The 144,179-nt window shown below is 43.2% G+C and overlaps 6 protein-coding genes across 7 annotated transcripts in view; 4 read left to right on the forward strand and 2 right to left on the reverse strand.

The window, feature by feature from the left end:
- Positions 1-1,920: 1,920 nt before the first annotated feature.
- On the forward strand, positions 1,921-2,673 carry LOC311111348 (ribonuclease P protein subunit p25-like protein; the record flags this gene model as incomplete). Its single annotated transcript, XM_084154067.1, has 1 exon — positions 1,921-2,673. One exon carries the CDS (start codon positions 1,921-1,923, stop codon positions 2,671-2,673), a length of 753 nt encoding a protein of 250 aa, XP_084010193.1.
- A 13,366-nt stretch (positions 2,674-16,039) lies between these two features.
- Positions 16,040-23,067, forward strand: LOC311111211 (cytochrome c oxidase subunit 5A, mitochondrial-like). The gene is made up of 5 exons (XM_084153922.1): positions 16,040-16,197; positions 17,162-17,278; positions 17,445-17,566; positions 21,583-21,707; positions 22,936-23,067. The coding sequence occupies exons 1-4, from the start codon at positions 16,125-16,127 to the stop codon at positions 21,694-21,696; spliced, it is 426 nt and encodes a 141-aa protein (XP_084010048.1). The 5' UTR covers positions 16,040-16,124; the 3' UTR covers positions 21,697-21,707; positions 22,936-23,067.
- A 910-nt stretch (positions 23,068-23,977) lies between these two features.
- Positions 23,978-28,929, forward strand: LOC311111249 (protein FAM219B-like). Its single transcript, XM_084153963.1, has 6 exons — positions 23,978-24,189; positions 25,540-25,654; positions 25,788-25,881; positions 25,992-26,069; positions 26,510-26,561; positions 26,886-28,929. The coding sequence occupies exons 1-6, from the start codon at positions 24,115-24,117 to the stop codon at positions 27,033-27,035; spliced, it is 564 nt and encodes a 187-aa protein (XP_084010089.1). The 5' UTR covers positions 23,978-24,114; the 3' UTR covers positions 27,036-28,929.
- Positions 28,930-29,955: 1,026 nt separating this feature from the next.
- Positions 29,956-91,947, forward strand: LOC311111494 (AT-rich interactive domain-containing protein 3B-like). Of its 2 annotated transcripts, XM_084154231.1 has the most exons (10): positions 29,956-30,267; positions 31,794-32,444; positions 68,558-68,635; positions 68,968-69,040; positions 84,726-84,909; positions 87,015-87,262; positions 88,919-89,188; positions 91,132-91,173; positions 91,380-91,472; positions 91,562-91,947. In XM_084154231.1, exons 1-10 carry the CDS (start codon positions 30,232-30,234, stop codon positions 91,744-91,746), a joined length of 1,860 nt encoding a protein of 619 aa, XP_084010357.1. In that variant the 5' UTR covers positions 29,956-30,231; the 3' UTR covers positions 91,747-91,947. The 2 variants fall into 2 exon arrangements, with proteins under 2 accessions (XP_084010357.1, XP_084010358.1); XM_084154232.1 differs by lacking the exon at positions 91,132-91,173.
- Positions 91,948-98,766: 6,819 nt separating this feature from the next.
- LOC311111269 (semaphorin-7A-like) lies at positions 98,767-112,575 on the reverse strand. The gene is made up of 14 exons (XM_084153985.1): positions 112,435-112,575; positions 105,020-105,162; positions 104,403-104,450; positions 104,195-104,296; positions 104,011-104,104; positions 103,814-103,921; positions 103,559-103,701; positions 103,145-103,323; positions 102,867-102,975; positions 102,564-102,735; positions 101,517-101,632; positions 100,585-100,730; positions 99,712-99,788; positions 98,767-99,581 (listed from the first exon to the last, which is right to left on the reverse strand). The coding sequence occupies exons 1-14, from the start codon at positions 112,562-112,564 to the stop codon at positions 99,217-99,219; spliced, it is 1,932 nt and encodes a 643-aa protein (XP_084010111.1). The 5' UTR covers positions 112,565-112,575; the 3' UTR covers positions 98,767-99,216.
- Positions 112,576-134,590: 22,015 nt separating this feature from the next.
- Positions 134,591-144,179, reverse strand: part of LOC311111495 (semaphorin-7A-like) — a 12,786-nt gene continuing 3,197 nt past the window's right edge. Inside the window, exons 2-14 of the mRNA XM_084154233.1 lie at positions 141,058-141,197; positions 140,463-140,510; positions 140,255-140,356; positions 140,071-140,164; positions 139,874-139,981; positions 139,619-139,761; positions 139,205-139,383; positions 138,927-139,035; positions 138,624-138,795; positions 137,640-137,755; positions 136,708-136,853; positions 135,822-135,898; positions 134,591-135,691 (exon numbers count right to left, since the gene is read on the reverse strand). Of these exons, the coding sequence (XP_084010359.1) occupies positions 135,327-135,691; positions 135,822-135,898; positions 136,708-136,853; positions 137,640-137,755; positions 138,624-138,795; positions 138,927-139,035; positions 139,205-139,383; positions 139,619-139,761; positions 139,874-139,981; positions 140,071-140,164; positions 140,255-140,356; positions 140,463-140,510; positions 141,058-141,197 (1,799 nt within the window). The 3' untranslated portion in view covers positions 134,591-135,326. The remainder of the gene's footprint in view (positions 135,692-135,821; positions 135,899-136,707; positions 136,854-137,639; positions 137,756-138,623; positions 138,796-138,926; positions 139,036-139,204; positions 139,384-139,618; positions 139,762-139,873; positions 139,982-140,070; positions 140,165-140,254; positions 140,357-140,462; positions 140,511-141,057; positions 141,198-144,179) is intronic.

Consider the following 144,179-nt stretch of genomic DNA (forward strand, 5'->3'; position numbering starts at 1 on the left):
CATAGAAACTTGGAATAGAATACAACATGTAATACTGATTTAAATAACACCATGGAAACAACAGACCTCCTTATTTTCTTTGATTACCTTTGGGGATCCAAAATAATACCCACGCCAATGTACATGACCTTCATGGACTAGTCCCAGTATAGCTTGGTTCTTATTCCCAGTGTGTGCCCTCAGAGGAGTGATTGGAGAATAGTTAGGAGTTTTGTGCCTCTCTCCTGGCCTCATAGGTTCAGCCTCAGTGGGCTGTCTTTAACAATTTTCCCATCTGTCAGTCACAGGCCAAAACAAATCCACCTGTCTTCCAGGAGGCTGGGCTGGGAGACGCTGCAGCTGTCTGGGCCGGGACAGGAGAGTGTGACAGCGCCCTCCTCTGGTGTTGGAGGGCCCATTAGTCTGCTTATTAGCCCACTTGTCACCGCTTTCACACCATCTCACCTGGAGGTGCCTCCAGCACACTAATGTGCAGAGCTATCCATGTCCCATCATAACAATACTTTGGTGCTAGAAGTAATGGCTCTATATTTCTGTCCTTGATCATCATGAGAGGTTGTTTCCAACCTGGTAACAATATAACAACTCATCCGTGAGAGACATGCACCTCAGTGGACCAATTGAACAATGAAGCCATTAACACCACATTATGTAAATAGTAATGGCCAAAAACATCTAATAGGATAAAGGCTAAGTACAGTGCAATAGAATGTCGCTGACTTTAACTGGCTCCTTGAATGATGCTTTCAATTATAACCTTGCTAATGTAATTCATTGTTTCACAGCCGAAAATGCATTTTTAAAGCTTCACTGCGTCTCTATTTCAGAAATCAGGTTTAATCAGTCATGTACATTGAACACATGCACTGGAACGTCCTCTAAAGAGATTGACAAAGTTGCCCGGGATCTGCGCTCGCTCCGGCTCTTAAAGGGACATGACCCCCCTCCCCACCATGGCAGGTTTCTATTGTGGAGGGAAAGTGTTCATCTGAGATATGAAAGGCCTGTGCCTTTAAGAGGGCTGTCCCCCCTTTCCCTCATGCTCCCCCTCAACCACACAGAGTAGACACTCCTCCTGCGAGCATTTGTGAAGCAGCTCCTGTCCCTTACGTCTCTTTGTGGGGAAACCGAGGGCACACTTTCTAGAGCATAACTGGAGACAGAGACACAGAGTTCCAGGCAGGACGCCCAGGGTTCCAGCCTACAGCCACCCCTGGCCCAGCCCTGAGGGGGACAGCTCCCCCAGAGCACCTTGGCCAAGAGGTCCACAAAAGGAGAAGAGACGCTGATCAACTGGACCGTCCCAGAAAGTGAGATGAGAGTTGATGATGATATGAATCCAACTGATCAATGCTAGATCTGAACCCTAAGTGAGAGGTGTATTGAGTGTGTTGTGTTAAGTAGCAGTTTTCTCTTGAAAAGTTAGAGTGAAGTATCCAGGTTACAAAGATAAAGGCTCATCGAGAGAAAACAAGAGAAAGGACACTTCAGCTGAGAATTTATGCATTTTCAACCCAGTTTCAAGAAGTGAAATTGAGATGGTTTAAAAAAAGAAATATTGTCCCATCTGTATTCTTAATTCACCACCAGCGTTTATCTTATTTTTTCAGCTGTCTGTAACGCAGCATGAAAGACTCCATTGAAAGCACTCTCTGCGAGCTGGATAATATTCCTGTCTGAAGCCTTGAAACTTTTGCAGACGTCTACAGAAAAAATAAACCTATAACAAGAATAAGAATAAGAAACATTGCTATGCTGGATCCCATATGAGTAAGAGACTCTGCCTGGACTTGGAGAAGATACAGGACTGAAGAGATGTATTCTGGCTGTGGAGTTGGAGTGGCCAGCATTCAGAGCCAGTATCAGGTCAGGGACTCTGTCAGACCATACACCGGACCTGGAGGGAATGCACAGGTCCCAATGGAAACCGGTGTGACCCCAGCTAGGTGCCCAGTATATCAGGTTCAGCCTTACAGTGGGCAGCCCTCCTGCACTGTGAACAGTGTTTCCAACACACAGCCCACGCCGCTGCCTACACCTCTAACTCCACCTCCCGCCGCACTCAAACCGAGCCAGGATGGGTTCAAGAAGGTGTGTCGCACAGAGGAGGACAGCCCGTGCCCTTTCCCAGGACTGGCCTCAGGAGTGCTGGAGATGCGTGTCAAGGAGGGTAGTAAGATCCGTAACCTCATGGGTTTTGCCATGGCTCGCATGCAGGGGGATGTCAGTGGTGGTGGGGATAGTGGAGGCGGTGGCCTGAGGCAGGTCATTTTCTCTGGGTCAGGTCGTGCCGTCACCAAGACCATCACATGCGCTGAGATCATGAAGAGAAAAGTGGGGTGTCTGCACCAGCTGACCAAGCTGCGCTACAAGGGCGTGAGGGAGGTGTGGGAGAGCCACGAAGGGGGGACATCGGAGATGACCGTTCACAGGACCGTCCCTTCCATCAGCATCCTTTTGTCCAAAGACCCCCTGGACCCCCAGGAGCCCGGCTACCAGCCCCCTGAGACCCTCTGTGCTCTCTGGGAGGAGAGAGAAGGTGTGGATTCCCCACAGACAGCCAGCAAGAGACCTCTTGGTCTGTCCCCACACAGCAGTTTCCCTGACTCTAAGAGAGCGTGTCTGGGTCTGGACGAGGGGACTCTGGCTCTTTCCACCCCACTGGCTAACTGACTGACTGAACTGGTATCAAACAGTCGAGTGGGAAGGATCAGAGGAGTTCATTCTGCACTGCCCTCCACTCAAGCACAGTGCTGAAACAATCAGAACCTTCACTCTGACAAAACAGTGCTTTCTGAGGAGAACTGAGCACCCTACACACCCCATCCTCCAGAGGTCAGTCAATATAGGACCTGAAAGCTAAGCTTGTCTCTGTAGATACAGTATTTATTTAACCCATTTCTCAGTACAATCAATCGTTCGCCTTTGTGCCCAGAGATACTTAATGTCATCATACTGTATGTCACACGGTAAGAGCTTAGACATGACAGCAAACTTGTCATCACATTTCAAAACATCAACACAACAAAACACAGAGCGACCAATCACCCAAGAGCCCAGATTTCTGCTTTCAGTAGACTGACAATACCTTTTGACCATTGTAGTTCTGTTTTCCTAATTATATCCTACAACTGCAAATCTCTTAAAATGCACAAGGTAGGTCCAAGACATTGTAATGAATACAGAGAATATCTACACTCCCCTACATATTTATTTGCACTGTGAAGCAAAACATTTTTATTTGGCTCTATACGCCAGCATTTTGAGTTTGAGATCAAATGTTTCATATGATTCGACAGTAGAGAATGTCACCTTTTATTTGAGGGTATTTTCATACATATCTGTTTTACCATTTATAAATGAATGCACTTTATGTATCTAGTCCCCCGATTTGAAGGTGTCTTAAGTGTTTTGACAAATGCACTTATAGTGTATTAAATTTAGAGTATTATTACGCTATAAATGAATTTGTCCAAATACTTATGGCACCTTCAAATGGGGGGACTAGATACATAAAGTGCATTCATTTCTAAACTATCCATAATATGACAAATGTATCATGTTTTCAAATATCCAAACATTCAAATAAACTATATGCAGAAAATGCCTTTTTTGTATTTTTATCCCTCAGACTTGCCTATAGTACTGTACAAAGTCCTGATTGAAAAGGAAATCACAGCGTGCTGATGTGTTGATAAGAGTAACGCGAGTGAAATTTGTCTAAGAGACAGCTGATTTAATGACATGGCCACTGATAAGACGCAGCTCCAGAACCAAGCAGCCTGACAGATGCTGGGGGCTGAAATACAGGGACAGATTATCATTAAGATTACAACACTACATTGCAGAACACTAGAGAAAAGGATTAAAACTAGGGTTGATATAACTTCACACAGTCAGTGTCCCTCCAGAATATGAAACCATAGCAGCAGACTCAACTCCATACCATTACTACAGTGCTAAGGTTCACGTAGAGGATATCTTATGCAGTGTTTGGGAGTAGTGAACTACCTGTAATTCAGCTAGTAATTTAAATACATTTTGCAGTAGCTTGGTGTTAGTTGAACTCAATTCAAATCTGGGTAGTGTTTTCAGAAGTTAATTACTTTTTAGAGGTGTAACTAACTGGAACTACACACAAAGAAAATATTGGTGAAGTAGGCAAGAATGTCCTTTCTTTAACGGCATCAGACCTGCCTAATTCTCACTTGTAACAGTTCTAGTGTTGAATAGGCTAAATTACACATGGAAGAAAAATACCATCCTTTGGTATTTGCAAAACATTTTGGGACTGTATCAACAGTGGGCTAATGAAACAAATACTAAAATATTGTTTTTGAGAGGTATTTTCCTTTAACATCTGACTCCAAAGTGATATGTTATTGCAATGTGTAGTATATGACATTTCAGATATGACAATTTATCACTAAGTAGCTTGGATGTTTATCAAAGTAACTTTAGAGTCATTCCACCTCAAAAAGCACAAGAAAGACGATTGACAATTTATTTCCATAATGAGCAAAAGCTATTGGTTTTCTACCCAAAGTTGCAAAGAACATTTTGTGATCCATTTAATAAAACACAAGAGACCAGCAAAATTGATAAAAGGGTGTGGTGGCAGTAGCAGGAACAGCGGCATCTAGTGGGCAAAACGGTGTACTTTCACACTAATTTATGGTAAATAATGCAAGCGACTTCAATGGCTAATTTCTCTGAACAGGGGAAAACTACCATCACCAGATTCACATGGAATACATTACAAAGGATGAATAAGCAATACTCTAAGCAGCAGCTCCATACTACTTGTCAGACAGAGAACTGATATTGTATACTGGTTGTTGGGTTAAGGTGTGGGGGTCCGTGGGTGGCTTTTGATCATTTTATTGGATTCCTCATGCCTTAAATCGTTGTTAGGAAGAATTATGGTCCAATATTTATTGAAGAATATATCAATCCTATAAATTAAAATGGCCAATTTGTGTGCAATCAATTAGCTTTATTTCAACAAAATAATTTTTCAGGAATGCTAATCTTATCTGTTTCGACCTACAGAAACGATTTCAGAACAATCTGAGATGGTGGGTGTCATGGCTTGCTGAAATGACTCTTTAGTTAGGTAAACTATATGTTTCTTAGCGTAGCTCAACTTCTTTAGCGTAGCTCAACTTTTCCAGTGTGAAGTAATTGGTAGCTTGGTAAACTATATTTTCAGAGTAACTTCCCCTTCCCTATATCTTATGGGATACTGTACATCTGAGTCAAAAAGGAGCAAAGTAGTCCTCGCTCCATCCGTTTTGGGAAACTCATTCAAATACTGATAAGTGTAAGAAGGTTTTCCTTTATCAAAAACGATTAGATACTGTCCCAAACAAAGATCACACTTCCCCAGAGGTATTAGTTCTAAATCAGCCATGCCTGCTGAGTATGATAACCTTTTACAAATGGAATTAAGTATCCTTTCCCTTCATCATAATGAAAATCTGCAAGGACAACAATTGTCTTAATACAATCCATTCATCAAAATGCCTTTAGAACTCTGGAAACAGATTGGAACAATTACAATTATAGTGCAATTTGTCAAGAAGTGTGAGCCCATGCACTCCTAATATTTTGGCTGAGATTACATCTTTCGAAAAAATTATAAAAAATCATGAAATGCCAAACAGTGCTTTTGTAGCAAAGGTCTGCCTGTGTTTCACTGTCTAGAACAGACACAACCTTTAACCACCTTCTCAAACCCATTAAATGAATCTGAGCAAAGCAGAGAACCAAAGGTTGAATACAAAAATGCTGCGACTGTAATAAAGCCCTTATGGAACAAACCGTGTGTCCTCAAGACTGCAGAAGGTTATCACTTCAGGTCGCTGTTATCACACAGTTAACAGCTTTCAGTGAGGAGCCTGAGGGGCGGCCAGTCAGTGATGCAGGTCACATAGATAGAGGCTCTATAAGTAAATCTCCTATCGACCTGCTGAATCCGTTATCAAGCATGACGAATTCTGGGCCAAGTGTAAAATGCAGAGAGGGTAATTAGGGAGAACTGGATAGTGTATACCTGAGTGAGAGGACAGATAAAACACTGTGACAAAAGCATTACCCTAGAACCAAATCACATGTGGCTGCTGGGAAATAGCATATCAGAGGAGACAACAAGGTACCATATGAGTGTGTGGTGAACAAGGACAAACAAGCTGGAAGTCTATTTCCCCAATGACATTGGTTTTCTATGAGGTACCACAGCTTTTTGTATGGAACACATCAAGTGGTATTCTCCTAAAACATATAGGCCTACAACTACACTGAACAAAAATATAAACGCAACATGTAAAGTGTTGGTCCCATGTTTCATGAGCTGAAATAAAAGATCCCAGAAATTTTCCATAAGCACAAAAAACGTATTTCTCTCAAATGTTGTGCACAAATTTTGTTTACATCCCTGTTAGTGAGCATTTCTCCTTTGCCAAGATAATCAATCCACCTGACAGGTGTGGCATAGCAAGAAGCTGATTAAACAGCATGATCATTACACAGGTGCACCTTGTGCTGGGGACAATAAAAGGCCACTCTAAAATGTGCAGTTTTGTCACACAACACAATGCCACAGATGTCTCAAGTTTTGAGGGAGTGTGCAATTGGCATGCTGACTGCAGGAATGTCCATCAGAGCTGTCGCCAGAAAATGGAATGTTAATTTCTCTACCATAAGCCCCCTCCTTCGTTTTAGAGAATTTGGCAGTACGTCCAACCGGCCTCACAGCCACAGACCACGTGTATGGCGTCGCCTGGGCGAGCGGTTTGCTGATGTCAACGTTGGGAACAGAGTGCCCCATGGTGGCAGTGGGGTTATGGTATGGGCAGGCGTAAGCTACGGACAACAAACACAATTGCATTTTAACGATGCCAATTTGAATGCACAGAGATACCGTGACGAGATCCTGAGGCCCATTGTCGTGCTATTTATCCGCCGCCATCACCTCATGTTTCAGCATGATAATGCACGGCCCCATGACGCAAGGATCTGTACACAATTCATGGAAGCTGAAGATGTCCCAGTTCTTCCATGGCCTGCATACTCACCAGACATGTCACCCATTGAGCATGTTTGGGATGCTCTGGATCGACAGCATCTTCCAATACCCACCAATATGCAGCAACTTTGCACAGCCAATGAAGAGGAGTGGGACAACATTCCACAGGCCACAATCAACAGCTTGATCAACTCTATGCGAAGGAGATGTGTCACGCTGCATGAGGGAAATAGTGGTCCCACCAGATACTGACTGGTTTTCTGATCCACACCCCTACCTTTTTTGTTTATGGTATCTGTGACCAACAGATGCATATCTGTATTCCCAGTCATGTGAAATCCATAGATTAGGGCCTAATTTATTTATTTCAATTGACTGATTTCCTTATATGAACTGTAACTCAGTAAAATCTTTGAAATTGTTGCATGTTGCATTTATATTTTTGTTCAGTATAATACTACTACTACTACTACTACTACTACTACTACTACTACTACTACTACTACTACTACTACTTCTAATAATAATAATAATAATAATAAATACATTTTAATATTGATTAATAATAACCCTTTTCTGTTTGCCAAAGCCTACCAATGACATGGATGTCGATTAAGGCAGCCCCCCGCACCTCTCTGATTCAGAGGGGTTGAGTTAAATGCGGAAGACACATTTCAGTTGAATGCATTCAGTTGTACAACTGACTAGGTATCCCCCTTTCCTTTCCCACTGCATAGAGAATAAATTCATTTTGAACTTGTGATAAAAGTGTGCACTCTATTTCTTCCCTTCTCGCCCCCTGCAGCAGATGAGAGCGAGGTCTCTCGGAGTTTGCCGTCTCCCTGCCTCCAGATGGTTCCATATTTTCTTATCTAGAAGAATGGGTGCTGCCTCCATTTTTCAACTCCCCTTATCTGGGAATCCTTTCAATTGAATATTTACTGGGCCTATGTTTTCTGCCTGTTTTAGCCCCACTGAACACACTATTCCTCTTGCTCGGGAAAACAGGCCGAAGGGGTTTTCTTCCCCCCTACATGAACACTCTCACTCTCCGTCTCCCTAGTCAGGGAATGGGACAGTGATTGATTATGTGATTATGCCAGAAAAGAACGGAAGGTTAAGCTGGGCGCAGCATGGAGGTATTAATGAATGACCATACAGGGAATATGTTCAACAATAGAGAAAAGTATGGATTATGACAGGGGGGAATACCTCCTCCATCTTGTGTCAAGAATAGAATACATTACATTTACATTTACGTCATTTAGCAGATGCTCTTATCCAGAGCGACTTACAAATTGGTGCATTCACCTTATAGCCAGTGTGATAACCACTTTACAATGTTTATTTTTTATTTATTTTTGGGGGGTGGGTTGGGGTAAGGGGGGGTAGAAGGATTACTTTATCCTATCCCAGGTATTCCTTAAAGAGGTGGGGTTTCAAATGTCTCCGGAAGGAATAGATGGAGTTAGAATAGAATAGATGGAGTTAGAATAGAATAGATGGAGTTAATCACTTTTTTCCCACACTCTTATTTCCTTCTTCACTCTGTACACCACGGATTAAGAGGCACACTCAAACAGCCATCGAAAACGTCTTTTTGCAATATAACTGGCTGTCTGGGATCTATCTGCATAAACAAACCAGGGCACAGCTCCTCCCTGGTAAGTGTCTTGAAATGTATTTTTTTTAAACACTTTTCTGAAATTCCTCCATGTTGGATTAATCAGTGCAGCTGAGGATGTAATTGCAGTGCTGAAGTCAAAGTTGTAAGTGCAGATAATGATGACTGAATAAAGGGCTGCCAGAATTCAAAGTAAAAAAATTATGAGAATTGCAGAGACCATTGTGCCCCTGATTTATATGCTCTAGAATTGTAGCAGGCCACAATGCAAAATGATGGGATTTTAGTTTGTTTTATATTGATGCAAGAGTTGCAAGGGTTCACGGAATTGGTATAAAACAAATTGGTCTATACCCCCAAATTCCATTTCTGATGTGCAAGCTGAAGATTGAATGACAAAAGTGGGTTACATTGAGAAGAAAAGAAAATTGGCCTAAATGGTGGTTTTAATCATTTTTTCAAGAAGTATGCCTGTCTTCTGAAGCTTTCTCAAAACACTCAGAGAATCTCCATTGAAATAGCTTTAGTCCAGGACTAAATTAATCCGTGTCTAGAAAACCGCCCCTCATTGTGTTACATGGGTTATGGTACAATTGTGAAAGCTGTCAATTAGGTTACTTGATCTGACTGTTGCTGCCCCCTGGTGGAGGTGAAATATTATAGAGGCCTACATTTGGAGAGGACAGTAGTAAATATCAATAGTTCTATATGCTTCATGTTCAGGCCGTTTAAGGGACTACATGATGGAAAGACATGTTTGTTTTGGCACGATAATTAGTAAAATTGTTCAGTACATTCATTGATTGATGATCCTCAAGTTATCGCACTTAGTCTAATTTATATGGCCCTAGCCCAATATTGGACTTGAACATTACTCCTTAGGCCAAGGACCTTACATTTCATATGATATGTTACCAATTGCAATTTGTATGATATGTTATGAATTGCAATTCGTACAATATGTTCACTTTTGCAATACGTATGATATGTTATGAATTCCAATTTGTTGTGGCTAACGTTAGCTTGGTGGCTAACAGTAATGTTAGTTAGGCTAGGAGTTAGGGTTAGAGTTAAGGTTAAGGTTAGCTAACATGCTAAGTAGTTGCAAGGTAGTAAAAAGTAGTAAGGAGTTGCAAAGTTGCTAATTAGCTCAAATGCTAAAATTGTCCATGATGAGATTAACACACAACATTTAGGTTGCTAGATGTTCGCGTTATACGCCCACCCATCCACCCTCCTTTTGTTGTTGCCTTAAGTACAGTCGTGGTCAAAAGTTGAGAATGACACAAATATTAATTTTCACAAAGTCTGCTGCCTTTTACTAGTAAGAGTAAAAGTTAAGAAGAAGAGGAAGCCTGAGGAGCCTTTGCAGGTCTTGTCAGAGGAGAGTAGTGATGAGGGAGGTTCGGGTCGCAGTGTTGTACTGAGAGAAGTGGACTTCAAGGTGTTGGTGAAATATAAGGATCAAGGTGGAGGCACGCGGTGAGTCCGGTCGCGTTAACTAGGGATTTGGAGAGTAAAGTAGAGGTTGTGTCTGCTAAAGTTCTTTGTGATGGAAGTTTGGTGGTGGTGTGTTTCAATGCTAAACAGTATGAGAAGGCGCTCAAACTCAAGCAGGTATGTAAACGTGTGGTTGATAGTAGCATGCCGGATCAAACTGGATGGAAGTGGGTGAAGGGAGTTATTACAGGAGTTCCAGAAATTGTTAACATGCAAGAAATAAAGGACCACTTAAAGGGAGGCTCTCTTATTGAGGCAAAGCGCCTCCAGATGACACGAGATGGGAAGAAGGTGGATAGCTTGTCAGTGCTACTAAACTTTGAGGATCTGGTATTGCCAGGAAAAGTTAGGATTGGGTGTATGAGTTACTATGTGCAAGCATATGTTCCGAAACCATTGCGATTGCATTGCTATAACTGTCAAAGGTTTGGGCATGTGGTGGCGGAGTGTTAAGGCAAAAGGAGATGTGCAAAGTGTAGGGGAGAACATGCATATGGGGAATGTGGAGACGGGGTCCAGATAAAGTGCTGTAACTGTGGGGTCGCCCATAGTGTAGCATATGGGGGTTGTTCAGAGATGAAAAGACAGCTGGAAGTGCAGCAGGTGAGGAGTGAGCGTAACATTTCATATGCAGAAGCAGTGAAGGTAGTTCATGCAGAAACAATCGGGGCACCTAGAAGAGCAGGTATTCCAGGGCAAATTGCGATGCAGGTTGGGGGTGATGGAGGGAGCAGAATGGGGGAGAACACAACACTGGTAGGAGACATGAGGAAGGTTGTTACATTTGTGACAGCAGCAATCAATTGCACAGAAAAATTACAATCGAGGACTAAGAATAAAGATCATAGTGGAGCAGGCAGTGAGGTGTCTTGGGATCACAGGACTGACATGGGAAAATGTACAGGATGACCTCAATAAGATTGAGAATCTGTCCAGCCAGGAATCATGTATTGGTTAATTTGCATTATGGTGTTAATCCTTCAATGGAATCCCAGAAGTTTGATGGCTAATGGGCAAGAGTTCAAACAGTTTCTTGAGGAGATACCAGCCAAACCTGATGTGATATGTCTCCAGGAGACATGGCTAAAACCTACTCTAGATTTTGTATTACAAGGTTATGTTGCAGTCCGTAGAGATAGGCTGGCAGGGGGAGGGGGAGGGTGTGCTACCTTTATAAAGCGGGTGATCCCATATAGGTGTGTGGGAGAGGGAGTTGAACAGGAGTATGTATTGGTAGAGGTGTGGCTGGGAGGGGGGAATATGGTAATAGTGAACTTTTACAACCCATGTAAAAGACTGGAGTAGCTGGCCCTTGGGAATGTAGAAGGTCAAGATAGGAGACGGGTAATGTGGTGTGGGGATTTTAATGATCATAGTACAATCTGGGGTGGGTTACGGACTGATGTAAACGGACAAGTGTTGGAGGAACTACTGAATGAGAAAGGGCTTGCGAGTCTTAATGACGGCCGGGGAACCAGGCTTGATCCAGTAACTGGAAATGAATCTTCTCTGGATCTTACTTTGATCTCAAGTTTAATAGCAGGCAGATGTAGTTGGGAGGTTTTGGAGGAATCTACAGTGGGTAGTGATCACTATCCTATCATGTGTACTGTAGTATTGAGGGAGGAAGAACCAGTAGGAAATGGATTGAGGAGATGGATATTTGGCAAAGTGGTGTGGGGTCAGTTTCAGGAGTTGAGTGAACAGGAGCTGTCTCAGGTAGGTCTTAATTCAGATATAGAAACAGTCAATGATGGAATAAGAGGAGCAATAGTAAGGGCCGCATGGCAGGTGATTCCTATGGGTACAGGGGGGAGAAAGAGGAAGGCAGGTGATTCCCATGGGTACAGGGGGGAGAAAGAGGAAGGCAGTTGATTCCTATGGGTACAGGGGGGAGAAAGAGGAAGGCAGGTGATTCCTATGGGTACAGGGGGGAGAAAGAGGAAGGCAGGTGATTCCTATGGGTACACGGGGGAGAAAGAGGAAGGCAGGTGATTCCTATGGGTACAGGGGGGAGAAAGAGGAAGGCAGGTGATTCCTATGGGTACAGGGGGGAGAAAGAGGAAGGCAGGTGATTCCTATGGGTACAGGGGGGAGAAAGAGGAAGGCAGGTGATTCCTATGGGTACAGGGGGGAGAAAGAGGAACGCTGTTCCCTGGTGGATTGAAGAGTGTAGAGAAACAGTGAAGTGTTGGAACAGGGCTTTCAGAATGTTGAAAAGGTCCCATAATTACCAGTACCTGAATCAGTATAAACAAGCAGTAGTAAGGAGTATCATTAGGACAGCTAAGAGGGAGTATTGGCACCGGTTCTGTGGGAACATAGGCAGGACCACTCCTGTGGGAGAGGTATGGGGGATGATTAAGAGGATGAGTGGGGTCAGAAGAGATTGGGATCTCCCTATGCTGAAAAGTGGGGAGATTGTTGCAGTGAGAGATATAGAGAAGGCAGAGATGTTAGCCCAGGCATTTGTGAAGGTGCACAGCTCAAATAATCTGACAGAAGAGGGCAGCGTGGGAGAGAGAGGGTCAGAGGAGAACATCCGGGGGTCCTGGATCAGAGAGAGATGGTGGGGGATACATTGAATGGCCCTTTTACGTTGGCTGATATGAAGAGAGCATTAGCTAAAGCTGGGGTAACATCTCCTGGGAAGGATGAGATATGTTACATCATGATGGCTCATCTGGGACTAAACACCTGCCTCTGCAACTGGATCCTGGACTTCCTGACGGGCCGCCCCCAGGTGGTAAGGGTAGGTAACAACACGTCTGCCACGCTGATCCTCAACACGGGGGCCCCTCAGGGGTGCGTGCTCAGTCCCCTCCTGTACTCCCTGTTCACCCATGACTGCATGGCCAGGCACGACTCCAACACCATCATTAAGTTTGCCAATGACACAACAGTGGTAGGCCTGATCACCGACAACGATGAGACAGTCTATAGGGAGGAGGTAAGAGACCTGGCCGTGTGGTGCCAGGATAACAACCTCTCCCTCAACGTGATCAAGACAAAGGAGATGATTGTGGACTACAGGAAAAAAAAAAGAGGACTGAGCACGCCCCCATTCTCATCGACGGGGCTGTAGTGGAACAGGTTGAGAGCTTCAAGTTCCTTGGTGTCCACATCACCAACAAACTATCATGGTCCAAACACACCAAGACATTTGTGAAGAGGGCACGACAAAACCTATTCCCCCTCAGGAGACTGAAAAGATTTGGCATGAGTCCTCAGATCCTCAAAAAGTTATACAGCTGCACCATTGAGAGCATCCTGACTGGTTGCATCACCGCCTGGTATGGCAACTGCTCGGCCTCCGACCGCAAGGCACTACAGAGGGTAGTGCGTACGGCCCAGTACATCACTGGGGCCAGAGGAAGGCCAGAGGAAGGCCCTAAAAATTGTCAAAGACTCCAGCCACCCTAGTCATAGACTGTTCTCTCTGCTACCGCACGGCAAGCGGTACCGGAGCGCCAAGTCTAGGTCAAAAGGCTTCTCAACAGCTTCTACCCCCAAGCCATAAGACTCCTGAACAGCAAATCATGGCTACCCCGACTATTTGCACTGCCCCCCACCCCACCCCATCCCCCTCTTTTACGCTGCTGCTACCTTGTTTACTATTTATGCATAGTCACTTTAACTCTACCCACATGTACATATGACCTCAATTACCTCGACTAGCCGGTGCCCCCGCACATTGACTCTGTACCGGTACCCCCCTGTATATAGCCTCCCTACTGTTATTTTATTTTACTGCTGCGCTTTAGCTATTTGCTTTTATTTTCTATTTTTCTTTAATTAACACTTTTTTCTTTTACATTTTTCTTTTAAAAAACGGCATTGTTGGTTAAGGGCTTGTAAGTAAGCATTTCACTGTAATGTCTACACCTGCTGTATTCAGTGCATGTGGCAAATACATTTTGATTTGATTTGATCTCAGTGACACTGCAATGGGGACATATTGGGTAAATCTACAAAGACATATGGTTACACATCCTACAAAAAAAGGTGCTCCTAGAGTGCTGGGAACATGAACAAAATCTAAATACAAGCTTTGGGTGGATAGGCAATTGCATGGCGAGAGAGATGGGGTTGTTTGGGATGGAGTTTAGCCCCTCTGTGGTTCTTCCTGCTATCCCACCTGGGTTTCTCCCTCAACCAGTGATAGATCTAGGGTTGCTTGAGAGGGTAAGAGATGTTGAGGAAGGAGTAGATTCAATTGTAAGTGAACATTTAAGAACACAAAACTATGCTTTCTTTAACATTTTCACAGATGGATCTAAGGACCCTAAAACATGGAGGACAGGAGCAGCTTTTAGTGTTCCTGAGTTTAAGGTGGCAGTGACGAAAAGAGCAACGGATCATTTATCTGTTTAAACAATGGAGTTGTTGGCCATACTATTGGCTGCAGAGTGGCTGGAGGAGGTGAGGCCAGACAGGGTAGTCATCTGCTGACTCCTGTGCAGCACTGATGAGCTTAAATTCATGTGTGTCTCAGAGCAGACAGGATGTATTGTATGAGGTTTTGCTGTGCTTGTATAGGGTGAAACAGATGGGGGTATTTGTTATGTTCCTCTGGTTACCAGCTCATGTGGGAGTAGAGGGGAATAAGGAAGTGGATATTATTGCCAAGCAGGCTCTTAGACATCCTAATGTTGAGATAGAATTGTCAATCAGTAAAGCAGAAGCCAAGGGATTAATAAGAACAGTGGTTAAAAATAAGTGGCAGGAGTTGTGGAACAGGGAGAGTAAAGGAAGACACCTGTATAAGATCCAGGAAAAGGTGGGGGCAGGGCGGTCCTCAGGCCGAGACAGAAGGGAGCAAAGTGTAGTCACAAGGCTGAGACTGGGACACACAAGGCTAAATAGTACATTGAAATTGGTGGGGAAACATCCGACTGGGAGGTGTGATCGTTGTCAGGAGATGGAGACAGTGGAACATGTTCTATTTCAGTGCCAGAAATATGTCAGAGAAAGGGAGCGATTGTTATTAGATTTGAGGAGTAATGGGGTTGAAGAGCCGGGATTAAGTGAACTGCTGGGGAAATCTTCAGGGGATGTAGTATTTAATTATGTATTTCGTTTCCTTAAGGAGACGAGATTATTGGGTAGGATTTAGACCTTCACCGTCTCTAGTCCACACTTCAGTCCAGTTGGTGGCGGTAATGCCCCTTAAAGTTGGTTGCCAACCGCCATATAAAATCCAAAGAAGAAGAAGGCCTTCATCCAATGATTTGCGTGTAATGTAATGGAACCAAGTCATGATCAAGGGCTAATAGGGCCCATGAACAATCTACCGATTTTTGGCATGCCAACCATTTGTTTGTTGCCGCTAGTTTCACTCTATTAATCATGCTTTTTGTGTATTCATGTTACCACTACACAGTGCACATGTTTTGGCAATAAGATCGATATTTATATGATAAGTAATGGGTTAAAACTTACTGTAGTTGAAGGGGTGAAATGTTTCTGTTTTATAAGGTCTCTGTTAAGGTAGGCGGTGTGTAAACCTGTGCTATGTTTCCCAAAAGCATCGTAGCCCTAAAATAATATTTTTTCCATTTAGTTTCAATAGAATTAAGATGATATTAGTGCTACGATGCTTTTGGCAAACCCAGCCTAGAACTGCGTTCGGAAGCCACAATTATCAGTGTGTAATGTAGCCTAGCTAAAAGGAGAGAAATGTGTACCCCGGTTTATTTACTACGTTAGGCAGGGTTTAACACTACTATGGGAGTGTGTATTTATGGTAATTATATGAATGTGCATTGTATGCATTTATTTCCAAATGGCAGTTGTTGATAGATGGCCAAGGTGAGGCTGACAGCCTACCTCACTCTTAGCCGCGCGGTTGTCTCTTAGCACGTAGCCTCCTGCGGTTTTGCGCAGACGCAATTGCGTCCCTTTTCGACGTCTCTCTGAATCGGTTCCTTAGCATACGACACCGTTAGCCACTGATTCTCACCGGTCGGCAAGATGTTCAGAGCCGTTGTTCGACTTTCAACCTCTGGGGTACGGAGTTTAGCGCGGACACGACCATGTTTCTCGGGTAAGACTGACGGCAAAGCCTATTAATGGTCTATTTATTCATAAAACTGTTTGCCTTTCGTGTTAGCTTGCTTGCTAGCCAGTTGTCCATAGCAAATAGCCACCAAGCTAGCTAGTTAACGTTAGTCGTAAATGGTATGTAACGTTACGGTAGTCTTCACAAAACTCGACATATAGTTTGCACTATTAGGCTAATTCGATGCATCTCGGTAAGTATATAAAGTCACATACTGTAAATTGTGATCATACAGAGCTGATTAGCCTAGATGACGTTAGCTATGTAGCTAACGTTTGCGTCAGGGTGACATTGATTTGCATTTGATCTAAAGTAAAATGTCTTGGTTCCCTTAAATAGTGTATAGTTATCACGTTCATAAATTGATGTCAGATCCAGTGTAAATGGTTAGAACCACCAGACGGCTAGTAAACTTGAGCATGTGTCCTTGTGATGACCCATGCTTCGGTTTTTCGAGGGAGTCACAAGTGCACAACGATGCGCAGCAACTCTAGTCCTTGCGGTCAAACCAGTGTGTTGTCATGTCCTACACCATCTATTGCTCTTGATCTGTTTACACTCAGTTATGGCTAGATTTGTGCTGTCAATATACTAAGTGTCTTGGCATTGACCTTAAGTGACCCAGTTAGCCAGATTGCTGTAAATAGACATTCTTCCCTGCAAAGCCAAGGGGATATTGCAATTATGCATGTGACATATACAGGTCAGTTTCCCCAAGAATAGATATTGGTGGAGCACACAGGCAAAGTCCTCAAAACAACATCATGGGCTGCAAAAATCACATTTGAAATCATCTGGTAGTGAGGTGACATGTCTGACAGAAGGTGTAGGTTATGGCTCACCTGCTTTTTCATGAGAATGGAAATGGGTGTATATTGTTTTCAGTCAAGCATCTAGGAATAGGCCTTGACCTCTATATGATCTAGAATGTTTGTTTTCTATGTTGCAGCGCCTTTGGCCTCCCGATGCTACTCCCATGCCAAAGTGGAGACAGATGAGGAGTTTGATGCCCGTTGGGTCACTTATTTCAGCAAGCCAGACATTGATGCCTGGGAGCTGAAGAAAGGTGATCTTCTAAAGAATATTGATAATAAGTCTGCACTTTTGCCAAAGTTCTGTCATTTTTTTCAGTCCTTAAGTTTGAGACTAATGGATAGCCAGATAAAATAAACTATCAAATTTGAACATTTTTTATAACTGAGTATGCTTGAATCCCATTCCACATCCCATAGGCATGAACACACTAATTGGCTACGACCTGGTACCTGAACCCAAAATCCTTGACTCAGCTCTTCGCGCTTGCCGAAGGTTGAATGACTTGGCCAGTGCCATCCGCATCCTTGAGGCAGTCAAGGTGAGCTGCACAGCTTCCCCTACCAACTTCTAGTGAAGTCATATCTCGATTAATAAAGTAAACGTATGTATTTTACAGTGCATTTGGAAAGTATTCAGACCCCTTTTCTTTTTCCACATTTTGTTACAGCCTTATTCTAAAATGGAGTAAATTGTTTCATTTTCCTCATCAATCTACACACAATACCCCATAATGACAAAGCAAAAACAGGTTTAGAAATGTTTGCAAAGAATTTACATAAGTATTCAGACCCTTTTCTCAGTACTTTGTTGAAGCACCTTTGGCAGCGATTACAGCCTCTAGTCTTCTTGGGTATGACGCTACAAGCTTGGCACACCTGTATTTGGGAAGTTTCTGCCATTCTTCTCTGCAGCTCCTCTCAAGCTCTGTCAGGTTGGATGGGGAGCGTTGCTGCACAGCTATTTTCAGGTCTTTCCAGAGATGTTCGATCGGGTTCAAGTCCGGGCTCTGGCTGGGCCACTTAAGGACATTCAGAGACTTGTCCCGATGCCACTCCTGTGTAGTCTTGGCTGTGTGCTTAGGGTTGTTGTCCTGTTGGAAGGTGAACCTTCACCCCAGTCTGAGATCCTGATCGCTCTGGAGCAGGTTTTTATCAAGGATCTCTCTGTACTTTGCGCCGTTAATTTTTCCCGTGATCCTGACTAATTTCCCAGTCCCTGACACTGAAAAACATCCCTACAGCATGATACTGCCACCACCATGCTTCACCATAGGGATGGTGCCAGGTTTCTTCCAGACGTGACGCTTGGCATTCAGGCCAAAGAGTTCAAGCTGGGTTTCATCAGACCAGAGAATCTTGTTTCTCATGGTCTGAGAGTCCTTTAGGTGCCTTTTAGCAAACTCCAATCGGGCTGTCATGTGCCTTTTACTGAGGAGTGGCTTCCGTCTGGCCACTACCATAAATGCCTGATTGGTGGAGTGCTGCAGAGATGGTGGTCATTCTGGAAGGTTCTCCCATCTCCACAGAGGAACTGGAGCTCTGTCAGTGACCATCGGGTTCTTGGTCACCTCCCTGACCAAGGCCCTTCTCCCCCGATTGCTCAGTTTGGCCGGGCAGCCAGCTCTAGGAAGAGTCTTGGTGGTTCCAAACTTCTTCCATTTAAGAATGATGGAGGCCACTGTGTTCTTGGGGACCTTCAATGTTGCAGACATTTTTTGGTACCCTTAACCAGATCTGTGCCTCGACACAATCCTGTCTCTGAGCTCTACGGACAATTCCTTCGACCTCATGGCTTGGTTTTTTTCTCTGACATGCACTGTCAACTGTGGGACCTTATATAGATAGGTGTGTGCCTTTCCAAATCATGTCCAATCAAATGAATTTCCCACAGGTGGACGCCAATCAAGTTGTAGAAACATCTCAAGGATGATCAATGGAAACAGGATGCACCTGAGCTAAATTTCGAGTCTCATAGCAAAGGGTCTGAATACTTATGCAAATAAGGTATTTGTTTTTTATTTTTAAATTAGCAAACATTTCTAAAAACCTGTTTTCACTTTGTCATTATGTGGTATTGTGCATAGATTGAGGGGGGAAAATGTCAACCATTTTAGAATAAGGCTGTAACGTAACAAAATGTGGAAAAAGTTAAGGGGTCTGAATACTTTCCAAATGCACTGTACATAATTGTGGATATACTCGCTGCTTTTATATCATATGTCTAAATGGAAAATATCTTCTCTTCCTTTTCAATTTCTGCCATTCGGTTAAAGGAGCTACATGTAGAATCTTTGCATTGTAATTTCAGAAAATATCCATAATATACTGAACAAAAATATAAACGCAACATGTAAAGTGTTGGTCCCATGTTTCATGGGCTGAAATAAAATCCCAGAAATATTGAGGAGTATTTCTGTCTGTAATAAAGCCCTTTTGTGGGGGAAAACTCATTCTGATTGGGTGGGCCTGGCTCCCAAGTGGGTGGGCCTATGCCCACCCATTGCTGTGCCCCTGACCAGTCATGTGAAATACATAAATTAGGGCCTAATTCATTTATTTCAATTGACTGATTTCCTTCTATGAACTGTAACTCGGTAAATTATTTGAAATGGTTGCGTTTATATTTTTGTTCAGTATATATTTGCAGTAATAGTGGAATGATGGTGATTCACAACATTTATTGACCCAATACAAAATCGCATTCTAAAATGTAGACTTTCTATTTGACAACAAAAGCCAGACCGGCTTCTGTCAAAATGGGAAAACTGCACTCTCCCTCTCTTCCATTGGCGTCACTAAGAGGCGTGGTTATCTCCTCGAGCACAACGAACAACGGCAGACTGGGGAGAGCGGCCAATGTAGAAATCGCTCTGTAATTTCCTGGTTGATCGAATTCTACGGACTAAACCCAATTTCAGTTTGTGATAAAACAATCACTGAATACTGTAGGGAATCATTTTTACGGCTGTTTTGAAGTTGGTGGACGAAACTGAAAGTACAATATTATCCACTATGATCCATGCTATCCTTGTTCCTTGGGACTTCCACCACATGTTCAATGCTATCCGGGATCCTTGGGACTAACGTTACCCCATTGAAGGTGACATTTAAACTGGTTACGGTTATGGACGTTCCAAGGAATCCAGATAGCAATAATCTCTCCACCATGTTACAGGGAAATGGGATGGGGAGGGTGGGGGTGTTTGGAATGCAGCCTAGTTGTTGCAATTCACCTAGCTTCCACATGGGTGAGACATTCTAAATGTTGCAGCACCTTTATCGTATTCAGTAGGTGTTTTTGTTCCAGATGGTTAAATTAGTCAATTGTACAGATGGCTGAGCATAAATTATTGAAATGACTTCCATTCACAGACAAATCCACTAATAATGCACATTTTTGAACATTCCAGTAGCTTTGAAAAAAGCACTTCATTTCAGGGGAACCGCACTGTTGGCTTTTTAGGGTTTGGGCTATTTATTATATTTGGTGGAAGCAGACTTTAATACTCACATGAGCCACCTAGCTGTACAAAAATAACAGTCAAACTCCTTAATTAGCAGGTGTACTAATTCCTCACCCTTTCAACGTAGCCGACTAGCTGGAAGGTTCACAGCATAATCTATTTTTATGCTATCCTGAACAAAAATATAAATGCAACAATTTCAACTAGTTACAGTTCATATAAGGAAATCAGTCAATTAAAAAATGAATTAGGCCCTATCTATGGATTTCACATGACTGGGCAGGGGCACAGCCATGGGTGGGCCAATCAGAAATAGTTTTTCCTCACAAAAGGGATTTATTACAGACAGAAATACTCCTCAATTTCATCAGCTGTTCGGGTGGCTGGTTTCAGACAATCCCGCAGGTGAAGAAGCTGAATGTGGAGGTCCTGGGCTGGCGTGGTTACACGTGGTCTGCGGATGTGAGGCTGGTTGGACGTACTGCCAAATTCTCTAAAACAATGTTGGAGGCAGCTTTTAATAGAGAAATGAACATTACATTCTCATTCTCTGGCAACAGCTCTGGTTGACATCTGCAGTCAGCATGCCAATTACACGCTACCTCAAAACTTGAGACATCTGTGGCATTGTGTTGAGTGACAACTTCACATTAGTGGCCTTTTATTGTCCCCAGCACAAGGTGCACCTGTGTAATGATCATGCTGTTTAATCAGCTTCTTGATATGCCACACCTGTCAGGTGGATTGATTATCTTGGCAAAAGAGAAATGCTCACCAACAGGGATATAAAGACATTTTGTGGGAAAAATTGGAAAAGCTTTTTGTGTGTATGGAACATTTCTGGGATCTTATTTCAGCTCATGGGACCAACACTTTACATGTTGCGTTTATATTTTTGTTCAGTATGTGTCACTTTTTTCTTGTGAAAAGGGGTTTAACATGTAAAATAAGTGGATTTCATTTCCTTTGAATTTATTCACATAATATACTAGTATTTTAAGAAACGTATAGAATGGTACACAATCTTCAACCTGTATGCCTTTTTTGTAATATTCCCTATGGTGAACTTTATCAACCTCTCTCTGTAACAGGACAAATCTGGCCCCCACAAAGATATCTACCCATACCTGATTCAAGAACTGCAGCCCACTCTGACTGAGCTGGGTATCTCCACACCTGAGGATCTGGGCATGGACAAATTATAGACATCTTCTTGGTGAGTGTTTACACATTGAAAAGAGAATGCTCTGGGCCCGGTTTCCCAAAAGCATCTTAAGGCTAAGTTTATCGTTACAACCTTCGTAGGAGCATCGTTACATCTCCGAGCTGTGTCCCAAACCATTGTTACTAAAGTTGCACTTAAACACGTTATTTACCAACTGCCTCAGACCACTCGTAGAACAGCGAAGTGCGTTGTTAAATGCGTTTCACCCCCCCCTACCGTGTCACTTTATACACAGATCTCCGCTAAACATATAACCAAGATGTTTATCAGTCTCTGTGACCCCAGATAACTTCACAACAAAGTTTACTACAAATACAAAGTTGCAAATGTTAAACAAGCGAAGGATAAAGATCTTCACATGAAACCCGAGATGACTGCATTAAAAGATAAATAAGCCTACCTACAGTATAGGCTACATAGGCCTATATATTTATATGATATTGAAATCAATTGTTAATTCAATTGAGTTTTATTTAGTGCATTATTATAGGGTATGCATTAGAATAAGCCACCTCAATATTAGCAGCCATAGGTTTTAATATATCTCTAGGAGCTGATACATCGTCAGTATTGTGGAATAATTCTAATGTTAAAGGTGCAATGTGCAGAAATCGCTCCGACATTCTCATTGAAAGGAAGTCTTAAGAAGCGGTAGATCTGTTATGCGCACTATATCTATATCCTGGTTGCTAAAATTCTAATAGTTTGTCTAATTTCAGTTTGACAAAACAAGCAGTCATTGTGTAGAGAATCATTGTACTACTCTGAAATAACTTTTACATAACCAAAAATAGTATTAATCATTTTGAAGCTGGTGTACAAAACCAAGCGACGCGAAAACTAAATTTAAGAACGGGAAGCATAGATATAGCGCGCATAACAGATCTACCGCTTCTTAAGACTTCCTTTCAATGAGAATGACAGATCTATAACCCATTTCTATGTGAACTTGGTCAGGTCGCCCAAAAAGTTACATACTGTAGCATTAAGGTAAGATTTAAACGGAGAAAGCTGGCCCGAGAGCAGCGGTGCCTTTATTTCAATCCTATCAGTATCGACACATGCCTCAACGATACACTTAGCGAACGTTCTCTCTGCGTGGTGTTTTGGGAAACGCATGTTAAATCTTCGGGCCCAGTATGGTGGCCGTATAGTGAAACGTTATTTTCTCTTAATTTTAAATGAACTAATTAAATGTTTCCTTTTCATTTCCCCTCAGGTAATCTGGTGTCCAACGAGATTAACCACTTCTCAAGTCTCTGCCTTGTCCTGGTGTCTGTGTGATGTTGATTTAATCCACGCTCTCCTGTTGTGTACAAAATATGGATTTAATAAAGCAATATCTATTGACGCTGCTGTCTCAATGGTAAAAGGTTGATTTACTGGCATGTAACCCATTCATTCAACTGTCTCAATGTTCCATTTCCAAACAAACTTTTGCTAAATTAAATCAATTATGGGCTTTTTTCAGACCACTGACATGCACAACACACTGATAATCTTATGTTTACATTAACAAATGGCAGACCCAAACATTTAACATAACTAGTAGTATGTACTTTGATGCATCTCAGAACACTGCTGGGTCGAAACTAATTTAAGATAGTAGTTCAAGAAAGTTAAGGACAAAGGGATCAATTCCAACAATGGGTTTGGTCAGCATTCACTTTGATTTAATGCAGAGCGGTCCTGTTAATCTGTCAGGTTTTGCATTAGCTCTCAAACCCTTCTCTCCGTAGGGTGTTCGGCAATTCGCTTCACATGGGCTGGCTGTGTTAAACGTCAATCATCGCATGTGGACTGGTGTTCGAAAGATATGGCCCTTATCTCTCATTTTTGCGAGAAATAATATTTAAAATAAAATATACACTTACTGTAACATTAGCTAGCAGAATTGCACAGAGCCATATGCTGTGTGTGCTTCCTCCCAGTTACACATGCTAGATTGCTAATTAGCACAGGTGGTCATGTCTTACTTAACAAGTGCTGTAAAATTGAGATATGGCCGTGTGGGAACACTAAACCTAAAGGTGTGTAGTAATTTAACTTTTTTTTTTTTTTTTTTAAAGCTGATATGAATATTGCACTAATCAGACAAAATACAGAATTTGATAATGATATCAAATATGGGTAATACTATCACCAGAGACGTTTCTTAGCTCTTTGTTACCACGGAAGTTCTCCAACCTTATTTGTGGTTTCTGATGTCTTGGGGTACGGATAAAGGACGGTGAAAGTAGTCCAACAAGGTTTCTGTTGACAGGAAGCGGAAGTGATCCTTAGACTAGCTAGCAGGAGTAAAAGACAGCAGCGATAACAAGACATCCTTTTATGGATGGTTGGAAATACAGTCAACATGCTTGTTTTATCGTGCAAAGCGTGAACATTCCCACCAAACATGAACAACATTATGGAGGAACAGGAGAGGGATACTCTCCTTGCTGCAGTGCCTGAGTCCCAAGTTTTGACGCCGGTAACTATGTTTTGGCTAACTAGCAAGCTAACCAATAACAACACACTCAATCTGATTTCTGGCAACTCTGTTTCAAATGACAGCCAACCTACCATTCTCTCAGCGTATAACGTTACTTGGCTTGTTATCTACTGTAACTTGCTAACGTTAGCGTAAGCTAACTATACTAACTACAGGTTGTACACGAGATAATGAGAACGTTATTTACATTTGTCAGATGCTCTTAACCCTAATTGCTGCTGTAAATCGCTCTGGATAAGTGCCTTGCTCAAGGGCACATCGACATATTTTTCACCTAGTCGGCTCGGGGATTAGAACCAGCGACATTTTGGTTACTGGCCCAACGTTATTAACCGCTAGGCTACTTGCCGCAACCAGCGACTTGTTTAGGTTCACTGACAAATATTAAAAAGAGGGTATGTTCAAATGTGTAGAATACACACCAATATCGTTCTTTTGATAGTTCAAAACATCTTGTGTAATCTTAAATATTCCGGTAAACCTTTACACTCCTGGGAATATGCCTATATTGCACTGGAGGTTGGTGGCACCTTAATTGGGGAGGAATAGGTAGAAAGGTATCAACAACATCAAACACATGGAAACCATGTGTTTGATGCCATTCCATTCGCTCCATTCAAAGCATTATTATGAGCCGTCCTCCCCTCAGCAGCCTCCACTGCTATATGGATAGGGCTAAATTGAAATGTTTCTTACAGAAGAAATATGAAAAGCGTTTGCATAAGCATAGCTATGGTAGCAATTGAAAGGGAAGAGTTTAGCAAAGTTAAGGACAAAACAGTAAGGTAAGGACACAACACACGACTGAATCCAAACATTACACTGATGATTTTATGATATAATCAAAGATTTTTGGTGTCCATTACAGGACAGCCCCATACAAACCGACCGCCGCCATAGATTTTTGGTGTCCATTACTGGACAGCCCCATACAAACCGACCGCCGCCATAGATTTTTCAACTAACCTGTATTTGACTATACTGTCTTTGGTCTCAATTCGGGCAAATAAGTATATTTTAAATGTCAACCATATAAATGTCCATGACCAGTTGCAGGTGGTTCGTTTGAATTTAGAAAATGCTCCATGGGGCAAAACATGCATTCATTTAAATAATGGAGCATTTTCTAAATTGGTGGCAATATACTCGGCTAGTTATCTATTTGAGTCAAATGAGAGGCTAATAGCAGGGCTAATTTGTAGCTGTCTAGCAATGTTGTGTAGCAGCGTTAGGGCAAGGCTGTTTTCCTGTAGTCCTCTTCCGGGGATCCTCTATTTGTAACAGAATCCGTAATGACATTTCATACATTCCTGATTTTCACATGTCAAGGGTCCTGGCACTGGCAGCAGCTCAAGACCAAGGGCTACAGATGGGGGCATCAGACCTTTGGAGAAGAGGGGACCCTATATCATGTCCAAAGCCCCAGCCATTCACATGAAACTACGTAAGCGCATTCCTGGCCCTAGATATTAGTGACACAATTCCTGTTTAAAGCATTGTGATGTTTAAGTGTTGTCAAAGTCTATGTTTTTATTAAAAGTGTTGTTATTCTGCATGTCACTGAATCCTGGCTTTAGAGAAACACCGTGAGATGGCCCGCAAAGCAATGAAGAAAAAAGGCCTTACGTCGGGGGGTCCAGTGATGCAACAGCCCAGGCAAGGAGGAAAGAGGTAAGAGGAGAGGAGGAGGGAGAAGTATGTTTGTAGGCGTGCATGCAAGCATAATGGAATTTGAGGTATTCGAGCTGTTACAATTCAAGTTTTTCTTGTTCCTCTTGTAGAAGTGTGATGTTCAACAAAGGTTATGCCGCTTTGAGTCAGCACGCTGAAGATACGCTGGTAGCATTGGAATCAGACAGGTAAAGGACTACACACATAGCACCAAATATTGATCTGCCGTTCATCTGCAGTCCGTTCGGCGCACTGTGTTTTAGGGACCACACGCTGGAGGATGTCTGACAATGCGCAAATTATGGCCAGCACTCTGTTCAGAGGTGCTAAGTACTCTCTCCGGCAAACACTATTGGCAAGGCACTATTGACTGCAGACAGAATCTCTAAAGAGCCCTATGTTTATTTAGGAAGTATAGGGCTGGAATTCAATCCAAGTGCGCCTGGTCAGCAATGCACATTTAAAAGGCAATGTTCCCACATTTACATAGACCACATTCACGGTAAACGCTGCATATGTTGACTCAATCGTAAGTGACCTTTAAATGGCACATTGTCCAAATCCACGATCGGATTGAATTGCAGCCTAAGAGTTTTCCTAATAACATTATCTTGTCTTGACCTTGCAGTGATGATGAGCGAGATGTCGAGCAGTATTCCTCAGGATACTCTTCAGCTGAGGTGAGTGTGCCCAGTGTGAAACATACTATACTCAGACCATGCTTCTACATAGAAAGGCTCATTCATTGGGCAGCGGTGCTCTCTATCAGGAACAGGGTTCAGTTTCCATATAGAATAGTTGCTCTTATAGTCCACTACAAATCTATTCATATTTAAACACGACTCAATGCAAGTAATCACCATTATTGCCTAAATAGGCTATGTGGGGGAAAAAACATTACACCTACACTTTATTTTTCTTCTCACAACTTTTTCTTACACCTCCTGTCTGCATACCTTTTTGAATTGTCATTCCACGGCTGACCTGTTGTCCTATCTGTGCAGGTGCACCCAGACCTGAGCAGGCAGCTGCTGCAGGATGGATACCGGCTGGATGAGATCCCTGACGACGAGGACCTGGACCTCATTCCCCCTAAAGCCATGGGTTCTTCAGCCTGCTGCTGTGCTGAGGCCCCGTCGTGCTTCGTGCAGTGATGAGGGCACTTAGTGCTGTGACCTGGCTGACCCCGCAGCTCTGTGTTTAAAGACTGGACCTCTGTTACCCTGACCTTAGCCACTGTCTAAGTCAAGCAAGGCCTCCTGTTACCCAAACCCTACCACTGTCTAAGCATGGAACCCCCCTAACACTTTAAACGCCTAGCCACTGTTTATGCAGTGCTCTCTACACCCTAACTAACCTTAAGCATGGACTGAAGTCATCCCAAGCCGTAGCCACTGTCCAAGCAGGGCTCTCTGTCACCCCAAAGTTTGACCTCTGTGTTATTTTGGAACTAGATGAAATGCTAACCATGCTGCAGCCCCTCTGAATAGACAGGTGCAGGGTGAATCATCTCTGGACATGCACTGCACTCATTAACCTGAGGGAGAAGTTCACTGTCTTGTTGTCCTCTTTGGCATATCGCTCCCAGGTCCATTTAAACATAAAAAATGAATATGCAAGGTAATATGCATACAGCAAATGTCTTAGAGCGGTTTGAACGCTAAAGCTTTTTCGCAAGCTTGTCTTGCTTCAATTCCCTTTTTTCAAAGTAAGCCTTTTGAAAACAAACCTGAACATTCCCTAACTATAGGCATTTTTATACATCTTCCTAAAATTCCCTGTTTTTGTTGCAAATCCCTGGTATTAATCTTGGGTCTAACCTCAGACCCCTGTCTGTGGCTTTGACACTACATGGTTTACTTGTATGTGAATGAATGCTTTAAATGATATAGGGATACTAGCACTTACTCTTATGTCAGGCTGCCTTTCAATGCTTTATCCAAAAAAGTTTACAAAATAGCACTGTTTTTACAGCAATGAGAACTGTGGTCAATCTTGTCCTGCGTGTTAGAGGTAACATTACAGCCCATGGTGTCACTGAGGTTAACCACTACATCCTGGCAATGCTGTAGACAATGACTCACTTGATCCTCTCTTCCTACTACATTTACATTACATTTGAGTCATTTAGCAGACGCTCTTATCTAGAGCGACTTACAGTTAGTGAGTGCATACATTTTTCATACTGGCCCCCCGTGGGAAACGAACCCACAACCTTGGCGTTGTAAATGCCATGCTCTACCAACTGAGCTACAGGGGACTACTACATATAGTAACTAGATACTCAGAGGGACGTGCATACGATATCAGAAGGCGATCTGAACAGACAAGTCACCTCCTACCTGTTGTTACATTATGATCACTCTCTCTCACGTCACTCAGCAAATTGTCAATTTTCCCACCCTCATGTTACAGTGTTTTGGTATCTTCTGATTTTAAAAGCAAGCAGTGCATTGTGAGTACACTAAACATCTTGAAGAATTTTGTCTGTAATGTCAGGCATTAGAATGAGTGATTCTCATCACTCGAGCCCTTACATGTGTGACTAAAGATAAGTGTGTTTGCTAGTTGCTGTTTATCAGTGCAGACTTAATATGGAAGTGTGTGTCAGTGTGGCTGTGTTTACACAAGCAACCCAATTCTGATATTTTTTCACTAATTGGTCTTTTGACCAATCACTTCAGCTTTGAAAAAGAGCTGATGTGGAAAGATCTGGCATGATTAGTCAAAATACCAATTAGTAGAAATAATATCAGAATTGGGCTGTCTGTTTAAATGCAGCCATTGAGTGCTTGACCTGTGTTACTAGATAAATATAGATAAATATTGCACTCAACACCAACTGGTGCGGTCAGTAGCCAGTACACTGCACTTGACTGTACTATGCAACTAATGGGACAATCTGCTTCTGTATCCTAGTTAAAACAATATACCAAGTGTTACTGAGTGCTTCATGCAATAACTAGAACAATTATTATGTATAGGAAACACTATTTTTATTTGATTATAAATATTGTTTTGCTATATTCAATATAATTAATTAATATACACATGTCATTTTGTAATTTTCTTCTGGTTTGCTGGAGGGGATGTTACACCATTGAAAGTTATTTTCACAGAATTCAGAGTACTATCAGTCAATCTAATCTCTGTCAAATATTTGTTATGTAGAAGAGCTTGGATGTACAGGATTGAGGATGCAGAATATGTTTTATGATGAGTATTCTGGTATATTGGAAAGACAAAAACTGGTCAAACCTAATTTCATTAGAATAGATCAGGGGTGTCAAACTCATTCCATGGAGGGCCTAGTGTCTGCTGGTTTTTGGTTTATCCTTTCAATTAAGACCTAGACAACAAGGTGAGGGGAGTTCCTTACTAATCAGTGACCCTAATTCCTCAATCAAGTACAAGGGAGGAGCGAAAACCCGCATATACTCGGCGCTCGGTGGAATGAGTTTGACACGTGGAATAAATAGATCGTTAACCGAAATAGGGACCACACACACAGTGGGGCCATAGTACCAGACCAGAACATTTCCATCCACATCCATTTGGGGGCAGAATTGAGTTGTCACAATATTATTTCATGGCGAGGGAAGTAGCCTAACATTACTGTCATTACTTGCGTTACTTACATGCATCATTGTATAAATGTGTCTTTGTAGGCTATTTTATAGCTCACCGCTCAGCAGAGTAGTTTTTATCTGGGATTATAAATTGCATTAGTATTGTACGGCAATAGTTATATCATTTTAGCTTTGCATTATCATTGTTTGCCAAAAATGTAGGGTATGCTAATTATACAACAGGCAAGTTATCCACATGTTAAATGTAATTGTATTGAGGGGAAAAGCCTGTCAGCATAACGGCCACACGCGATCTATTATGTACTATTTAATAGGCTCTAGTTTGCATGGACTGTGACAGTGTTGCCATTCTCATAAGATTGCCATTCTCATGAGATTTGTATACGCATAGTAACTATTCAACCAACGTAGCACTGCGCTGGAACTCTGGAACTTGTTGCTGTCGCTGGGCGGGCCCTAATGATGTTGTACGCCTAGGCGGGGGGTGTAATTCAAGTGAAGGAAAATCGAGTCAAGGGAGTTACCTCAACGGCAAGCTTTTCGAGATATGAGATCGGGACATATTTCGTGTCCGTCTTTCTCTAAATTAGAAAAAGAAGTGGAGAAAGATATAATTGAGAGTTACACAGCCAACATTCTGCCTATCTGCTGGTGGACAAATGTAACCCCCCCCCCCCCCGTGCATGCACAATTTCTCTGTGTTTACAAGTGATTGAAACCGTGCCAGCGAAGAGGGAAAAGGATAACCTAGGAAGGAGGGATGGTGGACAATTCTGGTAGCAGCAAGGCACAAATGGTGAGTTGTTTCCCCCTGTTTGGCGCTGTGCCCTGGCTGGGTCGCGGTTGTGTCATAGCCTAGGGAGCGAGGTAGCGAACATTTTATTTGCAGAGCAATATAGGCTAAAAGCACGAGACTATCAAATGTAACGCTTTTTAAAATGTATTATTGAAATCCTCATTACTATTTAGTTGTGATAGTTTAGCGTACGTCATTTGCCATTTTTGTGTTTTAATTACAGTTGTAAATCCGACTGCAAATAAATAATGAATCGTGCATAACCAAATAAAATTGATGAAATGGATGCATATTTTCGTGCACTGTAATCAGCGACCCTAATATGATTTAGATATATACTTTTTTTTTCTCTATTGGTTGCCTACAAACTAGCCAGCTATGATACTATACACTGTTTACTCATTCATGTACGTTTTCTGGAGCCTCGCCATATGCATCCGGAAGGCTAATTTAGACTGACTGCGAGAGTAGGAGAGAAGAGGCTGAAGGCCTATGTGTTTTGGATACAACTATATTCGAACATTAACCATATCAATCATCTAATTTTGAATGTAGGATACATCTGGGTTGATTCGCGTTTCGGATTGAAGCTAAATTGTAACTTTTTGATGAGAAACATAACTGTACGAGGCTACATGGTTGACAATTGTTTCAAAGTTATTCGATTTTGACAGAAACTTCGGTTTTTGTTTACATTGTTTTGGCTGATGCTTAAAGTGGTGCATATCTATTTCAATTCAGTGTTATGCATGAACTCGAATAAATTTTTTCAAATAAGAAGCATAAATGCAATATGCTGTATTGAAATAGATATGCACCACTTTAAGCATCAGCCAAAACAATGTAAACAACATTCGATTTTGACAGGTAGCTTAGTGGTTAAGAGCGTTGTGCCAGTAACCGAAAGGTTGCTGGTTCTAATCCCCGAGCCAACTAGGTGAAAAATCTGTCTGTGCCCTTGAGCAAGGCACTTAATCCTAATTGCTCCTGTAAGTCGCTCTGGATAAGAGCGTCTGCTAAATGACAAAAAAAAAGGACAAAACAGGGTCCTGTAATTTATGTATTATGTGCAGCTGTGCTGAACTAAATATCATTTGCCTATCACTACACTTATGTACAAATATATCCTGCATGTTACTACTGTACTTTTAAATACAATCACGTGTAACACTAGATATTGCATACCATACAATCTTTTCCATGCAGTCTATTTTTTTGTACATCTTTTTGTTTATCAACGGTATTTTGCCTGTTCTCCCCTTTCCTCAATACCAATTAGCCTTTCCCTCATCTATTGTGCTCATGTTGGAACTTACCCATGTTATCTTCATGAAGGGGATGGTTTGTTGTAGCCTATTGTACTAAGTCTGGCGGTGACAGATAGGACTTCCCTGTTTTTTATGTCTAAATAGTCCACTTTGTGTTATGCATGTTTTTATTAGAACCTGTAAAGCCAGACATCCAGTGGTAATTTGAGTTGTTTGTTTATGGTTGGCTATTGATGTCTTTCTCACTTCCTCCCCCAGCCCAGTATGTCACAGGAGAGTGGTCTGGGGGGTGTCTATCCTCAGGGAGGCACGGCAGGAGGAATGAAGCTGGAGGCCGTCATGGAGCAGCTGCAGCGCCAGCAGCAGGCCAGGCTGGAGATGGAGCGCAAGGAGAGGAGGCTCCGCGAGGCCCACATCATGTACGCCCAGCAGGTAGCAGCGCAGCAGGCCATCCTGGCTGCGGCCCGGGCCTCTGGAGCTGGCTTCATGGGCATGGCCCTGGGTGGAGGTGGAGGTGCAGGGATACCAAGAGGAGGCCCGTTGTCCCGGGTCTTCAACCAGAGCAGTGTGGACTCGGAGAGGGAGGATGAGGACAGAGGCCGGGATTCAGGGGATGAAGATGACGATGAGGAGATGATGGATGGAGACGAGGGGAGCGAGGAGGAAGAGGGAGGGGCTAGTGGTCTTGAGTACCTCCGCAAGCAGACACTGGCTCTACAACAGGGTGCCTCCCGCCTCCCAGCGCATCCATTTGGCAGTTACTCTACCTCGGGCCCCCAGCAGGCCCCATTGCCACCCGTCAGGGTGAAGCAGGAGCCTGACGAGAGCCGCTCTCCTGCAGGGCCCCACTCTGCCACCTCCCCCAATGGGCAGGCCGAATGGAATAGCTTTGACGATCAATTCAAACAGGTAAGGCCACCTTGGCTTACTGCCAATCTACTCTCTCCTTATTACTGTATGTCAGTTCTCCTTTCTTAGCTATATTCTCAAAGTCCTATCCCCAGTTGAATTTTATGTCTGCCCTTGACATGAAAGAGTAGACTTGTCCACATGAAGAAATATTGCCACATTTCTCTGAATATTTATCTTCAGCAGCTAATCTGGCATCAAAGTTGTACTATCTCTTCCCCAAACACTGTGAGTCAACACAAAGCTGTGTAATGAAAACACAAATGTCCCCTTGGTAAGTAAGCGTCATATAGGAGGAAAGCCTTTCGCTATTTTCCTGTCTCCTGTTGTGTGTTTTGTCTGATTGTTCCGCTCGCCCCTGCTGTGAGCGGGTGGGTTAATCTTGGCTTCGACACAGACCTCTCAGCCAGTATCTTTGTGAGACACTTACAATCACTGGGGAGGGCTGAGCCGCTCTTTAGCTTTTGTGGCCAAAAATCCTAGAAGTGTGTGCTGGCAGAGGGCCAGGCATGTGTGTTGCTCGCTCTCACTCACTCTGCGCTCTCTCACGCTCAGGGATTTCTCTCCTGGCAGACATGCAGCACACGGGGTGGGAAGGTAGATGTTTACTACAGCACAGTAGTGGTGTATCCATCTGAGTGGTTTCTGCACTGTGCCAAGTGTACTTTTTAATTGAAGGTAAATGTTTCCTCACCGCTGTGTTACGGCTCGACAGAATGCTGAGTGGAAGCCAAGCTATCCTTCAATGTTGAGACGGCGCTAGGGAAGTATCATGTGTTGTGTAACAGCCCACCAGTGGTTGATATAAAAAGCCATGTTGCAGTGGAGTTGACAAATGTAGGAGGCAGAAAAGATCTGTTGCTGTGACTGACCGTTGCGTGTGCTGCACTATCATTTTCCAAGGTTGTCATTACTGTCTATTTAAAGGGGAAATGGCTTTGGGACTGTCACTCTGTCTATTTCCACATGTAGCTCCCCAGGGGTGATGGTGGAAGGGGAAGTAAATAAATGATAGCAGAATGAGCCCTGGATTAGAGGCAGGCAGGCAGCAGCAGTGCTGTGGTTAGAGTAGGCTATAGTTATCACAGAGAACAGACAGACATGAGAGAGGGTGGAGTAGACCTCTAGCTACCAAATTACTAGAGCACAGTGGAAACAACCTGATTTTGAAATGAAGTTTGACCACATTGTTATGTGACTGTGAACAAAAACTGCATCATTGGTGGCGATAGGTTAGAGGTAGTTGACATGTCTCTGTTTAGGCCTGCTGTCAGACAGCCACCAGTGATCAGAGCAGAAGAGGTGTCGCAGAGCCCTGGCCTGGGTATCTGTGGCGTGGTTCTTTTATTAGGAGAGGGGGTTGAGCCTGGGGGGTGGGGGAGGCATTGTCAAACGAGAATTGGTCTGCGCTTGTTTTGTGTCCTCTCTTTTATCTTTCCTGTCATTATGTCAGCTCTGCAGTATTTAATGACGGCTCATCTCTTGTGGCAGTTTCAGGTTGCACTGCTGAAGGGGGAGCGGGACAGTGGAGGCAGGGGGACTTTTATGATGGTATTGGCTTCAAGAGGCTGGAGAGAAGCCCCAGTAAATGCCACTAATACCATTCTCTGCGGGGAGTGTATTAATAGTATTTTCGAAAACAATGGCACACACTATAACCTGGGTGTCACAATAGTGAAAGTAGCCTATTATATAAAGTTATATTAAGAAGGGTATAAAAACCAAATGGAACAACCTACCACTGATTTGATATTATGCAATTATTCAATTGGCCAAGAATGTCCTCTATGACAGTGTTTCCCAACTCCAGTCCTCACATTTTTTTATAGCCCCGGACAAGCACACCTGATTCAACTTGTCAATTAATCATCAAGCCCTCAATGAGTTGAATCAGGTCAGTTTGTCTGCGGCTACAACAAAACTGTGTGCCGTTGGGGGTACTGGAGTTGGGAAACACTGCTCTACGACAGCACTCCCTGTGTGTTTCTGTGTGTCAAAGGAGCATGGTGTTAAGATAGGGGGTGGAGAGAGTTTCTGTGTTTTCTGTCATTGATGCATGTGTTGTGACCTTGCCCCTGCCCTAAACAGCAGAGTAAATAATTGCCAAACAAGAGGATGGACAAAGGCATTGCGTGGAGTGTCGACCGGAGTGTTATTGGGCCTGGGCAGACTTCTCTCTCTCTTTGGTCTGGGCTCTGCTGTAGGCCCACTAATTGACCTCTCGTATCCTTCCCCTCTCCTCGTGGTAATCTCCCAGTGATTAATAGAGTAATAATCACGCCTGTGGACCGTGCCCTGGGTGTGTGTGTGCGCCTGGCCCCCGATGGTGTAAGGCAGTGATAGCTAACTCCCTCCCTAGCAGTTACATACTGGAGGGGTTGAGCTGAGCATTCTCTAATGATAATGCAGGTGGTAGTGGTAGACTAGAGGTGGTTTTGGTTTCGCTGGTTTATCTGCTGTTTCATCATGTTTACGTCTTTGATTCATTCATTCTGCTTGTCAAGGGAGACCTAACCAACAATATGGAGACTGTAACAAGGGCTTCATTTGCATTGTAGTGATGACACAGTCTGAGGGAATCAGGGAGAGCTAAGCTGGGTCTAGGAGGGAGGATAAGCCTCTCTCTCATCGCATCATTAAACTCCAAGCCCTGCTGGTTTCTACTGCTGGCTGCTGCTAGCTACTGGCCAGGCATCAAGACATGTTTGTTGAATGCATGCTGTTGCATAATTCAGCTGTCGCCCCAGCAACACGTCAGTCAGGAAATGGGGAGCTGACTGCACAGCTGCAGCTGCCTGCGATGCGATCGATGGAGGTTGTGTGAGCTGCTTTTAGAGCAGGGAGGAGGGAGTGAATGTTTGGCCTCATTTATGGCTCATGTATGATGAATGAGGACATATTTAGCAGATGTATTCAACTATGCATTTTGACAATGAAATGTGGAACAAATGCAGCCTGATGCATCTGCCCGGCAGAGTGCTGGGAAGGCCACTGGAAATGTGTGAGAAATGGTTTCTTTGCACCGTGACATGGCTTCAGATCTCAGAGATAGAGGCTGTGGTTGGAATCATGGGGCCTCTCTCCCTCCTTGCCTAGTCTGTGATACAGTACAGGTGTACGACATCAGTATGACCTGGTTAAAGGCTTCACATTGTTGCCTTGTTTGTATTCATTTTCCAATGCCACTTACTACCTGTTGTTTTTCAATAATGTTGTATACCTTGTTCAGTTTGAACTCCCCCATCTCATTTGTTTAGCAAACCAACATCCTGCTTGTGTTCTCCTATCGCTATGTCATTCAGGCATTCTGGATGGACAGCTACTACTAGGGATCTGTAGCTATTACAAGACCGATTCTTGCCGTGTTTAGTTCAGTGAACACATTCTGCTTTTAGTTTATTTTCTTACCTGCCGCAGGCTAGAGTTCTTCTCACAAGCCTTTTTTTCAACCAACAGAATTTCCTGGCCTAGATCATTCTTCACATCTATTTATAGAACCATTGTGCAACACCTATTTGTTGTACAGCTGAACGCATAAAAAACCAACATGAAGAGGTGTCTTATTAGTTCTACACAGGTTTTCTAATGGTTGTGTTTATAGACTGGTTAAATAAGTATAGCCAATCCTGTTTTGCATTTGGGGGTTGTAGAATGTTAGTGTACAGTCTTTTGTCCACTCAGATGGACGTCTCTTTAGGTATCCTATTTGGCAAGACAGGAACTAACTTTATTTTTTTACTGATGTTCTATTGAGACTGAAACGTTGGTTAAGTTAAGATCCATTACATTTTTGTGGACCATCAAGATCACAAGTGTGCTGCTTTTCAATTCAGAATACAGGAACTAACAGAAGAAAAAACTATCAAGAACACACATGCTATGGTCTGGGCGTTGTTGATGTGTCCTAATGTGATTCATGTGATTGATAGGCTGAGCGCTAAGGGGTTAACGTTGCCTAATTTGGCCTGTTAATTTCAGAGCTTGTCTCAATACAGATTAGACATGCTGCTCAGGGCCTCCATGATTCCAGCTTTATTTTTAGTTTGTGGTGGACCACTACCTAGTGAGATTGTGGCTGGAGCCAGGATTTATGATAACAGTTTGAGAAGTTTATGATTATTTAAATTAGGATATCCATAGTTTGTTGCTCTTGTGTTAGGCTGATTTAAGATGTAGCTTTAACAGTGGGTTTGAACTAACTGGCTTTGTATACATTTCTATTTTCATGCTTCAGGCAGTCCACATTCATGAATTATGTATGTTGATGTTTTCGTATGTATTTTAATCCAGAGTCTTTATTTTCATAACCTGGGTTTCGGTGGTGTAGCATTTCTAACTCTTTAAACAGACTCGGGCGCTGTGTTTATACATTTGCTTCACATGGTGCGTTGCGTCTGTAGTGGGATTTTCTGTCTATGTTTGTGGCTCAGTGCTATGTGGGCCTTCGTTGTGCCTCATTAACACAGGGCCCCGGCTGGGTGGTTTGGGTGAAGGAGGTAACACGCGATTAGCGCTGACTCCACCATTCTAATAGCATTCTTTCTATCTGAGAATAGTCTGTACTCAATGTAACTGTGTTAGTTTGTCTTGGTATAGAAACAAATACAGAACCTGTTTAGGTGTCAGATATACAGAGATTTAGAAAGGAGAATTGATCTTGACTAATCTGGTGAGATGATCTAACAATGAGGTTATAGGAAGGATCCTTTGTGGGAGTTTGCTTGCGCTATCCTGCCCCTAACAGTCAAGTGTGGAATATTCTGCTAACCTAGAAATGGAGGTAGAGAGATGAAGGGGGAGGGGGAGATGTTGTAGAAGGAGGAGTGGGGGTGGAGGGGTGGGGTCAGGGGGATATTGGTCTGTCTCAACATTGCACTGCCCCACCCAAAGGAAACATTCCAGACAGAATTAAAGAGTTAACTCTTCAAACAGTGAGCATTCCCATCGGGGCTCCTACAAGAGGCTGGGGGGTGGGGGAGCATGTCCGTGCTGTTCTGTTAGTCAGGGCCGTGATTGGTGATCTTTTAATTCATTTCAGTCATTGTTACAGGGGCTGTAAAGGAAAAGGAGCGGGAGGGGAGGGCCACTGGGCTGGTGCAGGGAGAGACACTTTTTTATTTTATTTATCTGCGTCTCAAAAGGGCACACCTGCTGCTGCTGGGAGAGAGCCCTCCTGGGGAGGCCGGTCTGGTCTGGGGGAACCATCGTGGCTCCTCTCCACTTCTCTCTCAGACAGACAGACAATGCTGTGGTAAAGATGTGCACCAGCTGACCTGACCAGAGCTTGGCCCACTCAAGCTCAGCTTTATTGGCAGTGATGAGTCTACCAACCATGGATTGGCATAGTGGTGTTTGTCTGAGGCTACAGGGAAGAAAGAGATGTAGGTTGTTGTAGTTGAAGGGGTGTCCACATACTTTTGGCCATGTAGTGTATCTCAAATTATTATTATTCTTTTTAACTTATAGGTGATTGAATTATATATCTCTATTAAAATCACTTTTTCTCTAAATAAGCTTTGTTGTACAATTAAAGGTAAAATACACTGCATTTCAAACAGTCAGCAATAATCTAATGAATTCACCGCTTGTGAAATTATACCTAGGCCTTCCACAACCATAAGACCCACTAATAATTTTATTATTTTATCAAAATAGTTTAACATGCTTTTTTTTGCAATAATCACTGGTATGGCTTTCAAATCTATGAAAATGCCATTTTTGTTGCAAATTTAACCTGAACCATGTATAATGTAATTTCTAACTTCTTGTAGCAAGCATTATAGAAAGTTAACACAGGTCTCATAAACAATCTCTCAAGTACAAGCCCATGTGCTAGTGAGTAGCCAGCTAATCTTTATATTTAAAGTGTAGCCAACTTGGATCTATTTGCTAGCTAACAAGATAGAACAGTTAAATTGTTATGAACACACCCAAGGGTCTGTCTCTAACTGTTTGAACAGCATGCTAGCCTTTCCACTTTGTTCAGATGTTGAAGTCAAGTGGCCTAACTTTTTTTCTCAGAATGAGAACGAGTTGCCATATTGCACATTTTATAAAACACTTGCTAGACAGCTAGGATAACAGTCTTTGGCTAAAATTCTGTAAGCTGTACATGGTACCGCAATGCCACGCGACAAACTGAGCATTACATTTCCAGAATCAATGTTCATTGATACAACCGCAATTTGAGGAGTTGGGACAAAAAAGGGTATCGTTAGAAAGGTTAACTTCTCCTTTATTACAGTAAAATAATGTCTCAATGTGTTTCGGTGTCCATATGAGTGATTCTGTTGAACCAAACCTCAAATGCAAATAGCAAGTTGAAACCGCTTGTCAGAGAGGAAGAAGTGATCTCATCTTTGTTGTTGTTAGTGGCAGGGGGAGGAGCTTGGTGTGTGTGTGTGTGTAAATAGAAGACAACATGAGAACAAGCGGACATAAACGCTAATGAAAAAATCAATTAGAAAAATAACCTAGATTCTTGCGATACAGGCATTTGGAATAATGTGCAAAAACATGCATTCAAATTATCGCACAGCCCTATGTACAAGTGTGTATTAATATGTATGTGTGAATTGGAAATGTGTTTTTCCGCATATCCCAACTCTCCCTGAGACACCCCCGGAGAGTTGGGTCACGGCCAGGGTCTGCCATTATCAACAGCGACACTGGAGCAATTAGGGTTAAGTGCCTTGCTCACAGACACATCAACAGATGTTTCACTTTGTCAGGGATTCGAACTAGCGACCTTTCGGTTAGTGGCCCAACGCTCTAACCACTAGACTACCTGCCGCCCTAGCCTTGTCAGTGATGTTTGAAATGAATATTCTTGATAATGACAGTAAGAGTATGGCTTGCTTAAATCAGCAACTACATCTGATCTCAATTTAGTAACGTGACCAAGACAAAGGAGATGATTGTGGACTACAGGAAAAAAAAAGAGGACTGAGCACGCCCCCATTCTCATCGACGGGCTGTAGTGGAACAGGTTGAGAGCTTCAAGTTCCTTGGTGTCCACATCACCAACGAACTATCATGGTCCAAACACACCAAGACAGTCGTGAAGAGGGCACGACAAAGCCTATTCCCCCTCAGGAGACTAAAAAGATTTGGCATGGGTCCTCAGATCCTCAAAAAATTCTACAGCTGCACCATCGAGAGCATCCTGACTGGTTGCATCACCGCCTGGTATGGCAACTGCTTGGCCTCTGACTGCAAGGCACTACAGAGGGTAGTGCGTACGGCCCAGTACATCACTGGGGCAAAGCTCCCTGCCATCCAGGACCTCTATACCAGGCGGTGTCAGAGGAAGGCCCTCAAAATTGTCAAAGACTCCAGCCACCCTAGTCATAGACTGTTCTCTCTGCTACCGCACGGCAAGCGGTACCGGAGTGCCAAGTCTAGGTCCAAAAGACTTCTCAACAGCTTCTACCCCCAAGCCATAAGACTCCTGAACAGCTAATCATGGCTACCCGGACTATTTGCACTGCCCCCCCACCCCATCCTTTTTACGCTGCTGCTACTCTGTTAAGTATTTATGCATAGTCACTTTAACTCTACCCACATGTACATATTACCTCAACTACCTCAACTAGCCGGTGCCCCCGCACATTGACTATGCAACGGTACCCCCCTGTATATATAGCCTCCCTACTGTCACTTTATTTTACTTCTGCTCTTTTTTTCTCAACACTTTTTTGTTGTTGTTTTATTCTTACTTTTTTGTTTAAAATAAATGCACTGTTGGTTAAGGGCTGTAAGTAAGCATTTCACTGTAATGTCTGCACCTGTTGTATTCGGCGCATGTGACCAATAAAATTTGATTTGATTTGATGCCCAAAGTATACCACCCATCACCACCCTTTCAGAGAGAAAAGTCTGCAATGCAGCTGAAAAAATGGCTCATCCAGCAGTCGATGCAAAGAACTGTCTGTTTGCGATCACCCCTCATGAGCATCAGCACTGAGTGACACTGCTCCTCTCCATCTAATTGAATTGTAATGCAAATGGCGCATGTCTATTAGGGCTATCACCCCCCCCCCCCCAAATCGACCCTGGAGGATTTGACTTCCTTGGCCCCTAATGGAAACGGAGCTACTGATGGCTTGTGTAATCTGATCAGTCAGCAGCAACTGCAAGCCCCCCTCCCTATCTCTCGCTCTCGCTCGCTCTCTCTCTTCATCCTCAACGACCATCTCCTTCCCACTTTGACATATCTCAACACCTGCTCTTTAATGAAGCCCCCTATGAACAGACAGATGAGAGGAAATGGCCAAATGAAACAGACATCCACCATCGCCTCCACCAGCTGCAGACAGGGAGCAGAGCCAAGCTGTGCTCATATATTACAGCTGAGCCTCGTCATTAAAGTTAACATTTCTATGTCTATCTCACTCTAGAAGTGAGTGAATTCTCACTAACATCACTGACTATTTAGTATCCATAGCCTGTCTTTAGAACAGTCCGGAGTGGAGTGGAGGGTGGGTCGGGTCTGTCTGAGTTTAATCCTGGCGTGTCGACACCGGGCTGCGCTCCCTATTGAAAGCACAGTGCTGCTGCGGCGGTGTGGAGTGAGAGGTGTTTCGCTATTGTTAGTGGCTGTCTTGGCCGTCTCCTAACCCTGGCGGTGGTTTGGCCCAGGTCCAGGCCAGTGGCAGGCAGGCCCTGAGGTGCTAAATGACCCACTGTGACAGAGGCCCTGGGTAAACAACACCGCAGCAGCACAGCAGCTGACTGGAGCCTGGCACCCAGCTATACAGAGGAGCAGGAGGTGTGTAGGAGGGAGGGAGGCTTTCCTTCCACTGCTGCCTACCTCACCGCAGCCCACCCCCTGCTCTATCTACATGTGCGGATGACCTGCCTGCCAACCTCCTGTGTAGCGTACATTACAGCACAGCATTGTGTGGCCAGGTTGTTCGTCTGCCAAGTCCTCACAATAAAGGCCCCCGCATAATCGCCCCAGCTTGTCAGCACCAGTCTCTTGCAGAGGAGGGAAAGAAAGAGAATTGGTCACTCGTTTGTAGTGGTAAACATAATATTTTACAGCAAAACCGATGTCTGCTTTGCTGTGCCAGCTGATGTTTTCAACATTCGGAAATCTGAGATTTCGTTGACTCGTGTTTCACCCTGTTTCTGAACTAAAAGCTATATCTTTGAATTAATATATAGTTACATATTGCTGTTTCAGTGCTGTTGTGAAGCAGTGAAACTTGTATTTTAGAGACATTTCACTTGCAAATCAGGCACATGGATAGATAGGACATTTTAAAGGTCTTTTTTGATGCTTGTCTTTCTGAGGTTATGTTTCTCAACTAAAAGAACCCTACTCCCTGCTTTGAAATCACGCAAACTACTTTTGTCTGATGTCCATATCACTCAGAATATGGTGAACAATTCCTTGCTCTGGAGATTCAGATTACATTAAATGTGAGATATAGAAATGAGTGGTGATAGATTAGGATATCACTTGAGTAATAAAACCTTTGATTCTTTTTTGCTGATCTAGTTAATAGACAATCACATTCTCAATAGAACTATGAACCATGTCAACTGGAGTCGATAATTTCAAAAGCTGTGTTGGTAAATGATTTAAAAGGTTGGTACATAAATGTTAATTATTAACCTCAATTCTTTGAATAGGAAGAGTTGGGACTGCATTGAATGGTGAAGATTATGTTCAGTATAAAATAGAGAATTCTGTGGCACACCTGATAAGGTATGGAAGATAAGACCAATAAACGGAAGAAAAGAGCCTTTGCAAGTTTTGGATCCATGCAGATCTCAGAAATCAGACATTTGCATGGATCTAAATGTGCAGACTGTGGAGCCTGTTTTCTTTTCCCACCTGAATTAGCCTAGATTGGTCCACCATCTGGACAAACAAAAGACTTCCAGTCAGACCTGCCTGACGCAAATAAATGTGATTTAATCCTCCAGGAACCATTAAGCTAGAATGGCTGACGCGACCCACATGACTCTCAGCGCAGGGAGAGCCGTGACCACACTGGTCTGGAAAGGAGGAGGAGGAGAATTAACATGACACAAATGGAATTAAATGGAAGAGGCTTTGAAAATAAAAAGCTTGAGGTGAACTCAGTGCAACGTTGACATTTTAGAGAGACGCTTGTTTTTGTGAAAAAGTTTGAAAAAGAACAGGATTTTCACATTAATATGAAAAGTGTATACTAATATATGATAATACTACATGTCATGTCTCAAAATGTATCTCTATTTTACCTCTATTTTTTTATGTCCTTTGGTTTCGAGAAGGAAAATGACGATTTAAACGGTTAGCCTGTCAGTTAGCCTTAATTCTCGCACAGCATCCAGCCTAGCTGACGCAATGCTATCTCCCAGATTATTATTTATTCACCACTTTTTTTTCTCAGGCCTCCATTGATTTAGTCACCCTAATGTTGGCTATCATACAAGTGTAAAAACTCCAATAACTTTTGAACGGATTGTGATATAGATAGGTTTGGACGACTGGATTTCTTAGAGGAGTATCTACACAATTAACATTATTTTACCCATTGGCCAAAAATATGCGTTTTTAATTGGACACCCTAAACAGAATTTAAAATGTATGTCAAAGAAAAAACAATGATTGCGAAGTTAAACAAACCATACAACTCTATGCACAAGGACGACTTTTAACAATTTCCTCAGAAAATGTTACAAAAACACATTTATTTGAAGAACATTGCAGATGCGAAGTCTGGTAACAGAATGACGGCACAAACAGCACAAACCGTCATTCTGTTACCAAACTTTGCATCTGCACTGTTCTTCAAGTAAATGTGTTTTTGTAAAATGCTCAGTTGAAATTGTTAAAAGTAAAACTTTACAATCAAATTTTTTTAAAGTGAAAAATCTGAGTCTCAGCATCATTCTGTTTACAATGGAATTGCCCTAATGCAGAAAGATACAAATGATATTTTTTCCCCCAAAACTTAATTTTGCAATTGTATAAGTGAGAAATAACATGAATTTTTAATTGACCATTTTGGAAAGAACCTTCTTAACTTTCACCTTTTGCACTACTTTGATTTCAATGTGCAAAGTAAGGTTTTAAATGGCTGCATAGTAAGGTTTTAAATGACACCCAAGACATTTTGTCATAAATATCCCTATTTCAATCAGTTATTTGATATACAAATGTCAAATAATGTTTGTAAAAAGTCCTTCCTGTAAAATCAATGTATTTGCTTAATATGAGGAAAGTACAACCTTTTCAGGAGCATTTTGGTCAAAATTGTTTAACTGCATTAATCAAATATTGTAAGTGTCAGTTTATCTTTCTGTAGGTTTTATAGCATCAACATTGTAAATGTCAGCGGCTTGTTTACTCTTATGATTTGACTGCTAAATACATCATTATTTCCTTATTTAGCAGAAACCCTATTCTTGAACCACCCAGTAGAGTATGTGAAAGGAAAGCCCGGAAAATTGTTAGACTCCAGCCACCCAAGCCATAGACTGTTCTCTCTGCTTCCGCACGGAAAGCAGTACCGCAGCAACAACTCTGACACCAACAGGCTCCTGAACAGCTTCTATATCCTCAAGCCATAAGACTGCTAAGTAGCTAACAAAATTGCTACACGGACTATCTGCGTTGACCGTCTATGCACACTCTACACACTCATTCACTCTGACACTCAAACCCACACAGTTAATTTTCTTTACATGCTTCGTAAACAACAGGTGTAGACTAACAGTGAAATGCTTACTTCCCAACAATGCAGAGAGACATTTTCAAAATTATAGAAAAGAAAACACAAGGAATAAATACAATATGTAACAATAACTTGGCTTTATACACGGGGTACCAGTACCGAGTCGATGTGCAAGTGTACGATGTAATTGAGGTAGGTAGATATGTACATATAGGTAGGGATAAAGTCCCTACACCCAAACGAGGGCATTGCGTTCATCCACCTCTGGCCTGCTGGCTCCCCTTCCTCTGCGGAAGCATAGTTCCCGCTCAGCCCAGTCAAAACAGTTCGCTGCTCTGGCACCCCAATGGTGGAACAAGCTCCCTCACGACGCCAGGACAGCGGAGTCACTCACCACCTTCCGGAGACATTTGAAACCCCACCTCTTTAAGGAATACCTGGGATAGGATAAAGTAATCCTTCTACCCCCCCCCCCCCCCCCCCCCCCCCCCCCAAAAAAAAAATAGGGCTATAGGGTGAATGCACCAATTTGTAAGTCGCTCTGGATAAGAGCGTCTGCTAAATGACGTAAATGTAAATGTAAATAAAGTGAATAGGCAGCAGGATAGATAATAAACAGTAGCAGCAGCGTATGTGATGAGTCAAGAGTTAGTGTAAAAAGGGTCAATGCAGATAGTCCGGGTAGCTATTTGGTTAAATATTTATCAGTCTTGGGGGTAGAAGCTGTTCAGGGTCCTGTTGGTTCCAGACTTGGTGTATCGGTACTGCTTGCCATGCAGTAGCAGAGTGAACGGTCTATGACTTGGGTGTAGAGATGGGCGATCTATCGAATTCATTCGATTAATTAGAATGTATGTTTTAGCACTGTATTCCAAATGCCTGTATCGCAAGAATTACGTTTTCTTTTTTAAAAATCTTTTTTACGACTGTTTGTCCGCTTGTTATCATGTTGTCTTTTGGTCTCATCTCCTTCGCTCCTTCTGCTGTGACTGTGCACTTTTCTACTTACACACACACACCAAGCTCCTGTCACTCACAACAACAAAGATGGAAGACAACAAGCGGTTTCCACTTGCTATTTGCATGAGTTTTGGTCCAATAGAATCGCTCATGTGAACACTGAAACACATTGAGACATTATTTTACTGTAATAGAGGAGAAGTTAACCTTTCTAACGATACCCTTATGTCTCAACTCCTCAAATTGCGTGAAGAGCAGACTACCAAAATGGGAGTGTCAATGAACATTGACTCTGGAAAATGAATGCTCAGTTTCTGTCGTGCGCAGCATTGGGGTACCACGTACCACTAGCAGCATTTTAGCCACAGACTGTTATACTAGCTGTCTAGTCTGTGTTTTTATAAATGTGAAATGAGCATAATAAACAATTATACAAGGAATTGGCAACTTTTCTCATTCTGAGAATTAAGTTAGGCCACTTGATTTCAACATCTGAATATAGTGGACAGACTAGCATGCTGTTCAAACAGTTGGAGACAGACAGAACAGAAGGGTTTGTTCATAACAATTACACTGGGTTTGTGCTTGAGATTGAGACCTAGCTGTGTTAATTTTCTATAATGCCTGCTACCAGAATTGGTTGTTATTAGTGAATGTGCATTATGCATGGTTGTGGTTAAATTTGTAACAAAAAGGGCAATTTCATAGACTGACTTCAAAGCCAGGTCAGCGATTATTGCAAAAAACTGGTTAAACTATTTTGATAAAATAAATAAATAATTAGTGGGTCTTTGTAATTGTGGAAGTTTTATATTTAGCCGATGCTATGTATAATTTCACAAGCCCTCCGTTTCCTGTAGTCTACGATCAGCTCCTTTGTCTTGCAGACGTTGAGGGTCAGTGTGTTGAGGGTCAGCGTGGCGGATGTGTTGTTAATCCTTCTACCCCCCCCCCCCCCCAAAAAAAAAAACATTGTAAAGTGGTTATCCCACTGGCTATAAGGTGAATGCACCTATTTGTAAGTCGCTCTGGATAAGAGCGTCTGCTAAATGACATAAATGTAAATGTTGTTGCCTACCCTCATTACCTTGTGGCTTACTCTGTTTATCATAAATCCTGATGCCTAGTCACCTTATCCCTATACAGTTGAAGTTCAAAGTTTACATACACTTAGGTTGGAGTCATTAAAACTTGTTTTTCAACCACTCCACAAATTTCTTGTTAACAAACTATAGTTTTGGCAAGTCGGTTAGGACATCTACATCTACAAGTATTTATTCCAACAATTGTTTACAGACAGATTATTTCACTTATAATTCACTGTATCACAATTCCAGTGGGTCAGAAGTTTACATACACTAAGTTGACTGTGCCTTTAAACAGCTTGGAAAATTCCAGAAAATAATATCATGGCTTTAGAAGCTTCTGATAGGCTAATTGACATCATTTGAGTCAATTGGAGGTGTACCTGTGGATGTATTTCAAGGCCTACCTTCAAACTCAGTGCCTCTTTGCTTGACATCATGGGAAAATCAAAAGAAATCAGCCGAGACCTCAGAAAAAAAATTATAGACCTCCACAAGTCTGGTTCATCCTTGGGAGCAATTTCCAAACGCGTGAAGGTACCACGTTCATCTGTACAAACAATAGTACACAAGTATAAACACCATTGGACCACGTAGCCGTCATACCGCTCAGGAAGGAGACGTGTTCTGTCTTCTAGAGATGAACGTACTTTGGTGCGAAAAGTGCAAATCAATCCCAGAACAACAGCAAAGGACCTTGTGAAGATGCTGGAGGAAACGGGTACAAAAGTATCTATATCCACAGTAAAACGAGTCCTATATCGACGCAACCTGAAAGGCCGCTCAGCAAGGAAGAAGCCACTGCTCCAAAACCACCATTAAAAAAGCCAGACTACGGTTTGCAACTGCACATGGGGATAAAGATCATACTTTTTGGAGAAATGTCCTCTGGTCTGATGAAACAAAAATATAACTGTTTGGCCATAATGACCATCGTTATGTTTGGAGGAAAAAGGGGGTAACTTGCAAGCCGAAGAACACCGTGAAGCACAGGGGTGGCAGCATCATGCTGTGGTGGTGCTTTGCTGCAGGAGGGACTGGTGCACTTCACAAAATAGATGGCGTATATGTGTGTGTGTGTGTGTGTGTGTGTGTGTGTATATATATATATATATATATATATATATGGAAGCAACATCTCAAGACATCAGTTAGGAAGTTAAAGCTTGGTCGCAAATGGGTCTTCCAAATGGACCCCAAGCATACTTCCAAAGTTGTGGAAAAATGGCTTAAGGACAACAAAGTCAAGGTATTGGAGTGGCCATCACAAAGCCCTGACCTCAATCCTATAGAAAATATGTGGGCAGAACTGAAAAAGCGTGTGCGAGCAAGGAGGCCTACAAACCTGACTCAGTTACGCCAGCTCTGTCAGGAGGAATGGGCCAAAATTCACCCAACTTATTGTGGGAAGCTTGTGGAAGGCTACACGAAACGTTTGACCCAAGTTAAACAATTTAAAGGCAAAGCAATCAAATACTAATTGAGTGTATGTAAACTTCTGACCCACTGGGAATGTGATGAAAGAAATAAAAGCTGAAAGAAATCATTTTCTCTACTATTATTCTGACATTTCACATTCTTAAAATAAAGTGGTGATCCTAACTGACCTAAAACAGGGAATTTCTACTAGGATTAAATGTCAGGAATTGTGAAAAACTGAGTTTAAATGTATTTGGCTAAGGTGTATGTAAACTTCCGACTTCAACTGTACATATCTACCTCTATCACTCCAGGATCCATGCACATTGTAAATATGGTATTGGCACTGACCCTGGAACTGACCATGTATATAGCTTGCTTACTTTCTTGTGTTCTTATTTCTATTTCCTGTGTGTTTTTCATTTATTTTTTATAGTACTACTGATCAATGTTCCCTCTAAGCAGCCCGCAGTATCTCCGAGACTTCCCAGGGACTGCCGCACAGAGTGCAGCCATGGAGAGAAGCACCAGATTGAATTTCACTCAACTTTCTAGAGTTTTCCCTGTTAGTTAACACTATCAATGTTTCCCTTTTACTGTGGCAATTGTGATCGAATCAACACAATATTAGCCACTTTCAATGCAACATACCGAAACAAAACGAACTATGCAAGAGATTTTGTTGTAGGCAGAACGCATCTGATTAGGATTCTATTGCGCACGACTCAGCCTGTAATCTACACATACCGGTGTGGCATAACCAATCAGAGCTGCAGTAGGCCTACAGTGGGGGAAAAAGTATTTAGTCAGCCACCAATTGTGCAAGTTCCCCCACTTAAAAAGATGAGAGGCCTGTAATTTTCATCATAGGTACACGTCAACTATGACAGACAAAATGAGATTTTTTTTTCTCCAGAAAATCACATTGTAGGATTTTTTATGAATTTATTTTTAAATTATGGTGGAAAATAAGTATTTGGTCAATAACAAAAGTTTCTCAATACTTTTATATACCCTTTGTTGGCAATGACACAGGTCAAACGTTTTCTGTAAGTCTTCACAAGGTTTTCACACACTGTTGCTGGTATTTTGGCCCATTCCTCCATGCAGATCTCCTCTAGAGCAGTGACGTTTTGGGGCTGTCGCTGGGCAACACGGACTTTCAACTCCCTCCAAAGATTTTCTATGGGGTTGAGATCTGGAGACTGGCTAGGCCACTCCAGGACCTTGAAATGCTTCTTACGAAGCCACTCCTTCGTCGTTCGGGCGGTGTGTTTGGGATCATTGTCATGCTGAAAGACCCAGCCACGTTTCATCTTCAATGCCCTTGCTGATGGAAGGAGGTTTTCACTCAAAATCTCACGATACATGGCCCCATTAATTCTTTCCTTTACACGGATCAGTCGTCCTGGTCCCTTTGCAGAAAAACAGCCCCAAAGCATGATGTTTCCACCCCCATGCTTCACAGTAGGTATGGTGTTCTTTGGATGCAACTCAGCATTCTTTGTCCTCCAAACACGACGAGTTGAGTTTTTACCAAAAAGTTCTATTTTGGTTTCATCTGACCATATGACATTCTCCCAATCCTCTTCTGGATCATCCAAATGCACTCTAGCAAACTTCAGACGGGCCTGGACATGTACTGGCTTAAGCAGGGGGACATGTCTGGCACTGCAGGATTTGAGTCCCTGGCGGCGTAGTGTGTTACTGATGGTAGGCTTTGTTACTTTGGTCCCAGCTCTCTGCAGGTCATTCACTAGGTCCCCCCGTGTGGTTCTGGGATTTTTGCTCACCGTTCTTGTGATCATTTTGACCCCACGGGGTGAGATCTTGCGTGGAGCCCCAGATCGAGGGAGATTATCAGTGGTCTTGTATGTCTTCCATTTCCTAATAATTGCTCCCACAGTTGATTTCTTCAATCCAAGCTGCTTACCTATTGCAGAGTCAGTCTTCCCAGCCTGGTGCAGGTCTACAATTTTGTTTCTGGTGTCCTTTGACAGCTCTTTGGTCTTGGCCATAGTGGAGTTTGGAGTGTGACTGTTTGAGGTTGTGGACAGGTGTCTTTTATACTGATAACAAGTTCAAACAGGTGCCATTAATACAGGTAACGAGTGGAGGACAGAGGAGCCTCTTAAAGAAGAACTTACAGGTCTGTGAGAGCCAGAAATCCTGCTTGTTTGTAGGTGACCAAATACTTATTTTCCACCATAATTAGCAAATAAATTCATTAAAAATCCTACAATGTGATTTTCTGGAAGAAAAAAATTCTCAATTTGTCTGTCATAGGTGACGTGTACCTATGATGAAAATTACAGGCCTCTCTCATCTTTTTAAGTGGGAGAACTTGCACAATTGGTGGCTGACTAAATACTTTTTTCCCCACTGTATATGCAAATATACCATTGCCATATATGGATCTGTGCCATTTGCTATGAACTGGACTGTGTTTACAGCTGTGGTCGTGAGTAGGTGCGCTTGTTTTGAGATCAAAGCAAGAGCTGCATGTAGCCACGTGTGCACATTTTGTTCATATTCTTTGCTTGTTAGTGAGTTATTAGTGCAGTTATAGATCATTTGTAGTCAGCAATAGGGGAGTGATTGCTTCCTACAAGAGCACAAAATATGTACATTTCTAGACATCTTTAAAAGCAAGTCAGGGGCAGTGTTGTATTTTGAGACAGGCTTGAATACGCTAAGTAGCCAATAGGCAGAGGGTAGCATCATTTGTCTATTTCTCTGTAATAATGGTATGGGAATAATAATGCATTTTACTTTGTAACGTGGTTTCTTGCATCAAACAACAACATTTTCAGTCACCTCCTTGTCTGAAGGACAAGTGGATAAACAGGTTAATGTCAAGCCCTGCATGTTTTTCTAAAAAATCTCATGAAATGTAGGTCTACATTGAACACCACACATTGGCTGCTACTGTAGGCTGAATGATAGAACAGCTATTTCCATGTGAAGATGTTATGGGGTGCATTTTCTCCATTGTTTTTGATCGTAGGCCGCTCTGGTAGGCCTACATTATGATTAAAATATCCACAGTAGCCTACTTGGCCACTGTTAAAACTGTAACTTAAAGCGGGTACAGCCTCAGTGTTCACAGTAAACGTGCACTGGAAGTTGCACAGAATTTTCACAACGTTCAAGTTTGTGCTCAGCAGACCTGAAATTTGCTCAGTGACGAAAAAAAATGAGTGTTGCTACTGATATTGATTACTGCATTGTTGGGAAAGACCAAGCAAGAAAGGCATTTCACTGTACTTGTGTACGTGACAATAAAAACGTGAAACGTGAAACATAAAGGGCATGTACACAAGAAATGCTTCACATTTTACCTAAATAAATCCTTGGAGGATTGTTTTCACATGCCACAGTGACCTCTGTTACTCAGGGTTGTAACTAATATTAAACCACAGGCTATAGGAAAATATGACATTTCAGCTGATTGTTATTAAAGTTCATTATTATGAGAGAATTTATCCCTATGCATACTGTACAATAGAGCTGTAGCAGTCAGTGAGCAGTAGCTGGACACCCCTCTGCTGCCTCCCTGGGGTCTGGAGATGAGCTCCAGATACGTGATGGCCAGGCCGAGGCCAGAGTGGATGATCCAGGATCAGGAGCCACGGGGCCGCAGCTCTGCTCAACTCAACACCGGCAGCGGGCCCACAGTGGGACACCAGCTTGGTTCCTCTAGGGAGCCGACCAGCCTGTCAGAGGTAGAATGGCCCCACACACTTAACACTAGCTGAGACGAAACAGATACCCGCAGCCACTGAAAAGGGAAATCAGTCCCTGTCGATTAGCCCTTGCCCTATTCTGCTCTGCAAAAGCCTGTTTGAATTGTGAATGAGTTACGCCATCTGATACTTCAGATTGGGGAAAATTCTTCCAGCTAGCTGCTATGTGACGTTAGGAGTTAAGAAGGAAAGCCTCTGCTCTGAATGAGGCACTCTGTTTTTTTTATATCCCCACCAGACAAAGAAGTCATTTTCTCATTTAACAGCAGGGTTTGTGGCCCTGACCCTGTTTCATATGCAATTAGATGTGATGTGGCTTAATAGCAGAAAGGCCTTTGTTTATTTCTGAATGTATTGAATTCCTTTGGCTCTGCAGTATAATGAGAATGTGTATAAAAGCCGACCAGTGCAATGTGAGGTCTACAGCTACCATTAGCACTGGGGTGAGGTGGATGAATGTGAGATATGCAACGTATTTTTAGCCAAAGCTTTTAACCCAAGAAAAATGCTAATAGCTCTTTTGACCTGCATAGAACAGCATAGAGCAGTGTTTGCTCGGAGCAGTCTTGACTTTAATGGCGTCAAATCAATTTTGTTTTATTCTACGTATAATGTACTTAGATTTTAGTCTTAAAATCTCCCACTTGTTTGTTCACTAGATCTGATTTAGCTCTATCATCTCTGTTCTCTCGCTCCCCCACCTCGGAGAGCACTTTAAGAAAATTGGTCACTACACTTCAGAGAACAAAGTTAATAGCTCCAAATCTACACATACAGTAGTTAGATTGGAAAAGTCAACCCTTTACAGTTCAGTTCTCAAAGTTCACAGACGTTCACTCATAAAGCGCCAGTAGTATGGTGCATGTTGAATCACAGATGTGATTTGCTAAACTGTTTGCTCTGGCTCTGAAAGGGTCTTTGAACTAATGAGTGTGAACTTCTGGCCAGGCCAGCCTGTAAACTTTGCATTTGCGTAGAAAGGGGACAGCGGGTGAGAGAAAGAGTGAGGCAGTGGGGGAGGGGATCTCTATGCCTGAGGAATGTGGTGTCTTGGTGAAAGGTCTGGAGCTGAACAAATGCAGCAAGTCTATTTGACGAACCAGACTTACTGGTTACCAGCAGTATAAATGTTTACCCAGAATGTTGATATACCCTGGCTTTCTCTAAGACACGCCTTTGTCCTCTGAGTTTCAAACCCTTACTTCTAGTGACTCATAGGGTCTGAAGATGCCAAGTAGGACAAGGTGAAAAAGTGAGTTGGTCAGTCAGTGTCTGGTTTGTCCTCTCTTCTCTCTTTGCTCTGTAATTGGAGTGATTCATGGAGGGTGGTGGTCTGGCCTGGGGCCTACCTGCCTTTCACATGCCTCTTCTCATTAGAGGTGCAAGACAAAGCACAGGATGGGCAGGTAGCGACACGCTCTCCCCTCTGGACGTTTGGCCCCCTGTCCCCGGCTCCCCGCCATTCTGTCTGCTGCTCCCCAAAGAAATACATCTCCCTCCAACATGACTGGACATCCAGAGGCAGGCAGACTCTGATCTGATTCAGAACCCTGCTGCGTTTCATGTGATGATGTATGAGCTTTTGAATGCATTGTGGTAGTTCTAAATGTGAACAGAGCGAATCAGGTCGTGGGTGTGTTGAGGAATTCCACCATATGTTCCAGCGTTGGCAGTGAGATTTACTCCCTGTGCACATGGAATTGTGATTAGTGAGAGCCTTTGCGCTAGCATAGCATATGGCCAGCTCACCATGAGATCCTTTACAGCCCTATCCACTCAGCACCCCCCCACCCCCAACCACAGCAAGAGGCTCTATAAATGATTATATGAGTCCCGCAGAGGGATAAAGCTCAATTATTTGATTTGGATTAAAGATGGCAGCCCCCTGCAATGCCTGTTTTTTTTAAGCGTGCTGAGAGGGCAGTATCACTGTCCGACATAGGGACGGGGCTTTGCAGCTGTAGGGAGAGTGACAACGCAGCATGAGTTCAGTAACACAGGAGGTGCTTGCTGTATATTTAATCTGCTTTAATCCAAGGCTTCACTTCCCAACCAGTAATGTACAAAGAAAATGATTGAAGTTTTCTTATTATTTTTTCACAATGGTGGAATGAAGTTACATTATAGAAAGACTGGGAAACATTCTGTTTGACTAGCTGTAATTTAATTTAGTTAATTTAATATTGTAGGCATTGTCTGTTAATGTGAGACACAACATAAGGAAAATGTAAACACTGCATGTTTATTTTAGCACAAAGTCTTTGGACCTCATAGAAAGAACCAGACATGTAGCATAATTCTTTAATTCTCCCGAGTGGCGCAGTGGTCTAAGGCACTGCATCGCAGTGCTAGCTGTGCCACTAGAGATCCTGGTTCGAATCCAGGCTCTGTCGTAGCCGGCCGCGACCGGGAGATCCATGTGGTCACATAGAAATGTCCTTGTTTTTGAAAGAAAGGCAATTGTTTGGTCTCTTAAAAGGCTGTGTACTACTCTCTTCACAGAACAGCGCAGAGTTGCAAAGAAAAAGCCATATCTCAGACTGCCCATCTTAATATTTTCTTTTTATTGGCCAGTCTGAGATATGGCTTTTTCTTTGTAACTCTGCCTAGAAGGTCAGCATCCCGGAGTCGCCTCTTCACTGTTGACGTTGAGACTGGTGTTTTGCGGGTACTATTTAATGAAGCTGCCAGTTGAGGATCTGTGAGGCGCCTGTTTCTCAAACTAGACACTCTAATGTATTTGTCCTCTTGCTCAGTTTTGCACCGGGGCCTCCCACCCCTCTTTCTATTCTGGTTAGAGCCAGTTTGTGCTGTTCTGTGAAGGGAGTAGTACACAGCATTGTACGAGATCTTCAGTTTCTTGGCAATTTCTCTCATGGAATAGCCTTCATTTCTCAGAACAACAATAGACTGACGAGTTTCAGAAGAAAGTTATTTGTTTCTGGCCATTTTGAGCCTGTAATTGAACCCACAATTGCTGATGCTCCAGATACTCAACTAGTCTCAAGAAGGCCAGTTTTATTGCTTCTTTAATCAGCACAACAGTTTTCAGCTGTGCTAACATAATAGCAAAAGGGTTTTCTAATGATCAATTAGCCTTTTAAAATGATAAACTTGGATTAGCAAACACAACGTGCCATTGGAGCACAGGACTGATGGTTGCTGATAATGGGCCTCTGTACGCCAATGTAGATATTCCATAAAAAATCAGCCGTTTCCAGCTACAATAGCCATTTACAACATTAACAATGTCTACACTGTATTTCTGATCAATTTGATGTTATTTTAATGGACAAAAAAAGTGATTTTCTTTTGAAAACAAGGACATTTCTAAGTGACCCCAAACTTTTGAACGGTAGTGTACATGTGGGTAGAGTTAAAGTGACTATGCATAAATAATAAACAGAGTAGCAGCAGCGTAAAAGAGGGGGATGGGGTGGGGGGTGCAATGCAAATAGTCTGGGTAGCCATGATTAGCTGTTCAGGAGTCTTATGGCTTGGGGGTAGAAGCTGTTAAGAAGCCTTTTGGACCTAGACTTGGCGCTCTGGTACCGTTTGCCGTGCGGTAGCAGAGAGAACAGTCTATGACTAGGGTGGCTGTAGTCTTTGACCATTTTAGGGCCTTCCTCTGACACCGCCTGGTATAGAGGTCCTGGATGGCAGGAAGCTTGGCCCCAGTGATGTACTGGGCCATATGCGCACTACCCTCTGTAGTACCTTGCGGTCGGAGGCCGAGCAGTTGCCATACCAGGCGGTGATGCAACCAGTCAGGATGCTCTCGATGGTGCAGCTGTATAACTTTTTGAGGATCTGAGGACCCATGCCAAATCTTTTCAGTCTCCTGAGGGGGAATAGGCTTTGTCATTCCCTCTTCACGACTGTCTTGGTGTGTTTGGACCATGATAGTTTGTTGGTGATGTGGACACCAAGGAACATGAAGCTCTCAACCTGTTCCACTACAGCCCGTCGATGAGAATGGGGGCGTGCTCAGTCCTCTTTTTTTCCCCTGTAGTCCACAATCATCTCCTTTGTCTTGATCACATTGAGGGAGAGGTTGTTATCCTGGCACCACACAGCCAGGTCTCTGACCTCCTCCCTATAGACTGTCTCATCGTTGTCGGTGATCAGGCGTACCACTGTTGTGTCGTCTGCAAACTTAATGATTTAATGATGGTGTTGGAGTCGTGCCTGACCATGCAGTCATGGGTGAACAGGGAGTACAGGAGGGGACTGAGCACGCGCCCCTGAGGGGCCCCCGTGTTGAGGATCAGCGTGGCAGATGTGTTGTTACCTACCCTTACCACCTGGGGGCGGCCCGTCAGGAAGTCCAGGATCCAGTTGCAGAGGGAGGTGTTTAGTCCCAGGGTCCTTAGCTTAGTGATGATCTTTGAGGGCACTCTGGTGTTGAATGATGTATGCACACATGACTGTAAGTCGCTTTGGATAAAAGCGTCTGCTAAATGGCATATTATTATTATTATTATTATCTGTAGTCAATGAATAGCATTCTCACGTAGGTGTTCCTCTTGTCCAGGTGGGAAAGGGCCGTGTGGAGCTCAATAGAGATTGCATTATCTGTGGATATGTTGGGGTGGTATGCAAATTGGAGTGGGTCTAGGGTTTCTGGGATAATGGTGTTGATGTGAGCCATGACTAGCCTTTCAAAGCACTTCATGGCTACAGACGTGAGTGCTACGGGTCGGTAGTCATTTAGGCAGGTTACCTTCGTGTTCTTGGGCACAGGGACTATGGTGGTCTGCTTGAAACATGTTGGTATTACAGACTCCGTCAGGGACATGTTGAAAATGTCAGTGAAGACACTTGCCAGTTGGTCAGCGCATGCTCGGAGTACACGTCCTGGTAATCCGTCTGGCCCTGCGACCTTGTGAATGTTGACCTGCTTAAAAGTCTTCCTCACATCGGCTACGGAGAGCGTGATCACATAGTCATCTGCAACAGCTGATGCTCTCATGCATGCTTCAGTGTTGCTTGCCTCGAAGCGAGCACAGAAGTGATTTAGCTCGTCTGATAGGCTTGTGTCACTGGGCAGCTTGCGGCTGTGCTTCCCTTTGTAGTCTGTAACAGTTTTCAAGACCTGCCACATCCGACGAGCGTCAGAGCCGGTGGAGTACGATTCAATCTTAGTCCTGTATTGACTCTTTGCCTGTTTTATGGTTCGTCGGAGGGCATAGCGGGATTTCTTATAAGCGTCCGGGTTAGAGTCCCGCTCCTTGAAAGCAGCAGCTCTACCCTTTTAGCTCAGTGCGGATGTTGCCTGTAATCCATGGCTTCTGCTTGGGGTATGTATGTAAATCAAATCAAATCAAATCAAATTGTATTGGCCACATGCGCCGAATACAACGGGTGCAGACATTACAGTGAAATGCTTACTTACAGCCCTTAACCAACAGTGCATTTCTTTTTAACAAAAAAAGTAAAAATAAAACAACAACAAAAAAAGTGTTGAGAAAAAAAGAGCAGAAGTAAAATAAAATAACAGTAGGGAGGCTATATATACAGGGGGGTACCGGTGCAGAGTCAATGTGCGGGGGCACCGGCTAGTTGAGGTAGTTGAAGTAGTCGCTGTGGGGACGACGTCATCGATGCACTTATTGATGAAGCCAGTGACTGATGTGGTGTACTCCTCAATGCCATCGGATGAATCCCGGAACATATTCCAGTCTGTGCTAGCATGACAGTCCTGTAGCTTAGCATCTGCGTCACCTGACAATTTCTTTATTGACCGAGTCACTGGTGCTTCCTGCTTTAGTTTTTGCTTGTAAGCAGGAATCAGGAGGATCGAATTATGGTCAGATTTGCCAAATGGAGGGCGAGGGAGAGCTTTGCACGCGTCTCTGTGTGTGGCGTAAAGGTGGTCTAGAGTTTTTTTTCCTCTGGTTGCACATTTAACATGCTGGTAGAAATTAGGTAGAACGGATTTAAGTTTCCCTGCTTTAAAGTACCCAACCACTAGGAGCGCTGCCTCTGGATGAGCGTTTTCCTGTTTACTTATGGCCTTATACAGCTCATTGAGTGCAATCTTAGTGCCAGCATCGGTTTGTGGTGGTAAATAGACAGCTACGAAAAATATAGATGAAAACTCTCTTGGTAAATAGTGTGGTCTACAGCTTATCATGAGATACTCTACCTCAGGCGAGCAAAACCTTGAGACTTCCTTAGTATTAGCTTTTATGCACCAGCTGTTGTTTCCAAATATACACAGACCGCCACCCCTTGTCTTACCGGAGTCAGCCGTTCTATCCTGCCGATGTAGCGTATATCCCGCCAGCTGTATGTTATCCATGTCGTCGTTCAGCCACGACTCGGTGAAACATAAGATATTACCGTTTTTAATGTCCCGTTGGTAGGATAACCTTAATCTTAGGCGTCCAATTTATTTTCAAATGATTGAACATTGGCTAATAGGATTGATAGAAGAGGCAGTTTACTCGCTCGCCGTCGGATCCTTACAAGGCACCCGACCTACGTCTACGATATCTCTGTCTCTTTCTCCTGCGAATGACAGGGATTTGGGCCTTGTCGGGTGCCTGTAGGATATCCTTCGCATCCGACTCGTTGAAGAAAAAATCTTCATCCAATACGAGGCAAGTAATTGCTGTCCTGATATCCAGAAGCTCTTTTTGGTCATAAGAGACGGTGGCAGAAACATTATGTACAGAATAAATTACAAATAACCCGAAAAAACACACATAATAGTACAATTGGTTAGAGGGCTGTAAAACGGCAGCCATCTTCTCCAGCGCCATCATTCAATCTCACAGCACGGGTCCAGAACTGTCTCAAGTCTTATGGTATGCTTAGCCCAGAGATAACCTTGAATATGATTAAATTACCAAACCTCCCAATGTCTGTTTTAGAGATTTCCCTCAATCTTCCAACTTGACAGCTAGTAATTTTAGGGGAAAATATTAGTAAGGGGAGTGTGATCTAGAGAAGGCTGTGAGATGGTGACTGCTCTGCTCCCCCAATATTGTGAGGTCCCATTATCCCATTACTGTGTGTAGATTTACAGTGGAATGTGAACTGTTGCTGTATTTTAGTCAAGTCTGCCTGCCATTGTTGACTAGGTCAAGCTGGGAGTACAATGGCATTTCTCCAGCCATGATTTACAACCTGCGGTTACCATAGTGAATATTGTTTGTGTGTTTTTTGCAGAGGACGGTTGTGGCTCTTTGCTCCAGCTCGCTTGTAGGTGATTATGGGTTTTATTATTAATTCAGCCAGATAGGGGACAGGAGTTTTTCCAACGGAAATGCACCAGTCCCAAACTTGAGGCGCTTGCTTAAGGTGATTGGGTGACACCAGAGTCGTACCGATGATGATATTTTCCCTGGTCATAGCAGTAGTATGAGGATGATGAGTATTGACCCGTGCTGTGAGATTGCGTCCAGAGGGGGCTGGGGAGTTCACCATGTTTGCACATCCAGAGCTATTGATCGGGCCTCAGTTCAATCACTGGCCAGGCCCCGGGGGACAGAGCCAGGGCCTGTAGCTTGAAGCTGTAGGAGTGACTGTGGCTGTGGCAGCTAGGTCCAGTGGAGTGGAGGGGTTAGGGGGCTGCAGCATCTCCGGCCTGCCTCCGGTTAAATACGACTGACATGTCAGGGACACACGTGCCTTTGTTGATTAACCCTAGCCTAACTCCATACGAGCATAATGCAACTCTGCAAACCACAACTGCAAGTCACCCAGCCAGACACATATTTAAACCAGCCAATGAGAAAATGATCTTCCCTGCGCTCCACAATCCACACCATCCCACAAGCATGTTCAGTGTTATCTGCTAAATTATCTACAACATGACAATGACCTAGTTCAATAGGATGTTCTCTTGCAGTATGTGCTGCAGGTTGACCTGCTTTGGTGTGCCTGTGTAGTTTTGCTGTGGAGAGGATTTGCCCAAAGCCAAGGTTTCTCTTTGTCATGTATTTCCCATTGTAAGCGCCACACCTCAGAGCCACACCACGTCACGTTGTGAAATAGCTCTGTCCCTCGGGGCCCCTCTGAAGAAATGAAGGAAAATCACAAAATGCTTTTATTGCAAACTAGCCTCTTCATCTAATAACAGCTGCTTATCAAATTGGAGAACTGCTGTCAACATCCTGAGCAATCAATTCTGTCCCCTTCCCCCTTTAAAGCTGCCTAGTGCCTGCCAATAACCCCTCCTGTTCCAGCTCGCCTGGCTTCCTCCACCAAAATGTAGGCGTGACTCCAAACAGTTTGTTTTCAATGGCTGTTTTGTGTTGCCCCACAGGTATGTGTAGACATTCAACTAGGAGGAGGGATTGTAAACGTGTTTGTGTGTGAGATGTTGATGGAAGGATATGTGAACACATTACACACTGCAATACACAACGCTTATTTCCTGGAGATGTATTATCCATCTACAGTCAAGTCAATTTCAAGCCTCATACTGCACTCTCTTCATGATGATGTATTATGTTCATGTTTACCACTCAAAATAAAACATACTGCATTTGATTTACCAGAAATGTGTGTTTTTCCAAATAATTTGCATTTCAGGAATGGTTCTTCCATCTCAACATAAGCGTTGCTCTTTGAGCTGCTCATCAAGTGTCAATATATATATATATCTATATATGGTCCCCGGGCTTAATGCTCTTTAGTCATCAGTCCAGTTCTCTCCTCTGAGATGTAGATCTAGCTGTGGCAGACAAGAGACTGCTTGTTTCTTCCCTCCTTGTGACTCACTAACACATGGATGTTTATCTGGCTGATTCTCATCCCTTATTTGGCACTGGGCCAGTCACACACGTATGGCCATAATGTGATTAGCCCTCCTACTGCCTGGCCAGTAAACCTGCTAACAGCATTACGCTGGACGACTAGAGAGGGAGAGGGGAAGAGGAAAAAAGTTGTCAGCCTCGGCAACACACATGTCACACGCGCGCGCACACACACACACACGTACACCAGACCCCTTCAGAGGTAGTACCCTGTTATAGGTTTTTTGGATGTGGGTGCTCCATGATAAATGTGGAACTTTGGGTGGAGTGTGTACTTGGGCAGAGATGGGTGATTTTATACAAAGTGGTCCAAAAGGCTGTGCTCCACACTAAACACTAACAACATAGTTTTAACATTCCTCGGCTGACCAACGTTTCCCTACAAGAGCCAACATGTCTGCCCAAGAGTAGGAGGTTCCTTTTGTGTTGGCCCATATTTAATGTCCTTAAAGAACTGGGGTGACCAACCCTCCTTCTGGATAGCTGCCCTTGTGCAGGGTTTTGTTCCAGCCTTAATCTAACACATTTGATTTATACTAATCGTTTTGAATAGTTAACTGAATCAGGTGTGTTTATGTAGGGCCGGCGCACAATCACCTTCATCCAGAATTTGACTTGGTGAAGTGGTGCTGCTAGCGATAGACAATATACAGACCGAATATAGACCGAGGAATTTACAAGCTTGTATACCCAGTAGTGCTCCAGTAGGAGGGGAAGTCTAAGTAAGTCCAGGGAAGGGGAAATCCTCTGGCCCCTGGAGCAGGAAGTCAGTCAGGCAGGTAGGCAGTAGCCTAGACAGGGGCGTGGGTCAGTGGACAGGTGGGCTGGCCCAGACGCTGGAAGTCTGTCATTTAGCAGTGACATTCTATCACACAGACCTTTGTTCCCTGTGATGTCACACACCTTGACCAACGTTCTCACAGTGCAGTGCAGCACGGAGTGTCCCTTGGGGAGATGTGTGCACTCTAACAAATGACGGCCAATAACCCAACAGTCACTGTCAATAGTTATCATATTATAAATTCACCCTATGGAGGAAGGGGCTACCGGTAGTTAGATATTCAGTGATGAGTCACACACATACAGATTTGGTTCTCTCAAATGTTATTGTTTTCCCTCAGGGGTTGAGACCTCTCGCTGTTTGGATTTGAAAATCCAGCCATTGTAATGGAAGGGGGCGGCTCTCGGGGGCTGTGCGTGTGGGTCTTTGAGTGAGATAGACAGAGGAGAGACAACCAGTAAAAGCACAGCCCCCTTCATTATTGACGCATTGTGCCGACAACATCAAAGAGCCATTCCAGACTCTGAAGGCAGGAGGACTTTGAGAGTTAGGTGTTAGCCAGACTAGTGAAATGATTGAGTGTGACAGACCTAGGTTTATGGCTTTTTACATCACAGCGACCTCTGGGCCATGGAAAAGAGAACAACAATGTTGTTTATGAGATAAAGATTGCAACATTCTGAATGAGAATGTAAATAAAGTATGTGAGATTCTGCATGGTCATAATCTGCATTATCGTCTGTTAAAATCATTTCTAATGGTTCAATTTGAAAAAAAATAACCAAATAGTGTGCAGGGGGGAGTCAATAAAGATTTCTAAATGAACTATTTTGCATGTGTACTTTCTTGATGGTCCTGTTGTAATCTTTGTTACTTAAGGCTCGCACACATTGGACCGAATGTGGATCTAGCGTTCGTCTGCCGATCGTTCAGCACTTTGTTTTATGGACCACCCGCTGGTGGACGTCTGACTGCTGACATTTTCACAGATTCTACATGTTAAATTGGTGCGCAAATTACGTCCTTCGCTCTGTTCAGAGGTGCAAATTACTCTCAACCAGCCAATGCTATTGGTGTCTCTACCCTTAGTGGAAATGTACACCTAATGTGTTTAAGGAAAACTATGCAAGATTTTTTTTGTAAAAAGCTATTTATTTGAGGTGTTACTTAGAAACATGAAGAGTGATAGTTAGATCATAACTAGATTGAAATCTATATGTTTTGTGAGCTCTATTTAGACTACATGACCATTGGCAACCATTAAGATATAGACATACACAAGCCCAGTGAGTGAGAGGATGAACATAACTTACTCTCTGGGGCCTTGGCAACCTTTGGCCTCCTGCCTCTCGTTTTCAGGAGTTTTCTTCCATACTGACCAATGGGCTGGGGCTATTAACAGCCCCTCTCGTCTCTCCAAACGGATCTTGTTTTGATTCCTGATGCTTTTATAGGGTTTGTCTTAAAGGAGAGGTTAGAAGGTAAAACAGTATGTTCAGCACATACTGTTTTACCTTCTACCGCTATGTTCCTTTATCTTCCATCCTGTGGGGCCACTGAGTGACCCCCCCCCCCGCCTCTGGTGAGGGCTACTGACTGTCAGCCCTGCTACACCCCATGAACCTGGCCGCCTGCTGCAGCTGCGTTTGGGTAAGGGATGGGGGGGCCTAAGGTATCCAGCTGGGTTGGAAGGCCTGCTGGGGGCAGGTCTGGGTCTGGGCCCAGATGTAGATGGTTTAGGTGAAATGGAGATGTTAGCTAATGGGGGAAGGGAAGGCTACAGGAGCTTCTGAGGAACACATTAACTCCTCAGGCTTCACTCCCAGATTCCAAAGAAATGTGTAGGGCTATCGCGGTGACTGTATTACCGCCACACTGGCAGTCACGAGTCATGACCGCAGTCAAATTCCACATGACTGTTGAGTCATGGTAATCTCCTTTTTATGCACTCTGGACATGCATTGATAGTACCCAACTCGCTAGCAGCCATCAGGTTTCTAATGGCCTGGTACTCAGTGCTCTATTGTTCCTCTAACCAAATGCAAATGAAATCCAAAATCACATCAAACATCAAAACCGTATCATTCTTTTAAAACTCACCATTGGTCTAAAATGTTTTTTACCTTACTGCGATGATCAATTTGAAGAAAAAAGTTCAACAGCACGTAGAAACTGAGTGGAAAACATGGTCATTTTGGATGTTTCAAATCCAAAAAAAAAACGAAATGGACAGCGCTTTCTAAGAGGATTAATTCAAAGCATTTAAGGCGTTGCATGTAGAACCCTCATTCGCATATTAGAGCTTATGCATATGCATATATATGAGCCCAAGCACCCAAAAAATACCTAATGAAAATAATGATTGTGCCGTTATACAATACATAGCCTACTGCATATTACACACGGCAGAAAAACACACAAAAAAATAGATTTAACATGTCTTTGGTACATAATTGGTCTAGCCTATACTCAAATTAAACAAATTCTAGTAATGGCCTTTGAGTGTGGACTGTATTATTATGCATAGCCTACTGGATGGACTGGTTACCTTAAGCTACGCTCCAAACTTTATATCCATGAGTCTGGGAGAGAACGTATAGGCCTAGGCGATGCTGTTGGTTCATTGATTGTGCAGGGCAGCTTACAGAGTTAGCCTACAATTCTAGTGTATTTGATTTTAAATAGCCTAGTAATAGGGCTTTTTCTATATTTTCATAATGAATATGCTGACACTACCTTTTTTAGCTACACAATATCTCACCACTGTGTGTTTCCATCTCATCCTCTCTTCTTCATTCCTTTCTCGAGCACGCAGTCAACAGTTTATTTAAATATGTTTAGTTGTGAAAACATGTTACTTACTATCGACGTTCCTGAACAGATTTCACTTGGTTTCCCAACTGAAGCACTGGGTAGCTGCAGGAACCGGAGTAGCCTACCGGGCATGATTTAAATTGATTTAAATTGTGGAAAGCGGCCTCCATTTGTTATTCGAGTGCATATGGATGACATATATTTTTTCCCCTGCCCCTGTTCCCACCCATTTGATAATGGGTAATTCTAAATCGAAACCAATTTCACATATTAGTAAAGACTAGATTCAATTGGGGCGGCAGGTAGCTTAGTGGGTAAGAGCGTTGTGCCAGTAACCGAAAGGTCGCTGGTTCTAATCCCCGAGCCGACTAGGTGAAAAATCTGTCGATGTGCCCTTAAGCAAGGCACTTAACCCTAATTGCTCCTGTAAGTCGCTCTGGATAAGAGCGTCTGCTAAATGACTCAAATGTAAATGTAAAATTGAGAATAGTCTGATATGATTACTTGATGAGAGAACAGGGTGTGCAGCCTGAGGCAAGGAACAGAGCGCAATATTTCTTTGCGACTTACAAATAGCCAATAGACTATAGTCGCATCACGCAGCCCATATAGGTTTTGATTTCTAAGACATTCTAAGGTTTGTGTCATTCAAAACTACATTTGCCAAATAACTCTAAATCTAGAGTATAGGACCTGTTTAAATTGAACACTTTTACGCTCAACATAGCCACTGAATATGCGCACTCGATCCGGAATGGGAAAAATATCCTTTCTATTTTATTCAGCTAAGTTCAATTATATTATTCTTACAATAAAAACATATACCGTAATTTTCGGACTATAAGCCGCGCCTTTTTTCCCATTTGTCGACCCTGCGGCTTATATAACGGTGCGGCTAATCTATGGATTTTTACAGCTAACGGCCACTAGAAGACCTCCTAAATCTATGGATTTTACAGGTTACAGTCCACCAACTTTAACTCTATGGGCTCTATGACCGGTCCGCGCCCCCCACGTGGTCCTCTGTAGCTCAGCTGGTAGAGCACGGCGCTTGTAACGCCAAGGTAGTGGGTTCGATCCCCGGGACCACCCATACACAAAAAAAAAAAAAAAAAAAAATGTATGCACGCATGACTGTAAGTCGCTTTGGATAAAAGCGTCTGCTAAATGGCATATTATTTATTATTATTATTATTATTATATTATTTAAGCGGCGGGCTCCAGCAGGAAAAGCTGGAGGCCGGAAAAGAGTGAGACGGGTAGCGCGCAAAAGTAAAAGTGGAACCGAGAGTGGTACGAGAGACAGAACGAGAGACAGAACGAGAGCAAGACAGACAGACATTACGAGAGCGAGACAGTTTGTCTCTTTCCCGACAATCCCCTCTGTGCACGAACCCTTACATATGGTAATTAAACATTAAAACACCTGCGGCTTATAGTCCAGTGCGGCTTATATATGTACACATCATTCAATATCATTCAATTTAGCTGCTGCGGCTTATACTCCGGTACGCCTTATAGTGCGGAAAATACGGTAATATAAAATAATGGCACGGGACTTATAAGAATATCTTGTCAGCTAAATGAACTAGCCTATGGCATGGAGCATAGCCAGATAACATACAGTAGGCCGACTCATTCGGTTCTTCTGAAATACATTTTCTAAATATCCATATTTTTCTTTACACCTGCCTAAACTAAATAATGGGTTTATTGTGATGATGTATATTTAAGCAATAAGGCCTGAGGGCGTGTGGTATATGGCCAATATACCACTGCTAAGGTCTGTTCTTAAGCACGATGCAACACAGCGTGCCTGGATACAGCCCTTAGCCATGGTATATCGGCCATATACAACAAACCCCAGAGCTGGCTTACTGTTTTTATAAACTGGTAATCAACGTAATTAGAGCAGTAAAAATGAATGTTTTGTCATACCCCTGGTATACAGTATGATATCCCGGCTGTCAGCCAGTCAGTCTTCAGGGCTCGAACCACCCAGTTTATAATAACCCTTCAGAACCCAAAATAATTGTAGAATGCTGCTTTAGATTACTGAGAATTTTCAAGATGAAACTCATTTTCTCACAAATTTCAAACAAACAGACATAACTCTAAAACAAAGAACAAATGACAATTAGAAGTTAACTTAGTTTTAAAGAGCACATTCACGTCAATAGGAATAACACTAATTTTGTCTTCCATTGTGTACAATCACTTTCAAAAATACACTCAACACAACAAACCCTAGAGTATTTAAATTGTATTAAATTTGACTAAATTACTCACTCAATGTACCAAGTATAATATATTATACTTATAAATATTATTTACATATAAATATTTAAAAAATAATCAAATGTGACCAGAGAAGAATATTCAGATAGTATTTCAAAACCCACAGAAAGTAAGCTATTTGATTGACAACGATTCTTACTTCTATAACAAGTCAAAATGCAAACAACTATCAGAGACTATTTCAAAATGTAGATAACCTCTCTCAATAAGATTTAGTACAGACCAGACCTGACTCAAAATGTAGAGATAATAGCCTACTTTGACAACAATTCAGTGAATTGGATGTGGTGGCGGACAGGTTGGTGTTAAACACCAGATCTGAAGAAAAAACAGTTTAGACTCATACCACTTTTAATAACAACTCCAAAACCCCTGCCACTGTCACTTTAGGCCCAGGCTGTGTGGTACAAGGGTGAATGGTGGGACTTGGGGCAGACGCACTCCATGGAAATGTAGGCTCTCCTCTCGGGTGTGCTCTCCCTCTGCTTCCTCTCCCTCCACTCTCCTCTCCCTTCACTCTCCTCTCTCTCCCTCTTCACTCTCTTCTTCCTCTCTCCCTTCACTCTCCTCTCCCTTCACTCTCCTCTCTCTCCCTCTTCACTCTCCTCTCCCTTAAGTCCTCCCTCCTCTTCCTCATCTCTATCCCTCCAATCATCTCTAACTCCTCTTCCTCCCTGCCTTCTGCTGCTGAGCCCTCACTCTCCACATCACTTCCCTCACTTTCACTGACCTGGAGGGAGGGGAGCAACAAATAGGATACAATTGTGGTCAGGAACATCATCTCTCTTCCTCTCACACGGTCTCTCTCTCTCTTCCTTCCTCTCTTTTTCTCAACCATACACATACTCTCTTCCTAATAATCACCTCTTAAGGGTTTCCATAATAAATTGTGTGATAGTTACATGCCCCCCCCACACACACACAGTAAACAGTATCATCATGATGCTGTACAGCACAATCAATCAATCAATCAATCAATCAACATTATTTTATGAAGCCAGATTGTTTCTCAGTTCATGGTGTGCATATGTATGTCAGACTGATAGATAATCAGACAGGATAGAATACACAAAAATACATTTAATGAATATGTTCATAGATGGGTCAGATTATAACAATAAAGGCTATATAGGGTAATCAGACTTCAAGACCAATGGTCAGATTACTTTTCATAGATGGTAAGAAGTCAAAGTATGTGGCACAACGGTTTACAGATTCAACACATCAACTATTGTTTATTTATTTAGGATGTTGAAAGTAAAAGATTACAAAGATGACCCTGTGCAGTTTAGCTAAACAGGTTTACAATCATTCTTAATATATTTCGATGGGCATAGTTAGCTGGTTGTCTTTGTAGGGAGGGAGTGATACGATCAAGTGACAGCGTTGCGAGCAAAGCACAATGTTGCCTCCAACTCTGGTTTTCTTGCCTGACAGAGTTTGCCAATGTTAGATCATTAGTTACAAAGCTGGGACAGTTTCCAAATGAATTGCATCGGTAGAAACAGGACAAAACAAACACGTATTAACTGGCTATGTAAACAAATATCACTGCAACTCTTATCATATGAGCTCCACTGCACAGTGAAGAGGCGACTCCGGGATGCTGACCTTCTAGGCAGAGTTGCAAAGAAAAAGCCATATCTCAGACTGGCCAATAAAAAGAAAAGATTAAGATGGGCAGTCTGAGATATGGCATTTTCTTTGCAACTCTGCCTAGAAGGTCAGCATCCCGGAGTCGCCTCTTCACTGTTGACGTTGAGACTGGTGTTTGAGCTGCCAGTTGAGGATCTGTGAGGTGCCTGTTTCTCAAACTAAACACTCCAATGTATTTGTCCTCTTGCTCAGTTGTGCACCGGGGCCTCCCACTCCTCTTTCTATTCTGAAGAGCCAGTTAGAGACAGTGTGTGCTGTTCTGTGAAGGGAGTAGTACACAGCGATGTACGAGATCTTCAGTTTCTTGGCAATTTCTTGCAAGGAATAGCCTTAATTTTTCAGAATAAGAATAGACTGATGAGTTTCAGAAGAAAGTTATTTGATTTTGGCCATTTTGAGCCTGTAATCGAACCCACAATTGCTGATGCTCCAGATTCTCAACTAGTCTCAAGAAGGCCAGTTTTACTGCTTCTTTAATCAGAACAACAGTTTTTAGCTGTGCTAACATAATTGCAAAAGGTTTTTCTAATGATCAATTAGCCTTTTTAAAATGATAAACTTGGATTAGCAAACACATCGTGCCATTGGAACACAGGACTGATTGTTGCTGATAATGGGCCTCTGTACGCCTATGTAGATATTCCATTAAAAATCTGCAGTTTCCAGCTACAATAACCATTTACAACATTGTAACACTGTATTTCTGATCAATTTGATGTTATTTTAATGGACAAAAAAATTGCTTTTCTTTCATAAACAAGGACATTTCTAAGTGACCCCAAACTTTTGAACGGCAGTGTATATAAAAAAAAAAAATGCATGACTAACCAGCAGACATTTCATGACCGCCACACAAGTGTGTGTGTTTTTGTGTGTACTGAGTGTTCTTTCTCTGTGTCATCTCTCTGCAGAATGGGAGCGCTGCTTGGGCAGATGAGAATGACAGTGGAAGAGGAGGAAGAGGAGAGGCCTCCAGAGACTTTGCTAAGGTACGTATCTGGTCTGGAGCACATTATGGCTGAACCAGGCTTTAGTTAGCACTCAGAGCACAGGCCCAACTGCTCATCAAATACCTATCTAGCTGTAAAGAAAGAATGTTATTCATCTCATGAAGAAGGTCACAGGTCAGATTTTATATAATGAACCCTTACTATTTATTAGTAGTGATTACTTGATGATACTTCTTGCTTTACCTTTAGTTAGCCAATTGATTAGAAGCAATTCAATAAATACAAATGAAATGTTTGACTTGAATGCTTTATTTAAAAGTATCAAAAGATAAAAGACTAACTGACTGAAATGCAATGGTTTTCACCTTCAGCTGTATGAACTTGACAGTGACCCCAACAGAAAGGAATTCCTGGATGACTTGTTCACCTACATGCAGAAAAGAGGTAAGAAGACTGATGTTTAGAAAGCAACTTTCCCCTAGTACTTCCATTTTAGAGTTTATTCAAATCCTCTTCTATGTGCTACGGTTCACTTGTAGAGATACTGAAACTCTCACAAAGAGGGGGTCTTGCCTGTATGATTCACAACACCATAGTTTCTCTTCCACTATCAGTCGCACGCAAACACATACACACACGAAACAAGCCCTTCCTCAGAGAAAGGAGTAGTCAACACAGCAAAACTGTATTTTCTAGTTAAAGGTGTTCGAGGGCTTGTCAGGTGAGATCAGCCCAACCCCCCCCTTCACACACACACACACACACACACACACACACACCGTCTCAGACCTGAGAGGACCTGTTTAGGCTGTGACTAATTCACTAAGCAAACAGCCTGGAAGGCTCCACAATCAGTCTGCTTTCTAAACATGGCCCCTCAAATGAGAGACCACCTCAGACTACAGCACTGCTAAGAGATACAGGGCTCAGTTCAATCCGACCTGCAATTTGCCGAATTTTCCCAGTATCATATAAACATAGCTTTTTCCATGTGGTCATATCACATATTCAGAATGCTTTTAGGTCATGTTCAAATGCCAGGTACACTCTTCTTCATATGTATTTGGACAGTGAAGCTAAAAATAATTATTTGGCTCTATAGTCCACCATTTTGGATTTCAGAAATGACTACATCAAGCTTGTGACTACAAACTCGGATGCATTTGCAGTTTGTTTTGGTTGTTTCTGGTTATATTTTGCGCAAAAGGAACTGAATGGTGACTAATGTATTGTCATTTTGGTGTCACTTTTATTGTGAGTAAGAATAGATGTTTCTGAACACTTCTACATTCATGTGGATACTACGATGATTATGGATAATCATGAATTAATTGCGAAAAAGGTTGAGTGAGAAAGTTAGAGGCACAAAGAACATTACTTCCTTCTTTTCACTCTGTCATTTATGTTAGTATTGTGGAGTAATTACAATGTTGTTGATTTTAAAATCACCATTGGCCTCATGGTGAAATCCCTGAGCGGTTTCCTTCTTCTCCGGCAACTGAGTTAGGAAGGGAGCCTGTATCTTTGTAATGACTGGGTGAATACTTTCTCAAGGCACTGTACCATGATGAATTTAATGGATTGGAAATAATTTTTCCACCGTAGCTACTGGCTTTCTGTGACTACACTATACAGTACTACTCAATTCCTAATTTTATGATTGGATCCCTCCCTGCACCTGCAAGGCTTGTAAGAACGGAACAATAATTCCTCTCTTTCTCTCACGCTCTCTCTTGCACTTCACTTTTCTCGTAGCTCACAGATTGAAGGGTTTGTTAACTAACTTGTAACAAATAAAGAACAGTCACATTTAACATGGTCAATTCATAAGCACAAATATGAATTGTAAATAAAATTATAGATGAGCATCTCACGTGTGAGCGTTATTTTTCAAAACCAGTGATAATTGGTAATGGTTATATTGGGCTCATTTTTGAGAGTTCAAAGACAACTTTGGTAGTATTATAAACTTTGAAACAACTGATTTGTAGTAGGCTACAGAATTAGAGAATGGTTGTTTCTCTGAACCTCAGGCAAGCCTGTTTCTATCCCCAGTCAAAGGCAGCCTGCCTGTCTCACAGACTCTGACCAGCAGCAACAACCTATCCTCCTTATTTATGTTTACAACACAAATTTGAAGGCCAAAATTGTGGGGGTAAAACACTCATGTTTATGTAACCTAATCACCATAACAATACTTCGGGGGGGGCATATGATGTTCCCCCATGATGAAAGGGGGCCATGACTGAAAAAGTTTGGGAAGCACTGATCTAGCTAATGATTAGCGCAAATACAGATGGGCATCCCATGTTTCTGCTTATTTATTTATAGCCACTATGCTGCATCATTTGGGCTACAGGTGATAAAGCATATTGCTAAATAACACACCAGCCTGATAATATGGACCAATATTTTGTTAAGCATGTTCTTTGAGGGGGAAATTATATTTTAATGGTGTCACCATTTTATTTTCATAAATTTTGGAATCGAAAAGTCACCAGAGCTGCATTTGGTACAAAAAAACGTAATGCAACGTTCAATGAAATGGAAACGGTGGTGTTCTGAACGACCAGTTGAAAAACGGGGAGGGATTCGGTTGTGGGTTCAAAATGCACCGCTTCCCTTCAAATATGTCACTCAGTGCTTCAAGCCACACCTCGGCACACCCACCAAACGGAGCAAACGTAGGCTACCTTAAAGTCTGTTCAAGAAAGTTGAAGAGCGTTTCGGGGGAAACATGTCATTCAGTTGTTACACAATGTAGAAAACGTTCAACGCACCCCAGAACTGATTTTCTCACAGTCGTTCTACCAAGAAATTGTCAAGCATGGTTCCTTTCTGAACTGTTAGAGTTAGACCAACAGTTTAAAGTAATACAGAAATTATTAGTATTTCAGTTGTGGTTGGGATATATTGACCAAATTATCAGAGAAGTTTTGTTGTATTTTCCCTTAAAAATTCACCAGAAACAGCTATTTCTTCTTGTTTTATTATCCTGCCCCTAGAAGGGTGTTGACCCTGGAACCCATTGACCCTGACCACCCCCAATATGCAACACAAAGTTATGCACTTGACAAAACCTAACACAACCAAAACAAACTGCAAATGCATCCGAGTTTGTAGAGTCAAAAGCTTGATGTAGTCATTGTGTACTAGGAATATGGGACCAATACTAAACTTTTGACTACTTTAATACATTAAGTGTATTTTGTCCAAATACTTGACTTCCTCAAATGGGCGGACTAGATACATAGTGCTTTCATTTCTAAACGGTAAAACATATGTATGAAAATACCCTCAAATAAAAGGTGACATTCTGTACTGTCGCCTCGTATGAAACATTTGATCTCAAATCCAAAATGCAAATAGAGCCAAATTTAAAATGTTAGTTTCACTGTGTGTGTGTGTGAACTAAGATACTGTCAAAATATTGCCACGGCGGATGCCATCGACTCCGACCCTAAGACAGTCAAATGACTGAGTGCCCGTAGAGAGAGCCTTATGTGTGTCCTCACACGGCCAGTGAAATCAGCAGTAGCTAGTGACCCCACCCTGTGTTTAGAGGTCTTGTTGGGGGATGATGTATTAGTTAGAGAGGGAGAGGATCTGTCATTGGCCAGTTAGCATGCCACTGCTCTGACAGTGGGGAGTGGAAGGCTGACCCTTGTTGGCCAGATGGGAATATTCATCAAGCCGACTGAAACATTGGATGGATGATGATGATTTAATCATTTTTTTTTTTTGTGGTTTCCTTTTTTTATTCGCTCATACTGCAAGTGTGTTTTCAACCAGTCAAGTTGAATCTGGTTTCATTCATGATACATCATTTTGTTCAGAACATGGTGCCAGGATGAGTTTCAAAATCAAATCAAATTTGTTTCGTCACATGCGTCGTAAACAACAGTTGTGGACTCACAGTGAAATGCTTACTTACAGGCTCTTCCCACCAGGCTCTTCCCAACAGGCTGTTCCCAACAATGCAGAGAGAAAGAAAAGGGAGAAATAATAGGAAAGTAAAACACGTAATAGTAAAAGTAATAATAGATATACAATGAGTAACTAATTTGGCTATATGCAAGTGGTGTCAGTACCGAGTCAATGTGCAGGGGTACGAGGTAATTGAGGTAGCTAAGTACATATAACTAAGAATTACGTGACAGATATTAAACAGTAGCACTAGCGTATGTGATGATTCAAAGTTATTCAAAAGTAATTCAAGATAATTGTGAGTGGTGATGGGTGAGTCCTGACTTATAGCTGTGTTGGGTTTCCAATAAGATTTTGTGAGAGAGCGATAAACCCAGGCTTCTTTATTGATGATATCACAGGATCATTCTAGAACCAGAAGGTCTATGCTTTTAGCTGAGATGTTCTGTAGCCCGTCATTACCATGGTGCAGCAAAGAATTTCACCTACCTGGCTGCCCTGTCAATACCTCTTTGTGGCCTGAGAGAGAAAGAACACCCCTCTCTTTCCTCCTTGAATAAGCGGCACTTGGCTGACCTCCGCTGTCTCCTAAATCGGGGCCTTAATCATGGAGAACAAATTGCTTGGCTGGCTTCCCACTCGGCTGTGAGAACAGGGCCGCAGCACAGCACACATTCCCCAGGACTACTGTGAGATGCAGCCGTCAGCCGCTTGCCTCGCAGGCCAGGCCGGTGATCTCTCTGTTGACAAAATTGTCTGGCCCTGTTATTGATGAATTGGAGGTACTGTACTCCATTTTTGGTTTGTTTTTGAGGCTTCTGCTGCAACATCAAATGAAAATACAGATTTATACTTGGATACTGCATTTCATTTTCAGTTCTTTGTTCTTTGAGTGTCAAAAATGTTTTCTAATTATACTACTGTGTTTTGAAGTAGGAGAAAACATTCTAAGCTAATGATATATTCTGACAGCTGATCAAACGATGTTAGTTGGAGAAGAGAGTGTGAGTTTCTAAGGAGTGAAAGAAAGAAAAGAGGAAATGGGAAGGCTGAGAGGCCCAAATGGAGGAGCAATTTCCCACTTCACCCCCCCCCCCCCCCCCCCAAGTCCTTGGGAAGTGGGAATTAACCGAAAGGAAACTTACGAGGGAATTCCATTTGGCCTTGTGTGCCTAAAAACAGGCGTGTTTGTGTGTGTTCATTGTTGAGGAATTTCACCAGCTGTCTTACACCCAGTGGGTCTGTGAAGAGGCCAATTGATGAGCCCCACATTAGAGTAGCAGCAGCGTTATAATAATAATAATAATAATAATAATAATATGCCATTTAGCAGACGCTTTTATCCAAAGCGACTTACAGTCATGCGTGCATACATTTTTTGTGTATGGGTGGTCCCGGGGATCGAACCCACTACCTTGGTGTTACAAGCGCCGTGCTCTACCAGCTGAGCTACCACAGTTGCCTCTTCTATTGGTGGCTGAGGACTCAGGAGCGTTTAGCTGCCGTGTTTTCCTGTAGCCTTGTTGTTTATCATATCTATTTCACTTCTTGCTTTCTCGCTCCTGTTGGGAACGTGGAGAAAAACTTTGACAATGTGTTGCTATTAACCACCTTAAAGGCTTCGATTTAAGCAGATGGGTGATTGTTTGTTTTGGTTTGACACCCCTCCCTCACCTCCTGCTCTGAGATGGGCTTGGGGCTGGGATGGAGGGGGTAAGAGAGGCAGAGGGGGCAGTAAGGGAGACTGTGGGAGAAATGGGCACTTTATGAAGAACAAAATCCCAGTGCAAAGCAGCCAAATGCCTGTCAGCGCTGTCCACTTGAGATGATTAATGGTGCCTGGGTCTGATGGACAGAGCGAGTGTGAGAGACTTCTGTTTAGGGAATCACGGGACAGAGAGAGAGTGGGGTTAAGACAAGTGTTTAGCACCCCCCACCTCGCCAACAAAAAGGATAGACCCCTCCGAACTAGTGAGTGGTTTGATCCATCCCAGTTGTCTGTGCTGCCTGTGAAGAAGCAGTGTCTTGTCGTGTAGTTTTTACTTTTTACTAACTTTTATTTATTCAGGGGAGCACAATTGAGACCAGGATCTCATTTTCAATGGTGCCCTGAGGACATAAAAGAAAATATAAAACTACAAGAGACAAGATAGAATAACAAGATACAATAACATGTACATTACATTAGAACATTACACATATCACAGCATTATAAATAAGTTAAAGTCAATCAATCAAAACAATTGCACATCTCGGTGAACTCATTCATCATCAGGGTTTTAAACTGCCCTAGTGGCACCAGGGAATCCAAATGTAATGTATTTTGTAAGTGATTCCAAAAATGTGGAGCGTTAAAACAAAAAGCGGATTTACCTAGTTTGGTGGAGACCCGAGAAACCTCGAGAGTTAACCAACCCTGTGAACAGGTTTGGGATCTCATGTTTTTATACTTTAACAACAAAGTTTAGTACGTGGGAAGCTTGTAATAGTAGAGCTTGTAGTGTAGGGTTGGGCGGTATCCAGATTTTCATACCGTCATACCATTTCTTTACCAAACCGGGGTGGGTATACTCTGTTTCCGAATGTGCACACAAGGCGCACATTTTCTTTATTATTAATCTTCTGCTTCTTCATCTTCATCATCCAGGAGGTGATTTAATGTCTTTGCTGTAACCAAGAAGCTTGATCTTGACATCTAGCCACTTAACTAGCAAGTTAGCAAACCAAATTAATAGCTGGAGCCCAGAGCAGGGTATCATTTATTTGACACATCTTAGATTTCTTATAGTTATAAGCAGTGGCCTAGCACGCACCCCCGCCGCCGTGCCCGTAACCCCCTAAAATGGTATTGAAAATCATACCGTCGGTATTATGAAATACCCCAGTATGGTATAAACGGTATATCGCCCAAGCGTGGTGTAGTGTTGAGTGTACTGTAGTAAGTTGATGCATCAAAAAACCTGATGCTGGGGGTTTGTTTGGCTATTTGAGTTAGAGCTAAGGTTATCATAGGGAAATCCTCCTCTGTAGTAAAGATTTAGGTCTCTGTTGTAATGCTGTGCCATTTAACCAGAACAGTCAGGACTGGACTGGTGAGGGGGGGAAACTGACAGACTGGCCAATAGCTTCTACCCCCAGACCATCAGGTTGCTGAATAGCCACCACTAGTCAGCTACCTGGTCCCCCTCCTGCAGCCCGGACTTCCTACCCCTGCCCCGCTCACCCCCAAAGGACATGTATCCTTGTTACTCACTCGTCACTCTATGGACAAGTATCCTTGGTTACACACTTAGCCACTTTTAACTGCAGCAGCTGTATATAATTTAAAACTAGTTGTAAATATACACTGAGTATACCAAACATTAGGAACAACTTCCTAATATTGAGTTGCACCCCCCCCCCCCCCCTTCAGAACAGCAGCAAGTCAGCAGGGCATGGACTTTACAAGGTGTGGAAAGCGTTCCACAGGGATGTTGGCCCATGTTGACGGATTCTTGATACACACAGGAAACTGTTGAGCGTGAAAAACCCATTAGCATTGCAGTTCTTGACACAAACCGGTACTACCATACCCCGTTCAAAGACGCATTTTTTGTCTTGCCCATTCACCCTCTGAATGGCACACATACACAATCCATGTCTCAATTGTCTCAAGGCTTAAAAATCATTCTTTAACCTGTCTCCTCCCCTTCATCTACACTGATTGAAGTGGATTTAACAAGTGACGTCAATAAGGGATCATAGCTTTCACCTGGTCAGTCTATGTCATAGAAATGTTTTGTACACTCAGTGTATATATGCCGTCTTGTGATCTTTTTCTATTCTATTATTTTAATTAGTATTATTAATATTATTATTTGTATTGTTTCATTCACTTCTCTTTAACCTGCATTGTTGGAACTAAGAATTTCACTGTACCCTGCAATTACATCTGCGACCCTGTGCATGTGACTAATAAACTCTGAATTGATTTGATTTGGATTTGTTGAAGGCAGGCTTCTCTGCGAACTACAGTAGCTCCACCAGATGGCTCAGCCCAGCCAGGCCTATTGGCTAGTGACTGAATCTCCAGGCTGGCAGTAGTTGTGCCCTAATCGTCTTAATGTTCCCAGGCTATCGGTCACGTTGGCTTGGCGACGCACAGCGGGGGACGTGAGGAAGTCCCTAACACTAACCCAGAGACTGAGAGCTCTGTCCACACCAATTACACCACGAATGGGCTCTAGGGGAGTCCTGTATGCATTGCATTACCACTCTGAGCAGAGCTAGCACTCACACTACAGACCTCACACACCCCTCATACAGGACAGGGAGGCTCGCTGTGCTGTACACTCTCTCTCACACACCCACACTATACCAGAGCTACAATGGGAACATTCTGTGGCCTGTTTAATATAGCTTTATTTTCTTTTAACGGTTTCTGGAAATGACTTGTCTGAGAGTTTTACCAGCTCTGTCATATGAGCACATCTGTCCATACTATTACAGTAGGTGTTGTGTGAGCATATAATTATTGTAAAATTGACTGTGTCCATAAAATGTATATAGTAAGTATAAGCTGGAAGTAGAGGCCTAAGTATTGTTGTTCACTAGTTTACTCCAATTAGGGAAAGGGTGGTGGGGTTGGAAAGTAATAAAGGGGAATATGAAAAAAATACACATTATATAGATGACTAGCTCACAGATTCAGTTCCTTATGAGAAGTGTGTGAAACATGGTTGTAAAGAACAGTGACTGGGGCCAGAATAGAAATGTGATGGTACAGGAAAATCTCCCCTCTCTGTCTCTGTCCTTCTCCTCCCTCCCCTGCACCTCTCTTCTCCCCTCACCCTCTGTCCCTCTGTTTATTGTGCTACAGTTACAGCCACTGAAACTTGATAACACTGTGGGGGTTAGGGGCCGAGGGTAGTGCGCAGGGCAGGCGGTGGGGGGAGGGGCTGGATTAAGGGGCCTCCTGTCCTACAGAGAATGATTAATGAGCCCCTAAAACTGGGGGGGCCCCGCCTTTTTGATAGGGGGAACACTGACGGACAGCAGACAAGGGAAAGACCGCCACGTGTCTGGACTGAGAGGGAGGAGGGCATGAGGGATAAAGGTAACAGACGGGGGGGGGGGGGGGGGGCAGGGCATAGGGGCACAGGGAAAGGAGAGAGGGTGCCACAACTACAGAGACATCAGGGGGGGGGGAGTTGAGTGAAGGGAGGCATCAGGCCTGCATGTGTGGAAACAAGGCCACAGTCTTTCATTTCCCCTGGAAATGGGCGATCCATCACTGGGGCAGATACTGGGGTTGCGTCCCAAATGGCACCCTATTCCCTATATAGTTCACTACTTTTGACCCGAGTCCTATGAACCCTGGTTAAAAGTTGTGCAATATATGGGGAATATGGTGCTATTTGAGATGCAATTTGGGTCTGAGGCTGGTCCAGACAGGCAGGCAGGAGCTGGGGATGGGATGGGCTGGCAGAGTAGAGTGGGCCCCTGAGGGAGGAAAGGGTGGAAACCGCAGGGCCAACCCCAGCCCAGCGCAGTCAGATAGAGCCACTGCTTTATAATCAATGCCTTCTAGGCAGACGCCAAAAAGGATAACTATTCTTAGCTGCTGACATTTTTATCTTTTTTTTAAATTTTTTATCAAAGATGTGGTCAGTGTGTTGATATGTTATGGGTCTGAGATTGTCTTGGGTTATTTTAAAACCCCGCCCGCCCAAATTACAAAGCCGTATTTAGATGCAGGCTCATCCACAGACAGCCGCATCGGTCCTCTTGTTTTCCCTCGCTTCAAAACAAAAAGAAATTGGGGTTTTCCTGATGTTAGCTAGATGGGAATCTACTCTATCTTATTTGTTTAGTTCGGTACCATCAGGGGCCCGCCCTTCTTTTATGTTTTAGTGTCTTTCTTTCTTCCTCTCTCCCCACCCCCACCCCTTCCTGTCCTTTCCTGAATCAATCCACTTGGTTGTGGGTTGTATTCAGTGATGTAAACGTTGCAGATAGAAACAGAACAAATAGAGCTGTGACGATTCCCTACTCCATTTGACATTTCAATCTGAACATTGTAATGTTAATGTACCGTCTCTATTTCTCTCTTTCTGTTTATCTCTCTGTTTCTCTCTCTCTATAGTTCTCTCTCTGTCCATTTCTCCATATGTGTCCTGTTCTGTGTGCACTGGAGAGAGGATTCCTCTCCTTCGCAATCTAGTGATGGATGGACTGAAATAGTTAACGGCCCCCGAAGGAGACCTTCGCCAGCACAATAGCCCTGCGCTGACAAACAGTATGGTGTATATAGTACCGTTACATACGACTCCGTAATGTACTGGTACACATTGGGTTTTCAAGAGAAACAAGGAATGACAGATGTCTGTACTGTCGGTAGATGAAGGATGTATCAAAAGAGCCTTCGTGCATGTTGTACTAATTTACGCCCGCAGTCAATGATACAGTATCGATCCTAGACCTTTTACTTTTTATTGCTTTCTCTAGGTTACAATGTCAGGCCACGCTACTATGGTCCATGTCTAGAGACTGGAACCTTGAGCTGGAATGAAACAATCAGCAGTAACCATAGGGAGGGTTTTGCATTGAGTTGTGAGGGGTACCTGGTTTCCACTCCTCTCCTCCAGACCCTATGCTATCCCCAGTCCACAGCAGCTGATGCTCCTGTATTGATCACCTCTTGCTGGGCTCCAAATGGGGCTTGCCAGCTGATGGCTTTATCTGTCAATCTGGGTGTCCATTGATTGGAGCAGTTAGCTGTGTTATAAAGAGAAGAGTGGGGGGGGGGGGTCCACTGAGACCCTTTCAATGGTGCACCTGCCAGTGGAGAGGTCTCTGTCCCCTACCTACCCTCTAAACCAGCCCTGTTCTGTTTGACCACCTCTGTGGTCATTGCGGCAGCCCAGCTCTTTTGTTATTTGAGGAGCAGCTCTGATTTCAGACCTGTCTCTCTCTATTACCTCAGGCGAGAATAGTGACATTTCATATTTTGATGGGGAGAGTAAACGTAGAAGCAAAGTGGAGATCGGAAAGCCGTCAAGTAATGTGCTCGTCATGTCAAATTTCGACATTAAGACAATTTGGTTATATTAAACTACTGAAACTGCAACTGAATATAAATGTAAAAGTGTAGGCTATGGTTTGTTCTCTGGTTGAGATGGAGGGATTTGAGATCTGGGCTAGATGTCTTCCGTCTCCCTGGTCATGTTTACCTGCAGGGGAGATGGGGGGGTGTGGATCCTCCCCATCACTTGTTTATCTGATGGACTGTTGATTAGAGTCCAGTCAGCCAGTAGTCCAAGCCAGACCCCGCTTGGCCTCGAGGGACCAAAGGGATTTGGGTTACAGTTGAAGTGGCCGTCTCACTTTTCGCACTATCCACATTCCACCCTTTCAATCCCCCTCCCCCATTTCACCAGGTGACCCATCTTTATGACCCGAGAGGAGGGAGTCATGTTTCTCTCTCTCTCTCCCTCTCTTTTTAATCTTTCGCTCTCCCTCTTTCTTTTGCTCCTTCTCTCACCCCTTTATCGTGCTGATCTTCTTACTGAACTAATTGTTCCAAATGAGATTGAGAGATTACCGTCCACATTTTGGACTGCAGCCAGATCACTGTCTACTCCTTGAGTTGTTCCTGTTGTTCTTTTATCATTGATGAGACTCTAAATAAAAAAGGCACTCGTTCCCAGGCCTCAATCTAGTGATTTACATGTTGTGGATTGAGTTTAACATATAATGGAAGGTGTTTTTGCAATTTACTCTTCAAATGTTTGTTGTGGGGTTTCTTTTTCATGGTTTGTCATGAGACACTACTCCCCCCTGGCCCTGGCCGGCACCAGCTGTGCTTTTATATCCCCGCCTGCCTGGTGTTATTGGCCTCCTACATATATAGGGGGTAATCTTTACTCTCTCTATAGATAGGAGGGCTGTTTGGCTGTTGTGTGTCCACATACATATTTCGTACCACTTGATATGAATTGGTCAGTCATGTGATGCATGTGAGTGGCTCTCCCCAGACTAAAGATAGCTAAAGAATTCCATTCCGTCATTGGACTTTACCTTCTATGTCCCTTGGCCTGGTATTAAAAATAAAACAAACCTTGCTCCAGCAGCAGCATTGCAGGCCCTGACAATACCAGGCTCAACATATGAACATGTAAACCAAATATCCTGGGTCCCTGGATAAACTAAACATCCAGCAGGAGCAGTCAGGACTGCTTGTAGCCTGTAGTGTGTTGGAGACAGAGAGGCAGAACAGTGGTGGGGAACTGCAGGCCCTTGTTAGGTATAATCTGGGATAGTGGGGGGGGGGGGTGCAAAGGGGTTTGGGGGGAGCTTCTGAAAGGACTCAGACACTGACATGAGGTAGAGGCCATTTGTGTTTTGGCTGACACCTTTCTTATAGCAGTAATCCAGTCTTTATCCAGCTGGCTGTCCCATCCACCTCATCCACTCCTTCCCTCTCTCAGAGCATGGGGGGGCATGTGTATATATAGAGAGAGGGGGAGGGGAGTCCATGGAAAGCGATATATCCTTTAGATAATGATGGGCTTATAAATGCGCTTCTGCCTGCCCTTGTCTCTCTCTCTCTCTCTCTCTCTCTCTCTCTCTCTCTCTCTCTCTCTCTCTCTCTCTCTCTCTCTCTCTCTCTCTCTCTCTCTCTCTCTCTCTCTCTCTCTCTCTCTCTCTCTCTCTCTCTCTCTCTCTCTCTCTCTCTCTCTCTCTCTCTCCATCCTCTTTCCTTCCTTCCACTTTTACTCCTCCCTCACTCCGAAGAGGTGGAGCAGGATGGTAGTGAAACCCTACACCTCGTGGCAACACATTCTGTGAAAAATGCATTTCCTGTCTCCTCTCGCCCAGCCCCTGTCAGCTGGAATGCCAGTAATGTGGAATCAGCTATATTTAATTGACCATGCTGGCGTCAGAGGCAGTCAATTTATTTATTATAGAACTATTTTAATGCAGACAGCTGTTTTACAAAAGAAATTGGTCAGGGATTATCATGTAATGACCTTGTTTTTTGTCACATGGAGATGGAACGCATCCTTGGAACTGTAGGGAGCAGTGTGGATGGTGCAGGGTGAAGGGGGTTAAACCTATCATGTGACAAAGGGATGCTTCAATACCAGTCTCATTGGTGTGTTTTTAAATGTTCTGTTCTATCTCCTGGAACTGTGACTCACTGACTGACTGGTTCAGACAGCAGTAGGCTGGTCTCCCTCTCTTTCGGTCTTGTTCTCTATCCAGCATAGTGTCTTCTAAGCTGGGCTGTGCTCACTACTGACAATAATGCCTCAATTACTGTACTGTAACTTCCTCCCAGTGGGGTGAGAGGTGGCTGCCTCCTGGCCCTCTCCTGCCCCTCTGGGCCTCTCTCTGTTGGGCTCTGGCCCTGTCTGAACACTGGAAGTACGGCGAATGGAGGACGGAGTTAGGGAGTGGCTCAGGGGCCTTCACCACCACAGCACTTCCCACCACTGTGACCCCTGACCTCCACAGCCATTAATCACTCGCCTCCTGATGGCCCTGTCCCAGGGGGAAAATCAGTCCAAGGGCAAAGGATGATGGGAGGTGAAGCCTGTAGCCAATTACAAATCGTTTCGGTGCTGCAGTGGACAAATCCCTGCTGCCCTTTGAGGGAAAGCAGCCAATAGTGGCCTACATTAACGCTAGGATGAGCTAATGCTTCAGCTGTTCAATATGTGGCCTGATATCATGGCTATGCTGCTCTGCTACTCATTTCTACATCGACTGACTCAGGGGGTGTGTTTCCCAAATGAAAACATGAGGTGTTTAAAGTGATTGTGCCCACGGGCCTAAAAGAACTAGAACAGATGTTTCTCACCAAAGACTGGTGGGTTGTTAGTTCTCACTAATGTTTCTCTATCTCCTCCAGTCCAGCTGAAGGGGCTTTGGTTAGTTACGTCATTTAATCATTTTCATAAATGGGTTGTTGCAGTTTGCTCACATTTCACCAGATCCTGTTGAAATGTGTTGATTTGATTCTGTACCATTAGGTTTATTGTAGTGTTTGTATTTGTTTTACACAGGCAGAATATCTGCTTCAGAGTAAAAATCTATTGTCGATATTTAAAATACTGATTCTTGCAAAAAATGCTTCTCTACATCGCTTCCTGATGGTCCTAATCCTAACATTGATATTAGTGAGCTGGAATGGAATAGAGGCATTGGTGTGAATGAAAGCCTAAATGCTGGGTTGTCAGTGCAGGTCAGGTCTATTGTGCCTCATCTGTTCTGGCCTCATTGTCCAGGGGGACATACGGCTGGCTGTGTATGAAAACTGCTTCCTGCTGACTTGCACTTTAATTCAGACATCAATAACCCCTGGCCAACCTCTGACCCCTGCAGTTGGACTAATTGTTTGATGCAGGATTGATGTCCTTGCAGCGCTGCATTAAATAACTGTGGCCTGACCAGGGCTCAGGCTGGCCTTTTTACACCACATTCCTTCTGCTTTTGATAGGCTGTATGTTCTGGAAGCGATGGGCAGGGCTGGGCTACTGGCTCCTGTTCTATCTACCCTCTACCCGGCCTCTCTCGTCGGCTCTCTCTCTGTTCTCTCTTTGTGCTAGGGTGGGTGGTAGTGACACCATGCTCTCTATGCTAATCAAACATCCTGCCTGATGTCATCTCATCCACCACACAGAGAGGACTCCAGACACTTTACTGGGCTGTTGGCACTTCTTCAATCTTACAGGAAACTGATATTTGGCCTAGCGGCCATGGACAATATAGTTCATCTTATGTTATGTGTATATTGTACCCTAGTTTTGTGAAATGTCTGTTTCTTCTTTCAGATTTGTTTTATTTATTACTACTACAGTACTATAGATGAGAAAGTGGCTGTTTCGGAGTCTCTTAATTGACTCTAGAGATCAGAATGTTGAAATCCGGGAAAAGCTGAAAGACTATTCCCATTTTGTTATAGGTGTAGAGGATTTTGATTTCCTAGCTTAGCTAGCTGTAGTTATCGCTGGCTTTGTTGATAGCCTACTGTAGATAGGCTTTAGTGGTAAGGGTCTGCAGTGTTTTCTAACACACGTTCCTCTCTGACATGAGATGAGGTTATGCCTCTGCAGCCATGCCCAGCCCCGCCCTGCCCCAGAGTTAGTTAGCAACACTTACACAAGCTAGCCCATGTGTCCTCCATTCAGAGCCAATGATTCTAATGGTTTAATTAAAGACAACCTGTGCCTTGGAGGAGTGGACGGACTGACTGCTGCTAACTTGAGCCATTGAATCAGGACCAGGGCTAATCTCCTCTCCTGATCACAATGCTGTTTGAAAAATACATGAATGGGTCTTATTCCAGGTTAGTTGCTAGCAGCCTGCGGAGGCTGGGAGGATTGGCTACTATTAACCACCGTGCCACAAAGCTGGCCTGGCTTCAGCCTGGCCGTCCTCTACTCAGCAGCCAGTCAGCCCCAGGCCCCGGGCCCCGGGCAGCACTAGCACAACGGCTAACAGCCGAGGGGTGTGGATTTACTCTGCACAATCCCCTAAATAAGCTTCATTATACCGGGCTATCCATGCGCCCCCCTCCGCTGTTCAAGGATTAGCAGGCCTACAATCCATGTCGGGGCTGGAGAGTAGCACTTTTTGATGCTGGTGCACACTAGGCCAGTGTTAGGCTACATCTCCCCACCCCTCCCTCTTCCTCCCGACACACACACTTTCTGCACGCTTTACTGCAGATAAGCTGTTAACAAGATTAATGCATCTGTATCAAAAGTCTCGAGCAGGTTCGCTTTGTTGTTTGCAAATCCCTCTTTCCAGGTCAAGCTGTCTTTGCCTTAACTTGGCTAATATGTTCTCTTTGTCATTTTTATACCGATTTGTTTACATTTCCCAGTCTAATTCAACCGGCTCTCTGAGTTATGGGCCACTGTCACTGAGGGCAGTAACGATATCACCTGGGGATTTGTTTCAGCAAACGATTGGGGGTGAAAATGTACTTTCAATAATAGAAGATCGCCTACCATTTCTGTTACAGTTAACTGTTAAAAGCATGTTACAGTGCAATGAAGATATTCAAAGTAAAAAAACCTGAATGTTATTCACTTTTTTCAGTTGTTAAAATGTGCAGCAAGCCTCCTCATCCACACCATTCCAGCTCCTTCAGCAATGTAACTTTAATAGGATATTTGGATCCATATTGATGCGTGCTGTGTTCTACCTCCAGGGACCCCAGTGAACCGCATCCCCATTATGGCCAAGCAGGTGCTGGACCTGTACATGCTCTACAAGCTGGTGACAGAGAAGGGAGGCCTGGTGGAGGTCATCAACAAGAAGATCTGGAGAGAGATCACCAAGGGCCTCAGCCTGCCCACCTCTATTACCTCTGCTGCCTTCACCCTCCGCACACAGTAAGTCTCTCTCTCTCTCTCTCGCTCTCTCTCTCTCTCTCTCTCTCTCTCTCTCTCTCTCTCTCTCTCTCTCTCTCTCTCTCTTCTCCATTCTCCTGTGTACCTGTGTCTCTGTCCCTTTCTGTGACGTCTATGTGTGTCTGTCTGCATGTGTCCATTCATCCTGACCCTAGGTGTGTGTGTTTTGTGTGTGTGTGTACATCCCTCTCTTTTAACTACACACCTCTCTCACTGCATTACATCCTCCATCCATTACATCTCACGTGTGAGGAACCCATTGATCCAATAGATTTATTCATGTGATTTGGGTCAAGAGTTGACAACAATTGAGGTGGGGTTTCACTGAGGCGCGAGCGCTCTGCATTCTGTAAGCCCCTGTGTAGGGCTTTAGCTCTCGATACTGCTGCCTGTATACCAGAGAGCCTTAATGAACCTTTATGTATTTTTAATGCTAGCCTACTCAGCCTGCCTGTTCTCTCCAGCAGCAACAGTCCACTGGTCTTATCTAATGGATAATGCTCTTCACTCCGTATTGATCCTCAGTGTTCTCTCCCTCTCTCTCCATTATGCGCTTCTCATTTATCCATTTTTATGGGGTGGAAAAATACCAATGCTGCTAATGCTCACTCTGTTACATACCATGGTCTCTGTTATTTGACATCTCTGTCACTGCACTATATTACCAAAAGTATGTGGACACTTGCTCTTCAAACATCTCATTCCAAAATCATGAACATTAATATAGAGTTGGTCCCCCATTTGCTGCTATAACAGCCTCCACTCTTCTGGGAAGGCTTTCCGCTAGATGTTGGAACATTGTTGCGGGGACTTGCTTCCATTCAGCCACAAGAGCATTAGTGAGGTCGGGGCACTGATTTTGGGTGAATAGGCCTGGCTCGCAGTCGGCATTCAAATTCATCCCAAAGGTGTTCGATGGGGTTGAGGTCAGGGCTCTGTGCAAGCCAGTCAAGTTCTTCCACACTGATCTCGACAAACCATTTCTGTTTTGTGCACAGGGGCATTGTCATGCTGAAACAGGAAAGGGCCTTCCCCAAACTGTTGCCACAAAGTTGGAAGCACAGAATCGTCTAGAATGTCATTGTATGCTGTAGCATTAAGATTTCAGACTGCCAGGTGGTGAAGCGTGATTCATCACTCCAGAGAACACGTTTCCACTGCTCCAGAGTCCATTGGCGGTGAGCTTTACACCACTCCAGCCGACGCTTGGCATTGGTCATGGTGATCTTAGGCTTGTGTGCGGCTGCTCGGCCATGGAAAACGATTTTATGAAGCTCCCAACGTTCTTGTGCTGACGTTGCTTCCAGAGCCATTTTAGAACTTGGTAGTGAGTGTTGCAACCAAGGACAGACGATTTCTACGTGCTTCAACACTTGGCGGTCCCGTTCTGTGAGCTTGTGTGGCCTACCACTTCGCGGCTGAACCGTTGTTGCTCCTAGACGTTTCCACTTCACAATAAAAGCACTTAGTTGACCAGGGCAGCTCTAGCAGGGCAAATATTTGACGAACTGACTTGTTGGAAAGGTGGCATCCTATGACGGTGCCATGTTGAAAGTCACTGAGCTCTTCAGTAAGGCCATTCTACTGCCAATGTTTGTCTACGGAGATTGCATGGCTGTGTGCTCGATTTTATACACCTGTCAGCAACGGGTGTGGCTGAAATAGCCGAATCCACTAATTTGAAGGGGTGTCCACATACTTTTGTATCTATAGTGTATGTGTGTGTGTGAACTCTGATCTGAAGACCCATGTATGCACACATGACTGTAAGTTGCTTTGGATAAAAGCGTCTGCTAAATGGCATATCTTATATATCTAACCGAAAGTTTGCTTGATCGAATCCCCGAGCTGACAAGGTAAAAATCTGTCGTTCAGCCTCTGAGCAAGGCAGTTAACCCACTGTTCCCCGGCCGCTGAAGACGTGGATGTCGATTAAGGCAGCCCCCCGCACCTCTCTTTCATAGGGGTTGGGTTAAATGCGGAAGATACATTTCAGTTGAAATCATTCAGTTGTACAACTGACTAGGTATCCCCCTTTCCTATATCTTAATGTTGTTTGTCTCATTAATGTTTTTTGTCTCATTCAGGTACATGAAGTACCTGTATCCCTTTGAGTGTGAGAGGAAAGGTCTGAGTTCTCCAGGCGAGCTTCAGGCGGCCATCGACAGTAACCGCCGGGAGGGACGTCGCCCCAGCTACAGCAGCAGCCTCTTCCGCTTCTCCCCAAGCACAGCCCCTCACATCCTCTCCCCTCCCAAGATGCACCTGTCTGCACTGGGGGCCGCTGGGAGCCTCAACGGCCTGCTGGCCTCACCCGTCCACTCTCTCAAAAAAGGTGAGTATTAAAGGATAAACAACTTCTCAATAAAAGACTGGAAATAAAGGGTTAATTATATAATTATAAATGTATTAATACAAATAAATACTGGAATTAGCCTAAACACACAGTAGGAACCCTGGCAAAAGGAAAAGAAAGAGCATGCTCTCTATTGGGTTAAAATAAGATAGAATTGAGAGTTAGCCTCTGGCTTTTGGATCAGACTGATCGGAGCGCACCCCTCAACAAATATCCATAGTGCCTTAGCGCCCTCTGTCGCAATGGTGTGGAACTACAGGATAATTTTATTGAATTGTCTGGATAGGATAGTGTTAGACAACAGCCTGTAGAGAGTCAGACATTATGTACAGTACAAGTATTACAAGAAGAAATGCTCTGATTTCTTAATGGCCTTTTACAGAAGTATTTTTGTACTTTACACACTTTACATTCATTGGCAGGCCTTGTGTTATGGAATCTCTGCAGCACAGGAGGTTGGTGACACCTTAATTGGGGAGGACGGGCTCGTGGTAATGGCTGGGGCGGAATAAGTTGAATGGTATCAAATACACCAGATACATGGTTTCCACCTCCTGAGTGGCGCAGCTGTCTAAGGCACTGCATCGCAGTGCTTGAGGCGTCACTACAGACCTGGGTTCGATCTCAGGTTGTGTCACAGCCGGCCGTGACCGGGAGACCCATGAGGCAGCGCACTATTGGCCCAGCGTCGTCCGGGTTAGGGGAGGGTTTGGCCGGCTGGGATGTCCTTGTACCATCGCGCTCTAGTGACTCCTTGTGGCGGGCAGGGCGCCTGCAAGTTGACTTCGGTCGCCAGTTGTACGGTGTTTCCTCCGACACATTGGTGCGCCTGGCTTCTGGGTTAAGCGAGCAGTGTGTCAAGAAGCAGTGTGGCTTGGCAGGGTCGTGTTTCGGAGGACACGTGGCTCTCAACCTTCTCCTCTCCTGAGTCTGTACGGGAGTTGCAGCGATGGGAAAAGACTAACTACCAATTGGATATCACGAAATTGGGGAGAAAAAGGGCTAAAAATAAAATAAAAACATTTTAAGAAACATTGTTTCCATGTGTTTGATGCCATTCCATTCGTTCCAGACATTATTATGAGCCGTCCTCCCCTCAGCAGCCTCCACTGTTGTCCAGTGTGTATTGTACTGTAGATTGTGTGATGATCGATGTGCTATGCACTCCCATTGTGATCAAAGTGTCTGAGTGTGACTGGGGTTTGACCCTGGGCTGTTCACTGTCTCTTAACCATTTACTACTGATTAATAACATGTTTCCCACAGACAGCAGGACACTTTACGGCCAGCTTGGATTACAGCTGTCTGTCCACATCAATAGGATCTGGCTGGATCACTACCATTACCTGTTTTTCTTATCTGATCTTGCCTTTGATGTTATTGGAATGCGGCTCTGTTACAGAAAATACTGTATAATGGCCCACATAATTGCTGTGGGGTTTTTTTTCTCTAAAAGAGGTAGTTATTGTTTCAACAGATCTCCCTCCCTTTCTTTGGCCTCATTTTACTACATTAAATCGTGTCATTTTATCTAATTATTCCGTTTTTTTCTTCATTTTTTACAATACTGAAATTAATCTCATTTTTGTTTCCATGAAAGTAACATATCCTACCTCCTACCCTGCCTCTCTTTAGAAGAAATCACCCCCTCCATGATGGCAGCGGCTCGTGGTTCCTCCATGTCTCTGGCACTGGGGCAGCAGCAGGTGGCAGGGCTGGCGCGGGCTGCCACTCTGGAGCAGCTGAGGGAGAAGCTGGAGACTGGCGAGGGCCCAGAGAGGAAGATGGCACGCCTGGCAGAGGAGCAGCAACGTTTGATGCAGCAGGCATTCCAACACAACCTGCTTGCCATGGCCTCCCAGGTCCCCATGAACCTGCGCCTGGGCTCCACCGCCACCGCTAGAGGTACCTGTCCATACTGACTCCCCCTGGGCACTCTATACAGTTACATATTATAGTCAGTTTGTATCTGACACATACAGTACATTATATACGTATTAGAGACCGGAGTTATGCCTGATATGCACTAGTAATAATTTTCTCAATGAGACTCATACATTTAAGTACACTAGTGATGCACATTGAAGCTCCCTCAATGCCTGACACTCTCTCTGAGCACCATGAAAAAACACACGGACTACACCAGATACCCTCACAGTTCTCCAGCTCCCATTCCCTCAGCTCCCCCCTGAGATAGAGGAGGATTACATTTAGAAGCCATTATAAAGGCAACGCAGCGGTCACTGGGCAATAGCGATAAAGGCTGTCAGGCCTCTCTGCAAGCTGACTCACTGACCTGTGCCTCTTCAGCTCAGCCTCTGGCTGTTTGTATGTACACTACCAGTCAAAGGTTTTAGAACACCTACTCATTCAAGGGTTTTTCTTAATTTTAACTTTTTTTCTACATTGTAGAATAATAGTGAAGACATCAAAACTATGAAATTACACATATGGAATAATGTAGTAACCAAAAAAGTGTTAAACAAATCAAAATATATTTTATATTTGAGATTCTTAAAATAGCCACCCTTTGCCATGATGACAGCTTAGCACACTCTTGTCATTTTCTCAACCAGCTTAACCTGGAATGCTTTTCCAAAGCACCATAACACCTCCTCCTCCATGTTTTGCTGTGGGAGCTACACATGCAGAGATCATCCGTTCACCCACACCGCGTCACACAAAGACACGGCGGTTGGAACCAAAAATCTCCAATTTGGACTCTAGACCAAAGGACACATTTCCACCGGTCTAATGTCCATTGCTCGTGTTTCTTGGCCCAAGCAGGTCTCTTCTTATTGGTGTCCTTTAGTAGTGGTTTCTTTGCAGCAATTCGACCATAAAGGCCTGATTCACACAGTCCCCTCTGAACAGTTGATGTTGAGATGTGTCTTACTTGAACTCTGTGAAGCATTTATTTGGGCTGCAATTTCTGAGGCTGGTAACTCTAATGAACTTATCCTCTTCAGCAGAGGTAACTCTGGGTCTTCCATTCCTGTGGCGGTCCTCATGAGAGCCAGTTTCATCATAGCACTTGATGGTTTTTGCGACTGCACTTGAAGAAACTTTCAAAGTTCTTGACATTTTCCATATTGACTGACCTTCATGTCTTAAAGTAATGATGGACTATCGTTTCTCTTCGCTTATTTGAGCTGTTCTTGCCATAATATGGACTTGGTCTTTTACCAAATAGGGCTATCTTCTGTATACCACCCCTACCTTGTCACAACACAACTGATTGGCTCAAACGCATTAAGAAGGAAATACATTTCACAAATTAACTTTTAAGATGGAACACCTGTTAATTGAAATGCATTCCAGGTGACTACCTCATGAAGCTGGTTGAGAGAATGCCAAGAGTGTGCAAAGCTGTCATCAAGGCAAAGGGTGGCTACTTTTAAGAATCTCAAATATAAAATATATTTTGATTTGTTTAACACTATTTTGGTTTCTACATGATTACATATGTGTAATTTCATAGTTTTGATGTCTTCACTATTATTCTACGATGTAGAAAATAGTAAAAAATAAAGGAAAAATACTTGAATGAGTAGATGTTCTAAAACTTCTGACTGGTAGTGTACGTCTTAACACATGCTTTGTTTGGTTCCTTAATGTTATCACATCCTGGTTATTCCCCACGTGTCTCTCTCTCTCTCTCACACTCTCACACTCACACACACACAAGGTAGCGGTGCAGCCTGTGTGTGTGTGTTGAATGTGTGTGTGAGAGTACAACAATCAACACATGACTACTACACAATAAAAGCTTTGAGAGGGGAAGTGCAGAATGTTTTCCTGGGTTTTCCTGGGGTCACTGTGACATGATTGTGTTTCTCTCTCCTCAGTGGGTTATGCAGATGTATGCTGCAAGACACCCACAAGGAAATGTGCGTGACACCCGATTCTCACTTACTGCATGTTACTGTACAGTATCTGTGTAGATAAGGAAGAGAGAGTACGTTCTTGGTGCTGAGATAGTTTGATCCTAGTTCCCATGGTTCTGTGTCCTTTCCTTTGGAGATTTTATTTTATTTGTCAGAGGTTCTGGTTCTGCCCATAGTGGTTTACACTTCCTCTTTCTCTCTCTTTCCAGATGAGAAGCAGCAGGACATGGCTCTGAGCATCTCCACCAATGGATCTGCTAGCATTAGTGTGTCTGTGGAGGTCAACGGCACACTCTATTCAGGTGTGTGTGTGCGTGTATATACACTCAGAAATAAACGGATTTGGTTGTGTTGTTTATCATGCTGTAATATTTGTCCTCCTGTCCTGTAGGAAACCTGTTTGCACAGAAGTCAGGTGCCCCAGCGACTAGCGTGTCCACTGCGGCCCCAGTGCCCCCTGCTGGACCCAGCGCTGGGTTTGGGTTCGCCACCTCTGCCCACAGCCACAGTCCCAGCTCCTCCTCCTCTTCCAAGGGGCCTTGCTCGGCCGAGCCCTCCACCAGTGGTTCACCTTAGCTCAGGCCGCCCTACCACCCACTCTCCAGGCTTTTCCTCAACACTGAGGCCTAGCATGAATACAGTACATTGATAAATCGCTAAGAAAAACAACAACTGTTGCACAACAAATACCTCATCGCTCCTGTCAGCCTTGGCTACCCATTTATAAATACACAATTCACACACCCAATTACATCTCAAGATAACATGCACCCACACACACACACACACACATATGCATTTTACACACTCAACACACATGTACACATACACACATGCATTTCACACACACCCAACACACAGACACTCTTATCCCAAAACATGCAAAACACAATCAAAGCTCTCAGCCAAAACCCACTGACAGGTGTTCACAACTGAACTTGAAGAGTTTTATTTTATGATTTTGTTTGTTGCTATTTTGTTGTCTTTTTTTATTTAGTTTTTTCGAATTATTATTAACATTATTTTTTTAGTTCTCTTTTTACATACTACAAATCAAGTAACCTGCAGTGGTATCTTTACCTCAGGAGCTGTAGTATACTTCACCTGAATTGACTTTATTTTTGTATTCTTTTTGATCTTGTTGAAATCAGGGGAATTTTTGGGAATTTCACAACGGAACCTCACTCACCTCAGCACACCTCCTACACATTCATACAGTAACCCTATCACAACACTCAAGTTGCCATGACGATGGGCCCTAGCCTTTTTACTTCTGAAAACGCTACTTTATTGATCCTACAGATCGCCATGTAATACCTCATAGGCAGTAGTCACTCCCACAATCAATACCAGGGAGTCACCCACTCATTCAGCCTATTGGAATGATGTACTTAATCTTCAATCTAACTCAAGATACAGATGGCCCTTGTGTCTAAAGGGCTTTGAGGATCACCATTAGCTTTGGACATTTTATCACACACAGTATGATGTTTATAAGAACCAACTGATCCGCCGATCTGTTTAGGACTAGCAAGCCCCAAGCTCAGCTTACCAGCCCACATCTATCTATCTAATAATCAGAAAGGTAGTGAAGGTGTTCCAGTCCCTGCTCTGGGATCAATGTGTGTCCCTTGTTCAATTCAACAGAGAGGAGCGCCAAATCACCAATCAAGGGTTTTCCTCGAACATTGGCAGACCAGACCTGAAGTGTTTTAACCACATACCTTTTCAAACCTCATATTCGCCTCTCCGTTTGGGAGAGGGACCTTTCTCAGGAAGCATCGTGACGTCTCTTATTATGGACTCGCTTTGTCATTTAAAAAAGGATCCCACCGAAAGAATGCACAAGTCTAACAGACTTTCTTCAAAGAATACCTCAGACTCTCTAGAAGGAGACGTACACTACATACCTCATTGCTGCAAAGCCAGTGTGACTTGACCTCGTGGTTTGAACCCCTGCAATGGGCAACGGTCCACAGGAGTGGACTCCTCCTGAATGGTGGACTACATATGTAGAGACTTGACTGCTGGGTTTTCTTGGGGACACATTATTATACGAAGCTGAACTGGGATGGGCTTGCTCTCCTCCTGTTTTCGCTGTATTTGTTTGGGGTTTGTCTGTTTCATTTCCTTCATACTGCATTTTATGGGACAAAATCAATTTGAGAGTATTGCTCTGCATGTGTACAATCAGGTGGCCAGTATTTTACACCGTAATCCTCTGGTGTGTGGTAGCCTCTGGTCATTGCACAGCTGAATACCAAAGTCTAGCCCTGTCCTCTACCCTGGTCCTTATCACCCTGTCCCCTGCCCCCTGCCCAGGCTTTTGTAGGCTAGCTGAATAGGCTAGCTGAGCCACTAGGTAGGATACAGTGGGGTAAAGATTGGGTTCCATGCTAGCCCATCTTCTATAGTCCCTGCTGTTAAAGTTGTCAGCTCTGGTCATGTTGCGTTCCTTAGCTTCTTAATCAGACCTTTGCTTACCTGTGATTGAGTCTTGGGCCTGGTATGGTTCTGTCTGGCATGGCACCCATCACCTGACATATACCAGGGATATACCTCAGTGAGTTATGCTGCAGTGCACAGTGCATGACACACAAGGCCTTTTGGCCTAACCTCTACATTGAATAAGACGGAGAAAGAGTGGATGTTATGCCAATTGGTTTCTCTGTCTCAATTCAAAGTTCAGGCCTCCCAAATTCCTCCGACACATCCACTGTTACAGTATTTCCATTCTCAAACTGTCGAGGTAATTTCTCTGCATTTTGAATAGAACATGATTTGAATGAAATGAATTTCAAGCATTGTCTGTGTTGAATGTGAGGCGTTTAACTGTTTCTAAATCTTTTACCCCTGATCTCCTGTAATCTCTGAGGTGGGCAGCCTTGTTGCTTTTAGTAAGCTGTGTTGTAGCTGTTATTTGTTGGCTTTTGTGGACCTTTTGCTGTGCAGACCCCCGGCCAGGATTACAAGACCACCACAACATATATACAATGACTAAAGAGACACCTGCAATCCCTCGTGATGAGATATTATGTCCACATTTAATGAAGGCGAAAGATGTAGTTGCTGCCTTAAAATCAGCTGTGAGAGATCAGTGAACCTTTCAGGAGCTCTCTGCTAGGAATGACTGTTTTATCTTCAAGCTGAATCCTTTGAAGAGTAAACTATTTCCAATATCTTTTTGAATTCAATCAGATATTAAGGCATACATCATTCATGTTATTGGTTTCAAAACCAAGGTATACTATTTATTTGTGTTGATTTCTTCTGATGGACTGAGTTAGCTTGATCACTTAGGTGGTGTCACTAAAACTCTTTTCGTTTCTCTCGTTTTAGAAACGGACATTTCTGTTTTATCCAATCAGTCTAGTCAATGACTGTCTGACAGTGTAGCCTTACAGCCTTTGCATGAGAGAGGGAGTGTGTATGAGTGTGAGAGCAAGTTCAGCATATGCTAGAGGAGCGTGTGTGCTAGGGGAGGGTGTGTAACAACCATGTAATGCCATAGAGAAGACTGCAGGTGGTGCTGTTCTCTAAGACCACCACACCATGACAAGGGTGGGCAACAGGTTAGAACCACATTCACTGGGAATTCAGTTTACAGCTCAGGCTTATGTGGGTTACAATTGTTGATGTGTAGACTTGTGTGTGTGTGTGTGTGTGTGTGTGTGAGAGCTCTTGAAGGCCCCCTACCTCTTACCTCAGGGCATTGGGCTGCAGTCATTGTTGCATTTGATCTTCAAGTTATGCAATTGGCATGTATACTGAGGGACACATCCAAATGCAAACCTTGGACAACCCAAAAGCTGTCTCTAGTGACTTGCTAAATGCTATTTTAGACTGGTTCGATTTTTGTCTTCAGTTACGGGCAAGGTCACATCACTCAGGAAACTGTGAAGTTGAAAGTCTGCAGAACCTTGTCCCTGGATGGTTTGGATTTTATTAGATTTTTAATTGTTTAAATCTAACCTGATCTGTGTAATACAAGTGCATATGAAAGTGGTTATTGAATACCTCATTTATCAATTCTGTTGTTTTTGGCTTGTACAATGCTCCGTATATAAATCTGTGGGGTTTGTGCATATTTTTGTACTGTTATTATGGACATGATAATGATATTACTGATATTATAGTTCTCTTTTGATTAAAACAAAATTGGGGGAAAAACATGAGAACGCTTGTAAAACTGGTTTGTGCTGATTGTATTTAAAAGAGGAGCACTTTTCCAAAGTGATTTTGACACATTCAGTTTTGTTCACATTAGTAATATAAAGATATGGTTCTCAGGGCTTTAAACTTGTGTGTCATGATAAAGTTTTACTTTATATCTTATCTGTGTGTGGTTTTTGTGGTGTGGCTTGAATTTCCTTCGTCCTCCCTCGCATGGGGCCTGCTCTATCATTTGGGGGAAAAAAATAAAAAGGGAGGAATTGAACTAGGCCTACTCTCAAGTATCACAGTGTGGACCTTTTTTAACATACATTTTCACTGGCACATGAATGATACAGGACTTGGAGCCATATCTCAGCAGCTGCACCGTAGAAATTAGTGAGAAATTGACTCATAAACCCAGCAATTAGGCATAAAAATAGTTTAAAATTTTCTGTTTACTAGTTCCTGATTACTAACCACTAACCGCTTCACCCACTTCCTCTTCATATGACAGCTGTCACAAGGTCTTTCTGGGACATTCAGGCCTATTTTGCTACACTGGCCTAAGCCTCCTGTTACTCAAGCATGGATTAGGCCTGTTAGTAAGGGGCTCTCACAATGAGAGGTGTCAGAATATTTTTTGTATCGTGGATAACCCTAAAACATTTTCACAATGTAGGTTTCGGAAATTATTCAGCATGCAAATGCCCCCCACCCCCAGAAGCTCTGACTTACCGTTGTGGGGGGTTATTCCTGGTAGCTACCCACACCACCCGACCGCTCACTCAACACAAACCTTTCCATCTGATACACAACAGGTCTAAGCATTAGGGCCCGATTCCCACCCGAGTTATGTACTTTTCTCTTGAGTATTCAGATCTAGAATTTAAGCATGAGAATAGCATGCTATTCACCCACTATGTGTTTGGGATGGACACCGAATAAATGAAGGTGTGATCGACTTAATTCCCTCATAATTTTACCACCTTTACTTGCGAGAAAACCATAAATAATAGTGAACCTACCAGTTCCAAGAGGGAAAAAGCATTGACTTAACACCGTTCTCCATGCACTGTAATTTACAACTTGATAAGAGCTATTAATAAGAACTAGGTAAATGAGTAATCTGTTTGGGTAAGAGAATTGTAAATATAAAATACTTTTTTTGTTGATATTTGACCTTATAATCGCTAGAGACAAATGTGAAACCAGTCATATGGCAGCGAACGGAAGCATATCAACTTTCCCACATTGACGTTTATGAAATGCTGTGCCGTTATGCAGAATTTAAATGGGGGTGGTTATTCAGGGGGCTCTGATGTACCGGAACACATTGAGAAAAAAAGTGTCAAACACAACGTAGCAGCCAAGTAGCCTACTATCTATGGTGGTGAAACGGACAGCGCTCTCCAAGGTGCTAATTTATTCAAAGCATTTTAGACATCACTGCAGTATGCACACATACTTGAGTATAGCTGCGGGGCTTACACAAGTTCGAATTTCTTATAGCCTAATATTCTAGACATCAATGTACAGCAAAAAAAATGTGACGGCACTACAGAACACCTGCCATTTGCACACATACAGTGAGGGAAAAAAGTATTTGATCCCCTGCTGATTTTGTACGTTTGCCCACTGACAAAGAAATGATCAGTCTATAATTATAATGGTAGGTTTATTTGAACAGTGAGAGACAGAATAACAACAAAATAATCCAGAAAAACGCATGTCAAAAATGTTATAAATTGATTTGCATTTTAATGAGGGAAATAAGTATTTGACCCCCTCTCAATCAGAAAGATTTCTGGCTCCCAGGTGTCTTTTATACAGGTAACGAGCTAAGATTAGGAGCACACTCTTAAACGGAGTGCTCCTAATCTCAGTTTGTTACCTGTATAAAAGACACCTGTCCACAGAAGCAATCAATCAATCAATCAGATTCCAAACTCTCCACCATGGCCAAGACCAAAGAGCTCTCCAAGGATGTCAGGGACAAGATTGTAGACCTACACAAGGCTGGAATGGGCTACAAGACCATCGCCAAGCAGCTTGGTGAGAAGGTGACAACAGTTGGTGCGATTATTCGCAAATGGAAGAAACACAAAAGACCTGTCAATCTCCCTCGGCCTGGGGCTCCATGCAAGATCTCACCTCGTGGAGTTGCAATGATCATGAGAATGGTGAGGAATCAGCCCAGAACTACACGGGAGGATCTTGTCAATGATCTCAAGGCAGCTGGGACCATAGTCACCAAGAAAACAATTGGTAACACACTACGCCGTGAAGGACTGAAATCCTGCAGCGCCCGCAAGGTCCCCCTGCTCAAGAAAGCACATACACTTGCCCGTCTGAAGTTTGCCAACGAACATCTGAATGATTCAGAGGAGAACTGGGTGAAAGTGTTGTGGTCAGATGAGACCAAAATGGAGCTCTTTGGCATCAACTCAACTCGCCGTGTTTGGAGGAGGAGGAATGATGCCTATGACCCCAAGAACACCATCCCCACCGTCAAACATGGAGGTGGAAACATTATGCTTTGGGGGTGTTTTTCTGCTAAGGGGACAGGAAGACTTCACTGCATCAAAGGGACGATGGACGGGGCCATGTACCGTCAAATCTTGGGTGAGAACTTCCTATCCCTCAGCCAGGGCATTGAAAATGGGTCGTGGATGGGTATTCCAGCATGACAATGACCCAAAACACACGGCCAAGGCAACAAAGGAGTGGCTCAAGAAGAAGCACATTAAGGTCCTGGAGTGGCCTAGCCAGTCTCCAGACCATAATCCCATAGAAAATCTGTGGAGGGAGCTGAAGGTTCGAGTTGCCAAACGTCAGCCTCAAAACCTTAATGACTTGGAGAAGATCTGCAAAGAGGAGTGGAACAAAATCCCTCCTGAGATGTGTGCAAACCTGGTGGCCAACTACAAGAAACGTCTGACCTCTGTGATTGCCAACAAGGGTTTTGCCACCAAGTACTAAGTCATGTTTTGCAGAGGGGTCAAATACTTATTTCCCTCATTAAAATGCAAATCAATTTATAACATTTTTGACATGCGTTTTTCTGGATTTTGTTGTTGTTATTCTGTCTCTCACTGTTCAAATAAACCTACCATTAAAATTATAGACTGATCATGTCTTTGTCAGTGGGCAAACGTACAAAATCAGCAGGGGATCAAATACTTTTTTCCCCTCACTGTATTTCTCAAAAAAACACTATCTTCTCCTAGAGATATCATTACAGCTTGGGCTATTCTCTTTCAACACTGACTTTACTGTAATGCATGCCTGGGGTTTCAACAGCCAGAACATTTCACAATGTCCCTTTGCTTTCACATAATTATCCTAGAACTTGCTAAATTTTCAATATGGCTTAACTTGAAACATTTGAAATAAAGACTTACTTTTGAGGTGAAGGAAAATAATATATAATTATCATGACATAAGAGAGGAGTACAAGAGTTTAATACTGTACATATAAATAAGTAATCGATAAAGAAATATATATATTTACAACTATCATGCTGCTAGCAAAGAAACTTAGTAGTTAAGTAAAAAAATATATTTCTAAAATGTAACCAAATTAGTCTGTTTTTGCAATATTCTGTACATTCAGATTTTCACATAAAATATTTTAAACCCCTGCAAAGTTTCATATTGGAAAACATAGCATGATTATAAAACAATAAATCCTTAACTCAGCACAAGTGCAGTTGCTTTAACTTCTGCAGCGTTCAGTTTTTTGACCAACTGAATGTGAAAGTAACAAAGGAAATGGCTCAGCGAAGCTTTGGCCCCTTGTCGGTCACTTGACTGTCATGAACTATTCTTGCGGTACCGTGGGTGTAAGGAAGACCAAAGTACAAGTGCAGGCATGTCCAAGTCAAGTCAGTGCTAGCAGAGCAAAGTCAGGACCAGTAGTAGTACCAGACCCAGACCAGGAAAGGGTAGGTGGTGAGAGGCCAGGCCTGTGACCCCCCTGTCCAGCAGTAACTGGTACTGCACCAGGGTCCTGCGGTAGCCCCTCTCCTCAGACACACAGCTGTATGTTCCCTGCTGCTCAGGGCCCATACTCTCTATTAGCAGGAGACACTGGTCCTCTGACTTTGTGGAGATGCACGGCGTTGCTGTGGTGTTGCCATGGTGCCTCCAGCTGTACTCAGCGTGGCTGGACAAGGTTGGGCAATGGAGGAAGTACTTTGAAGATAGAGGGACTCTGATTCCATCTTCAGCGCCAACTGATGACCATGGAAAGTAAACTAAGAGCAAAACATTGCTTTTTAGACTTCCATAGCTAACCATTGTGGATGGATTCCATCCTTTATTATAGTACTTGGTCATAATAAGAGGTTTGTATTTATACAAGGATGGCTGTAACACACTACACACCTTTACTTGCAGTAAATCCTCTGGATATGTTGCTGCATACCTGATGGTTCCCGTTCTCCACATCCTGAATTGTATCACTGTAAAAAGACAAGCATATATGAGTCAAGGAGTCTCAACCAGCAAATGTACCGGTTTATTGTACAGTAGGGTATCTTGTGGTTGGCAGAGAGATAGTTCTTTGAAACAGAGGAGCTGTACTGAAACCACATAGTATCACACCAATGGAGCATAGAGCATTTGACTACACGACAAGGTGGTGTGTAGTATCGTGTGTGTGTAGCGTGTGTGCATGTTTGGGGGGAGTGTAGAGGAGGAAGTGTAGTATACTTTTTAACAGCAGGTGGGGATCAGAGTGAGGAAGTGAACTAACATTTTCCTCTGACACACACTGCAGACATACTTGTAAGTATGTCACGTTTAATCAAATGAAGTATATTTTGTTTGTTTTCATGGCCTCATCTGACACCACATTTGTTTGAAGTACATTTTGTTTGTTTTCATGGCCTCATCTGACACCATATTTGTTTGAAGTACATTTTGTTTGTTTTCATGGCCTCATCTGACAACACATTTGTTTGAACAAGGGCCATGTGTGTATACATCATTCTGGAAAAACTACCTCTGGCCATGTTGAGCTGAACTGATGGAAAATAAGGTCTAGCATAATGGCCAAACTAATGCACCACTCTATATTTGCATTTTTGACAAACACTATGAAGTGTTAAAACAAAACTGTATAAGGCTCACAGGAAACCACAGAGAGGAAACCAATATGTTGATAACCATAAATGAGAAATCTATTTTCAAATCACTATCATTAAATATCTATACAGCGGATGCTATAAGCTGAAAGCAGGCTGTGCTTGGTCTTACTTTGTAGCTGTGGTGCAGCGATGGCCGTCCCAGCCACAGTAAGGGTCTCTGGCCAAGACACAGTCTTCACACTGGGCTCCATACTGATCACAGCTGCCCAGGTCAATCTGAACCAGCTCTTTGCTGGAGGCCACATACAGCTTTGCCTGGAACACAACACCACAAGAACATTACAAGTACACTTTTAGAAAAAAAGGTGCTATCTAGAACCTAATAGAAGAACCCCTTGAAGAACCCTTTTTGGTTCCAGGTAGAACCCATTTGAGTTTCATGTAGAACCCTTTACACAGAGAGTTCTACATGGAACCCAAAAGAGTTCTATGTGGAACCAAAAAGGGTTCTCCTATGGGGACAGCCGAAGAACCCTTTTGGAACCCTTTATTCTAATATTGTAGGGAATACTGGAACAATGACTGTTGACTGCAGAAGAAAGTTACTGGCTTACAATTAGAACACCACTTCTTCTACAATATTATTATAGAGATATAAATATAGTTGTTATGGTTGCAGTTGTTCATGTCTATTGTCTCTCTCCTCCCGTTCAGACCTCTGGGACAAAGTGTGGTCGGATTTTGGAAACCACCTTCCGATGTGGGCGCATTGGAGATGGATATAATGTAACAGCCTACAACATTCTGTGTATTTGAATGAGGCATGCAATTTCAAACCTGTGGCCAATACTTATTATTAAACTAAATCCACAATGCCGTCAAATGATATGCAGATGGAATGCATTTTAAAGGACAACAACATCTGTAGTTGAATCATCAAACGTTCAGCCGTGATCAAATAACTGATCCACATGTTAAAACATGGTATGACAGGGATCTCTTTGACTATTGTCTATTCCACTCCATGTTTTATTACTACATTGCTACCACTGTTGGATCTCAATGGGGAGGTTTCTGTGTGGGCTGTGTTCCTTGACTCACCGTTGAGGAGTGTAACATCATACTGAGGACGTGTGCCCTGTAGTTAAAAGGTTGTAACTCAGCGATGACGAAGGCCTGACCATCCCTCTCCAGAACCTTATGAATCCCTCCATTCTCTAGTGTAGACACACACACACACACACACACACACACACACACACACACACACACACACACACACACACACACACACACACACACACACACACACACACACACACACACAGCCAGTGTCAAACAGCAGTCATCGATCATTGAGGATATGAGTGAGAGTCAAACATTACAAAAAAAAGGTGTGGGTAAGAAATGTCAACAGTCCTTTAAATGTTTCATCATAACGTTGAGACATCCTCCAGTCATATATTACACCACTCACAGTGCAGATGCATGGTGGGGCATAGACTCACCCTGAGGATACATATCTATGAGTATCTATTACTATTGCTACAGTAATGCTTCTGATACTGTACTTCAATTACATTCATCAGTCTCATGTCCGGGTTGTACTTCTCTGACACTAAGCACACCCTACAAACTGTTGTACAGGCGTGAATCTCAAGTTAGGGTTGATTGCATAAGTCTCTGTGTGCCAATTTGAGTGCAATGATGGGAACTCTGGTTTCCTAGCACAGTGTGATAAGACTATACTTCCACTTAGTTACTTCTCTTTTTTAAAGTTCAAATTAAACTGTTCAGACAGGCCTTTTTTTTTTACACCTTACAAAAGATCAGTGTCAGTCAGTCAGCGTGAAGAAAAGTGTCACTTTACACCCTCTAGTACCATGAATGGTCAATAGTATTTCAACCTTCTGAAAGCCTCTGTCTCTTGAAACTGGTGTGATTATAAGATGGAAACTTTCTCATCTCATGCACATTCCTATAATTATACTGTACATAAACACGATACAGCTCCCTATCATCACTTGCTGCAGGGTCATAAGAGGTGTATGTTAAAGGTCTCCAAACATCTCCGAAGGCTAAGGTTTCCCGTCATTCCTTTCAGACTGATCATTTGTGATTCATCATCTAGAGATCAAAACTTCTCACCTAGAGACAGAAACAGGACATTCCATTTGCCTTGGACTCTATCCATGCGGATGTGGTGGTAATGGCGGTGAGTGACCAGGAGAGGCCCACTGGTAACCCACTCCTCCATCTCTGAACTTTTGTCCACCATCTTCAGGACTTCCATGGGGAGTTTAGTGCTGTCTTCAACACACTACAAGAGGATGGACACTTTTATGTATACTTCAACTTACAAAGATATACACAGAATACAGTCCAATATTGTAGACATACAGAGTAAAGGAGTAGAGCTGACTAGAAAGTTGAGTATATTGTTGAGCATACCTCCCCAGGTCGTGGGTTTGTAACGGGCCCTGTGTGTCCCTTGAAGTTGGAAGTTTTAAAGATGCGGTCAATATCTGCTATGGTGTAGACACATACAGCACTCATACCCCTAGGGATAGACACAGAGCTCAGCAAGTTTCAACTATACCCCTTACTAAAGATCTCTTTCACAATGTTTCACAACATCTGCTTTCAGTGAAGCGCCTGTTGTGTTGCTATTGCTGATTTGAGTATGTTACTAAGGTCCATTATGATCTATCTACAGCATGTCGTCCTACCAGCCATTCCTGAAGAGTGCGTAGACCCTGGTATCCTGCCACCTGTCTCCCAGAACAGTGTTCACGTCCACTAGCTGGGTGAAGTACAGCCTGCTGTCATGGTCTCCACAGAAGAGCCTGGTACTCAACTTGGAGGTCCACCTGAACTGCAGATAGGACTTAGGTCCTCCAAGATCGGCCTGGAACACACATCCAACCGCGGACATGCTAAGATAATCACAGTGGGCAAGTGCACACACCACTTAAAGGAGCCCCCCAATGAAAATAGTCTTAATTAAGGGCTTAAATGGGCAGAAATGGAGTGGTGCCACATATGAAAGATCTACAAATATTTTCTGAACTAAACTGCAGCACTGGTGATTACATACAGTGCAGGCATGATTCATGTTCTACATTCATGTTTGTAGTGCTTACCATGCAGACTTGAGCAACCCGGGGAACCCAGAGATCAGAGTCTAAACTCAGGTCTCGGTTCTTCTCTATGTAGAAGGCGTATAGTCTGTCCTGCAGACGATCCTCTCTCTGCCCGCTAGCCACCAAACTCACATATCTCTGTTCTAAGGAAAAGAACAGGAGAAATAATTACATTCAATGAACAGTCTGATCAGATATACAGTACTAAACAAAACAATGTCAGGCCACGCCTTGTTCTCTCACCCTGATCCATACCTGTTCCACTTTTTTCTGTCCATAGTCTGTTCTTCCCAAACCTGTGGATCCCCACGGAACCCTCTTTGCCTGAGTGAGTGGTGTAGAATTCCTCTACTTCAGCAGAACCTGGAGACACAACACATTAGCTCAATAACCAGTCATGAACATTAGGTCATATTATAGAGTCATGTTTTCCAATGAGACATTTTCCTCACCAATGAAGAGCGATGGCTCGCTTTCATTTATGTGTTGATTAATGTTTTTGATGCCCTTGGATCGAGTGCACTTAAACGGGTCGTCTGATGGGATCTGCAGTGGAATAGTTTTGTGTCAACACGCCAATGGCAAAAAAGTATCAGAAGTAATGTATACTTATATAATGAAAAGTATGTCCCATACCATGTAACAGCACAATGTCTGTTGTTGTCCATTGGTTCCACACAGGAACAGTTGGTTTGGATCTTTAGTCTTGTGTAAAACAGTGATGTTATAGTGACAGTCCTGAAGTACAAAACAAAACTGTGTTACATGGTTGTATGCAAATTATTCTATGTGCAACTTTAGTAATGAACTGTACTATAAAACCAACATCCTCTCAGATACTCACTGGTGATGCGGGATCATTACTTCTACATCCCTCTCCAAACACAGGACTCTGCAAAGGCAATCATTAAATGTATTGTACAGGTACAGATGTAGGATCTTAATTTGAGCCAGTTTAATACAGCAGGAAAATACTCATGCAGCAACAGGACATGTGAATTATTAGGTGGATTATAATTAATGGACATTTTTTGAAGGCGTTGATACATTTTTCGTTAGGGCAAATAATGTGATATTTTAAAGTGGAAATTACTAACTTTAAAACCCTTTTTAAACCTTGAATATACTACAAGTTTGCTTTTCCTGCTGTGCACTAACATTCTCAGTAACATAAGAGTGATCAAATTAAGATCCTATATCTGTACATGTAGAGTACAATGTTCAATACATCCATTTCAACATAATCTAGTCTACAGTATGTAAGAGGGGAAGGACTGTTTAGCTAAATATTTACTTTAACAATATCAATAACCCTCCCTCTGTTATTACCATCAATTACATTACAGCAACTGAATTGGACAATCCTACTTAGAGCACGACCTGAATAGAGCTAAATCAATATAAAGCAACACAATACACAAGTAAGGTTTGCAGTAAGGGTATGTAACTCAGTCATATTACCATTATAGAGGGTTTAGAACTGTGGAAGTCTGTCTGGAACAGGTTTCTATGGCCTGTAATGTATACTATGTTGTCTTGAGGGCCCTGCAGGAACTTTATATGGCTGTTATTCCCAGATAGGTGGATTCTTAGGCAGCTCACATCTGAGGACACAGAGATATAAATCATTAAGCAAACATATGACTGGACTGGAGATGTGTTTCTGGAACTAGGATGACTTCTTGGAAACCAGGATTCCATTGGCTAAGTGGGTTTAGAAGCAAGGTACAGGCAACACCTGGGTTGTGGGTTTGAATCCCTCACGGGCCACATACAGTGCCTTGCAAAAGTATTCATCCCACTTGGCGTTTTTCCTATTTTGTTGCATTACAACCTGTAATTTAAAGGGATTTTTATTTGGATTTCATGTCACGAACATCTACAAAATAGTCCAAATTGGTGAAGTGAAATGAAAAAAATAACTTGTTTCAAAAAATCACCCCCTTTGTTATGAAGCCCCTAAATAAGACCTGGTACAACCCATTACCTTCAGAAGTCACATCATTAGCTACATTTTATTTTACCTTTATTTAACTAGGCAAGTCAGTTAAGAACAAATTCTAATTTACAATGACGGCCTACACCGGCCAAACCCGGAAGACGCTGAGCCAATTGTGCGCCACCCTATGGGACTCCCAATCACGGCTGGTTGTGATACAGCCTGGAATCGAACCAGGGGGTCTGTAGTGACGCCTCAAGCACTGAGATGCAGTGCCTTAGACCGCTTTGCCACTCGGGAGCACAATAAAGTCCACCTGTGTGCAATCTAAATGTCACATGATCTGAGTATATACACTGCTCAAAAAAATAAAGGGAACACTTAAACAACACAATGTAACTCAAAGTCAATCACATTTCTGTGAAATCAAACTGTCCACTTAGGAAGCAACACTGATTGACAATACATTTCACATGCTGTTGTGCAAATGGAATAGACAACAGGTGGAAATTATAGGCAATTAGCAAGACACCCCCAATAAAGGACTGGTTTTGCAGGTGGTGACCACAGACCACTTCTCAGTTCCTATGCTTCCTGGCTGATGTTTTGGTCACTTTTGAATGCTGGCGGTGCTTTCACTCTAGTGGTAGCATGAGACGGAGTCTACAACCCACACAAGTGGCTCAGGTAGTGCAGCTCATCCAGGATGGCACATCAATGCGAGCTGTGGCAAGAAGGTTTGCTGTGTCTGTCAGCGTAGTGTCCAGAGCATGGAGGCGCTACCAGGAGACAGGCCAGTACATCAGGAGACATGGAGGAGGCCGTAGGAGGGCAACAAAATGACCTCCAGCAGGCCACAAATGTGCATGTGTTTGGCATTTGCCAGAGAACACCAACATTGGCAAATTCACCACTGGCGCCCTGTGCTCTTCACAGATGAAAGCAGGTTCACACTGAGCACGTGACAGACGTGACAGAGTCTGGAGACGCCGTGGAGAACGTTCTGCTGCCTGCAACATCCTCCAGCATGACCGGTTTGGCGGTGGGTCAGTCATGGTGTGGGGTGGCATTTCTTTGGGGGGGCGCACAGCCCTCCATGTGCTCGCCAGAGGTAGCCTGACTGCCATTAGGTACCGAGATGAGATCCTCAGACCCCTTGTGAGACCATATGCTGGTGCGGTTGGCCCTGGGTTCCTCCTAATGCAAGACAATGCCAGACCTCATGTGGCTGGAGTGTGTCAGCAGTTCCTGCAAGAGGAAGGCATTGATGCTATGGACTGGCCCGCCCGTTCCCCAGACCTGAATCCAATTGAGCACATCTGGGACATCATGTCTCGCTCCATCCACCAACGCCACGTTGCACCACAGACTGTCCAGGAGTTGGCGGATGCTTTAGTCCAGGTCTGGGAGGAGATCCCTCAGGAGACCATCCGCCACCTCATCAGGAGCATGCCCAGGTGTTGTAGGGAGGTCATACAGGCACGTGGAGGCCACACACACACTACTGAGCCTCATTTTGACTTGTTTTAAGGACATTACATCAAAGTTGGATCAGCCTGTAGTGTGGTTTTCCACTTTAATTTTGAGGGTGACTCCAAATCCAGACCTCCATGGGTTGATACATTTGATTTCCATTGATAATTTTTGTGTGATTTTGTTGTCAGCACATTCAACTATGTAAAGAAAAAATTATTTAATAAGATTATTTCATTCATTCAGATCTAGGATGTGTTATTTTAGTGTTCCCTTTATATTTTTGAGCAGTGTATTTATATATATATATTCCTGTTCTGAAAGGCCCCATAGTCTGCAACACCACTAAGCAAGGGGCACCCCCAAGCAAGCGGAACCATGAAGACCAAGGAGCTCTCCAAACAGGTCAGGAGAAGTACAGATAATGGTTGGGTTATAAAAAAAATATCCGAAACTTTGAACATCCCACGGAGCACCATTTAAATCCATTATTAAAAAATGGAAAGAATATGGCACCACAACAAACCTGCCAAGAGAGGGCCGCCCACCAAAACTCACGGACCAGGCAAGGATGGCATTAATCAGAGGCAACAAAGAGACCAAAGATAACCCTGAAGGAGCTGCAAAGCTCCACAGCGGAGATTGGAGTATCTGTCCATAGGAACACTTTAAGCCGTACACTCCACAGAGCTGGGCTTTACAGAAGAGTGACCAGAAAAAAGCCATTGCTTAAAGAAAAAAATAAGCAAACGTTTGGTGTTCGCCAAAAGGCATGTGGGAGACTCCCCAAACATATGGAAGAAGGTACTCTGGTCAGATGAGACTAAAATTGAGCTTTTTGGCCATCAAGATAAACGTTGTCTGGCGCAAACCCAACACCTCTCATCACCCCGAGAACATCCCCACAGTGAAGCATGGTGGTGGCAGCATCATGCTGTGGGGATGTTTTTCCCATCGGCAGGGACTGGGAAACTGGTCAGAATTGAAGGAATGATGGATGGTGCTAAATACAGGGAAATTCTTGAGGGAAACCTGTTTCAGTCTTCCAGAGATTTGAGACTGGGACGGAGGTTCACCTTCCAGCAGGACAATGACCCTAAGCATACTGCTAAAGCAACACTCAAGTGATTTAATGGGAAACATTTAAATGTCTTGGAATGGCCTAGTCAATGCCCAGACCTCAATCCAATTGAGAATCTGTGGTATGACTTAAAGATTGCTGTACACCAGTGGAAACCATCCAACTTGAAGGAGCTGGAGCAGTTTTGCCTTGAAGAATGGGCAAAAATCCAAGTGGCTAGATGTGCCAAGCTTATAGAGACATACCCCAAGAGACTTGCAGCTGTAATTGCTGCAAAAGGTGGCTCTACAAAGTATGCACACTCAAGTTCTGTTTTTTTTGGTCTTATTTCTTGTTTGTTTCACAATAAAAAATATTTTGCATCAAATGATACAAACCCCAAAATAATCAATTTTAATTCCAGGTTGTAAGGCAACAAAATAGGAAAAATGCCAAGGGGGGTGAATACTTTCGCAAGCCACTGTACACTATATATACAAAAGTATATTCAAATTATTGGATTCGGCTATTTCAGCCACACCCGTTGCTGACAGGTGTATAACATCGAGCACACAGCCATGCAATCTCCATAGACAAACATTGGCAGTAGAATGGCCTTACTGAAGAGCTGTGACTTTCAACGTGGCACCGTCATAGGACGTCACCTTTCCAACTAGTTAGTTCGTCAAATTTCTGCCCTGCTAGAGTTGCCCCGGTCAACTGTAAGTGCTGTTATTGTGAAGTGGAAACGTCTAGGAGCATCAACGGCTCAGCCGCGAAGTGGTAGGCCACACAACTCACTGATTGGGACCGCCTAGTGATGAAGCGTGTAGCGTGTAAAAATCGTCTGTACTCGGGTGCAACACTTACTACCGTGTTCCAAACTGCCTCTGGAAGCAATGTCAGCACCAGAACTGTTCGTCGGGAGCTTCATGAAATTGCTTTCCGTGTCCGAGCAGCCGCACACAAGCCTAAGATCACTAATGACCAATGCAAAGCGTCGGCTGGAGTGGTGTAAAGCTCGCCGCCATTGGACTCGGGAGCAGTGGAAACGCATTCTCTGGAGTGATGAATCACGCTTCACCATCTGGCAGTCCAAGAACGCTACCTGCCCGAATGCATAGTGCCAACTGTAAAGTTTGGTGGAAGAATAATGGTCTGGGGCTGTTTTTCATGGTTCAGGCCCCTTAGTTCCAGTGAAGGGAAATCTTAACGCTACAGCATACAATTACATTCTAGATGATTCTGTGCTTCCAACTTTGTTGCAACAGTTTGGGGAAGGCCCTTTCCTGTTTCAACATGACAATGCCCCCGTGCACAAAGTGAGGTCCATGCAGAAATGATTTGTCGAGATCGGTGTGGAAGAACTTGACTGGCCTGTACAGAGCCCTGACCTCAACCCCATCGAACACCTTTGGGATGAATTGGAACGCCGACTGCAAGCCAGGCCTAATCGCCCAACATCAGTGCCTGACCTCACTAATGCTCTTGTGGCTGAATGGAATCAAGTCCCCGCAGCAATGTTCCAACATCAGGTGGAAAGCCCAGAAGAGTGGAGCAGCAAAGGGGGGACCAACTCCATATTAATGCCCATGATTTCGGAATGAGATATTTGACGAGCAGGTGTCCACATACTTTTGTCATGTAGTGAACACAGTCTACAAAACATTAGGAACACCTTGAGTTGCACCCCCTTTTGCCCTCAGAAGAGACTCAATTTGTTAGGGCATGGACTCTACAAAGTGTCGAAAATGTTCCACAGGGATGCTGGCCCATGTTGACGCCAATGCTTCCCACAGTTGTGTCAAGTTGGCTGGATGTCCTTTGGGTGGTGGACCATTCTTCATACATTTAACAAGTGACACCAATAAGGGATCATAGCTTTCACCTGGTCAGTCTATGTCATGGAAAGAGCAGGTGTTCCTAATGTTTTGTACACACAGTGTATACTGATATTGTCAGAGTTAAATAAAAGAAGGTAACCAGTGACCGAATTTGAATAGGGTTCATATTTCATGTTGTGCCAGATGAGTTTATCCTTCTAACTTTACCGTAGCATAGCAGATTCCCATATTATTATAGGCCTACTATCCCTTTATCTCACCACTGTGAAGGGCTGTATGATATCGCATGTACATTCCAAATTAAATGTTCAAGCTCAGTATTAATGTAGGCTTGTATGAGTATGAATTGTTTTTGTTCCTTACCAGAGTTGTCTAATGACAAAGGTAAGAAATATGGTTCATGTTCTTGTACTTTTGGAGAAGCGCAAAAAGGATCCTATTCTCTTTCATTTCTCTCCCTTGAGTCGGAACGGTGCTATGCCAAAATGTGGACAGCCTGTGGACAGCCAGAGCCCAGTGCGGTATATGGCTGGGAAAACGTACCTCAATCCAGGGATGGAATATATCGTTGTACTTCTAATCACCACGAAATGATGAAAGGTGAATCGAGAAGATTGAAATACTGCTAGATTTTTATTAAACTGCCATTTTTGTCAGCATGCTAGGCTAGCTAATGCTAAAGCAACCCATTGGATTCAACAGCACTTCCAGTAGCTACTCACCCCAACTCTAGGCGTCGCATTTTCATGGAATCCAATGGGCTTTTATTGCATTAGCTAGCCTAGCATGCTAACGAAAACAGCAGTTTAATTAAAAACAAGCAGTATTTCAATCTTCTCGATTCGGGATGATTATGAGTACAACAACATATTACATCCCTGGATTGAGGTACGTTTTCACATTCCGGCATAGCACCACAGAGTTTCTAAACCCAGAGACACAACCTCGCAAGACTTCCGGGAACGCTTGAGAAACAGACCAAGCAGACCAGGCTGTGGTTTGGGGTTTAAGAAGTCAATGAGAGAAGTGAAATGTCTTTAAGTAGTTGAACACAGGGGTGTCCCCCCACATTCTGAAATTGCATTTTTGTCATTTTCATCATTGGAATGTGATACAAAACGAAGCATTGGTTGCTTTAGGACCATGCGGACGCCTCCGAGCGGTCGAGTAGGCTGTTTGGAGTGTTTATCCGACTGGATAAAAAAATTCTACAAATTATGTCCCTCCCCACTTCTAAAACCAAAGTTGTGCCCCTGGTTGAACATGTTACTACTTCAACCTTGTGAAAGTGACAAAATGACACATTTTAATTTCTGATTTGACGGCCGTTATGACATGTTTCTATGCATGAGTTTAGCTAGCCAACGATGCCAAGACATCGCCTACAAGTGTGATCGGGGATTTCTATTTGAGAAGCAGTTCCTGCCTATCTTCAGACAGTACTATACTGTCTTTGCAACGTGGTCTCAGAGCACTTCGTATTATTCTGACACTGGCCTCCCGAGTGGCACAGTGGTCTAAGGCACTGCATCACAGTGCTAGCTGTGCCACTAGAGATCCTGGTTCGAATCCAGGCTCTGTCATAGCCGGCTGTGACCGGGAGACCCATGGGGTGGCGGACAATTAGGGTAGGGGAGGGAATGGCTGGCAGGGATGTAGCTCAGTTGGTAGAGCATGGTGTTTGCAACGCCAGGGTTGTGGGTTAGATTCCCACGGGGTATAAAAAAATAATTAATTGTAAGTTGCTCTGGATAAGAGCGTCTGCTAAATGACTAAAATGATTTAGTATGATATGTTACATTTCGTATAGTATGTATTAATTTGTGGATGTCCATCATCCAATTTGTACAATATTTTCCGAATTTGCTAAATGTACAACTTCTTACGAATTTCTAAACGTATGATATGTTACAAATTTCAGTTTGTAGTGGCTAACGTTAGCTAGGGGTGGCAAAAGCTAATGTTAATTAGCTGGCTTACGTTAGCTAGGCTAGGGGTTAGGGTTAAGAGTTAGGTTAAAGGGTTAAGGTTAGGGTTATCTAAAAGGGTTAAGGTTAGGAGAAGGGTTAACTAACATGCTAAGTAGTTGCAAAGTAGAAAAAATGCTATTTCAGAATGTGGACAAGTCCCCCCCATCCCCAGTGAAAGTTGCGCCCCTCTTTGATAGCACAGTTCCAAATCAAGAGAGTTTATTTATTTCCCCTTTTTTTACTTTAACTATTTACATATCATTACAGCACTGTATATAGACATAATATGACATTTTAAATGTCTTTATTCTTTTGGAAGTGTAATGTTTACTGTTCATTTTTTAAAATTGTTTATTTCACTTTTGTTTATTATCCATTTTACTTGCTTTGGCAATGTAAACATATGTTTCCCATGCCAATAAAGCCCCTTCAACTGAATCGGATCCTTTTGGCTATTGTGGACTATACAATTTTCCTCCAGATATTTTAGTATTGAATATAAATCGACTCCTAATAGGCCTAATCATTCAACCCCTGCTGTCATCATTAAATTATTTTACTATTGATTTAAAATAAAAAGCTTACTTTACCTCGGTCTGTCAATGTCACCCTCGGTTTGTGGGTAAAGTCCGAAGCTTTCACCCAAAAAAATAATTGTCCTAAAAAGACGGCAAAGAGAGCTAGCGGACTCATGCTTTTCTGAGGCTCTCGCCAAATCATTACTAGAAGCTGTAGGCGGTTTTAGCACAAGGGTGGTGTAGTATTATATCAATCGTCACTTACTTTTTCCTCCAGTAGCAGGCGCGGTGTTAGGGAGCTGCCAATTAGCAAGCCTATGAGTCCAGAATAGCGACACTGCTCTCTGGTGGGTAAACTAAGAACTGTAATTGAACCCATTGAAAATAGACGAAATATTGTTTCTTTTAAATGAAGAAACGTAACACAGTTTGTACATTATTACAAATGAGTCCAGAGAATGAAGAAATTGCAGAAACTTCTGAAATGGAGAAAGTGAAGAATTAAATGAAAATTCTGAAAATGAAGGAATACAAGGAATGTGGAAACTGAACAATTAACTGTGAAAATGGCAACCATTTGTAGAGTACAAGCGTTTGAGGCTACAAAGAGGATTTTGATTCCTATGTAGAGCGTTTTTGAGCGTTGGCTGGCTGCCTGCAAATGAAATCAAACATGAAAAGAAAGCATACATATTTCTCAGTGTTTTGCATCCAACTGAGTATGGATATTTTTTTTATTTTTTTTTGTCATTTAGCAGACGCTCTTATCCAGAGCGACTTACAGGAGCAATTAGGGTTAAGTGCCTTGCTCAAGGGCACATCGACAGATTTTTCACCTAGTCGGCTTCGGGGATTAGAACCAGCGACCTTTCGGTTACTGGCACAACGCTCTTAACCACTAAGCTACCTGCCGCCCCAGGTAGCTTAGTGCTGAAAGGTCTCATTGAACCAATAAAAACAGTGGAGTTCACCTATGCAGAACTGACTGAAACTCTCTCAAGGCATTTCAAGCCTAAGCCCATTCTCATTGCAGAATGCTTCAGATTCTACCAATGTCACCAGAGTCAAGGGGAAACCGTGGCTGACTACATCCTTGCTTTGAAAAGGCTGGCAAGTACACTACCAGTAAAAGTTTGGAAACACCTACTCATTCAAGGGTTTTTCTTTATTTTTACTATTTTTTTTACATTGTAGAATAATAGTGAAGACATCAAAACTATGAAATAACACATATGGAATCATGTAGTAACCAAAAAAGTGTTAAACAATTCAAAATATATTTTATATTTGAGATTCTTCAAATTGCCACCCTTTGCCTTGATGACAGCCTTGAACACTCTTGGCATTCTCTCAACCAGCTTCATGAGGTAGTCACCTGGAATGCATTTCAATTAACAGGTGTGCCTTCTTAAAAGTTAATTTGTGGAATTTCTTTCCTTCTTAATTCGTTTGAGCCAATCAGTTGTGTTGTGACAAGGTGGGGGGGTAAACAGAAGATAGCATTATTTGGTAAAAGACCAAGTCCATATTATGGCAAGAACAGCTCAAATAAGCAAAGAGAAACAACAGTCCATCATTACTTTAAGACATGAAGGTCAGTCAATACGGAACATTTCAATAACTTTTAAAGTTTCTTCAAGTGCACTCGCAAAAACCATCAAGCGCTATGATGAAACTGGCTCTCATGTGGACCACCACAGGAATGGAAGACCCAGAGTTCATTAGAGTTACCAGCCTCAGAAATTGCAGCCCAAATAAATGCTTCACAGAGTTCAAGTCACAGACACATCTCAACATCAACTGTTCCGAGGGGACTGTGTGAATCAGGCCTTCACGGTCGAATTGCTGCAAAGAAACCACTACTAAAGGACAACAATAAGAAGAAGAGATCTGCTTGGGCCAAGAAACACGAGCAATGGACATTAGACCGGTGTAAATGTGTCCTTTGGTCTGGAGTCCAAATTTGAGATTTTTGGTTCCAACCGCCGTGTCTTGTGTGACGCGGTGTGAGTGAACGGATGATCTCTGTATGTGTAGCTCCCACAGCAAAGCATGGAGGAGGAGGTGTTATGTTGTGTGGGTGCTTTGCTGGTGACACTGTCTGTGATTTATTTAGAATTCAAGGCACACTTAACCAGCATGGCTACCACAGCATTCTGCAGCGATACGCCATCCCATCTGGTTTGGACTTAGCGGTAATTTCATTTGTTTTTCAACAGGACAATGACCCATTACACCTCCAGGCTGTGTAAGGGCTATTTTACCAAGAAGGAGAGTGATGGAGTGCTGCATCAGATGACCTGGCTTCCACAATCCCCTGACCTCATCCCAATTGAGATGGTTTGGGATGAGTCGGACCGCAGAGTGAAGGAAAAGCAGCCAACAAGTGCTAAGCATATGTGGGAACTCCTTCAATACTGTTGGAAAAGCATTCCAGGTGAAGCTGGTTGAGAGAATGCCAAGAGTGTGCAAAGCTGTCATCAAGGCAAAGGGTGGCTATTTGAAGAATCTCAAATCTCAAATATATTTTTATTTGTTTAACACTCCATATGGGTTATTTCACAGTTGTGATATCTTCACTATTATTCTACAATGTAGAGAATAGTAAAAATAAAGAAAAACCCTTGAATGAGTAGGTGTGTCCAAACCTTTGACTGGTATGTACATTTTCTTGATGATGCTCTCCGAGATACGTTTGTATGTGGTCTCACAGGTGAAGCATATCACAGATGCCTTCTGTCAGAGAAGGACTAGACTTTCAAGAAAGCCTGTGATATCGCACTTGGACTCGAGCTTGCCCACAGGGATACTATTGAGCTATCGGGACATGTAGAACATCAGAAAGGAGTTCACAAGGTAATTGACACACGTGGAGTACAAATGCAGCTGGACACTGGAGCGTCTGTATCTCTTGTTCCAGAGAGAATCTACAAAGAAAAACTGAAAGAGTGCCCTCTTCAGCCAGCAACCATCCACCTTTCATCATACACTGGTGACACTATGCCTGTGTTAAGGCAGATCCATGTACCAGTCCGGGGAAGGAGTGGACGCTACCGCTTATCATTGTTGAAGGAGAGAAATCAGCCTTGCTAGGCAGAAACTGGCTACAGAAGATCAAGCTGAACTGGAGAGAAATCTTCAGTCTGAAAAATGACAAACCAGTGTGTCAGGCTACACTCACTAACATGCTGGAGAAGCACAAATAACTTTTCAAAGATGGCTACGGCGAGATACAAGACTTCACAGCAAAAGTCAGAGTGCAAGAAGGAACCAAGCCTATCTTTCACAAACCACGTCCAGTTCCCTATGCTCTTAAGGAAGCAGTGGAGAAAGAACTGGAGCGCCTTCAGAAGAGTAACATCATCACGAAAGTGGAGAGGAGCGACTGGGACGTTCCGATCATTGTAGTCCCAAAGAAAGACAATACCATCAGAATGTGTAGAGACTACAAGGTCACAGTAAATCGCTGCATACTACCAGAGGAATATCCACTACCAAACACTGAAGTTCTGTTTTCCACTCTAGCTGGTGGGAAGGTTTTCAGTAAGCTGGACCTGTCATTCTCTCATCAGCAACTGAAGCTTGATCCGGAGTCAGAACAGTATCTGACCATCAATACATACAAGGGGCTATTCAGATTCAATCGCTTGGCCTATGGGATCTCGACAGCTCCAGCAATATTCAAACACACAATGGATCAGATCTTGACGGCATAGACAATGTTGTGTGCTTCATGGACAACATCCTCATGTCAGCACCAACCATTGAAGAGCACCTTGTAGTGCTGGACAAAGTGATGTCAAGACTGGAGAAATACAGAGTGAGAATGAAACATAGCAAGTGTGAGTTCCTCCAGGACTCAGTGGAGTATCTCGGATACAATATTGACGCACAAGGCCTGCACCCTACCAACAGCAAGGTGGAAGCATCAGAGCTGAGGTAATTTTTGGGGCTCCTGAACTATTACGGAAAGTTTTTGGCAAACTTGTCCACATTGTTGCATCCGCTTCACCAACTGCTGCAGGCCGATACAAAGTGGAATTGGTCTCCACATTGCGAAGAAGCATTCAAGACTTGCAAACAGCATCTACTAAAGAGCAAGTGGCTTGCCCACTACGACACAAAGATGAAGCTGAGACTCGCGTGTGATGCATCTCCATACGGAGTAGGAGCCGTCATCTCACATGTTCTACCATCAGGTGAAGAACACCCTATTGCATTTGCATCACAGACTCTGTCACCAACTGAGAACAATTATGCCCAAATTGAGAAGGAAGCCCTGAGCATAATATTTGGAGTGAAGAAGTTTCACAAATACCTCTATGGAAGGACGTTCCAACTGCTGACGGATCACAAGCCTCTGTTGGCCATCCTTGGACCAAAATCAGCCATAACAACCCTGGCTGCACTTTGAATGCAACGTTGGGCTCTGATATTGCTAGCCTATGACTACGAGATTGAGAACAGACAATCCAATGGTCACGCAAATGCCGATGCACTATAAAGACTACCATGCAAAAGTGACACAGACAGTGAAGACGATAGAGCAGTCTTCCAGATCTCTCTCATCGACGAACTGCTCATATCTGTTTCAGACATAGCAGAGGAAACGAGGAAAGACCCAGTACTTTTAAAAGTCTTGGACTTAACGTTGGCCAGCTGGCCAACCTTCGTAAATGACGATAACCTTTGTCCATTCATCGACAAGAAAGACCAGTTGTCTACTGATCAAGGATGTGTTCTGAGGGGATCAAGGGTGGTGGTACCTCATAAATTCAAGAGGAGACTGCTATCTGACCTGCATGAGGGACATCCAGGGATCACTCAAATGAAAGCACTCGCCCGCAGTTATCTGTGGTGGCCTGGACTGGATCAGAACATTCAGCAGCATATAGGTCACTGTTCACCCTGTGAAGCTGTTCAGAACAAGCCTGCTACTGCACCTCTTCATTCATGGTCCTGGGCTGCTACACCATGGGAATGCATCCATGTGGATTATGCCGAGATTGACAAGCAACCCTTCCTTGTTGTCGTCGATGTCTATTCCAAGTGGATGGAAGTGTGCCCTACTCAACTGACCACAGCTGAAAAGACAATCAATCTTCTCAGACACCTGTTCGCATCCTTTGGACTAGTCAAGGAGCTCGTCTCGGACAATGGCCCTCCTGTCACCACCTTAGCATCCGGCATCAAACGGAGCAGCGGAGAGAGCCGTGCAAACCTTTAAGAAGGCCTGGACTAGGCTCGAGATTCAGTCTGTGCCCACCCACCAAAGGCTTCCCCGTTTTCTGTTTACTTACCGTAACACACCACACACAGTAACGGAACGTACACAAGCTGAACTGTTTCTGGAACGCCAACCACGTACCTGCCTGACATTGTTGAAACCAGACTTGTCAAACACTGTGGCAAAGCACCAGCTATAGCAGAAGAAAGCTCATGACAGATACTCAAAGACTGTTAGAGAATTCAAAGCGGGAGAGAGTGTGATGGTACATGATTTCAGACACCCCAAGCACCTGTGAAACTCAGGTGTGATCTTGCAACGCAGAGGACCTTTGACTTACCAAGTCCAAGTTGGTCATCACCATGTCAACATTCATGTGGATCATCTGCTATGGTCCAACGCCCCAGCAGAGACATGCCGAGAGAACAAGAACAATAATAACCCCCAGGACTAGTCTCCTGACTGTGGACGTATGGGAGAGACCTTCCACTCGAACCTGGCCCACCACCGGAAGCCCAGGAGGAGCGGAGATATCCTGTTCGACAGCTTGACCTGTGAGTTGAGCTGTTTCAGGAGGTAACAAACAGTAAAACAAACAAACACTTTAATATGTTCTAGATAAAAGGAAAGCAAAATAACATTACCTGGGTTAGTTATTAGGACACAAACCAAGCTTCAACCAAGTATTTGAGAAATGTTTAAGAATGCATTGTTCAGATATTAGTATTAGCATTAGTATTTCACAAATGTATTTACCTTGTTCTCTGGGAGTTAAAAGCTATGGGGGAGGAGTGTAGGATTGGTGATCTATATCTGTCTATATTAGTTACCATGCTGTTACTAAGCAGTAATGTATTATGGCAGTGTTATGTTATGGAACCTAATAGGAAGTGCACATGCACTTTCTTACAAAACGACACTAAACTGTTCTCCCGTCTCCTGCCTGGTAATTTTCTCCACAACACAAATATTACAGGTTGGGGTCTATAAAGTCGGGTCTTCCGTCTAGTCTAGTCGTCACTCTTCAACTTCATCAGAGATACGCCTCTTTCTCTCTGCATTCATTTCCACTTGGGGAAACAGGTACAGGTAGTGTACCCAAAATGTAGCTTAATTGCTCTGTTGTGAGCTCGGTAATATTTTTGATAGACTACGCCCTTGATTTTTCTCGTCCGTCTCGCGAAGAGATGTCTTTACTTTTTGATAACCTTCTATTGGCCACTACAAGTGCGAATTCCTACCCGCTAGATGTGCATATTATGTAGCCTAAATTCAGAGAAGGCTAGACTAGTATAGACTAAACGGTAGTCTCTTACTCTCTTCCAACCCAGGTGCACAGAATATAATACAAGCCAGATGTGGACATCCTGGGCTGGCGTGGTTACATGTGTGTTACATGTGTGTGGTTGTGAGGCCACTTGGATGTACGGCCAAATTCTCTAAAACTACGTTTTTTGCTAGAGAAATGAACATTCAAGTCTCTGGCAACAGCTCTGTTGGACATTCCTGCAGTCAGCATGCCAATTGCATGTTCCCTCAAAACTTAAGACATCTGTTGCATTGTGTTTTGTGACAAAACTGCACATTTTAGAGTGGCCTTTTATTGTCCCCAGCACAAGCTGTTTAATCAGCTTCTTGATATGCCACACCTGTCAGGTGGATAGATTATCTTGGCAAATGAGAAATGCTCACTAACAGAGATGTAAACAAGTTTGTGCACCAAATTTGAGAGAAATTAGCTTTTTGTGCATATGTAAAACTTCTGGGATCTTTTATTTCAGCTCATGAAACATGGGACCAACACTTTACATGTTGCGTTTATAATTTCATTCAGTATAATACATTCCTGCTTTTGTATTTGCCATAGGTGGTGCAATTGATGGCTGCTGAAATAGGCAAAAGCAGACATAACTAGCCTATGTTATCATCACAACTCTCTGCGTCACATCCTTTTTGGCAGATTACACACAGGAAATAAATAAAATATTGGTTCCCCATAAAATATTCTGTGTCATATACAGTAGTAATCATGTAAATAGGCTACATTTAAACAGCTCAGACCATATCACACTGCCATAAAATAGCAGATGCAGCACACTGAACTGTAGATGTAAAAGTTATGTGGGTCTCAGCTTGTTATAGAGAAGAATCACATGATGATCATCATATCTTTTCCAAGGCACATGACAAGATGAAAAAGAGCAGATTGATGTCAAATTTTCTCATTACATAGATGTTTTCTTGGAGGCACAGCCTTACTCAAACATTGAGTATGAATTTGTGCGTTGGGCTGGCGCAATAATGGTGTAACAGACAATTATGGACAATAACCATGAACTAAAACAATAATCATCATGTCTTTTTAAAACATTCATTTTAGGAGGGTGCGGATTCAACTTTATTTTCAAGTAGATATAGTTTATCCAATCATCATTTCATTTTTTACATAATGAGGATAAAGTTAGTAATCATTTCAGGAGGAAAATGGCACGGGCGTAAGGATAAGCTTAATTTCCAAAAGTTCCAAGCGGTCAAAACCATCCATTTGGTAACAATACCTTTTAAGGGGTCCTTATTACAGTGAAATTACTCTGTAACAAGTATTGTAGTTAAGTGTAACAAGTAGTTACAGTGTAATAACAACATGTACCTGGTAGTAATTGCAGTCCATAGCCAGCCATGCCTCCCTGCCAAATATCTGGACTGCTTGGCAAGCGATAATCCCACTGGTTGAGGAGCTGAATGTCCTTCTGCAGGAGTGGCCCGGACTCTACTACACTGTTCATGTTCTGTGTTCCAAGTGCCTCAAGAGAGGGTCACCCAACCCACACACCTTCCCAGGTAAATATGCTGTCCCTTCTCTTTCCCCGCCACCACCCCCCCCACACCTCAGTTACCAGTGGTTTAGAATCATCATGGCATTATGGAAATATCTCATGGAGGGGACATCTGATACATTTTAATGGATGGAACTGAATAATTAACCGCTAATAACAACAATAACATGTTCCGTCCTATTATAAATGTCTAAAAACAATCTTTCGAGCTTTAAATGAGAAAGTGAAAACCATACTGTACATTCATGCATTGCCCTTGTTCTATATTCAATAGAAATAGGGGTGTATTGCTGTGGGTGAGAAGATGACTCATTAGGTTGAAGTTAAGTCAGTCAGTGGGGATGGAGGCTACACAAAGACGACGGTGCGGCTAGTGGTGACATTAGCTCAGCTGAAGGGGTGGGAGCTCTGTGGGTTCCAAGCCCCACCTCAGAGACACAAATTGGCCTCGTAGCTGTCTGTTCTGGGCCTCCTGCTGAGATCATGGACAAGTTCTGACATGGTGGTGTAGACTGCGGGTTGCCATGGCAATGCAACTGCCTTTATTTTCTTTGAATGTGACTAGAGTACAATAGATCATACAGCACGAGCGAGCCCATAGTCATCTCTTTGTTATGATATAAACAATGCCATCCTGACATCCATAGGTGTGTGGACGCACATATGGCAAAATCAGTAAAGGTTTCCCTCCTATAGCTCAGTTGGTAGAGCATGGCGCTTGCAACACCAGGGTTGTGGGTTCGATTCCCACGGGGGGCCAGTATGAAAAATGTATGCACTCACTAACTGTAAGTCGCTCTGGATAAGAGCGTCTGCTAAATGACTAAAATGTCAAATGTAAGTGTAACAGCAAATGCTTGTTACCATGCTTGTTACAAATGGGCATTTTCCCACTAAATTCACCAACATATTTTTCGCTTCTTCTCAGCTGCATCCGATTTATTAACAACTGTGACAAAGGTTGGGACCCCTTGTGGATGTGCTGGGTGTCTGAGAGATTTGCATAGATCCACAGATTATGCAATCGCCATCGCACTGCACACTGCCCTATCCCATCTGGACAAGAGGAATACCTATGTAAGAATGCTGTTCATTAATGATAGTTCAGTCTTCAACACCATAATGCCCTCTAAGCTCATCATTAAGCTCGGGGCCCTGGGTCTGAACCACGCCCTGTGCGGCTGGGTTCTGGATTTCCTGACGGGCCGCCCCCAGGTGGTGAAGGTAGGAAACAACACCTCCACTACGCTGATCCTCAACCCAGGAGCCCCACAAGGGTGCGTGCTCAGCCCCCTCCTGTACTCCCTGTTCACCAATGACTGCGTGGCCACGCATGCCTTCAATTCAATCATCAAGTTTGCGGACGACACAACAGTAGTAGGCCTGATTACCAACAATGACGAGACATCCTACAGGGAGGAGGTGAGGGCCCTGGCGGAGTGGTGCCAGGAAAATAACCTCTCCCTCAACATCAACAAAATGAAGGAGCTGATCATGAACTTCAGGGGACAGCAGAGGGAGCGCGCCCCTATCCACATCGATGAGACCGCAGTGGAGAAGGTGAAAAAATTCAAGGCATTGTTGGTAATCAGCTTCAAGTTCCATACTGTTTTACTCATTTCATATGTATATACTATATTCTACTGTATTTTAGTCAATGCCACTCCGACATTGCTCATCCTAATACACTGCTCAAAAAAATAAAAGGAACACTTAAACAACACAATGTAACTCCAAGTCAATCACACTTCTGTGAAATCAAACTGTCCACTGAGGAAGCAACACTGATTGACAATACATTTCACATGCTGTTGTGCAAATGGAATAGACAACAGGTGGAAATTATAGGCAATTAGCAAGACACCCCCAATAAAGGACTGGTTTTGCAGGTGGTGACCACAGACCAGTTCTCAGTTCCTATGCTTCCTGGCTGATGTTTTGGTCACTTTTGAATGCTGGCGGTGCTTTCACTCTAGTGGTAGCATGAGATGGAGTCTACAACCCACACAAGTGGCTCAGGTAGTGCAGCTCATCCAGTATGGCACATTAATGCGAGCTGTGGCAAGAAGGTTTGCTGTGTCTGTCAGCGTAGTGTCCAGAGCATGGAGGCGCTACCAGGAGACAAGCCAGTACATCAGGAGACGTGGAGGAGGCCGTAGGAGGGCAACAACCCAGCAGCAGGACTGCTACCTCCGCCTTTGTGCAAGGAGGAGCAGGAGGAGCACTGCCAGAGCCCTGCAAAATGACCTCCAGCAGGCCACTAATGTGCATGTGTCTGCTCAAACGGTCAGAAACAGACTCCATGAGGGTGGTATGAGGGCCCGACGTCCACAGGTGGGGGTTGTGCTTACAGCCCAACACCGTGCAGGATGTTTGGCATTTGCCAGAGAACACCAAGATTGGCAAATTCACCACTGGCACCCTGTGCTCTTCACAGATGAAAGCAGGTTCACACTGAGCACGTGACAGACGTGACAGAGTCTGGAGACGCCGTGGAGAACATTCTGCTGCCTGCAACATCCTCCAGCATGACTGGTTTGGCGGTGGGTCAGTCATGGTGTGGGGTGGCATTTCTTTGGGGGGCCGCACAGCCCTCCATGTGCTCGCCAGAGGTAGCCTGACTGCCATTAGGTACCGAAATGAGATCCTCAGACCCCTTGTGAGACCATATGCTGGTGCGGTTGGCCCTGGGTTCCTCCTAATGCAAGACAATGCTAGACCTCATGTGGCTGGAGTGTGTCAGCAGTTCCTGCAAGAGGAAGGCATTGATGCTATGGACTGGCCCGCCCGTTCCCCAGACCTGAATCCAATTGAGCACATCTGGGACATCATGTCTCGCTCCATCCACCAACGCCACGTTGCACCACAGACTGTCTAGGAGTTGGCGGATGCTTTAGTCCAGGTCTGGGAGGAGATCCCTCAGGAGACCATCCGCCACCTCATCAGGAGCATGCCCAGGCGTTGTAGGGAGGTCATACTGGCACGTGGAGGCCACACACACTACTGAGCCTCATTTTGACTTGTTTTAAGGACATTACATCAAAGTTGGATCAGCCTGTAGTGTGGTTTTCCACTTTAATTTTGAGGGTGACTCCAAATCCAGACCTCCATGGGTTGATACATTTGATTTCCATTGATCATTTTTGTGTGATTTTGTTGTCAGCACATTCAACTATGTAAAGAAAAAAGTATTTAATAAGATTATTTCATTCATTCAGATCTAGGATGTGTTATTTTAGGGTTCCCTTAATTTTTTTGAGCAGTGTATTTATATATTTCCTAATTCCATTCTTTTACTTTTAGATTTGTGTATATTGTTGTGAATTGTTGGTTACTACTGCCCTGTTGGAGCCAGGAACACAAGCATTTCACTACACCCGCAATAACATCTGCTAAATATGTTTATGTGACCAATAACATTTGATTTGATTTGATTTGATAACTGAAATAATATGAAAGCCTGGAAATGGCCAAGTCACAAACCAGCTAATGTTAGAACAGGATTATTTACAGTGAGGGAAAAAAGTATTTGATCCCCTGCTGATTTTGTACGTTTGCCCACTGACAAAGACATGATCAGTCTATCATTTTAATGGTAGGTTTATAGACTGATCATTTCTTTGTCAGTGGGCAAACGTACAAAATCAGCAGGGGATCAAATACTTTTTTTTCCTCACTGTAGTTACCAAGCTGACAACCAGCCTGAGCTTTCAAAAGTCATTATCTAGCTATCTTCATAAGGGTTAGGCTTCAGTCTTAGGCTGTTGCAATCCACAGCCAGCAGGCTTACTATTTTTAGGAGTCATATCACAGATAAACAGACACAATGAGATATCTATCAGCTAGCTAGCTATGTAGTTAGCTAATAATTACTGTATATGGGGATCATAATGTTGCATTTTACTGGTAAAATATAAATCCTGCAGAAGCCCCCTCTTCTGCCTGGCTGGCTAGCTAGCTAGCAAGCTTCATATCATTAGCCAGTCGATTTTAGCTAGAAACACCAGTGCTGGAACACCAGTCAGCATTGCAGCATTGTTAATAAAGTACTCCTACAAGATATGAAAGACTTGATATTCTAGCTCATATTATCACATTCCTATATGTGGACAATACAGAAGACATTGAACTGCTACACCCCCCCCCCCCCCCCCCCCTCTCTCTTTTTTTACACACACGCACACACATTTTACTCCATAGCAGTAATTGAGGTGAACTCTGAATGCAATCTAAATGCTGGCCATCGGCCAGTGAAGAGTTCACTGCTTCTCTGAATGGCAGTGAGAAAGTGTGTGTGCAGGCAGTTTGCAGCAGAGTGAGTAAGGGTACATCTCTGCAGTCTGCAGACCGGGAACTTGCTAATGGAAGTGACAGCTTGCAGGTCACAAAAGAAAGGGAGGGATTACTGTCCTGAAGAGATTACAGAATAGAAAGAGGGTATTGTTGAGAATTCATCGAGATATCCACATCACATCGCCATAATGGCCCGGAGTACCTGCCACTTCACTGAATGAGACATCGTTTCAGCTGTGGAATGGAGCAACTCAGCATGGGTCAGCCAAACTAACTGCTTTGTGGACTTTGAAAAGAAGACCAAGTTTGTCATTTTTTGTTGGTGTTTGTTAGAGCATAATATGAGGATTATTGGATCATTCTGTATCACAACCTCTGCATCACTTTTTGCTCTTTTTTCTGTGTGATTTTAACTTGTATGAGAAAATCATTGAATACCCTCCAAATGGACAACTGCTCTAAGCTAAGAGGGGAAAAAAGGGGTGACTACAGAAATGAGAGGCTGGGGGTCTTATACTGTAGGTGTCTGACATAAATGACCAGAGCTCAACTGGCTGAAGAAGAGGAAGGGGCCTACAGAAGACTAAAGAGGCACCATCAATGTGAGGCTGCCAGTGACACCTCTCCATAGACTTACAGTGTTACAGAGCTTCCAGAGCTGGCTCCCCAGCAGGTGTCACCATGCCTTATCACCTGGAGGAAGAGGACTGTATGGCAGTCTGTACTATTCTTCTGCTGCAAGGGGATGATCGAGGGTGTCGTGGTCCTCCTCTTCGTCTGGCTGCTCATACAGGTCCTGTTAACCAAGAACCTGGAAGGTACTGACTCCCTCGCCCATCTAATGGTTCACTGTTGATAATTTCTATTGTTCTAATAGTAGGTTACTGTAATGCTTGTTCATATAGACTTTGATCCCATGTACAGATGTACGGTATTATCTTAATAGGCTCAGCAGGAAATGGAAACTTGTAGTGTATTCAAGGTTGAGAAAGGCTTCCAAACTTTGTCATTTCACTTTATAATATCAGACTTGATTTACCCTAACAAAAAATGTATCAACCCCTACAAAAATGTCCCAGAAAAATTCTATTCCACATAATAATTCACATTTCGTGCAGAATGCTGTGGTAGCCATGCTGGTTAAGTGTGCCTTGAATTCTAAATAAATCACTGTCAGTGTCACCAGCAAAGCACCCCCACACCATCACACCTCCTTCTCCATGCTTCACAGTGGGTACCTCACATTCGGAGATCATCCGTTCACCTACTCTGCGTCTCACAAAGACACGGCGGTTGGAACCAAAAATCTCAAATTTGGACTCATCAGACCAAAGGACAGATTTACACCGGTCTAATGTCCATTGCTCATGTTTCTTGGCCCAAGCAAGTCTCTTCTTATTATTGGTGTCCTTTAGTAGTGGTTTCTTTGCAGCAATTCGACCATGATTTTTTTTTTATGTACTCACTAACTGTAAGTTGCTCTTGATAAGAGTGTCTGCTAAATGACTAAAATGTAAATGAAGGCCTGATTCACGCAGTCTCCTCTGAGCAGTTGATGTTGAGACGTGTCTGTTACTTTAATTCTGTGAAGCATTTATTTGGGCTGCAATTTCTGAGGCTAGTAACTCTAATGAACTTATCCTCTGCAGCAGAGGTAACTCTGGGTCTTCCTTTCCTGTGGCGGTCCTCATGAGAGCCAGTTTTATCATAGCGCTTGATGGTTTTTGCGAGTGCACTTGAAAACTTTAAAAGTTATTGAAATTTTCCAAATTGACTGACCTTCATGTCTTAAAGTAATGATGGACTGTTGTTTATCTTTGCTTATTTGAGCTGTTCTTGCCATAATATGGACTTGGTCTTTTACCAAATAGGGCTATCTTCTGTATACCACTCCTACCTTGTCACAACACAACTGATTGGTTCAAACGCATTAAGAAGGAAATACATTTCACAAATTAACTTTTAAGAAGGAACACCTGTTAATTGAAATGCATTCCAGGTGACTACCTCATGAAGCTGGTTGAGAGAATGCCAAGAGTGTGCAAAGCTGTCATCAAGGCAAAGGGTGGCTACTTTTAAGAATCTCAAATATAAAATATATTTTGATTTGTTTAACACTATTTTGGTTTCTACATGATTACATATGTGTAATTTCATAGTTTTGATGTCTTCACTATTATTCTACAATGTAGAAAATAGTAAAAAATAAAGGAAAAACACTTGAATGAGTAGATGTTCTAAAACTTCTGACTGGTAGTGTACGTCTTAACACATGCTTTGTTTGGTTCCTTAATGTTATCACATGCTGGTTATTCCCCACGTGTCTCTCTCTCTCTCTCACACTCTCACACACACACAAGGTAGCAGTGCAGCCTGTGTGTGTGTGTTGAATGTGTGTGTGAGAGTACAACAATCAACACATGACTACTACACAATAAAAGCTTTGAGAGGGGAAGTGCAGAATGTTTTCCTGGGTTTTCCTGGGGTCACTGTGACATGATTGTGTTTCTCTCTCCTCAGTGGGTTATGCAGATGTATGCTGCAAGACACCCACAAGGAAATGTGCGTGACACCCGATTCTCACTTACTGCATGTTACTGTAAAGTATCTGTGTAGATAAGGAAGAGAGAGTACGTTCTTGGTGCTGAGATAGTTTGATCCTAGTTCCCATGGTTCTGTGTCCTTTCCTTTGGAGATTTTATTTTATTTGTCAGAGGTTCTGGTTCTGCCCATAGTGGTTGACACTTCCTCTTTCTCTCTCTTTCCAGATGAGAAGCAGCAGGACATGGCTCTGAGAATCTCCACCAATGGATCTGCTAGCATTAGTGTGTCTGTGGAGGTCAACGGCACACTCTATTCAGGTGTGTGTGTGTGCGTGTATATACACTCAGAAATAAACGGATTTGGTTGTGTTGTTTATCATGCTGTAATATTTGTCCTCCTGTCCTGTAGGAAACCTGTTTGCACAGAAGTCAGGTGCCCCAGCGACTAGCGTGTCCACTGTGGCCCCAGTGCCCCCTGCTGGACCCAGCGCTGGGTTTGGGTTCGCCACCTCTGCCCACAGCCACAGTCCCAGCTCCTCCTCCTCTTCCAAGGGGCCTTGCTCGGCCGAGCCCTCCACCAGTGGTTCACCTTAGCTCAGGCCGCCCTACCACCCACTCTCCAGGCTTTTCCTCAACACTGAGGCCTAGCATGAATACAGTACATTGATAAATCGCTAAGAAAAACAACAACTGTTGCACAACAAATACCTCATCGCTCCTGTCAGCCTTGGCTACCCATTTATAAATACACAATTCACACACCCAATTACATCTCAAGATAACATGCACCCACACACACACACACACATATGCATTTTACACACTCAACACACATGTACACATACACACATGCATTTCACACACACCCAACACACAGACACTCTTATCCCAAATACATGCAAAACACAATCAAAGCTCTCAGCCAAAACCCACTGACAGGTGTTCACAACTGAACTTGAAGAGTTTTATTTTATGATTTTGTTTGTTGCTATTTTGTTGTCTTTTTTTATTTAGTTTTTTCGAATTATTATTAACATTATTTTTTTAGTTCTCTTTTTACATACTACAAATCAAGTAACCTGCAGTGGTATCTTTACCTCAGGAGCTGTAGTATACTTCACCTGAATTGACTTTATTTTTGTATTCTTTTTGATCTTGTTGAAATCAGGGGAATTTTTGGGAATTTCACAACGGAACCTCACTCACCTCAGCACACCTCCTACACATTCATACAGTAACCCTATCACAACACTCAAGTTGCCATGATGATGGGCCCTAGCCTTTTTACTTCTGAAAACGCTACTTTATTGATCCTACAGATCGCCATGTAATACCTCATAGGCAGTAGTCACTCCCACAATCAATACCAGGGAGTCACCCACTCATTCAGCCTATTGGAATGATGTACTTAATCTTCAATCTAACTCAAGATACAGATGGCCCTTGTGTCTAAAGGGCTTTGAGGATCACCATTAGCTTTGGACATTTTATCACACACAGTATGATGTTTATAAGAACCAACTGATCCGCCAATCTGTTTAGGACTAGCAAGCCCCAAGCTCAGCTTACCAGCCCACATCTATCTATCTAATAATCAGAAAGGTAGTGAAGGTGTTCCAGTCCCTGCTCTGGGATCAATGTGTGTCCCTTGTTCAATTCAACAGAGAGGAGCGCCAAATCACCAATCAAGGGTTTTCCTCGAACATTGGCAGACCAGACCTGAAGTGTTTTAACCACATACCTTTTCAAACCTCATATTCGCCTCTCCGTTTGGGAGAGGGACCTTTCTCAGGAAGCATCGTGACGTCTCTTATTATGGACTCGCTTTGTCATTTAAAAAAGGATCCCACCGAAAGAATGCACAAGTCTAACAGACTTTCTTCAAAGAATACCTCAGACTCTCTAGAAGGAGACGTACACTACATACCTCATTGCTGCAAAGCCAGTGTGACTTGACCTCGTGGTTTGAACCCCTGCAATGGGCAACGGTCCACAGGAGTGGACTCCTCCTGAATGGTGGACTACATACGTAGAGACTTGACTGCTGGGTTTTCTTGGGGACACATTATTATACGAAGCTGAACTGGGATGGGCTTGCTCTCCTCCTGTTTTCGCTGTATTTGTTTGGGGTTTGTCTGTTTCATTTCCTTCATACTGCATTTTATGGGACAAAATCTATTTGAGAGTATTGCTCTGCATGTGTACAATCAGGTGGCCAGTATTTTACACCGTAATCCTCTGGTGTGTGGTAGCCTCTGGTCATTGCACAGCTGAATACCAAAGACTAGCCCTGTCCTCTACCCTGGTCCTTATCACCCTGTCCCCTGCCCCCTGCCCAGGCTTTTGTAGGCTAGCTGAATAGGCTAGCTGAGCCACTAGGTAGGATACAGTGGGGTAAAGATTGGGTTCCATGCTAGCCCATCTTCTATAGTCCCTGCTGTTAAAGTTGTCAGCTCTGGTCATGTTGCGTTCCTTAGCTTCTTAATCAGACCTTTGCTTACCTGTGATTGAGTCTTGGGCCTGGTATGGTTCTGTCTGGCATGGCACCCATCACCTGACATATACCAGGGATATACCTCAGTGAGTTATGCTGCAGTGCACAGTGCATGACACACAAGGCCTTTTGGCCTAACCTCTACATTGAATAAGACGGAGAAAGGGTAGATGTTATGCCAATTGGTTTCTCTGTCTCAATTCAAAGTTCAGGCCTCCCAAATTCCTCCGACATATCCACTGTTACAGTATTTCCATTCTCAAACTGTCGAGGTAATTTCTCTGCATTTTGAATAGAACATGATTTGAATTAAATGAATTTCAAGCATTATCTGTGTTGAATGTGAGGCGTTTAACTGTTTCTAAATCTTTTACCCCTGATCTCCTGTAATCTCTGAGGTGGGCAGCCTTGTTGCTTTTAGTAAGCTGTGTTGTAGCTGTTATTTGTTGGCTTTTGTGGACCTTTTGCTGTGCAGACCCCCGGCCAGGATTACAAGACCACCACAACATATATACAATGACTAAAGAGACACCTGCAATCCCTCGTGATGAGATATTATGTCCACATTTAATGAAGGTGAAAGATGTAGTTGCTGCCTTAAAATGAGCTGTGAGAGATCAGTGAACCTTTCAGGAGCTCTCTGCTAGGAATGACTGTTTTATCTTCAAGCTGAATCCTTTGAAGAGTAAACTATTTCCAATATCTTTTTGAATTCAATCAGACATTAAGGCATTCATCATTCATGTTATTGGTTTCAAAACCAAGGTATACTATTTATTTGTGTTGATTTCTTCTGATGGACTGAGTTAGCTTGATCACTTAGGTGGTGTCACTAAAACTCTTTTCGTTTCTCTCGTTTTAGAAACGGACATTTCTGTTTTATCCAATCAGTCTAGTCAATGACTGTCTGACAGTGTAGCCTTACAGCCGTTGCATGAGAGAGGGAGTGTGTATGAGTGTGAGAGCAAGTTCAGCATATGCTAGAGGAGGGTGTGTAACAACCATGTAATGCCATAGAGAAGACTGCAGGTGGTGCTGTTCTCTAAGACCACCACACCATGACAAGGGTGGGCAACAGGTTAGAACCACATTCACTGGGAATTCAGTTTACAGCTCAGGCTTATGTGGGTTACAATTGTTGATGTGTAGACTTGTGTGTGTGTGTGTGTGTGTGTGTGTGTGTGTGTGAGAGCTCTTGAAGGCCCCCTACCTCTTACCTCAGGGCATTGGGCTGCAGTCATTGTTGCATTTGATCTTCAAGTTATGCAATTGGCATGTATACTGAGGGACACATCCAAATGCAAACCTTGGACAACCCAAAAGCTGTCTCTAGTGACTTGCTAAATGCTATTTTAGACTGGTTCGATTTTTGTCTTCAGTTACGGGCAAGGTCACATCACTCAGGAAACTGTGAAGTTGAAAGTCTGCAGAACCTTGTCCCTGGATGGTTTGGATTTTATTAGATTTTTAATTGTTTAAATCTAACCTGATCTGTGTAATACAAGTGCATATGAAAGTGGTTATTGAATACCTCATTTATCAATTCTGTTGTTTTTGGCTTGTACAATGCTCCGTATATATATCTGTGGGGTTTGTGCATATTTTTGTACTGTTATTATGGACATGATAATGATATTACTGATATTATAGTTCTCTTTTGATTAAAACTAAATTGGGGGAAAAACATGAGAACGCTTGTAAAACTGGTTTGTGCTGATTGTATTTAAAAGAGGAGCACTTTTCCAAAGTGATTTTGACACATTCAGTTTTGTTCACATTAGTAATATAAAGATATGGTTCTCAGGGCTTTAAACTTGTGTGTCATGATAAAGTTTTACTTTATATCTTATCTGTGTGTGGTTTTTGTGGTGTGGCTTGAATTTCCTTCGTCCTCCCTCGCATGGGGCCTGCTCTATCATTTGGGGGGAAAAAATAAAAAGGGAGGAATTGAACTAGGCCTACTCTCAAGTATCACAGTGTGGACCTTTTTTAACATACATTTTCACTGGCACATGAATGATACAGGACTTGGAGCCATATCTCAGCAGCTGCACCGTAGAAATTAGTGAGAAATTGACTCATAAACCCAGGAATTAGGCATAAAAATAGTTAAAAAATTTCTGTTTACTAGTTCCTGATTACTAACCACTATCCGCTTCACCCACTTCCTCTTCATATGACAGCTGTCACAAGGTCTTTCTGGGACATTCAGGCCTATTTTGCTACACTGGCCTAAGCCTCCTGTTACTCAAGCATGGATTAGGCCTGTTAGTAAGGGGCTCTCACAATGAGAGGTGTCAGAATATTTTTTGTATCGTGGATAACCCTTAAACATTTTCACAATGTAGGTTTCGGAAATTATTCAGCATGCAAATGCCCCCCACCCCCAGAAGCTCTGACTTACCGTTGTGGGGGGTTATTCCTGGTAGCTACCCACACCACCCGACCGCTCACGCAACACAAACCTTTCCATCTGATACACAACAGGTCTAAGCATTAGGGCCCGATTCCCACCCGAGTTATGTACTTTTCTCTTGAGTATTCAGATCTAGAATTTAAGCATGAGAATAGCATGCTATTCACCCACTATGTGTTTGGGATGGACTCCGAATAAATGAAGGTGTGATCGACTTAATTCCCTCATAATTTTACCACCTTTACTTGCGAGAAAACCATAAATAATAGTGAACCTACCAGTTCCAAGAGGGAAAAAGCATTGACTTAACACCGTTCTCCATGCACTGTAATTTACAACTTGATAAGAGCTATTAATAAGAACTAGGTAAATGAGTAATCTGTTTGGGTAAGAGAATTGTAAATATAAAATACTTTTTTTGTTGATATTTGACCTTATAATCGCTAGAGACAAATGTGAAACCAGTCATATGGCAGCGAACGGAAGCATATCAACTTTCCCACATTGACGTTTATGAAATGCTGTGCCGTTATGCAGAATTTAAATGGGGGTGGTTATTCAGGGGGCTCTGATGTACCGGAACACATTGAGAAAAAAAGTGTCAAACACAACGTAGCAGCCAAGTAGCCTACTATCTATGGTGGTGAAACGGACAGCGCTCTCCAAGGTGCTAATTTATTCAAAGCATTTTAGACATCACTGCAGTATGCACACATACTTGAGTATAGCTGCGGGGCTTACACAAGTTCGAATTTCTTATAGCCTAATATTCTAGACATCAATGTACAGCAAAAAAAATGTGACGGCACTACAGAACACCTGCCATTTGCACACATACAGTGAGGGAAAAAAGTATTTGATCCCCTGCTGATTTTGTACGTTTGCCCACTGACAAAGAAATGATCAGTCTATAATTATAATGGTAGGTTTATTTGAACAGTGAGAGACAGAATAACAACAAAATAATCCAGAAAAACGCATGTCAAAAATGTTATAAATTGATTTGCATTTTAATGAGGGAAATAAGTATTTGACCCCCTCTCAATCAGAAAGATTTCTGGCTCCCAGGTGTCTTTTATACAGGTAACGAGCTAAGATTAGGAGCACACTCTTAAACGGAGTGCTCCTAATCTCAGTTTGTTACCTGTATAAAAGACACCTGTCCACAGAAGCAATCAATCAATCAATCAGATTCCAAACTCTCCACCATGGCCAAGACCAAAGAGCTCTCCAAGGATGTCAGGGACAAGATTGTAGACCTACACAAGGCTGGAATGGGCTACAAGACCATCGCCAAGCAGCTTGGTGAGAAGGTGACAACAGTTGGTGCGATTATTCGCAAATGGAAGAAACACAAAAGACCTGTCAATCTCCCTCGGCCTGGGGCTCCATGCAAGATCTCACCTCTTGGAGTTGCAATGATCATGAGAATGGTGAGGAATCAGCCCAGAACTACACGGGAGGATCTTGTCAATGATCTCAAGGCAGCTGGGACCATAGTCACCAAGAAAACAATTGGTAACACACTACGCCGTGAAGGACTGAAATCCTGCAGCGCCCGCAAGGTCCCCCTGCTCAAGAAAGCACATACACATGCCCGTCTGAAGTTTGCCAATGAACATCTGAATGATTCAGAGGAGAACTGGGTGAAAGTGTTGTGGTCAGATGAGACCAAAATGGAGCTCTTTGGCATCAACTCAACTCGCCGTGTTTGGAGGAGGAGGAATGATGCCTATGACCCCAAGAACACCATCCCCACCGTCAAACATGGAGGTGGAAACATTATGCTTTGGGGGTGTTTTTCTGCTAAGGGGACAGGAAGACTTCACTGCATCAAAGGGACGATGGACGGGGCCATGTACCGTCAAATCTTGGGTGAGAACCTCCTATCCCTCAGCCAGGGCATTGAAAATGGGTCGTGGATGGGTATTCCAGCATGACAATGACCCAAAACACACGGCCAAGGCAACAAAGGAGTGGCTCAAGAAGAAGCACATTAAGGTCCTGGAGTGGCCTAGCCAGTCTCCAGACCATAATCCCATAGAAAATCTGTGGAGGGAGCTGAAGGTTCGAGTTGCCAAACGTCAGCCTCAAAACCTTAATGACTTGGAGAAGATCTGCAAAGAGGAGTGGAACAAAATCCCTCCTGAGATGTGTGCAAACCTGGTGGCCAACTACAAGAAACGTCTGACCTCTGTGATTGCCAACAAGGGTTTTGCCACCAAGTACTAAGTCATGTTTTGCAGAGGGGTCAAATACTTATTTCCCTCATTAAAATGCAAATCAATTTATAACATTTTTGACATGCGTTTTTCTGGATTTTGTTGTTGTTATTCTGTCTCTCACTGTTCAAATAAACCTACCATTAAAATTATAGACTGATCATGTCTTTGTCAGTGGGCAAACGTACAAAATCAGCAGGGGATCAAATACTTTTTTCCCCTCACTGTATTTCTCAAAAAAACACTATCTTCTCCTAGAGATATCATTACAGCTTGGGCTATTCTCTTTCAACACTGACTTTACTGTAATGCATGCCTGGGGTTTCAACAGCCAGAACATTTCACAATGTCCCTTTGCTTTCACATAATTATCCTAGAACTTGCTAAATTTTCAATATGGCTTAACTTGAAACATTTGAAATAAAGACTTACTTTTGAGGTGAAGGAAAATAATATATAATTATCATGACATAAGAGAGGAGTACAAGAGTTTAATACTGTACATATAAATAAGTAATCGATAAAGAAATATATATATTTACAACTATCATGCTGTTAGCAAAGAAACTTAGTAGTTAAGTAAAAAAATATATTTCTAAAATGTAACCAAATTAGTCTGTTTTTGCAATATCCTGTACATTCAGATTTTCACATAAAATATTTTAAACCCCTGCAAAGTTTCATATTGGAAAACATAGCATGATTATAAAACACATAAGGCCAATAAATCCTTAACTCAGCACAAGTGCAGTTGCTTTAACTTCTGCAGCGTTCAGTTTTTTGACCAACTGATTGGGAAAGTAACAAAGGAAATGGCTCAGCGAAGCTTTGGCCCCTTGTCGGTCACTTGACTGTCATGAACTATTCTTGCGGTACCGTGGGTGTAAGGAAGACCAAAGTACAAGTGCAGGCATGTCCAAGTCAAGTCAGTGCTAGCAGAGCAAAGTCAGGACCAGTAGTAGTACCAGACCCAGACCAGGAAAGGGTAGGTGGTGAGAGGCCAGGCCTGTGACCCCCCTGTCCAGCAGTAACTGGTACTGCACCAGGGTCCTGCGGTAGCCCCTCTCCTCAGACACACAGCTGTATGTTCCCTGCTGCTCAGGGCCCATGCTCTCTATTAGCAGGAGACACTGGTCCTCTGACTTTGTGGAGATGCACGGCGTTGCTGTGGTGTTGCCATGGTGCCTCCAGCTGTACTCAGCGTGGCTGGACAAGGTTGGGCAATGGAGGAAGTACTTTGAAGATAGAGGGACTCTGATTCCATCTTCAGCGCCAACTGATGACCCTGGAAAGTAAACTAAGAGCAAAACATTGCTTTTTAGACTTCCATAGCTAACCATTGTGGATGGATTCCATCCTTTATTATAGTACTTGGTCATAATAAGGGGTTTGTATTTATACAAGGATGGCTGTAACACGCTACACACCTTTACTTGCAGTAAATCCTCTGGATATGTTGCTGCATACCTGATGGTTCCCGTTCTCCACATCCTGAATTGTATCACTGTAAAAAGACAAGCATATATGAGTCAAGGAGTCTCAACCAGCAACTCAACCAGCAAATGTACCGTTTTTTTGTACAGTAGGGTATCTACCTTGTGGTTGGCAGAGAGATAGTTCTTTGAAACAGAGGAGCTGTACTGAAACCACATAGTATCACACCAATGGAGCATAGAGCATTTGACTACACGACAAGGTGGTGTGTAGTATCGTGTGTGTGTAGCGTGTGTGCATGTTTGGGGGGAGTGTAGAGGAGGAAGTGTAGTATACTTTTTAACAGCAGGTGGGGATCAGAGTGAGGAAGTGAACTAACATTTTCCTCTGACACACACTGCAGACATACTTGTAAGTATGTCACATTTAATCAAATGAAGTACATTTTGTTTGTTTTCATGGCCTCATCTGACACCACATTTGTTTGAAGTACATTTTGTTTGTTTTCATGGCCTCATCTGACACCACATTTGTTTGAAGTACATTTTGTTTGTTTTCATGGCCTCATCTGACACCACATTTGTTTGAACAAGGGCCATGTGTGTATACATCATTCTGGAAAAACTACCTCTGGCCATGTTGAGCTGAACTGATGGAAAATAAGGTCTAGCATAATGGCCAAACTAATGCACCACTCTATATTTGCATTTTTGACAAACACTATGAAGTGTTACAAAACTGTATAAGGCTCACAGGAAACCACAGAGAGGAAACCAATATGTTGATAACCATAAATGAGAAATCTATTTTCAAATCACTATCATTAAATATCTATACAGCGGATGCTATAAGCTGAAAGCAGGCTGTGCTTGGTCTTACTTTGTAGCTGTGGTGCAGCGATGGCCGTCCCAGCCACAGTAAGGGTCTCTGGCCAAGACACAGTCTTCACACTGGGCTCCATACTGAACACAGCTGCCCAGGCCAATCTGAACCAGCTCTTTGCTGGAGGCCACATACAGCTTTGCCTGGAACACAACACCACAAGAACATTACAAGTACACTTTTAGAAAAAAAGGTGCTATCTAGAACCTAATAGAAGAACCCCTTGAAGAACCCTTTTTGGTTCCAGGTAGAACCCATTTGAGTTTCATGTAGAACCCTTTACACAGAGAGTTCTACATGGAACCCAAAGGAGTTCTATGTGGAACCAAAAAGGGTTCTCCTATGGGGACAGCCGAAGAACCCTTTTGGAACCCTTTATTCTAATATTGTAGGGAATACTGGAACAATGACTGTTGACTGCAGAAGAAAGTTACTGGCTTACAATTAGAACACCACTTCTTCTACAATATTATTATAGAGATATAAATATAGTTGTTATGGTTGCAGTTGTTCATGTCTATCGTCTCTCTCCTCCCGTTCAGACCTCTGGGACAAAGTGTGGTCGGATTTTGGAAACCACCTTCCGATGTGGGCGCATTGGAGATGGATATAATGTAACAGCCTACAACATTCTGTGTATTTGAATGAGGCATGCAATTTCAAACCTGTGGCCAATACTTATTATTAAACTAAATCCACAATGCCGTCAAATGATATGCAGATGGAATGCATTTTAAAGGACAACAACATCTGTAGTTGAATCATCAAACGTTCAGCCGTGATCAAATAACTGATCCACATGTTAAAACATGGTATGAAAGGGATCTCTTTGACTATTGTCTATTCCACTCCATGTTTTATTACTACATTGCTACCACTGTTGGATCTCAATGGGGAGGTTTCTGTGTGGGCTGTGTTCCTTGACTCACCGTTGAGGAGTGTAACATCATACTGAGGACGTGTGCCCTGTAGTTAAAAGGTTGTAACTCAGCGATGACGAAGGCCTGACCATCCCTCTCCAGAACCTTATGAATCCCTCCATTCTCTAGTGTAAACACACACACACACACACACACACACACACACACACACACAGCCAGTGTCAAACAGCAGTCATCGATCATTGAGGATATGAGTGAGAGTCAAACATTACAAAAAAAAGGTGTGGGTAAGAAATGTCAACAGTCCTTTAAATGTTTCATCATAACGTTGAGACATCCTCCAGTCATATATTACACCACTCACAGTACAGATGCATGGTGGGGCATAGACTCACCCTGAGGATACATATCTATGAGTATCTATTACTATTGCTACAGTAATGCTTCTGATACTGTACTTCAATTACATTCATCAGTCTCATGTCCGGGTTGTACTTCTCTGACACTAAGCACACCCTACAAACTGTTGTGCAGGCGTGAATCTCAAGTTAGGGTTGATTGCATAAGTCTCTGTGTGCCAATTTGAGTGCAATGATGGGAACTCTGGTTTCCTAGCACAGTGTGATAAGACTATACTTCCACCTAGTTACTTCTCTTTTTTAAAGTTCAAAATAAACTGTTCAGACAGGCCTTTTTTTACACCTTACAAAAGATCAGTGTCAGTCAGTCAGCGTGAAGAAAAGTGTCACTTTACACCCTCTAGTACCATGAATGGTCAATAGTATTTCAACCTTCTGAAAGCCTCTGTCTCTTGAAACTGGTGTGATTATAAGATGGAAACTTTCTCATCTCATCCACATTCCTATAATTATACTGTACATAAACACGATACAGCTCCCTATCATCACTTGCTGCAGGGTCATAAGAGGTGTATGTTAAAGGTCTCCAAACATCTCCGAAGGCTAAGGTTTCCCGTCATTCCTTTCAGACTGATCATTTGTGATTCATCATCTAGAGATCAAAACTTCTCACCTAGAGACAGAAACAGGACATTCCATTTGCCTTGGACTCTATCCATGCGGATGTGGTGGTAATGGCGGTGAGTGACCAGGAGAGGCCCACTGGTAACCCACTCCTCCATCTCTGAACTTTTGTCCACCATCTTCAGGACTTCCATGGGGAGTTTAGTGCTGTCTTCAACACACTACAAGAGGATGGACACTTTTATGTATACTTCAACATACAAAGATATACACAGAATACAGTCCAATATTGTAGACATACAGAGTAAAGGAGTAGAGCTGACTAGAAAGTTGAGTATATTGTTGAGCATACCTCCCCAGGTCGTGGGTTTGTAACGGGCCCTGTGTGTCCCTTGAAGTTGGAAGTTTTAAAGATGCGGTCAATATCTGCTATGGTGTAGACACATACAGCACTCATACCCCTAGGGATAGACACAGAGCTCATCAAGTTTCAACTATACCCCTTACTAAAGATCTCTTTCACAATGTTTCACAACATCTGCTTTCAGTGAAGCGCCTGTTGTGTTGCTATTGCTGATTTGAGTATGTTACTAAGGTCCATTATGATCTATCTACAGCATGTCGTCCTACCAGCCATTCCTGAAGAGTGCGTAGACCCTGGTATCCTGCCACCTGTCTCCCAGAACAGTGTTCACGTCCACTAGCTGGGTGAAGTACAGCCTGCTGTCATGGTCTCCACAGAAGAGCCTGGTACTCAACTTGGAGGTCCACCTGAACTGCAGATAGGACTTAGGTCCTCCAAGATCGGCCTGGAACACACATCCAACCGCGGACATGCTAAGATAATCACAGTGGGCAAGTGCACACACCACTTAAAGGAGCCCCCCAATGAAAATAGTCTTAATTAAGGGCTTAAATGGGCAGAAATGGAGTGGTGCCACATATGAAAGATCTACAAATATTTTCTGAACTAAACTGCAGCACTGGTGATTACATACAGTGCAGGCATGATTCATGTTCTACATTCATGTTTGTAGTGCTTACCATGCAGACTTGAGCAACCCGGGGAACCCAGAGATCAGAGTCTAAACTCAGGTCTCGGTTCTTCTCTATGTAGAAGGCGTATAGTCTGTCCTGCAGACGATCCTCTCTCTGCCCGCTAGCCACCAAACTCACATATCTCTGTTCTAAGGAAAAGAACAGGAGAAATAACTACATTCAATGGACAGTCTGATCAGATATACAGTACTAAACAAAACAATGTCAGGCCACGCCTTGTTCTCTCACCCTGATCCATACCTGTTCCACTTTTTTCTGTCCATAGTCTGTTCTTCCCAAACCTGTGGATCCCCACGGAACCCTCTTTGCCTGAGTGAGTGGTGTAGAATTCCTCTACTTCAGCAGAACCTGGAGACACAACACATTAGCTCAATAACCAGTCATGAACATTAGGTCATATTATAGAGTCATGTTTTCCAATGAGACATTTTCCTCACCAATGAGGAGCGATGGCTCGCTTTCATTTATGTGTTGATTAATGTTTTTGATGCCCTTGGATCGAGTGCAGTTAAACGGGTCGTCTGATGGGTTCTGCAGTGGAATAGTTTTGTGTCAACACGCCAATGGCAAAAAAGTATCAGAAGTAATGTATACTTATATAATGAAAAGTATGTCCCATACCATGTAACAGCACAATGTCTGTTGTTGTCCATTGGTTCCACACAGGAACAGTTGGTTTGGATCTTTAGTCTTGTGTAAAACAGTGATGTTATAGTGACAGTCCTGAAGTACAAAACAGAACTGTGTTACATGGTTGTATGCAAATTATTCTATGTGCAACTTTAGTAATGAACTGTACTATAAAACCAACATCCTCTCAGATACTCACTGGTGTTGCGGGATCATTACTTCTACATCCCTCTCCAAACACAGGACTCTGCAAAGGCAATCATTAAAAATATTGTACAGGTACAGATGTAGGATCTTAATTTGAGCCAGTTTAATACAGCAGGAAAATACTCATGCAGCAACAGGACATGTGAATTATTAGGTGGTTTATAATTAATGGACATTTTTTGAAGGCGTTGATACATTTTTCGTTAGGGCAAATAATGTGATATTTTAAAGTGGAAATTACTAACTTTAAAACCCCTTTTAAACCTTGAATATACTACAAGTTTGCATTTCCTGATGTGCAGTGAAATTCTCAGTAACATAAGAGTGATCAAATTAAGATCCTACATCTGTACATGTAGAGTACAATGTTCAATACATCCATTTCAACATAATCTAGTCTACAGTATGTAAGAGGGGAAGGACTGTTTAGCTAAATATTTACTGTAACAATATCAATAACCCTCCCTCTGTTATTACCATCAATTACATTACAGCAACTGAATTGGACAATCCTACTTAGAGCACGACCTGAATAGAGCTAAATCAATATAAAGCAACACAATACACAAGTAACTCAGTCATACAACCTTTATAGAGGTCAAACTGTGGAAGTTTGTCTGGAACATGTTTCTAGGGCCTGCAGCGTATACTATGTTGTCATGAGGGCCCTGCAGGAGCTCTATATGGTTGTTATTCCCAGACAGATGGATTCTTAGAAAGCTCACATCTGAGGACACAGAGATATAAATCATTAAGTAAACATATGACTGGACTGGAGATGTGTTCATTGAGATTACACTCTGGAACTTCTGGAACTAGGAAGACTTCTTGGAAACCATGATTCCATTGGCTAAGTGGGTTTAGAAGCAAGGTACAGGCAACACCTGGATTGTGGGTTTGAATCCCTCATGGGCCACATACACTATATATACAAAAGTATATGGACACCCCTTTAAATTAGTGGATTCGTCTATTTCAGCCACACCGGGTGTATAAAATCGAGCACACAGCTATAAAATATCCATAGACAAACATTGGCAGTAGAATGGCCTTTCTGAAGAACTCAGTGACTTTCAACGTGGCACTGTCATAGGATGCCACCTTTCCAACAAGTCAGTTTGTCAAATTTCTGCCCTGCTAGAGCTGCCCCGGTCAACTGTAAGTGCTGTTATTGTGAAGTGGAAACATCTAGGAGCAACAACGGCTCAGCCGTGAAGTGCTAGGCCACACAAGCTCACAGAACGGGACCGCCGAGTGCTGAGGCACGTAGCGCATAGAAATGGTCTGTCCTCGGTTGCAACACTCACTACCAAGTTCCAAACTGCCTCTGGAAGCAACGTCAGCCCAAGAACATTGGGAGCTTCATGAAATGGGTTTCCATGGCCGAGAAGCCGCACACAAGCCTAAGATCAACATGCGCAATGCCAAGCGTCGGCTGGAGTGGTGTAAAGCTCGCCGCCAATGGACTCTGGAGCAGTGGAAACGTGTTCTCTGGAGTGATGAATCACGCTTCACCATCTGGCAGTCCGACGGAAAAATCTGGGTTTAGCGGATGCCAGGAGTACACTACCTGCCCGAATGCATAGTGCCAACTGTAAAGTTTGGTGGAGGAGGAATAATGGTCTGGGGATGTTTTTCATGGTTCGGGCTAGGCCCCTTAGTTCCAGTGAAAGGAATTCTTAACGCTACAGCATACAATGACATTCTAGATGATTCTGTGGTTCCAACTTTGTGGCAACAGTTTGGGGAAGGCCCTTTCTTGTTTCAACATGACAATGCCCCCGTGCACAAAGCGAGGTCCATACATAAATGGTTTGCCGAGATCGGTGTGGAAGAACTTGACTGGCCTGCACAGAGCCCTGACCTCAACCCCATCTAACACTTTTGGGATGAATTGGAAAGCCGACTGCGAGCCAGTCCCCGCAACAATGTTCCAACATCTTGTGGAAAGCCTTCCCAGAGGACTGGAGCAGCAAAGCAGGGACTAACTCCAAATTAATGCCCATGATTTCGGAATGAGATGTTCGACGAGCAGGTGTCCACATACCTTTGGTCATGTAGTGAACACTGAGTGTACAAAATACTAGGAACACCTTCCTAATATTGAGTTGCACCCCCCTTTGCCCTCAGAACAGCCTTAATTCGCCAGGGCATGGACTCTACAAGCTGTCGAAAGTGTTCCACAGGGATGCTGGCCCATGTTGACGCCAATGCTTCCCACAGTTGTGTCAAGTTGGCTGGATGTCCTTTGGGTGGTGGACCATTTATGATACACACAGGAAACTGTTGATTGTGAAAAACCAAGCAGCATTGCAGTTCTTGACACAAACCGGTGCGCCTGGCATCTACTACCATACCCCGTTTAAAGACACATACATATTTTTCTTGCCCATTCACCCTCTGAATGGCACACATACACAATCCATGTCTCAATTGTCTCAATGCTTAAAATTCCTTCTTTAACCTGTCTCCTCCCCTTCATCTACACTGATTGAAGTGGATTTAACAAGTGACATCAATAAGGGATCATAGCTTTCACCTGGTCAGTCTATGTCATGGAAAGAGCAGGTGTTCCTAATGTTTTGTACACACAGTGTATACTGATATTGTCAGAGTTAAATAAAAGAAGGTAACCAGTGACTGAATTTGAATAGAGTTAATGTTTCATGTTGTGCCAGATGAGTTTATCCTTCTATCTTTACCGTAGCATAGCAGATTCCCATATTATTATAGGCCTACTATCCCTTTATCTCACCACTGTGAAGGGCTGTATGATATCGCATGTACATTCCAAGTTAAATGTTCAAGCTCAGTATTAATGTAGGCTTGTATGAGTATGAATTGTTTTTGTTCTAATGACAAAGGTAAGAAATATGTTTCATGTTCTTGTACTTTTGGAGAAGCGCAAAAAGGATCCTACTCTCTTTCATTTCTCTCCCTTGAGTCGGAACGGTGCTATGCCAAAATGTGGACAGCCTGACAACGAGAATCAACTGATGTGATGCTCGTTGTTTGGTGCGACGCAAACAGGGTGGCGAGAGTGGGGAAACAGAAGAGTCATTGTCTGTTCTTTTGACTTTTGAAGTTGAGTCTTTACCTGACAAAGTGAAGTTAGGATATATATACGTTATCCTGTACAAGTTTATGTGCCGAATACATTACGATGTTACAGGTGACATGGGCATGTGGCAGCAGTATGTAGGAGGGAGGTTCCAAGGTGTGAGAAGTGTGTAGAAGGGCATGAAACAAAGGAATGTGTATCATTGGGGAAAATAATGGTATGTGCTAATTGTAGGGGTGGCCATGGGGCTGGGGGTCAGAAATGTCCCGTGTGAGAGAAGCAGGTTGAGGTTTCCAGGGTAAGAGTAGTGAAGAAGTTGTCATATGCTGAGGCAGTGAAGAAAGTAGAGGAAGAGGGTTCAAGGGGGGGGGGGGAGTGGTGAGAGTAGTAGATTTATAACAGTACAGAGGGATAGGCCAACAAGTGATATATGTTTCAGTAAGATTTGATTTTTAGCGGTAATAGCAATGGTTATTAATTGTACTACAGGGATGGAACGCAAGTCGAAGAAAATTGAGGTTGTGGTGGCAGCTGCAGAAAGGTATTTGGGTGTGCGAGACTTGACATCAGAATAGTTACAGGGAGTGTTAAGTGGTGATGTCCCATAATTTCAGGTTGAGGGCATGAGGTAGGAATGAATATATATAA

This window comes from Coregonus lavaretus (genome assembly GCF_964263955.1).
Source record: "Coregonus lavaretus genome assembly, chromosome: 37".
In the NCBI taxonomy this organism is placed as follows: Eukaryota; Metazoa; Chordata; class Actinopteri; order Salmoniformes; family Salmonidae; genus Coregonus; species Coregonus lavaretus.

Coding starts and splice junctions, on each gene's coding strand:
- LOC311111211 (XM_084153922.1), top strand. CDS start 16,125: ATGTTCAGAGCCGTTGTTCGACTTTCAACCTCTGGGGTACGGAGTTTA. Junction 17,279..17,444: donor TGCCTGGGAGCTGAAGAAAG/GTGATCTTCTAA, acceptor CACATCCCATAG/GCATGAACACACTAATTGGC. Junction 17,567..21,582: donor GCATCCTTGAGGCAGTCAAG/GTGAGCTGCACA, acceptor TCTCTGTAACAG/GACAAATCTGGCCCCCACAA.
- LOC311111249 (XM_084153963.1), top strand. CDS start 24,115: ATGAACAACATTATGGAGGAACAGGAGAGGGATACTCTCCTTGCTGCA. Junction 26,070..26,509: donor GTAGCATTGGAATCAGACAG/GTAAAGGACTAC, acceptor TTGACCTTGCAG/TGATGATGAGCGAGATGTCG. Junction 26,562..26,885: donor CAGGATACTCTTCAGCTGAG/GTGAGTGTGCCC, acceptor CTATCTGTGCAG/GTGCACCCAGACCTGAGCAG.
- LOC311111494 (XM_084154231.1), top strand. CDS start 30,232: ATGGTGGACAATTCTGGTAGCAGCAAGGCACAAATG. Junction 30,268..31,793: donor GTAGCAGCAAGGCACAAATG/GTGAGTTGTTTC, acceptor TTCCTCCCCCAG/CCCAGTATGTCACAGGAGAG. Junction 69,041..84,725: donor CACCTACATGCAGAAAAGAG/GTAAGAAGACTG, acceptor TTCTACCTCCAG/GGACCCCAGTGAACCGCATC.
- LOC311111269 (XM_084153985.1), bottom strand. CDS start 112,564: ATGATTTGGCGAGAGCCTCAGAAAAGCATGAGTCCGCTAGCTCTCTTT. Junction 105,163..112,434: donor GGTGACATTGACAGACCGAG/GTAAAGTAAGCT, acceptor CTGTGTCCTCAG/ATGTGAGCTGCCTAAGAATC. Junction 99,582..99,711: donor AGGATTTACTGCAAGTAAAG/GTGTGTAGTGTG, acceptor TTTTGCTCTTAG/TTTACTTTCCATGGTCATCA.